Source organism: Tyto alba, unplaced genomic scaffold, assembly GCF_018691265.1.
Source record: "Tyto alba isolate M040663 unplaced genomic scaffold, T.alba_DEE_v4.0 Super-Scaffold_26, whole genome shotgun sequence".
Lineage (NCBI taxonomy): Eukaryota > Metazoa > Chordata > Aves > Strigiformes > Tytonidae > Tyto > Tyto alba.
Window position 1 is genome coordinate 10,023,650 of NW_024881300.1, and position 142,556 is coordinate 10,166,205.

General features: G+C 43.3%; 6 protein-coding genes and 1 long non-coding RNA gene across 17 annotated transcripts; 4 read left to right on the forward strand and 3 right to left on the reverse strand.

Annotated features, from left to right (window-relative positions):
* Positions 1-806: 806 nt before the first annotated feature.
* Positions 807-8,221, forward strand: PLEKHF1 (pleckstrin homology and FYVE domain containing 1). The gene is made up of 2 exons (XM_042797376.1): positions 807-849; positions 5,878-8,221. The coding sequence occupies exon 2, from the start codon at positions 5,890-5,892 to the stop codon at positions 6,709-6,711; it is 822 nt and encodes a 273-aa protein (XP_042653310.1). The 5' UTR covers positions 807-849; positions 5,878-5,889; the 3' UTR covers positions 6,712-8,221.
* A 9,989-nt stretch (positions 8,222-18,210) lies between these two features.
* Positions 18,211-35,526, reverse strand: LOC122152375 (protein C19orf12 homolog). Of its 3 annotated transcripts, none has more exons than XM_042797381.1 (4): positions 35,460-35,526; positions 20,565-21,189; positions 20,141-20,191; positions 18,211-19,004 (listed from the first exon to the last, which is right to left on the reverse strand). In XM_042797381.1, exons 2-4 carry the CDS (start codon positions 20,584-20,586, stop codon positions 18,739-18,741), a joined length of 339 nt encoding a protein of 112 aa, XP_042653315.1. In that variant the 5' UTR covers positions 20,587-21,189; positions 35,460-35,526; the 3' UTR covers positions 18,211-18,738. The 3 variants fall into 3 exon arrangements, with proteins under 3 accessions (XP_042653315.1, XP_042653314.1, XP_032843034.2); XM_042797380.1 differs by having other exon boundaries at positions 20,083-20,259; positions 35,460-35,475; XM_032987143.2 differs by lacking the exons at positions 20,141-20,191; positions 20,565-21,189; positions 35,460-35,526 and adding an exon at positions 19,092-19,243.
* LOC122153879 lies at positions 18,257-29,884 on the forward strand. Its single transcript, XR_006165723.1, has 2 exons — positions 18,257-18,320; positions 29,771-29,884. It is a non-coding gene; the product is annotated as an uncharacterized LOC122153879 (long non-coding RNA).
* On the forward strand, positions 22,964-25,609 carry LOC122153878 (protein C19orf12 homolog). 3 transcript variants are annotated; one of them, XM_042797382.1, is made up of 3 exons: positions 22,964-23,392; positions 23,684-23,860; positions 24,940-25,609. In XM_042797382.1, exons 2-3 carry the CDS (start codon positions 23,701-23,703, stop codon positions 25,197-25,199), a joined length of 420 nt encoding a protein of 139 aa, XP_042653316.1. In that variant the 5' UTR covers positions 22,964-23,392; positions 23,684-23,700; the 3' UTR covers positions 25,200-25,609. The 3 variants fall into 3 exon arrangements, with proteins under 3 accessions (XP_042653316.1, XP_042653318.1, XP_042653317.1); XM_042797383.1 differs by lacking the exon at positions 22,964-23,392 and adding an exon at positions 24,701-24,852 and having other exon boundaries at positions 23,768-23,860; XM_042797384.1 differs by lacking the exon at positions 22,964-23,392 and having other exon boundaries at positions 23,753-23,802.
* Positions 29,385-57,424, reverse strand: LOC104366381 (protein C19orf12 homolog). 5 transcript variants are annotated; one of them, XM_032987149.2, is made up of 3 exons: positions 57,354-57,424; positions 31,515-31,684; positions 29,385-30,435 (listed from the first exon to the last, which is right to left on the reverse strand). In XM_032987149.2, exons 2-3 carry the CDS (start codon positions 31,672-31,674, stop codon positions 30,170-30,172), a joined length of 426 nt encoding a protein of 141 aa, XP_032843040.1. In that variant the 5' UTR covers positions 31,675-31,684; positions 57,354-57,424; the 3' UTR covers positions 29,385-30,169. The 5 variants fall into 5 exon arrangements, with proteins under 5 accessions (XP_032843040.1, XP_032843042.1, XP_032843038.1 ...); XM_032987151.2 differs by lacking the exon at positions 57,354-57,424 and adding an exon at positions 35,460-35,565; XM_032987147.2 differs by lacking the exon at positions 57,354-57,424 and adding an exon at positions 35,149-35,453.
* Positions 57,425-57,671: 247 nt separating this feature from the next.
* On the reverse strand, positions 57,672-83,492 carry LOC104363556 (uncharacterized protein F13E9.13, mitochondrial). 2 transcript variants are annotated; one of them, XM_042797374.1, is made up of 7 exons: positions 83,196-83,492; positions 81,917-81,999; positions 74,535-74,715; positions 66,778-66,928; positions 64,523-64,650; positions 58,312-58,407; positions 57,672-58,032 (listed from the first exon to the last, which is right to left on the reverse strand). In XM_042797374.1, exons 1-7 carry the CDS (start codon positions 83,317-83,319, stop codon positions 57,917-57,919), a joined length of 879 nt encoding a protein of 292 aa, XP_042653308.1. In that variant the 5' UTR covers positions 83,320-83,492; the 3' UTR covers positions 57,672-57,916. The 2 variants fall into 2 exon arrangements, with proteins under 2 accessions (XP_042653308.1, XP_042653309.1); XM_042797375.1 differs by having other exon boundaries at positions 57,672-58,407.
* Positions 83,493-83,706: 214 nt separating this feature from the next.
* Positions 83,707-95,732, forward strand: CCNE1 (cyclin E1). Of its 2 annotated transcripts, XM_032987235.2 has the most exons (11): positions 83,707-84,098; positions 84,206-84,296; positions 84,534-84,602; positions 91,090-91,232; positions 91,313-91,448; positions 92,250-92,396; positions 93,224-93,319; positions 93,691-93,825; positions 93,911-94,022; positions 94,108-94,265; positions 95,093-95,732. In XM_032987235.2, the coding sequence occupies exons 1-11, from the start codon at positions 84,085-84,087 to the stop codon at positions 95,213-95,215; spliced, it is 1,224 nt and encodes a 407-aa protein (XP_032843126.2). In that variant the 5' UTR covers positions 83,707-84,084; the 3' UTR covers positions 95,216-95,732. The 2 variants fall into 2 exon arrangements, with proteins under 2 accessions (XP_032843126.2, XP_042653305.1); XM_042797371.1 differs by lacking the exons at positions 83,707-84,098; positions 84,206-84,296; positions 84,534-84,602 and adding an exon at positions 90,358-90,993.
* The last annotated feature ends 46,824 nt before the right edge of the window (positions 95,733-142,556 follow it).

Here is a 142,556-nt window from a genome sequence, read left to right on the forward strand (position 1 = left end):
TCAGGCAGCCATATAGTGCAATTAACTCAGGCCACGTCCTCATTCATCTGCTCATTTGACACAATGTATGAAGAAATCAGGCCTTGTGGAAACTCTCGTGACTGCCCCAAGCACTTTAGCTCTAAGTGCATCACAAGCTTCCCAACCCACATTATTATTACCAAAGAAAACGAAAACCTGGAAAGAAAAACACATTTCTAATACCTTGACAGGCCCATCAGTTCCCATTAAAAATAGAAAAGCTATTACAGAAAGCGAGCAAGCACCTGAATTATAGATCAGCACAGGCCTGGGTACCTGGGGGTTGTTTCACAGCGCTGGGCAAGGACCAGAGCTCAGCTCACCCACACCTCCGGCCCGGGGCACCCACAGCGGGCGCCGAATGACGCCCACGGCCTCCGCCCACCCGCCCCACCGCCCTCACGGCAGCGACGGGCGAACCGCGGGCACAGCAAGGGACGCCCCGAGGGACACCAGCCGCAGCGCTGACTGGCTGTGGGCTGAGAGGCGGCGGTGGCCGCCGCACAGGCCCGGGCCTGCCCGCTCACACAGGCGGAGCGGCGGCGGAGCGGCCGCGGGCGCCGCCAGGAACGGCGAACGACTGGCCGGCGCGAGGCGTAGCGACCGCTCGCTCGCTCGCTCGCGCCCGCCCTTCCGCGCCCCGCGGAACGCAGGCCGCCCTCGGCCACCCCCTGGCGGCACGCCGAGCCCGCGCAGCGCTCATTGGTCGCCAGGCGCGCGGGCGGGCGGGGCCGCGACGGGCGGGGCCGGCGGCGGAGCGGGGCCGGGCGGCGGAGCGGGGCCGGGCGGCGGCGGCGGCGGCGGCGGCGGCCGGGACCTGCTGCGGAGGTACGGGGCCCGGCGGGGCTGCGGGGGGGGCGCGGCGCGGCTCAGCTCGGCTCGGCTGGGCAGCGGGCAGGTTATGCGGAGGAGGAGATTTGGAAGAGTCGAGGGTTTCCGCCGGCGGGCCGGGGCGGCGGGGACCGGGGCGGGGGGGGCAGCGGTCTGGCGGCTGCGCCCCGCTGCTCCGCCCGCTGTAGGAGAGAGGGGTGGGGGTGGCCGTGCTCGGCGCGGGGAGGGCTCGGCACTGCGGGGCCCGCCGTGTGCCCTGCGCCCAGCCGCGGGTCTTCTATCACGCGTGTGCCGTGCCCGGCTCACGGGGGAGCCGGTCAGCACCGAATCGCCACCCCCTGCTCTGCAGCGCCTTGGGGTCTGTGCGTGGCATAAGCGCCGGTTAGAGTGACAGTTTGATCTTTTTTTTAGAAGGGACTCTTAAGTTACCAAGTTTGACCGTGTACCAAAGCCACAGAAATCGGTCCCGCTGCAGAGCTGTGAGAGGAATCCCCCACCTTTGGCCGTACATCTCTTCTGAAAGGCACGCGGGCTGTCAGGAGTTGGGAGAGACCCTTGATGATCACCCACCCTCACCAGCAAGCCTGTGCGTGTCATCTGTCATGAGCCCTTGTGCAGCCTGAGCGTGTAATGCGTGGGCTGACCAAATGCCGTTACGTTAGTCCTGTCGCCTCCAGCTCCAATGCCTGAGAGCTCCGTATGGAGGTTTCTTCCTTACGGCCACTTGCTGAGTTGATGCTGAGGAGCAGCAGAGTGGGGAGCAGAAGGTACACATGGAGTACCGCTGCCTGAGGATGTGTGCATGGCCAGAGAGCAGGGGAGAGGAACGGGGCGAGGCTCTTGCTTGAGTTTCAGGTTTTCCTTCCTTCTGTACAAAGCTGCTTGGATGCTTCTGAGCCTGGGTGGCACGTGCAAGAGCCACAGCTGAGCTCAGGCTACCAACTGCTGATTTTGGTAGCACCAGTCTGTCTGAGCTCCTCAAAAGCCACTGTTTAGCTGTCCCATTGCTCTGGCCCTACATGCCACGAGCCCTGGACATGCTGAGCAATAGTAGCGGGACGCTCAGTAGCTCGGTTAGTCAGTATTCCACCAGGACTGGTGCCATTTCTCAATCAAAGGCCTCATGTGACAGTCCCAAAATGTACATGTGCTGAATCAGGTTTCTCATGAGCACTGCTAGGAGGGGGTTGCCAGAGCCTGCCCCCCCTTGATCCCAGTGACCCAGCAGCTACAGCATGCCGGGAAAGAGGGAGAGGCAAGCTCAAATCCCCTCCAGCAGGAAAAGGAGAGGAACTATGTTTTTCTTGCTCTGATGCCTGTTCTGGCAAAAGGTGGCTGCATCCTGGTAACCATGCTTGGTGAGGAAGACGTAATGCCAGCCCTGCTTCCAGGAGGGACTTCACAGCTGAGCAAAGCAGAAAGAGGGAGTAAGGGAGAGCTGCAGAGAGATGAGGCTGAGGGCATTTTCTGCTGGCAGACCTCAGCAGTCAGATCTCAGTGCACTGATACTCATGGACCATCCCTTGCATTGCATGTGGTATGCATTAGGTATGCGGTGGATACCAAGACTGTCAGTTCTGTTTGACAGCAAGAACAAGAATCAGGTAGAACAGCTCATCACATTGCTACGCTTAAGCCTTAGATACATACAGACTTGAAAAACATACCCCAGACTCTCTGACCCAGAAGCTTAAGCTTAATGCCTGGAATGCATCAACATGGCTGTTTATAATCACAAATGAACAAACGCTCATTGTTAAAAGAAGTGGCTTGCTTACTTCTGGAGTGGAGTGCCAAATAGTATTTTTTTTCCTTTGAATACTGGTCGTATTCACAGAGTTATATATTCACTGCATAATATTTGATCACATACAAAACTAACAGATTCTGATGAAAAAAAAAAAAAACCCAAACCCAAAACTTTGTCATGCCAAAAACTCCCATGAAAAGTAACATGCCAGTAAAGTACATCTTCCCACCCTCATTTCAACTGTGTAAGCTTCTGCCGCACATGGTGCACATGCATATGTATCATTTGGTAATAAGCACTGGGACCCTGCTGACCTGACAGGAGAAACAGGAAACAAATATTTACCAAAATTAATAAAATAGATTAGAATTTATATCCTCATTTTCATATCTCATCACTGTTGTTCCAAAGGGAGAGGCTTTTACATCCCAGCAAAAGAGACCACAATAACACTCAGCAGCCATCTATCTTTACCAAATTCACATAGTACTTCCATTCCAAAGCCAAACTGAGTATTATTTGCAGTGAGTCACAATATTAACATGAAATCAGTGTGTATGTGGCTACTCAAGCTGAGCGCTACCAATCATGGCAGGATTGATCTTTCGTGTGGTGGGATGAGGCGAGTCACTCTCTGCAGATGGCTCTTTCTCCCCAGTCTAACTGAAAAGAGAATGCATAGAGGGATAGAGTTAGTTGTCCAAATCTAAGTGTAGGTGATGTAAATCCCTCCCCTCCTATTTTTCACTGCTTAGTGTGTATATGTGCTGGTCTCCAGTCATTTACGCCCGAGGGGAGGGATGGAAGAAAAGCGCTCAGCTTTTGCTTCCCTGGGAAAACTTTTGGGAAATACCCTGGGCTAGAGCAGCAGCTGACACTTTTAGTCTTATCAGGGAAGATTTTCCCAGAACAGAGTTAGATTTTCTTTGGTTACCTCATGGCATTTTAAGTAGGTAACAAACAGAGGATGGAAGATCCTGCAGGTGGAAGTGTGATGTGTAATGAGGGCTCACTTTCATTTTTTTCCCGTTGCAGGATTGTATCCAGCCCCTGTCCAGCCCTTTCTCCCTTTGCTTCAGGCAGCAAGTCCAGGAGCTTTCTGGCATATGCAGGGGCCCAAATCCATGCAACAGCTAAAGCCTTCTCAGCAGCAGAGCTTGCACTCCTCTTTGAAAATGAGCTTATGTTTCCTGGCTCTTTGCAAGCACGGTCTTTATATCTAACAGAATGTTTTAATTTCCACTGGGATCTAGTACATGGAGATCCCTAGAAATAGAGTTGTGTCAAGTACTATATTTGCGTGAGAGGTTGGACCATGCTTCTAAAATACATAAAATAAAATTAAAAGAAGCAGGCTAAGAGCTGAGGCTCCATAACCCAGAAACATGAGGAAGTGAGACTGGTGGGAGCAGGATTAACTGCTTTGGTTTATCCCAATTGGTGTTGCTGGTGCCAAAAATTTTTGACAGTATTTTGTTGTATTCACAGTCTTTCCACACCAAACTTTCCCAGTCAGATCATTGCAGTTAATTGTAAGTTGTCCTCCACGCTGGAGAACACACACATGAGTGGATATACTTAACTGTCCAACTCCATCAAATCCATTCTGGTGCTTCAAAGCCCTGAAGATACACATCCTCCCAGAAGGAAGTTGGAGGCCTTGGGATCCTCCCTCTAGTCCAAGGGAAACCCCAAAGGAGCCCGCTCTTCAGGAGCACTGGCCACTCACCACGTCTCTCTGAAAGCTATTTCTGCAGGGTAGGTTGTTTCATTTAGGTCTCCTGAGGCTAAACCTGCATCTTAGCTTTGTACCTTTGTACCTTGGCCTGCTCTAGAGAAGAAAATTCTGGGAACTCAGAGGAATTGGCTGGTCTGTCTGCCAGATAGCTCAGGCAAGAGGTAAATGGCACTCAGCAGCCTTAAGCAGCGGCTTTGTGGTTTCCCTTGTAGCATACATAGGTGATTTGGGGTGAAGGGCAAGGGAAGAATGTAAATCATCACTGTCCTGAACACACAGGACCAGGCGTGTTGTCCTCCTCCTCTTTCCTTTCCCCTTCAGCCTCCATGGCTACAGGGACTCTGAACAAGCAGGGTGGGGAAGGTGGTGGAGAGGGGCTCTGCAGCAGCAACTTGATGAACCGCTAACAGCAACCAGGGCGATGCAGATCCCTGTGATCTCAGAGCCGCCTCGTGATAGCTGAGCTACCTTGCTGGAGGAGGAAATGACTCACATTCCCATGTCCGGCCAGCCTCGGGGCAGCACCCTTCAGCACAGAAAGGGCTAGGTGCAATGAAAAACTGAATTTACCATATAGAGTGCTTTGCTTACTACAACTACCAATAGCAAACATTTGCTTTCACTTCAGAGTTACCCTTATCTGGGTTTTTCTATTAAAAAAAGCCCCAGCAAACTATCAAAACCCCAGATTGTATGAGAAGGAGGGTGCAGAGGTGTGGGAAGGGATGAGCGTGCTGCCTTCAACTTCCCCTTCAGCAGAGATCAGACTATTTTCAGAATGATGTGTCTTGTAAATGGAAGGACTGGTAATCCCAGCATAACTGGAGTAATGGAGGAAAGGCTTGGTTTGTGTGGGTTGATTCACATAGTGGGTGATTTTCTTCTTTTTTTGTTTGCCCTTTTTGTCACACAGGGAAGACCAGTGGAAACAAGTGATACTGCACTGTTTTGTTCCTGCCTTAGCTCTGACCCAAAATGTCATTGTGGGATGTGTGTGTCTGTAACTGGTCCTTGAGAAAGCAAGTGTGCAGTCAGAAATGGGAGGCTTGCTCCCAATATCACAGATCTCCTCCCTGAGCCTGCATCTAGCTCAGCATCAGTTAGCTCCCAGCACCACGAGGTGTAGAAGGGAGGGGATCCTGGTACCCTTCAGCTGTCACAGTACGGTAACTCCTGAGCAAGTACGTATACTTGCATAAGAGCAGGTTCAGACCACCCTGCTTCCTTTACTATGGGCACGCAGTTATACTGGTAAAAAGCACAGCTGTAATGGAAGAGCTGGCTTTGCCTTCAAGGGCTTCTATTGCTGCAATCTGAAGTATCCCAGTATAGACTGGGCTGTTGCAAAGTGGGGTCAGAAAATTTGAAAATTTCATCTAAAAAGGTGACAAACTAAAGTGAGGGCTGATAAAGAGATTACTCATAACCTCAGGTTGCATTAGGAGCATCTCACCTGTGCATATTTTCACTACGCAGCCTCACCCCAGTGCAGATGCTTGCAGCTTCACCACTTCTCTCTTTATTTTCCTCTCTTCAGAGTGAGCTGGAGATGGTGGACCATCTTGCAAACACTGAGATCAACAGCCAGCGTATTGCTGCTGTGGAAAACTGCTTTGGGGCTTCCGGACAACCCTTAGCCGTGCCAGGAAGGGTCCTTCTAGGAGAAGGGATTTTAACCAAAGAATGCCGCAAGAAACCAAAGCCTCGCATATTCTTCCTTTTCAACGACATTCTCGTCTACGGCAGCATAGTCATCAATAAAAGGAAGTACAATTCCCAGCACATCATTCCTCTTGAAGATGTCACTTTGGAGACGCTTCCAGACACCTTGCAGATGAAGAACCGCTGGATGATTAAAACTTCCAAGAAGTCCTTTGTGGTTTCCGCGGCCTCCCTCACGGAGAGGAAGGAGTGGATCAGCCATCTGGAGGAGTGCATCAGGCACCTGCTGACGAAGATGGGCCGGCAGCCCTCCACGGAGCACGCAGCCCCTTGGATCCCAGACAAGGCGACGGACATCTGCATGCGCTGCACGCAGACCAAGTTCTCCACGCTCACCCGAAGGCACCACTGCCGCAAATGCGGCTTTGTCGTCTGCGCAGACTGCTCCAGGCAGAGATTCCTGATGCCCCGGCTGTCCCCCAAACCCCTGAGGGTCTGCAACCTGTGCTACAGGGAGCTGCTGGCAGAAAAGAAGAAGGAGGCAGAGGCAGATCACAGGCAGCCAGAGCCGATCCGCTCTGCCATCCCAGGCTATGAACCCTCCAGCGGTGATGACAGCGACAAGTCTGATGATGACAAAGCTGACCAGTGGCCCGCAGACACAGAATTTTATACCTCAGAAGTATCCTGGTCATCTTTCCATAGCTGACCACCTCCTTGGGAGTCAATGGCATTTAGACATTGGGAAGCCAGCTTCTGGCCTCCAATGCATGTCCTTCTCAACGTTTTCTCTGGAGACTGTGCCCAGCAAGGTTGATCTTGGCCCCAGTGTGGGGAGCAGAGATGGGTTTACCCCTCTGAGAATGTGGCTCATACAACATAAACACAGAGAGCAGCATCTCAGTGAAGAAACCTGAGATGGACTGGGGCAGAGACCTGCGGATTGGATCAGCCTTGGTCAAATGAGCTCACCCTTCGGTGCCTTAATCTTCCTGTCTGCAAAACCAGAGCAATACTAACTTCTCTCAAATGCTTTGAGATCAGCTCTTGGGAGAAAACGGAGCAAGAAATCATAGAGTTAAACACGCTTGCCGGCTAGTGGTATGTTCCTCTGTCATGGCAAGGGGCACTCCGGATGCCATTTTCCATGAGCATTGCATCTTCATCAGAGTCTGCACTGCAAGTATGCCAGCCTGAGGGGATGGCCGCTAATCTCTGTATGGTAAGGTTGGCATGGGCTTACATCTCTACACCTGGGTCTCTCAACTTTGGAAACACTAAGGGAATGGTGATCCAAATGCAGAGAGCTCGTCCAAGGCTTGGTGTAAGAAGCCTTAGCAAAGCACTGGAGCATCCAGCTCTTGAATAGAAAGACACCATTTTGGTGGTACTGGTCCAGGAGGGAGGAAGGAGATGGGAAAGGGACAGGTAAAATTATACAGAGGAGTGAAGTAAGGAGGGAGAGACTTACCACAGTTGACTCAACTAAGCGCAGAGCCCCAGATCTCAAAAATAGGCAGTTCCACTGGTTTACCATCAACTTGCTGAACTCAAGCCTATTAGGTGAAAGGATAGCCCAGGGAAGACTTGTTAAAAGTCTTGAAAAATCCAGGAAAATGCCCCAAATTAAGATCCTATGAAGTACAGCATTTCAACTTCCACTTTCCTCCTGAGCAGGAGCCCAAGGCAGTGAATGCTCACTTGTGGGCTCACCTCATGCCTATCAGTCTCAGAAGTCCAAAGTTAAACTCCTTTATGTACTTCCAGGATCGGAGTCCAAGACTTCACAGTTAACTTGAGATCAACCTTAAAGTTCAAATTAAGTTAGAAATAAACTATGTTTATTCAAGTATTCTATTGTAATATAGTGTGGGAGTAAATATACTGAAAATCAGACAACAGCAATTGTTTTGCAGTAGACATTTCTATAAATTCCGTTATTACTTTTAGTATATTTTTGTATTCTGTATTTTATGCTCTGGAAAAGGAACATGGCTGGGAGTACACTGCCAATGTTATAAACTTCTTTCCTTAGCATGACCTGTTCCAAACAGTGTATTGCCTGCCAGACGGCCAGACTTAGGGTTTTTTAAATTTCAGTTAAAAGTAATCATTCCTATTGTCTTTTGTAAACTGCCACTGTTCCAGTGAATTTGTATCATTTGACTGTGTGTGAATAAAGATACGGCCAACAGGAAGAAGCCAGGAAAATATGATAATAAAGCATGTTGTTATTTAACAAGAAACTTAAACAACAGCTGGGATTCAGGCCCGGCTGGCCAGCATGAGTTCTGACTCCTCAGCTCTGGGGTGAATGCTCAGGGTTTCTATTTAGTGCTTGAGGGTAAACACAAGTGAAGAAAAAAAAAAAAAGGCCAAATCTGGTGCTTCCTTTCTGTTTATACCATGTTATCATCTGACTGAATTTTCCCAAGTCTTCTGCAATCCCCTGCAGTCATCAATATTAATTGAAATGGTATTTCTCTGGTGGGGGCACAGTTTAGAGTAGGTCAACAAACCTTATGACCTAAGCAGATGTTTTGGAGTTTTAAAGCAATAAGTACACTAAGTTCTGGTTTTTGCATCCCTCTTCAAGCTTAGTTCATAACTCTGCACGGCAGTGATTGTTTTTATAATGCCTCCCACCCACCAGAACGGTGTACATGCTATGCAAACAGAAAATGACCTTAAAAATAAACGGCCATTAGAACAGTTCACAAGCCAAAAATAGCCTAGCTGCTGAATCTGCATCCATAGCTGGCGTGCCAGTTCCCTGCTCCTGAGGTGAAACTCCCAGTTTCTTTGAAGTAACTGGTTCCAGAAATGTATTCCAGTTTTGACCCTTCTCCTTAGTTCTCATAAAGATCAGCTTTTATTTATCTTATGTGTCCAAAAGTCTTACTGTTATCAGCCCTGAAAGAGCTATGAACTGTTCTTACCCACTAATGAAGGACAGGCACACTTCTAACAAATGCTGCCTGGTTGAGCAAGAGCTTTTCTTAATCACAGCAGGAAAAAAAAAACAAACACAAACAGACTCCACCAAAAACAACCCAGCCCCTTTTTTCTGTGTATGCTGTAGTTGATGGCCTTTCTGTAAATGCACATACCTTCCAGCAACTGGCACATCCCATTTCTCACAGGAGGTGGGTATGGAGAAGAGCCAATGATGGAAAAGATGTGACTCCTGTAAATAATTAAGAATAACGGTGACTCGCATCACATACACAGTGCTATTTTGAAATGTGGTATTTTGGAGCCAAGGAGGTGCACATGAGCATTTGCACTTCCAGAGGCTCCTTACATGCATGCTGCTTGTGTGTGTTACAGTGCCTTCTCCCAGAGCTTTCCCTATTGCTAGCCTGTCACCCGGTGTTGGTCCCAGCTCTGGACCCGTGCTGGCAGCGCCAGGGCATCGCGCCGCAGCTCCTGCCGGGCAGGGACACCCTGACAGGCTGGGGCTGCCACAGGGTCGAGAAGACACCCCAAGCAAGCTAACGACTCTTAAACTGTTAATGCATGTGGTAAAAGGACCCTGCCCAGGAAAATATGGGGAAATTTAAACAAAGCCTCTCACCCCCTTCCTGTAGTTTCATTAGACAATCTGGGGAGCTCAGCACTGCAATTAGAGCCTGGGGCTCCTGGCTTCTGGCCTGCTGAACACATGGGTTTTACATCATGGGTTATGCTGTTACAGTCCAGCCTGGAGTTTTCCAGCCCCGTTTCTATCCCTAGTGCATTAATGGGGCATTTCCTGATGCTTTTTTTTTTTTTCTTTTTTGTGTTAAATAAATCCCTTGCCAGCGATTCACTGAATTTTGCAAACCCATGTGACTAAAAGAGCAGTAGCTTGAATGCTCACTTTGGAAAAATATCTGGAGGCTGGGGATTTTATGGGGTCACAGTCTCCTGAAAGGCTCCCAAAGATGTGTGGGGACCAGTTGCCATAAGGGGTTCCTTGCTCAGCCCCTGCCTAAAGGTGTCACAGCACAAAGGGCACAGCACCCTGCAGCCGTCCCTGCTGCACACCAGCCTTGGCACTACCCGACCCCAAGGTTCGAGCAGAAACTGGAGCCCAGGCACTTCCAGCAAAATGCAAGAATTTTTTGGCCCTCAGCAAAATGGTTCCTTTTCAGCTGAGTACACAAGAGACAGAGGACAGTCCCTCTATCTATCAGGAGCAAGAACAACACTAGTGCACTGAACACAAAAATCAAAACTTGAATGTTAGCATCAGACCTGCTAAAACTGCTGGGGATTCTCCAGCAGAGAGACAGGAAAACAGAGTTAAGATCCATGCAGTGAGGCAATCTTCTGCTCTCCAAAGTCAGTAAAAAGGTGAGGAAGAGGATAGCACTGCTGTAGCAGCCAGTCACAAAAGCCAAAGGAAGGGCAATGAGGATATTTGCTCTGTGAGTAAACTGAAAAGAAAGGATCAAAGAGGTCCAGTGGAGCACATGTGCTCTGCCATCCTAAGGCGCAGCCAAGGCACAGCACCAACGCCAGAGCACGGTGCTGACTCAGCACTTCCCCAGCATTCGGAGGCAGCAGGGTGAAGCAAGCCAGCTTCTCAGTCAGAGTCTTGCTCCCGGTTACTCAACCGCTCCGTTTTTATCCAAGCAAGAACTCTGGCTCTGCCTCAGCCCGCGGCCTCTTCCGACTCACTACTGCTGCAAGGCAGTTCCTCATGTTCCTCAGCCTGGGATTTTGGGTTAGCAGGAGGAACTGAGGAGCACAAGTGGTCCCATCTACTGCTGAGCTTTAACACCATGTGTCTCCAACAAAAAGTACAGGCTTCTGTTTATGACCCTTTCTGCTCCAGGCCATGGATCTTTAAGAAAGGTGTTGGCAGGAAGAATATGTTACACTACCGTCACTTCCATGGTGGACACAAGATGGCAAAACAGCCTCAAGAAACCCTTGCCCAAGACCTGAGCGCTGGAGATGGTCTGCAGAGCACCTGGGGAGGAACGCAGCGCTCCGGGGAAGCACAGGCTGTACCCCATGGTGTAAAGCCCTGAGGGGGCAACATGCAGCCAGGCCTGCTTTATGCTGCATCTCACAGGCAGGAGAAACCCCAGGGTCATGCATGTGTGTGGGAAGGAGCCTCGCTCCTGCCTGCACACATGTTCATAAAACCTCCAACAGACATGGCTGTCGGAGCTGCGGTCCCGAGGCGGGAGCTGGAGGAGATGGGTCAGGCAGGGAAGTGGTATGGAGTGCTGGCAAACACCGAGCGACTCCCTTTCAAGTTCACATTTGACTTCCTGTCTAGTAAGGCCCAGAAATGCGAATAAACCGCAAGCGGGTTTCCTGTAAACCTGTCATTGATAGGTTACTCACTGAGTGATCCTGCATCCCGGCAGTGATCCTGCTGCCGCAGGAAGCAAGGGAACACTGTGCACCATTTAGCTTTGGTTAGCCTCTCCTTTTTTGTCCTAAATACCATGGGGTTTTTGTCCTAAACACCGCAGGGTTTGGTGAAAATCTTAGAAAAAAAAGGTATTTGAGAAGGCAAAAACATTAGCTTAAGTCCAGACAGGCCTCTTTTCCTCTAACAGACAGCAATAAGCAAAAAAGCCACAGGTGGATTTTATCGGAAGAGTTGCAGAGAAGGTTAAACCAGACGCTTAGGGGGTTCATATACAAAGGCTCTTCCAGAGACACCAGAGGGAAAAGCAAGTGTGACACCGAGGCCTTTCAGCAGATTTGTTCCCCCTCCCGTCACAGCCCGCAGGAGGAACCAGGTGCTCTGACACACATCACCCCCCTCGCAGCCGTTAGCCTGCGACCAGCCCCGGGCAGAGCACGGCCCAGGGCGAGCGTGTGTGCTGGGGGAGCCCCTCGGCAGCCCCCTGAGTGCACATCTCCCCGTGTGCGGCACGCCGGCTCCGCGCGGTGCCGGAGCTGCAGAACGAGCCCCGGGCCCGGCAGCACGCGCCGGAGAGCCGTGCTTACGGGAGCGGCCCCTGCAGCCGCCCGCCAGCGGTTTGAACGGCTCAGAGACCGTGGTGCGAGCTGGCAAACCAAACCCCCAGCCAGAGCCACCAGCACCCATGGCACAACTACCTGCTTTCCATCAAAGTCCCTGCCTGGGTGAGTGTTCGCTCAGCAGCAAGCTGCAGGCAAGCCGCCCCGAGCCTCTAGCTCCGGCCAAAATCTGGCCTTGAGCACCCTTGTTTTCTGACCAGCCGCTAAGAGCCAAGCAGCCCAGCAGATATTTACTGTGCTTGGTTTCTTAGTCCAAAGGTCTTCCACACACTCCCGCAAGCCTCTGCCCGCGCTTTGCAGCCCAGCCCTGCTCCCCAGCGGTCCCCAGCACAGGCACCGGGTCCGGCCCAGCGTCTCTGCCTGGGGCCACACAAGCGGGGAGCTGCCCCAGCACCTTCTCCCTGCGCAGCTCCGGCGGCAGGAGGGAGCCTCACGCCGCTTGCAGGGCTGTCTCCTCTGCCAGGAGACGCTGTTCTTCACGGGCTTGGCAGGATCCAGCTGCTCTCCCTGACACACTCCTAACACAGCTGACTTGACTAGATCAGCGGAGGAGCAACGCTGTGCATTAACCCTGCATGGGCCTCTGCAGCGGAGCTTTCTGCTGTGGTTCAGGCAGGGGGGACGCCTTACCCCCCCAGTCTCTGCAGAGCCGTCCCCTGGCCAGAGGAGGACTTGTCCTGCAGGATATCGGGCTGCAGCCGCATTTGTTCATTCTGCTAGTCCCCCATCCAAGGCGGGCACAAGCCCTGCAGGCCAGCAGCAAGCTGAGCAAGGCCCTGCGTCTGGGCTGGCTCCCATCGGGCACTCGCGACATCACATGCTGCAGCCATCTCTTTGCAAGGAAACAGCCATAACAATGAGAGTTTCAACAAAATCCATTGGTGAAGAGCTACAATGCTAATCTGGGGAGGATGACAAATGGAGACTGTCACCCTTTGCTATTTTGAAGTCTTCAGCAGTACTGCTGACATCCCTATAATACAGCAGTTATAGCTGTGTTACCTTCATAAAATAGGGTCTGTAATGCAGCTGGGGTAAGCCCCCAAGCAAGGGCAGCACCTCACAGCATGGCCCTGGAGCCCAAAGACATCCCTTTCTGGAGCAACAGAGCTGCAAGCAGCTTGGCGATCACTAAGCAAGCATCCATTCCTCACACCAGCTGACATCCTCTCTTTGCTCAGGGACATTTAACAGCCAAAGCCCAGCACATGGCTGTGTCACATAAAAGATTCTAAAGGATGTGTTATTTGTTTTAGACCTTACAGATTAGAGACAGACTGGTAAAAATAAGGTTATTCCTCCACACAGCTTCCCCTGTTTCAGCACCCTCACATCTGGGCAATCCATGAAGCACGGGGAGGGGGAGCCCCCAGGATTGCAACTCCTCTTCCCCTTGGGAGATGGGGAAGGGTCCTGTGTTGGAAGCAGGGAGAGAAGCTGGTCATTACCCGAGCAAGAGCAATGCAGCTCCCCAGACACAAGCTTTCACAGGCAGCTCCAGAACCAGATGTAGTGTTAACAGCTGTTTGGAGCAGAGCAGGCTGATCACCTCCAGTACAGCTCTGCTTCCCACACCACAGCATTCAAACTTTCTCCTCCCTGCTCATCCTCCCCCACCAAAATTTGTCTCCCATGTTTGAGAGGTTGGGTTTTCCTGGGGCTGGCTTGCCTAGCTACCCCGGTGGGATGCACGCTGCGATGTGGGGCACGCCGGAGCTGCCTGACACGCCGGGCAGCGGGCACGGCATCCCTCCCAGCTGAGCCAGCCCTGCACAACAGCTACCTCTGCGAGCTGGGGGTTTGCTGGCTGCAGGTTCAGGAAGAATAGCAAGATAAGGGAGGAGAATGAGTCTTTTTTATATAAAAACTTTAAATTAGTTCTGTGAGAACACTTAAACACATGAGGAACTTTTGATCAGCATATGACCCATGTAATCTCTCTCTGTAAAACAACTTTCCCTTCTGCAAAACAAAGCAATAGCATGACAATATCTTAATACAATGTCCACTGTATGTGCGTGTGAATAAAGGAGATTTCCTTCTTTAAAAATAATGTCTAGTGATTTCAATTCTGGTGGCATGGAGACATTTTCTGCTTGGTGCAAGCAATAAAGACATTTGGTTTAATTTTTAAGCTGATATTGCAATTTTGAGAACATGAAATAATGGATTGCAACTGATGGACTGAGAGAGGTTAGCATTTCCTACCTCTGCTTAATCACTTGTTTGTACACAGGAAAGCATTCAGGGAGAAAGGCTCCACTCCTGAGCAGGATAAGAGGCACAAAGGCAAATGGGCAGGTCTTCCCCTACCACAGGAAAATGCTTTTGTACAATATGAAACATGCCATGCTGTCTTCAGAACGCGATTGCTTTGGCACCGCATACATCGTATTTTATTTGCAGTAGCATGTACGTTGGCACAACACTGCAGAAATTGTGTACTGCATGTGTTTGGGATAACATATGGAAGCAGTCTTAATGAACCAGAGCCAGAGTCCACCTACCCCCAAATCATGAGGGACAGTGTGTAGGAGGCACCCACAGCGTGATACTTCTGCTTTTGTCTCTTGTCAGGCCGTGAGAAACTTCCCGAGGCAGTGGCTGATTCTCGGCTGGTGCATTTAACAGTCCTTGCTGCCATCAGCCTGCCTAATCCCTTCCTGAACACATTTTTGTTTTGGCACCTAGAGCATCCTGTGCCAGTTAGCTCCACGATTCTGTTACGCTATGTGAGCAAGCACTTCCCTTCACCTCTGCCAGTTCAGTGGGTGCACCCTGCCTTCTATGCCACAGTATTGTTCCTCCTATTCACCTCTGTGCTGTTCACAGCCATGACCAAAGCTCTCCCCATTAGTGTCTTTTCCAGGTTGAGCACTTTTAAACTAACCCAACTCTCTTTACACAGATGCCCTCCCATACCATGTTATCCTTCCCTGTATCCTTCCCTGCTCTACAATGCCCATTTTGGCTCCAAAAGCACTAACTGAAGTGGATTGAGCAGGCTGCCCAGACTACTCAAGATGAGGCTGCTACCTGGGTTTATCCAGTGACCTAACAACATACACTGCTGCCTTCTAGGTTTCCTTCCCAATCTGTCCTAACCTTCTTGTTGCCTTCTGGCATGCTGCTGAGCACTGAGCTTTTATTACCAGAAATCTGTCCACAGTGACCTCAAGCTCTTTCCTGAGAGAAAACAGGTCACTTGTAGCCCATCAGTGCGACTGTATAATCAGGGTTATCTTTCTTCTGGTGGCATTTACCAATACTAACCAATACTTGCTGTTCTACTGACCACTGCCTCATGTCAATGCTAGCAGCTGATGGCAGGCGTTGCAGTGCTGCAGGCTGGTGGCTTTGCTGCCCAGAAAGGCTTTGAAACCTTGCTGTTAAAGAAAGCACCCGCTCTATTCCTTGGCATGTCAGCACAGCACAGCATGACCTTGTTTTCCTTTGCGATCAGTACACACCAGTACAATACTGTAATTACAACACAGCACCAGCAACACAGAAACTGGAGCTCTTCAGATAAACAGAGCAGTGCCTGGGTTTAACTCAGTGGCACTGGGACTTCATCCTCTGGGCAGGGTTAAGAGGCAGTGGAGGCCCTATGCACGGGTGGAAACTGAGCTGCTGCAAAACACTGGAGTGACTTTGTTAAACACTTGGCATCGTGCTGCTTTGCATGAATATTTGAGGTTCCCAAAGACAAGGCTAACCAAAAGACATGGGGTTGCTTTGAAGATGGCTCAGTTGTTGGGGCGTGAGCAGCCAGTAGTTGGTTAATTGGTTTCCTGATTGCTATCTTCAGACACCATCCAATTTTTGTCTACTGCATAACAATACAGTGCAGTTCAATTATGCACAGTAGAAACACATACCTTTGTCACAAGGATTGGTGGCAGCTTAATTAGTTAGTACCAGCAGAGCACTTTGAAGATGTAAAGCACTACCAGAATGCTTCTTATTATCCTCATTGCTACTTATCACTAGTGGCACAATGTGAAGACTAATCTTCGTCCTATACTCAGGGGGGATGTGCTGCCACCAATGTCAGCAGCCTCAGACCCATGAGGCACAGCTGGGGATGTGAAAGCCCAGAATGAGGATTAGACTCAGTGGCAGCACAGGCTGCTGCAGAGTTAAACTTCAGAGACAGTAAAAAAGCCTCAAGTATGCAGGGAGCTGCCAGGCAATGGGAGGCTGGTTCACTGTGGTTATGGAACAAATATTTTTATACAGAGATTCCTGGAGAGAATGGCTGGGAAAAAGCAAGCAAGCCCCTTTTACAGAAACCAACAAAATCAGATCCAAGAGCCTCCCTCACCAGCACCCCATTTAGCTTTTTCTTACTGACTTTGTTTCTGCATAAGCAATCAATAAACTGCAGTTTGGTCAAAAGTCTGCTGCATGGACTTTAGCTCACTGACAGGCACAGAGGAGGCAGCTGTTACACCAGCAACTGATACTCCAGCAATTATTCTGCTTTAACCCAATATTTGTGGAACCGTTTTGCCCTGTAACTGCTTCCTTGTGTAACTTGAAGCATTTGCTCTTGCATTCCATCTCTTCCAAGCCCAAATATTACATTCAGCTGTTGCGTCTTTTGTATCCTTCACTGCTCTGAAAAGGAGAAAGTCTTTCATTCAGGATTTTGAAAATCTGTTTATGTAGGGCTTAAAATTAACCTGGAAGGGCAAGGCAGAAAGTTAGATAGCCCCTTCATTTTGCCCTTAAAGAGTAGGGATACTTGGAACCAGAAAGGTTTGAGTAAATGCAGATGGCAGTCAAAAGTCAGAGATACCCTGACCTCCATTATTACTAGGCAAAATTGCCTGCTGGAGAGAGGTCAGGAATCTAGAGGAACAATCCATTGGCACAGTTAGCTGGGCAAGAATGAAAAATCATGTTGAAAATCCACACAAATATCAGAACAACAAGCTTACCTACAATTCTGCAACAAGGATAGTCTTTACACCCTGGCCCACACACTTCAGCAAGAGACAAAGACCTCTTCCAACTGAGAGAGAATGCCAGTGCCTGGGAAGGTATAACTGTGTCTAAACACACACCTGCCAGATCTCCCTGACCTCTTTCACCTGGAACCCTCCTATCTCATAGGTGTTCAGGGGCTGATTGGGACTCAGCTCACTGATTCATAAATTATTATGCCATAACATCACAACACAAGGAGCTTCAGAGAGGCAAGGTTAAAAATAAGCCCATTATGTTCTAATTTTATGAAAATTAATATATATTACCATATTTTACTTAATCACTTTTCTAATCTTTAAATCAACCGAACGTTAAGCGCTGCTAAAATTTAAACTTGGATCTCCCTAACACCATTAACACATATTAATTTGCTATTAAATCATAATGGTGTGAGATACTTTCATGTCCAACAGAGGGGAGGAGTGCCCACTTACCATCCACTTCTGCCTTTCACATCACCAAAAATCTGTTTTCAAACTATGAGAAGAACAATCCCTGCCCAGCCCTCTGGGCAGGAAAGTGCACAGAACGCATTAATGGTACCTACAGAAGTAAATGAATCAGTTGTATACGATAGCAACTTCTGAGTTTAAAACTCAACTCCTAGAAACCGCGCCACACACACAGAGATAAATCTTGATTTTGGGGGGAAAATGACATTATCGGGGCAGCGTCACTTGCTTTTGCATCCAAAAGAAGGCACACCTGCACATTTTTCTACTCACGAACTTGCCTGACAAGCGCCTTGAGGCAATCAGTGGGCAACTGGCTGGCACTTCAGCAACACTGCATTTGGAGCTTTGCAGTGTCAACTGCAGCTGGCAAGTCACCCCCCGCCACTGCTGCCAACTGCTGGCTGTCCAGGACAAGGCTGGCTGCTTCTCCCAATTCCAGTGCCCAGTTCTTCAAGAGTTCATTTACTTTAAAGCAAAACACAGACCACTATGATGCTTCTTATGAACACTAACGAAAACAAAGGACCAGATGTTCAGATTCACCCAGGAAACCAATGCTGAAATGACAACCCTAGTCCTAGGGAAAGTGCAAACACAGCAGAGTCAGCTCCCCAGTTTTTAGTGTTTTTAAAAGAGTATTCCTGTCATGCATTCCCATTCTAGGACACCCGGAACTACTAATTGTGTACTGTTGGTTTACCTGTTGCTTTGAATCTTGTTTAGGCATTGGCTTCACTTCTTACAGAAAGGAATGCATAACTCAAGAATTACAAGTGAAATGGGACAAAGATTAAGGTAAGGATGGACATCTTTGAGTTCACAGTACAGTAACGTACTTTCCTGGAACTGTCCTTTCCAGGACTGAAACAGAGAGTAGGTAAAAGTCTTCGAAGTGCTCCGACTACTTTGGCACCTAGATATCATTCACAGAAGAAATTCACAGCACTACCACAAAGAGGATGAAATCTCCTCACTAAAACACAAAGATTTGAAAATTTTAACCAGTGATACATTAGCGTAAGAGAAGCATAATTACCCTCAGGGATTCTGAGTTCTGTCCTAGTGCAGAGTAATTCAATATTACATTACAAGTCAGCGTCACGATAATTCAGTAACCTAATTCTATCTTTACCAAAAAGCAATTTAAAAAAACTAAACTGAAACCAAAATCCAAAATAATACTTAGCTCTGACTACATTCGTACTTAATACTGGTAACTATTAATTGCTGTGTTGAAGAATAACAATTGTCAAAGTGGAATTCATTACACTGTATAACTCCTGTTCTGGAAAGACTTATTGTTGGTACTGTATTTTTATCCCTAGTTCTTTGGACAGGTACTCTGTCAGCAGTATTGTCAACTTCTCCTGGAGGCCAGCATTTCCCATTACAAGAGCTGTGAGCTCATCAATATCAGTCCATTGTAAGCACTCAAGAATAACTATGGATTCAGAATAGAATTTCTGCTTCTCAGCAGGAGACAACTCCCATAAAATCTGAGGGAGTGGCTTGAAGCGTGGAGCGGTCATCCGGGCACCAATCAATCCACCAAATACCCCTCCTAGAAAAGAGAGAGAGATGTTACTCTTTAGCAGTTACTGTTGGAACCTGAAATTCTCTCCACAGCCTTCATCAACAATGTTCCCACCTTTATTAGATATCAGTGCAGAGTTGCATTTGTGACTACTTTAACCGGGTTCATAGACGATGTTCAAAGCACCAAGAAGGATTTTTAGAGCTTTTTACATCCACAGCAATCACAAAGGAGCTCTTTACGCAATCAAAGCTGATAGCTTCAAGCTAGAAATCAGAAACAAAGCAACACTCCTTGATGCAAGAGATACAGAGGAGAGACAACTCTTTTCTGATAGACTCTGGCCTTCCTGTAATTTTCCATACATGGAAAGAAAGCAAAGTGACAGGGCGTAACGAATTCCAGAGACAAAGATCACCACAAAGTGGGTAGCGGGTACTTTTAAAATACAGAAATAAACATCATTGTTGACAAGATCATTGGGAAGACGATCCTGTCCCTCGCTAAGGCTGACTAAGCATACTTGGCCACCCTCGCTTTACACCCCACTTTTCTTTCTTCTGTGCCAGCAGGTGCCAACACCCCCCGACTGCTCCCGCCACCTCCTGTGCTCCTTCGCCCCTGCCTCACCCCCCTCCTCCTCACTCCCCCGCCGCAGCGCCGGAGCAGAGCCTGCTCCAGCGAGCTCAGAGCCTCTCCGTTTGCTCTCGGTTTCGTCCCACGCCTCGGACACTGGTGTACCTCAGCGGATGGAACCAGCGCTCTGCCCACCAAAAGCAAGCGACTGCTTAACAGCTTGCTCCAAGGGTTCCAAAGGTGCCACCAGCTCAAGCTCAGACCTCTGGGTGGCTTCCCGTTCACAGCCCAGGAGTCTGAGTCAGCGAGGTCACCATCACCCTAGAAGGAAACGCTGACACACGCCTTCCTGATGCACAGCTCCTTGCTAGAAACCCGACAGACAACATGGCATCTTGTTAAAGCCCAGTTACGTGGGATCTCAGCGCTGCACGCCCCTTTCCTTCAACCCATACCTACCACAGCCCTCCTAGTCTCTTCACTCAGGCAGTTAACCACACTTCTTGCTCCAACAGAAAAAGACACTTACCTACTATAATTCCAGGTGGACCTGCCATCAGCCCACCAAGTAATGCTGTTGGAATTACCAGCAGTGCTCCTGCACGAGAGCCTTTGACAGCAGCTTTCATCCGCTTCACCTGAGGGAGATCACAGAGCAGTTGCACCACATCATCGACACTGATGGGCATCTTGGCAATTTAAGATCCTGGAAAAAGATGTTTTAAGTTGTCTTGTGATTGTTGCAACAGGGACTAAGCAGCATTCAGAAGACTGCGACTAAAAGCAGAGGCACAGTCGAGGCAGGAAAAAAAAAATCACTTTCACTTTCATTTCTGGGAAATCCACCCCCTGTTGCACACAGCCAAATATCACTGTATCTGCAAATCAAAGCACAGAGTAGACCAGAAACACCTTGGTTTCTGACAAATTCAGAAGACTGAACAAGGACAAGTATCAGCAATGAGAGACTTAAGAAAGTTTCTATCTAAACCTACTGTACATTGCCTTTACCTTGAGTAACTGTCACGTGCATTCAGCGTCCGGCACAGCTCCGGGAAGAAGGCAAAGCAGAGCCTTCCTCTGCGGCAGCTAGGAGATGATAATTCCCCACCCACCAAGAAGCCTTAAGTACTGCAGGATTCAGTTCCTCCCCTCAGTGAGACAGAAACTTGTCCGTAATTGTCCTCCACTTGCTTAGCATGATCTCAGAGTATCCCAACCTCCTGAGTGTTGCTATGAGTTCACTGCTTCTCTTTGGGCTAAATCCAGCAAACTTCTCTTGCAAAGCTCTTCAGCGTGAAGGCTCTGTGGCATGGATGGGACAATTCCAGTTGGAGAGCTGACAACAGAACATGGCTCTCACTGAGACTGGCAGAAATGTCCATCCCCCAGTCAAACTGACTGACTTGCACAATTTCCTAAACCAATCTAAGTGTAATTCATCTGAAAGGCTGTTTTGTGAGCACTGAAACCGGAAGCTGAAGCATCACATTGCTGCAGGGCGTAGAAGCTGGCTGTCCACAGAAAGCTGCCCACGTTACTTATCCACCACGCTGCCAATAAATACCAGGGCATTTCCTTATGAGAACGTGGCCTCTCGAGCAGTGCAAAGGTGATCCGCTACTCCAGGGTTTCTCTGAAAAAATAAAAAACTCTTTTACAACTAGAGAGGCCTCTTTTCCTCTAACAGACAGCAATAAGCAAAAAAGCCACAGGTGGATTTTATCGGAAGAGTTGCAGAGAAGGTTAAACCAGACGCTTAGGGGGTTCATATACAAAGGCTCTTCCAGAGACACCAGAGGGAAAAGCAAGTGTGACACCGAGGCCTTTCAGCAGATTTGTTCCCCCTCCCGTCACAGCCCGCAGGAGGAACCAGGTGCTCTGACACACATCACCCCCCTCGCAGCCGTTAGCCTGCGACCAGCCCCGGGCAGAGCACGGCCCAGGGCGAGCGTGTGTGCTGGGGGAGCCCCTCGGCAGCCCCCTGAGTGCACATCTCCCCGTGTGCGGCACGCCGGCTCCGCGCGGTGCCGGAGCTGCAGAACGAGCCCCGGGCCCGGCAGCACGCGCCGGAGAGCCGTGCTTACGGGAGCGGCCCCTGCAGCCGCCCGCCAGCGGTTTGAACGGCTCAGAGACCGTGGTGCGAGCTGGCAAACCAAACCCCCAGCCAGAGCCACCAGCACCCATGGCACAACTACCTGCTTTCCATCAAAGTCCCTGCCTGGGTGAGTGTTCGCTCAGCAGCAAGCTGCAGGCAAGCCGCCCCGAGCCTCTAGCTCCGGCCAAAATCTGGCCTTGAGCACCCTTGTTTTCTGACCAGCCGCTAAGAGCCAAGCAGCCCAGCAGATATTTACTGTGCTTGGTTTCTTAGTCCAAAGGTCTTCCACACACTCCCGCAAGCCTCTGCCCGCGCTTTGCAGCCCAGCCCTGCTCCCCAGCGGTCCCCAGCACAGGCACCGGGTCCGGCCCAGCGTCTCTGCCTGGGGCCACACAAGCGGGGAGCTGCCCCAGCACCTTCTCCCTGCGCAGCTCCGGCGGCAGGAGGGAGCCTCACGCCGCTTGCAGGGCTGTCTCCTCTGCCAGGAGACGCTGTTCTTCACGGGCTTGGCAGGATCCAGCTGCTCTCCCTGACACACTCCTAACACAGCTGACTTGACTAGATCAGCGGAGGAGCAACGCTGTGCATTAACCCTGCATGGGCCTCTGCAGCGGAGCTTTCTGCTGTGGTTCAGGCAGGGGGGACGCCTTACCCCCCCAGTCTCTGCAGAGCCGTCCCCTGGCCAGAGGAGGACTTGTCCTGCAGGATATCGGGCTGCAGCCGCATTTGTTCATTCTGCTAGTCCCCCATCCAAGGCGGGCACAAGCCCTGCAGGCCAGCAGCAAGCTGAGCAAGGCCCTGCGTCTGGGCTGGCTCCCATCGGGCACTCGCGACATCACATGCTGCAGCCTGGGGAGGTATAGCTGTGGCTAAACACACACCTGCCCCAGCTCCCTGACCTCTATCACTCGGTGCCCTCCTATCTCATCAGTGTTCAGAGGCTGATTCTGGCTCAACTCGCTGATTCTCCAATTCAAAAAACAAACTTCAGCAGAGTATGTATATGACTTCTAGTCTAGTCTGTAGCTGGGCTGGTATTTGTAATCTAACAAATCTAAATTCATTATAGCCATGAATTCATCAGAGTGAAAAAAGAAACTAATACTACTTTTCATGGAAAAAGAAAACTGTGTTACCCATATAGTGAGGCAGCCTTGATAGACTGAATTTAGGGAACAATCTAATTGCCATAAAATGACACATCTCAATCACTAATCTAAGTTTGAATACAGGATTGCTTTTTTTCTTTCTTTTTTTTTTTTTTTTATTTTTAAAATAAAGATATTCCCTCCCGTTGCTAACACAGCATTTAGAATCATGCTTGGATAATAGTTTGAAATCAGGAAGCTTAAAAGAAAAACACATAGAAAAAAGGACAATTTTTGACTAAGAATACACCGTCTGCCAGTGAAAACCTAGCTTAATTCTGTGTCCTGGTTTTGGCTGGGACAGAGTTAACTTTCTTCTTAGTCTGACTCCTGCAATCTGTTCCCTTCCTTAGGCTCTTTTTGCTTGCGATAGAGACCCTCCCACCTCCAGCAATCAGCTTGGAAGTCCTTAAAAGACTAACAAAAAAGGGAGAATAACTGATACGTGAAAACAAACAACTGATTTGTGGCAAGAATTAGGACAAGGAGAAAATACCTAACAGAATAGCTCATTATCATCTGCTGGTTGCAGTAGAGGGAGGCTCTGCTTTGTCATTTTCCTGGAGCTCTGCACGAGCCAAAGGCAATGTACCGTAGGTTTAGATAGAAACTTTCTTAAGTCTCTCATTGCTGATACTTGTCCTTGTTCAGTCTTCTGAATTTGTCAGAAACCCAGATTTTTCTGGTCTAATCTGTGCTTTCATTTGCAGATTCAGTGATATTTGGCTGTGTGCAACAGGGCGTGGATTTCCCAGAAATGAAAGTGAAAATTATTTTTTTTTTTCCTGCCTCGACTGTGCCTCTGTGCTTTTAGTCTCAGTCTTCTGAATGCTGCTTAGTCCCTGTTGCAACAATCACAAGACAACTTAAAACGTCTTTTCCAGGATCTTAAATTGCCAAGATGCCTGTCAATGTTGATGATGTGGTTCAACTGCTCTGCCATATCTCTCAGCTGAAGCGGATGAAAGCTGCTGTCAAAGGCTCTCGTGCAGGAGCACTGCTGGTAATTCCAACAGCATTACTTGGGGGGCTGATGGCAGGTCCACCTGGAATTGCTGTAGGTGAGTGTGGTTTTTCTATTGGAGCAAGAAATGTGGTTAACTGCCTGAGTGAAGAGACTAGGAGGGCTGTGGTAGGTATGGGTTGAAGGAAAGGGGCGTGCAGCGCTGAGATCCCACGTAACTGGGCTTTAACAAGATGCCATGTTGTCTGTCGGGTTTCTAGCAAGGAGCTGTGCATCAGGAAGGCGTGTGTCAGCGTTTCCTTCTAGGGTGATGGTGACCTCGCTGACTCAGACTCCTGGGCAGTGAACGGGAAGCCACCCAGAGGTCTGAGCTTGAGCTGGTGGCACCTTTGGAACCCTTGGAGCAAGCTGTTAAGCAGTCGCTTGCTTTTGGTGGGCAGAGCGCTGGTTCCATCCGCTGAGGTACACCGGTGTCCGAGGCGTGGGACGAAACCGAGAGCAAACGGAGAGGCTCTGAGCTCGCTGGAGCAGGCTCTGCTCCGGCGCTGCGGCGGGGGAGTGAGGAGGAGGGGGGTGAGGCAGGGGCGAAGGAGCACAGGAGGTGGCGGGAGCAGTCGGGGGGTGTTGGCACCTGCTGGCACAGAAGAAAGAAAAGTGGGGTGTAAAGCGAGGGTGGCCAAGTATGCTTAGTCAGCCTTAGCGAGGGACAGGATCGTCTTCCCAATGATCTTGTCAACAATGATGTTTATTTCTGTATTTTAAAAGTACCCGCTACCCACTTTGTGGTGATCTTTGTCTCTGGAATTCGTTACGCCCTGTCACTTTGCTTTCTTTCCATGTATGGAAAATTACAGGAAGGCCAGAGTCTATCAGAAAAGAGTTGTCTCTCCTCTGTATCTCTTGCATCAAGGAGTGTTGCTTTGTTTCTGATTTCTAGCTTGAAGCTATCAGCTTTGATTGCGTAAAGAGCTCCTTTGTGATTGCTGTGGATGTAAAAAGCTCTAAAAATCCTTCTTGGTGCTTTGAACATCGTCTATGAACCCGGTTAAAGTAGTCACAAATGCAACTCTGCACTGATATCTAATAAAGGTGGGAACATTGTTGATGAAGGCTGTGGAGAGAATTTCAGGTTCCAACAGTAACTGCTAAAGAGTAACATCTCTCTCTCTTTTCTAGGAGGAGCATGTGGTGGATTGATTGGTGCCTGGATGACCGCTGGAAAGTTCAAGCCAGTCCCTCAGATTTTATGGGAGTTGTCTCCTGCTGAGAAGAAGAAACTCTATGATAAAGCCATAGTTATTCTGAGGAACATACACTGGACTGATATTGCCCAGCTGACAGATCTTGTAATGAGTAATTATGATTTCCAGCAGAAGCTGTTAACTCTACTGACAAATTATCTCACCAAAGACCTAGGGATGAAGATACAGTACTGACAATAAAGCTTTCCAGAACAGGCTTTTTACAGTGGAATGAGTTTCACTCTGACAATTGTGATTCTTTGACATAGCAATTAATAAATATCAATACTAATTATGAATGAAGGCAGAACTACATATTATTTTGGGTTTGCAGTTTTGCTTCTCTTACACTAATGTATCACTGGTTAAAATTTTCAAATCTTTGTGTTTTAGTGAGGAGATTTCATCCTCTTTGTGGTAGTGCTGTGAATTTCTTCTGTGAATGATATCTAGGTGCCAAAGTAGTCGGAGTCGGAGCACTTTGAAGACTTTTACCTACTCTCTGTTTCAGTCCTGGAAAGGACAGTTCCAGGAAAGTACGTTACTGTACTGTGAACTCAAAGATGTCCATCCTTACCTTAATCTTTGTCCCATTTCACTTGTAATTCTTGAGTTATGCATTCCTTTCTGTAAGAAGTGAAGCCAATGCCTAAACAAGATTCAAAGCAACAGGTAAACCAACAGTACACAATTAGTAGTTCCGGGTGTCCTAGAATGGGAATGCATGACAGGAATACTCTTTTAAAAACACTAAAAACTGGGGAGCTGACTCTGCTGTGTTTGCACTGTCCCTAGGACTAGGGTTGTCATTTCAGCATTGGTTTCCTGGGTGAATCTGAACATCTGGTCCTTTGTTTTCATTAGTGTTCATAAGAAGCATCATAGCGGTCTGTGTTTTGCTTTAAAGTAAATGAACTCTTGAAGAACTGGGCACTGGAATTGGGGGAAGCAGCCAGCCTTGTCCTGGACAGCCAGCAGTTGGCAGCAGTGGCGGGGGGTGACTTGCCAGCGGCAGTTGACACTGCAAAGCTCCAAATGCAGTGTTGCTGAAGTGCCAGCCAGTTGCCCACTGATTGCCTCAAGGCGCTTGTCAGGCAAGTTCGTGAGTAGAAAAATGTGCAGGTGTGCCTTCTTTTGGATGCAAAAGCAAGTGACGCTGCCCCGATAATGTCATTTTCCCCCCAAAATCAAGATTTATCTCTGTGTGTGTGGCACGGTTTCTAGGAGTTGAGTTCTAAACTCAGAAGTTGCTATCGTATACAACTGATTCATTTACTTCTGTAGGTACCGTTAATGCGTTCTGTGCACTTGCCTGCCCAGAGGGCTGGGCAGGGATTGTTCTTCTCATAGTTTGAAAACAGATTTTTGGTGATGTGAAAGGCAGAAGTGGATGTTAAGTGGGCACTCCTCCCCTCTGTTGGACATGAAAGTATCTCACACCATTATGATTTAATAGCAAATTAATATGTGTTAATGGTGTTAGGTAGATCAAAAGTTACATTTTAGCAGCGCTTAATGGTTGATCGATTCAAAGAATAACAAAGTGATTTGGTAAAGTATGTTATTAAAATAGTGACTTGATTACAGATCTGAGAATGACAAGATTCGCACTATCTTACTATAGGGTATTCTGAGTCAAAGTATCTATGTGTATGTATGTCTGTAAAACACAAGGCACATACACACATACAGAGAAAGAGCACAGAAATGGATGTCCTCTGTAATGATACAGGCGTCCACAATCGTAAAGGCAAGTGTGCATAGTTAAACACGCAGATAGGTAAAGGGGTGGATGGAGGAGACTAGCCTATAGTTAAAATTTCTCTCTTCTAGAGTTTGGAGCAAATACTCACAATGCATTGGTTTTTGTCAATGGGTGATAATTGAGATTCAAGAAGTCATTTGACTTCACCCTGGCCTTCCATTGGCTTTGTGGGCAAATGATTTTAATAATTTGAGAAGTCTGAGCCTGAGAGATGTCCCAGCTTGGGGGAGATGCTGCGATCCAGGAGAGCTCAAAGGGTCTTGCTTAGAAGTGCTATTTATAGGGTCCAAGATAATTGGCTTTTGACAGGTACCTTGCCATTTCAGCCCAACTTGCAAGGTGGAATGGTACTTCCTACCAGTTGTGCAAGCCCAGAAATTGCTAGATCTTGGAGTTCTGGTATCGCCCGCTTTGTGCTGCAACCCTAGTCAAATTACATAGCAAGTGAGGTTAATTTAAATATAACTAAGCAATGAAGGACAAAGTGATAATGAACTAACCAATGGTCATTACAGTAAATGTGTACTCATGCCATTTCAAGTGTATAAATACCTTGAAGTTCTTTAGTGTGTTGTGCTAGCTTGGTGGAATTATCACCTAGCACCCATCTCTGGGCAAATGTGGAATAAAACGATGTTTTGGCTCTGTGTGTAAGATTGGCTTTCACACATGGGTAGAGAACCCTGTTTGAGGGACAGAAGCCTAGGGCAGATATCTGCCCCCGAGAACAATGCATCCAAGACCAAAATATTTCCATCTTGTTCACTTCCTGCTGCCTATCTTAGCCTACTCATTCCCACAGAAGCCCACAGAGGACATGGCTACCCATGGCTTCTGCCGCAGCCACCATTGACACAAACGGCAGCAGGGCATGCCCAGGAGGATAGAATTTGATCGTTCTGCAGCATTCAAGAGTATGAACTGTCATAAACTACTAACATACAAACAACAAAACCACTGTGGGGTGCTGTGCTCATTCTCCCTTGGTAGTTACGTATCAGGATCTCCGCAATCTGAAGCAGTTCTCTCCTAATTCTCGTTCATCAAAACTCACTCGAGGTGAACGCTTGAGCTGGATTCTGTTCTTCCTCCCTTACCAGCAGTGCAATGTGTTTCAGAACAAGCTGCAAAACTATTCCTACCACTTTCAATACAGGCACCTGCCACCTTCCAACACGTTCCATGAGCACCAAGCCTGTTAAATAATGATACAGAAAACACAATTCAACTCATTTCTTCCTGGTTCTACTTCAGTCATCTAAAACCCTAGAGAAGAGAAATCTCTTATAATGACTAAGAGTGTTCTCTGGGGCATGGAGCCTAAAGCTTCTTGGGAGCTCAGGGTCAGCATGGTTTAATCTAAGCTAGGCTGGCCCATGCAGAACTCCCAACCACTTGGACCAAACTTCCACCGGTACCCATATGACACAAGGCCCTTTCTTATGACAGTGAATGCTGAAAGATCGTAATTAAAACCAGTTCAGCATTTCTAAGTGTATAATAAAGAGCATTTGAATGGAATTTCTATAAGAAATAGAGGACTAGGGCTCATTAACCTAGGACATACTTCAAGCTCTATTCATGGCTACAACACTGTTATGACTGGTAAAAAAATCAAATCACTACCTCTGTTAGGGCTCCGGTTTATGAATACACATAAAATGGGAGTCATGATATTACTGTCTGAAACCACTCTGAAACGTACAGTGATCTGTTTAAATACTGGATACTATTATAAATTAAGTGAAACCAACAACTTTCCTATGGCCCACTTTACTATGAGATGTCAAGTTCTTTTATGTCTGCGTTCAAACAGCTGACTAAAAGATGACAGTCTCCACGCTACTGGATCATTCCGTTATCTGCTGCTATTAGCAATGTGTTACTTTGGAAAGAGTTAATTTAGATTGTGAAATAACCACGAAATTACAAAAAAAAAAAAAAGTGTCTTCATAAAAACAGTATTTTAAAACGGATAAAGAGGGTATCTGAAATCTTAAAAAGCCACTTGCAGTGCGTGTAACCTCTCAAAGAATCTGAAAAAAGACTGATTTCAGGCTCGGCATTATCAAACTATGACACGGTAGGAGTGCCCACTTAACATCCACTTCTGCCTTTCACATCACCAAAAATCTGTTTTCAAACTATGAGAAGAACAATCCCTGCCCAGCCCTCTGGGCAGGCAAGTGCACAGAACGCATTAACGGTACCTACAGAAGTAAATGAATCAGTTGTATACGATAGCAACTTCTGAGTTTAGAACTCAACTCCTAGAAACCGTGCCACACACACAGAGATAAATCTTGATTTTGGGGGGAAAATGACATTATCGGGGCAGCGTCACTTGCTTTTGCATCCAAAAGAAGGCACACCTGCACATTTTTCTACTCACGAACTTGCCTGACAAGCGCCTTGAGGCAATCAGTGGGCAACTGGCTGGCACTTCAGCAACACTGCATTTGGAGCTTTGCAGTGTCAACTGCCGCTGGCAAGTCACCCCCCGCCACTGCTGCCAACTGCTGGCTGTCCAGGACAAGGCTGGCTGCTTCCCCCAATTCCAGTGCCCAGTTCTTCAAGAGTTCATTTACTTTAAAGCAAAACACAGACCGCTATGATGCTTCTTATGAACACTTTAATGAAAACAAAGGACCAGATGTTCAGATTCACCCAGGAAACCAATGCTGAAATGACAACCCTAGTCCTAGGGACAGTGCAAACACAGCAGAGTCAGCTCCCCAGTTTTTAGTGTTTTTAAAAGAGTATTCCTGTCATGCATTCCCATTCTAGGACACCCGGAACTACTAATTGTGTACTGTTGGTTTACCTGTTGCTTTGAATCTTGTTTAGGCATTGGCTTCACTTCTTACAGAAAGGAATGCATAACTCAAGAATTACAAGTGAAATGGGACAAAGATTAAGGTAAGGATGGACATCTTTGAGTTCACAGTACAGTAACGTACTTTCCTGGAACTGTCCTTTCCAGGACTGAAACAGAGAGTAGGTAAAAGTCTTCAAAGTGCTCCGACTCCGACTACTTTGGCACCTAGATATCATTCACAGAAGAAATTCACAGCACTACCACAAAGAGGATGAAATCTCCTCACTAAAACACAAAGATTTGAAAATTTTAACCAGTGATACATTAGCGTAAGAGAAGCATAATTCCCTTCAGTGATTTCGAGTTCAGTTCTAGTGCAGTCATTGCCAAGGCAGTGTCAGGACAAGGCAGTAATGCAATACTATCCTTAACAAAAAAACCCAAGCAATCACTGTCAACGGAACAATACTTAGATCTGCCTACATTCATAATTAGTAGTGATAACTAATAATTTCTGTGTTGAAGAATCCCAATTCTCAGAATAATATTCATTACACTGTAAAAATTCTGCTCTGTAAAGGTTCATTCTCCATACTGTATCTCTGCTCTTAGCTCTGTGGAGAGGTAATTTATCAGCACTGATAACAACTTCTCCTGGAGGCCAGCATTTCCCATTACAAGAGCTGTCAGCTGCGCAATATCAGTCCAGTCTAAGTGGTTGAGAATAACAATGGCTTTATCATAGAGTTTTTGCTTCTCAGCAGGAGGCAATTCCAATAAAATCTGAGGGACTGGCTTGAACTTTCCAGCAGTCATCCAGGCACCAATCAATCCACCACATGCTCCTCCTAGAAAAGAGAGAGAGATGTTACTCTTTAGCAGTTACTGTTGGAACCTGAAATTCTCTCCACAGCCTTCATCAACAATGTTCCCACCTTTATTAGATATCAGTGCAGAGTTGCATTTGTGTCTACTTTAACCGGGTTCATAGATGATGTTCAAAGCACCAAGAAGGATTTTTAGAGCTTTTTACATCCACAGCAATCACAAAGGAGCTCTTTACGCAATCAAAGCTGATAGCTTCAAGCTAGAAATCAGAAACAAAGCAACACTCCTTGATGCAAGAGATACAGAGGAGAGACAACTCTTTTCTGATAGACTCTGGCCTTCCTGTAATTTTCCATACATGGAAAGAAAGCAAAGTGACAGGGCGTAACGAATTCCAGAGACAAAGATCACCACAAAGTGGGTAGCGGGTACTTTTAAAATACAGAAATAAACATCATTGTTGACAAGATCATTGGGAAGACGATCCTGTCCCTCGCTAAGGCTGACTAAGCATACTTGGCCACCCTCGCTTTACACCCCACTTTTCTTTCTTCTGTGCCAGCAGGTGCCAACACCCCCCGACTGCTCCCGCCACCTCCTGTGCTCCTTCGCCCCTGCCTCACCCCCCTCCTCCTCACTCCCCCGCCGCAGCGCCGGAGCAGAGCCTGCTCCAGCGAGCTCAGAGCCTCTCCGTTTGCTCTCGGTTTCGTCCCACGCCTCGGACACTGGTGTACCTCAGCGGATGGAACCAGCGCTCTGCCCACCAAAAGCAAGCGACTGCTTAACAGCTTGCTCCAAGGGTTCCAAAGGTGCCACCAGCTCAAGCTCAGACCTCTGGGTGGCTTCCCGTTCACTGCCCAGGAGTCTGAGTCAGCGAGGTCACCATCACCCTAGAAGGAAACGCTGACACACGCCTTCCTGATGCACAGCTCCTTGCTAGAAACCCGACAGACAACATGGCATCTTGTTAAAGCCCAGTTACGTGGGATCTCAGCGCTGCACGCCCCTTTCCTTCAACCCATACCTACCACAGCCCTCCTAGTCTCTTCACTCAGGCAGTTAACCACACTTCTTGCTCCAACAGAAAAACCACACTCACCTACAGCAATTCCAGGTGGACCTCCCATCAGCCCCCCAAGAAATGCTGTTGCACCTGCCAGCAGTGCTCCTTGAGCAGAATTTTTTACAGCAGCTTTCATCCCCTTCTCCTCCGAGAGGTGGGACAACAGTTCCAACACCTCATCAACATTGACGGGCATCTTGGAGATCCTGGAAAAGACGTTTTAAGTTGTCTTGTGATTGTTGCAACAGGGACTAAGCAGCATTCAGAAGACTGTGCGACTAAAAGCACAGAGGCACAGTCGAGTCAGGAAAAAAAAAAATAATTTTCACTTTCATTTCTGGGAAATCCACACCCTGTTGCACACAGCCAAATATCACTGAATCTGCAAATGAAAGCACAGAGTAGACCAGAAAAATCTGGGTTTCTGACAAATTCAGAAGACTGAACAAGGACAAGTATCAGCAATGAGAGACTTAAGAAAGTTTCTATCTAAACCTACTGTACATTGCCTTTGGCTCGTGCAGAGCTCCAGGAAAATGACAAAGCAGAGCCTCCCTCTACTGCAACCAGCAGATGATAATGAGCTATTCTGTTAGGTATTTTCTCCTTGTCCTAATTCTTGCCACAAATCAGTTGTTTGTTTTTACAGATCAGATCTGCCCGTTTTGTTTCATGCTTAATCACTTCCATGCTGACTGCTGGGGCAGGAGGCTGTCTATAGTTAAGCAAAGAGAGCCTGAGGAAGGGAACAGCTTGCAGAATGGTTTAGATGAGAGACCTGGGCCTGAGAATAAATGGGGAGTGCTTGCGACAGGGCATCAGAAATGCAGGGATGTATGTGTACGGAGGTCAGGACAGAGAGCAGTCACGCAAGATGACTCTTGTGTATAAGGAGGCAGAGAGATGGGACCTCAGCCCCTTTACACACAGTGACAAGTCCCCAGCATGCAGCAGATACTTGCCTTCAAGCATGATCCCTGGAAGACCAAACCTGTTCCACCTCATTCACTTGATGCTGCTGCCGCCTATCTAAGCCCACTCATTTGCACACAAGCCCACAGGGAGCATGGCTACCCAACAGCTGCTGCTGCAGCCAATGCTGACAAAAACGGCAGCAGGGCATGTCTGGGTGCAGGTTCCAGCCCCCAACCCTGCAGGCACAGGAAGCCAAGCTATTGCACTGAACACAACACCGAGAAAAGGTGCATAACATGACCTAATTAAAAAACCCCAACTATTACAGGATGCCTTTTCTGCATATTAAGTATTTTTTTCCCCAGGATGCTTGTCTTGTCACAGTGGGTAAATCAGGAGGCGTAACAGAAGCAAACACATGCCTCTGAGTTGCAGGTACCAGCAAGTGTAGCAAGCAAGGAAAGAGGCTGCATGAAGAAACAGTACAGCTTCTCTAATTTAAAAAAATAGTCTAACTGAAAAAAAAAAGATTTTGCCCCTTATTTTGCACCTAACGTTTGCCTGCAGTTAAGCCAGTCACTTGAATCAAACTTTTTAGAAATGGTTACTATGGTCTACCTTTTCCAGGCACCCATCCTGCAATCTGAGATATTTGCAAAAATGCTGACTCCTCAAAATAACAAAATAAATTCAAATGCAGCTCTGTTTGTGTACAGTGTTACACAATGCCAAACACTGAAAAATCTACCTCTGGCTTTCAGTTTGGCAAAGCAAGCGGATACTTTTGACTTTAACAACTACTTTAATGATAGGAGAACAGAGATACTAAAAATATCCCCATCTCATGTTGCAAAATTAGGTTCCATACTAATGAAACAATCTGATTCAGATCAAGGAGGTCAGAAGAAAACCCATACAGTGAAATTAAGAAACTCCTTCCCCATAGCAGAGCTGAAGGAGTGTTCAGTAAATAAGGCCCAAGGCCTTAGCACTGAACACTAAGAAAAAGCTTGCTCATTCCATACAACTGCTAGAAAGCATACACATGATCTGTGTAGATCTTCAGGCTGAAACTTAAAGACAACAGCAAATATTTATGCAAGCACAGGACAATTTCTTCTGTCTGAGCTCTATCTGTATGGCAATGTTTTGTAATAAATATGGGGTCAGCACTAGAGCAAAACCAAACGCAAAGAACTAAGCAACTGAGACAGACTAAGGAACACAACTTCACAGTGTGCACAAAGATCTGACCTGATGATTAAAGAGCCCAGAAGTTCATTAACTATTTCAGTAATAGCTGGTGAATGGCCAGGGAATCAAGATACTCCTATCCGCAGAGGAGGCCTGTCTCATCACTGGTCCACACGCATAGTGTTGGCTTGAGTAGCATTTGTGCTTCTAAATCATCATTTTCTGAAAATCCTACTTTTAGAGCCCAGCTTAGTATTTAAAGTCTGCAAAGCAGATGGTCTGTCCGACTGAAGTCATGACTGGCATCAGCAGCCAGTAAAACTTTGTTTAAACATACCAGTTTTAACCCTGCTCTGCATTTATAATTTTCAGTTATTTTGCTAAGGAAGGGTTCATTCCTACTTACTGGTGTCAAGATTAAAACATGCTGGTTGCCATTCTGATCTCGGTATTTGGTACTCTTCTCTCCCAACATCTACAACTATTTATTGTAATACTATAATTATGTTGCTGACTATACATTTATTCAGACATTCAATTTTTTGAGTTTCAACTATATTAGGAGATGGTAGGAAACTCATGTAGAGAATCTGAATTCTGAAGCTGAGATGCATAAAAGAGCATTCTAATACTGTTTTGTAAGAACTGCAACCTGAGAAGCATTGCTTACTTTCGCCTTTTTTGTATTTATCAAAGCATGTGTATTTATCAAAGCGTTTAACTCATATATTTCACAAAAGAGGCAACAAATTTACCCATTCTATGAACAAGCTACTTCTAGCAACTGAGGAGCTGATTTTACAAGGTTCTTGGATGCCTAAAAATGCAGGTAAATATTCGGTGGGAATTACCTCCTTCCACTGTGATTAAAGGAAATTTGGCACTTTACCTGCCTAGGCACTCAGGATATCCTGCTTACCTGGACTGCTAAATTACAAAGTATCTGTGAAAGACTGACCTTAACTCCTTCAGCCCTTGAATTTTTTAGACCTACTCAATGTCTTTCTGATTTAGAAATCTAGAGTAGAATTTGTTTTTTTCATTTCCTAGCCACCTCCTCCATTTTGAGGACAGTATTCGAAAAAAGATACAGGTCACTTGCATCAGCTAGCTGTTATTGAAGCCAAAACAATCTGAATTTCAGTTAAGAAAGAAAAAAAAGAGCTAACACTTGAAAACACAAATAGCAGAGGTTGCTCCCCTGTAGAGTACTTGGCACAGCACACTGTAGGGGTATCTTCCAAATCCAAACTAAGCCTGAAAGATGCTTTCCCTGACTCACTACAAAAACATAAACTTCAGCTCATTAAAATTCATCAACATGTTATGTTTTAAAATTTATTGAAGTCTTTATAGCTAAAATAGGCTGAACATAAAGTGTAATTATAAAATCCTTCAAACAGCCGAAATTTAATTACACTTCAGATATTTTTTATTTATTTTCCTACGAACGCCGATTTCAGGTTTACCATTGCTGAAACAATTATATTGCCCCAATATAACTTGGAGAAAAAAGGAACCATTAGTTAACGGAGAGCTCAGTTTTAAAGCCTCTTCTCACCGTACCCAACCGATGCCCTCAAACGTCGAGGCGGCCCCGGCGGCTGGGGCGGCCTGCGCTGGGGGCGGCCAGGCCCGGGTCCCTCCGCTGCGTTCCGCTCGGCGCCGGGAGGCAGCCGCGGCCCCGCTGCCCACAGCGCCGGCCCCGCCGCCGCTGCCGGGCCCCGCTGGGATCCGCCCGGGGAGGCGGAGGGGACGGCGGGGCCCACCCGGCCGCGGCTTTCGGCCTCCCCCGGTCAGAGTCGGGGCCGAGCCCCGCCGCGGCCCTGCTTGCCCTCCTCCTCCTTCTCCTCCCGCCTCCCGGCCGCTTACCTCAGCCGGCAGCGGGCGCGGCGCCCGGCTCGCCCAGGGCTGGGCAGGAAAGCAAGAAACGCCCGCGGCGCCGAGGGCGGAGCGGAGCCCCGCGGGACCAACACCGCGCAGCCCGGCCTGGCGCGGCCGCTGCCGCTGCTGCGTGGGGAGCGCCGAGCCGAGCCGCGCCGAGCCGAGCCGAGTCGAGCCGAGCCGAGGCGCGCCGCGCCGCCCGCCCGCAGCTGCGCGCCGGCCCCGGGGGCGGGACGGCGGCGGCAGGCCTGGGGGAGCGGGCCCGGCTCCCGCCGCCGCCGGCCGCTCCAGCGGCTCCCGCGCTTGCACCACGGGGAGAACGCGTGTCCCGGAGCGGCGCGGGGTGCCGGTGTGCCGCCGCCTCCCGCCGGGCCCGCGGCGGTGCTGCAGTTACCTTAATAAAGTAGATCGAATCCTATAATATTATTTTGATTTTAGATTAGAATATGACTTTGATTTTAAAATGGAGTTATAGCAGCTATGAGAATATAAAGCACACTAAGGCCCTTAGGAATAGGGAGCTAGTACAGTGTGTGCCTTGAACACTATGAGAATCGTCATGGGCTCCGAATTAAAAAAATGGGTACTGGTTATGGATCTTGAGTTGAAACAATAGGTACCAGAAGAGACTGGTTTTGGTTTGGCAGATCAGCCAAAGAAGAAATGAGCATGCGCAGGGATGGAGTTCAATCAGTGGACGTAATGAGGAAGAGTATCGACGACCACCAGAGGACTCCCGTCCAACATAACCACGTGTGCGTTAGATACATTTGCATATGGTAATGACTTCCAGGAAAAACATGAATATGCTAATCACCACCCTACCCTCATTCTATTCAAACCAATCAGTAAAGATGACCAATGATTTCTGTAGAATAGGAATATAGGTAAGGTGAGGAAACTGAAAGCCAATCATTATTAAGGTCAAATTAAAATTTATTAATTCTGTTGATCTTATGTAACCATGACTGCTGAAAAAGTGTATAAATATGTTGTGCTTTGTACCTGTCGGTGAACACGGCTTTGGTGGAGCTATCCCCCGTGTTCCCCAGTGCTGGAATAAAGCAGTGCCTGCTTATCTGCTTTGGGTAGTTAAGTTCTATTCACGGTTGCGACCGCTAACAGCGGCACGGGGCGTAAACCCGCCGGCGCGCCCCGGGAGCCTCTGCCGCTGCTGGGCACCGGCACGGCCTGTGCGAAGGGGGTTGCAAACCTGCACAACATCTTCGGGTACACTGTTCTGGAAGGGCAACCCCCTATCCCTCCTGGGCTACCCCAGGAGGTGGAAGAAAGGGACTGCCTGCCACAGAATGCAGTTAGGTCATCCCTGGCCATAATCCGGGAGTATAATCTGAGAATGTTTCTGGGTACTTTTAATCCAAGTTTATTTCAGTCAGCTTGGTGAAGTGCAGCCTGCTAGCCTGATACAGCACCATATGTAATCAAACACGCTATGCACTGAAGCAGTGTTAAACAGCTGTGTCACATATGGCTCTGGAAATATCACACTGTTTCTTAATGCCAGTACAATCTTTGAAAAGTTACTGCCTAATGTTAAAAATGCTGTCGTTTCTCAAGAATGGATTATTAACAGAAGTTTTTGTTGTCAACTAAACCTTTACTGTGATTTCATTTCTGATTTAAGGTAAAACACCTCCCCTTGGTTCCTTGTTGAGAAGATGAAAAAGCAGGAGGAGAAAAAAGAAGGAGGAATATAACTCATTTTTTTTGTCCACTTCCTGTGGCTGCACTGGGGACTTCTTAACCTCTCCATGCTTTATATGATCGTGTAAAATAACTCTCTGTGTAACAACTCAAAATGTTACAGGTCTGCTGGTGCTCTTGATTTTTATGATTTGGACGTAAAAAGCAAATGTAATTCCTAAAATGAGCAAAGAACAAAATTGCCATGTACATTTTAAAAAGTAACCCCAAACTCCAGCTGTAAGTTGCTTTCCAAGGAGGGAAATTAAAAGCAATGAAGTCTTCCAACCATGGAAGGAGGGAATTTTTATCACTCTATACCAAACTGAATCATTACTTCACTACTCCTGTTGAAAATAAACACAGGTTATTAGGGCTACATCAGCAGGTGTTCATTAGGTCTATTTTTTTCCCATGGTAGAAGTTACTAAAATTAAAATGTAAGATAATAGTGCAAACTGTATCCTTTTAGGATGTACATGCTGCTGTAAATCATACTGCACTCTCAGAAAAATTCTGAATGTTGAAGTCAATGGGAATCCGGTTATTGCGATTAACCCAATTAAGATTTGATTCCGTACGTAGTTACCAGCCAGCATCTGACAGCACGCCTGTTATTCTCCTTGGTGAACATTAACTGATACATAACTCAGCATACCACACATTCCACCAAACATTCTGTGAGTTTGGGCTAAGTAACAGCACAAGAAGTCCTGGTTTTGGTCTCTCTGAAGCAGCGAGACCCGAAACTGGTTTTCTCCCGAGCACGTTCGGTGCCCGGCGGGCTCCATCTGCTGGCTACCCACACTGGCCATGGCCCGGGCTCCGCGCCATGCTCACCCCAACGCCAGGAGGGACAGCTCTGCTGGCTGTGTTCTCTTGCGCAGGGTGGTGTATTCTGGCTGGATCTGTCACGGTAATTCCAGTGTGTATTTGTGCACATTTCAACATCCACTCCTAACAAATAAGTAGTACCCGAGATAAAGGTTCACATGCTTTTTAAATTCTAGGAGTGGAGTGAGAGCAGTTCAAGGCAGTCCTGCTGTAAATTGGATCCTGCCAATAATCTCACTATATTCACAGCAGTATGCTGGGCTCTTACAATTACTGGCTGTCATTGCTATTCCTATAACGTAGTTCTCTTTGTCTCCTTTATCAGCATTGATTCACTAATTTTCTCTATCAGGATGTTTTACATCTTTTTCCTCTTCAGGTTACTAGGAAGTCTATGCTTTTAAAAATTGAGAGAAAAAAAATTCCCTTTCACCCCCTAAAAGCCCCAAGTCCTCTGTCAAAAGCAAGCATCAGAAATCAACCACAGCAATGGTCCATTAGCACCCTGGTTTGATGAGCCGCTTGGCAGATTTCTGCCAAGTCCTTCACTAACATTCAGCAGAACCCAAAATAACCACAAGCCAGTCCAGCATGTCATCAGCGTGCTGGGGTCACTTCATATTTTCACAGATTTTGACATACTAGGAGATAGGTCAAAGGGGCACCAGAAACTATTTCAGTAGGAGATGGACTGTTGCTATCAACAGAAGGATTCATTCTGGCTTTCAGCTTGCTCCTTACAGGGACTTGAGAAAATGCCCATCAGGAACAAGCTCGGTCTGGAGGAACTGTCCAGAAATACCTGATGCAATCATCTGGAATACCTATTACCTTCACAGGAAACCATGACAGATTTTTTTAAGATGAGGCACTTAATCTTGTTGGACAGAAAAAAGCTGTTTCTCTGAATTTTCTTCTGTACCAGAGATTCCCAGGAAAACACGAGGATTAGGCAACTGTATGTGACAGACTTAGTTTCATTGCTTCATCTAATTGTACTTTTCTTTTCTTAAAATCTTTACATTCAAAACGTAAGGTATGTGCAATTAATAGAGATCCCCTTGCCTATGTTTGCAAAGCACCTAAAAATACTCTTGAGATTTCCCTTTCGTGTCAGCGTATTTACTTGGTTATGGGAGAGGATGATTTAATTTACAATGTTACATCAAAGCAAGAAGAGGAAAAAGAAAGAAATGTCATGTGTTCCCCAAAATGCATGATGGGAGTGGTCCACAGTGAAGAAAGGAGATGGAAGATGTAACAAAGCAGGTTTCTAATCATATCCAAGTTTACGAAGGTAAGAGATTTCTCTCAGTTCCCCCAGAAGTCTGGAAACCCTATGCTGCAATGAAGAAAAGCTGCTTTTCTTATCCCTGTCTAACATCTAGGGCTCTAGACAACATACATCTCTCCCTAGATACGATAAAACCCTGGTATGCATGCTCTTATAGGGTCATGGGAATAACAGCATCTGTTCTGAAAGAGTCTGCCACTTCTGCTTCATATTATATTATAATTTGAACCTTCCCTTCTTGACAACAATATAGTTTTATAACTTCTGAGTTCCTGATAATATACTCTGGATTACCAAGAAAATGGTGAGCTTCACAAGATCAAACAAGGCACAACGTATATCGAAGGAGAAAATTAATATAAAAGTAATGTTATGGCATTTAAATCCTCAAGCAGTCACTTAGTAAGGGAAATTTTGTAACTGCAGGATGACTGTTTAAAAGAAATAGCGCTTTCTTCTGTACAATGAGAAAAGGAAACATTTCCAAAACCTAACTCCAATTTCATCCAGTAACACTCTTCACCTCTGTGCATTCAGGTGTAAGTAATATAGTAAAAATGACCAAATCACTATAGGAAGACACAATAGCAGGTTACAGAGATCCACTACAAGCAAAGCATATGCTTGATAGCAAATCTTTTCCCCATTTCCTACATTAGATATTCATCAGGGTCTGACTTCTAATTGAATGCAAATAAAGGATATAACAGGTTTTTGCATATGAAGTGAAGATATAGAACATCTGTCTCTTCACAGCCTTTCAACGTACCTTATGTGACATTAAGCAAAGAGGTTTGCCTCATCAGCTTGTAGGAAACAGTTTGAATTTGAAGAACAGTATGACTGAACTAAATCATTTCACTGCTGCTGCAAAAGATGTTGCTTTGGTCTCCCTGCACACTCTTAGGTGATAAAATGGCAAGTTGGGCAAAATCAGTTTCAATGCCAAAAAGATGGACTACTAGTGCGGAAGGTCACAAAACACTATTAATTGTCTTATATCATCTCAGTCTTGAAAGATGATCCAAAAATATAGGCTAGTGCTTTGGAATAAAGCACACATTGCTAGCTAGCACTATCTAAGCATGCTGTTAAAGATATTTAAGGCATATCCTTAACTGCAAATGGTATACCTATCTTCTGCTCTTTTAGATGCTTATTATAGTAGTCATTTATGTTGTTTTCTTACTTCCTCAGCAGCCTAATTCAGTAATTGTGTTTACTGGTACAGAGTAGCCCTTTTGTGACCTTTTCAGAAAAAGCTACAGCAAATCTGAATGTAAAAGTCAGTGTCCTGAAATTAGTTTACATGTTTATATGTTATAATATGTATGAACACTGATGTGGAAATAAAATCTTGGTTAAAAAAAATAGCTACATGAAATACCTGGATGGTTTCCAGAGAGGAAAAAAAAAAGTGGCTAAAAAAGGTATCGCCTATAACCACTTCCTCCACTCATCACTCTTTTGCAGAATGTATTTAAGAAAAGTGCATCTGAGCTTTCTTCAAACCTCTAATTAAAGGGCATACATAAAATAGCCAAAGTTCAAAATCAGATCTAAAATGTGTATTGTGAATTCAGTTAAGGAACAAATCATTCTAGTATCAAGAATGGAAGGATAACATTTGAAGGTGTCTGGAATAACATCAGTGATAGATTTCCATGCTTGATACTATTCAGTGGTGTGAGAAATCTGTACCCTAACCTGTGCTTGTGGAGTCATAGAATAGTAAATGGTCAGCTACATATAATTCTGACCCCAAACACACAGTACTTTGGAGATACGATGAGAAAGCACAAAAAGCTGACTTAAGTCCCATGAGTCAAGGCTTCTTGGCTGACTTCACTTCCAACCTTATACTGGCTTCACAGGTGCTGAGTGAGAGCCCAGATTTTACAATGCTGTTAGACTAAGTTTCCTGTTCTTCTGGGAACACAGAATGATTTTCTCCAGCGTTCTTGGATATGAGTTCTGATAATGTGGCAGGCAATAGGGGAGCTCACAGTCAGCTAGATGGTAGGGTAGAAGGTAAGAGGCCAGCTTGTACAGATTATATTGCCTGATTTTCTTTTCTCATGTGATGGGTTGGAGGCAAGAAGATGGAAAGGTGAATTTGAATCACTCTCTACAACGATGGACCAGATTCAGAGCTTCCAGAAGTCACTGCAAATACTCAAATGTGTTACAATGGGGTTTTCGGACTTACACAGTTTTGCATATTGTATTTTAATACTGCTTCTTGGGCCACCTCCCTGCTTCACTTGGAATCACAAGGGTGTCACTATTTGGGATCAGACATAATGCCTATGTGGCTATAACAGGGTTGTCTAAAAAGCTATTGCTAAACTAAATGACGAGCAGGGCAGTGTTTATACCATATTTATAGTTGTCCTATAACGTGATCTAGACTTTAGAAACAAAAAGAACTGGAGAGTCTTTCCAAACTACAAAGAAGCCCTTTGCTGGCTTTCTGCAGACCTCAATTTGGGAACCACTGCCTTAAAAAAATACCATAAATGACTGTTCCAGGAGTAAAATGATGTGCATTCAAAACTGGTGACGGGCATAATTTATAAAGAACAGCTAATACCAGATGGCTTTACCTACAACAGTGTGCATACACACAACCATGAGAGACAAGTGCCACTAGAGCAGAGGGCACTAACCAAATAGATGACTGAATGCTAGAAAAGGAAAGAAGTGGGCAGCCCCTTCTCTATGATAAGTTCCAGGGGATCTCTCATTCTGCCCTAAGTAGACAAGCATTAAGTTCTCAAAAGTCTGTTGAAAAGACTCACAGCAGGATGTGCCAATCTCTATGCCACAGAAAAATAAAAGGCTAAGATTTTACTGCAATTAGAATAAACAACTGTCCTTAATTTCTGTCAAACAGTAGATGTCTCCCTTTACCAGTATTTGAAACGTGTGTAAAATGTTGTTAGGGTACATATCCACAGCCAGCATTATAGTCTTTTTTTCAGCCTACATTCCCATCATGCCTTGTAGAAAAATCCATGGGGGATGAAAGATAACACTGAGTCCAAACCCTGAGAACAGAGCCCCATGAAAGCAACAAATTATAAACTCTACTGAAGAGATTTTCTTCAGAAAGATCACAGGTCTCATGCTTTAGTCATGGCCCGTTCCTTTGCCAGCAGGTTCAGAGAGTGATCTGTGAGAGCTAAGTGATTTCTTTCAAGTAAGCTGCTCACGATGACTACAGAAACCGCAAGGATTACAGTGCACAAACAATGGGAGAAAAGCTGCTTCAGATAATACACCCAGACAATGGGGTTGCCATTATGGTAGCAATGCAAAATATGGACAGGGATTTAAATGAAACGGGTGATATCTGTATACTTTGGAGGGCTCACGTGTGCCAAATTTGGCAGCATGAGTGTTCATATTGCTTGTTGCTCCACCCCTCAAACAATGCAGCTAAACCCCATACGTGCAGGAGTTGGTAGAGCACAAGCAGTTTTGCTAATCACGCTGCATGCAAAAGCAAAAAGACAAAGGAAACTAGTAATGCTTAGACTAGCATTGGGGAAATAATTAAGCATGAATGAAATATTGTATGTGGATTTGAAATGAATGTTCTTGGAAACAATTGTGCTGTTTCAGTTGTGCTGCTTTTCCCCCTAAGTTTCACAAAGTAATTTGCATGTCATTTAAATAAATACCATAAATTATTGCAAACTTTTTGTTTTTATTTACATAAAACAAAATGCTCATTTCCATTATTGTTTGGATTACCTGACAAGAGTGAAATGCAGACATTTGAGAGGAAACTTGTCTTTCCCCAAAATACTAGAGATTTCTCACGTGTGAGTAAGTCAGAAAGGAGGACACCATCTTTAGCTTTGCCTTATGTAGACAATTAATGCTCTGTAGATGTAACAGAGATATAGGACTGGATCTTTCAGTTGAGCCAAGCTGGAGCTGCAAGCTGGTTGAGGGTACTGGCATATGCTGTTTTGCATTTGTCAGGGCTTCATGGCCCTTCATGAAAATAAGAACAGCCTCAGCACTTCTTCTCTGCTCGCATGCAATGTTCACTGGCCAAACCTGGGATAGCTTAGTTGTTGAGGGCTTAAGCACACATATTAAACAATGACACCAACGAATCTACAGACATACTGAACTTGCACAAGCTGCTTGAGTGCTCAACAGCATCTGCAGCAGATACTTGCTACAGCTTTCACACGCTGGGGGGTTAGGACGCTGTTAACTCTCATCTCTCTGATGAATTCTGTTTCTCTGAGAATTCATGAGAATTAACTTCAACCACCATAACTTACAAGGCCTACAGTCTTTCTTCTCTGATGCTCATATTGTTTTCACTTCCATTCAGTGTTGTTCACACACCACCAATTTGATTTAATCTCTGATAAATATTCATCTCCCTTCTGGACTATATAATTAAACTTCCTTCTCAGTCTTCTCAAACCTGCTTTATCTTCTCACCCTACCAGGGGGGTCAAGGGCATCCAATTCAGAACCCTTGCCATTCTGTGCATTCGGAGAATTAAAAAGAAATCAAATTATTTAAATACACATTCTAATCCAGTAAAAGGTGAGTACAAGGTAGCCTAAAAAGTTAGGTAGGTGCACATCCCTCTGCAGGATCATATGGGCCTGTTTGCCACTGAAAACTAAATATAGGTACCATCACTTGAAAAACCAAGTGACCTAACCATCTGCATAAGGAAGAATTTAATAACTTGCATACATTCTAATGTTCTGGCCAATAGACATTAAAATGACAGAACAATGATAATTTGGGCTTCTGACTTGTAAAGACTGCCTGCAGGTTTCCTCCACAATTCTTTATTTACATCTGGTTGCTCTCTCCATGCTCTCTCCAGTCTAAAAGGAAACCCAGCAAATATTCTCCTCTCTTCTCACACAGCCCTGGACTGCTCTTCCCCATGGTCTGTTGTAAAATACGTCCAACAATATAGACTGCAAACCGGATGAACTCGTTATACAGATGTTCTTTTCACAGAAGAATATCCTGTAGTCTCAATTTCTAAGGCTGTTGTTTGTTTTATAAACCAAGGGATTCAACACGCTTTCCATCTTGGATACAAAGCCAATTACTTTCCTGAACTTTGCTTAGTGTAAAATTGACTGGGTCTAACTGCATGATTTCCAGCTATCGCTAGGGTGTGCTATAGATCATGAAATTTCAGTAAAGCACAGTTAACAGGGAACAATCTAGTAGCTATACTAAATATTTTAAATGAATGACAAACATAAAAGCAACTCAAGACTGACTCAAATTCCTTTTAAAATAACATACACACTCAGGAGAGGTAATATAACACCTTAACATGTTAGAACATTTTTGTTACACAGGCTTGGTAAACACAGTGTGGTACACAACAGAGAACTAAGTAGAGTCAGGCAGATAATGACATGCCTAAACTGCACATGGATAACTAAAATCCAGGCATGCAGTCTGGTGGGAATTGAAAAAATGAGACTAGAACCAATATCCATAACAAGCCAGGTAACAAGCAATAATGGAATCTTTGTGGAAAACTTTATTTGAAAAAAAATTATGAGGCTATTTAAGTCTCTGGAACTCACAAGGGTAAGGCCTGGGGATGCAGAGTCAGGGGCTGAACAGTAATTATTTATACCAATTAAGGCATATAAACAGTGGTGCTGAAATTCCCAGTGAGGATAACAGTAGAGCTGAACCAAATTCATCACAGGAAACTCCTCCTGCCAGGTAACAGATCCTTCTACAAGGGGAGGCCCAGCACGAAGTGACACTGGGAAGGAGACCAGATCTTCTGGAGGAAGGAAAGTGTCAGCTCCCAGCTCTTGGCTTCCACCCACTTCCAGCCCCTGCAGAAGGTGAGAACCCTTTCTACAACCTACACCCAACCAACTGCTCAGGTCTTGGGTGGAAGCATCTTCCTGCTCTTGCACCTATAATCTTCAGCCTAGGAAAGAAACATATATTCTGGCACACCAACCCATCAGCTCCCAGTATAGTCCAGGAGTAGTGGTGGGATAACAAACCCAGCACAATAGGGATGCTGAATCAGAAGAGTTTTTAAGCACACACTCAACTTTAAGCATATATTTACACTAACCACCACGGACTCAAATGCAAATTTAAAAACAAGTACCTATTTAAGCACTAACAAAATCTTAGATGGTTTACTGGCTGAGGCCTCAACTGTCAAGACATATCCAGTATGCCACAGTTAGTGGTAGCAGCAAACAGAACTATCAAGTGATGCTTCAGCAGGCCGTATGAACTGAGTTTGGTAGTCTTACACCGTGAACCGCGTATTCATTATTATAACAATTTGTATTCCTATTTGTAGCATCTAGGGAACCCCAATCAGGCCTCTATTGTGTTACAGACTGTACAAGCACAGAAAAATAGGATGGCTCTTATAATGAGTACATCACAAGCCCCACTACCATAATTAACATTGATTAGCATCGATGCAAACAGCATGGGAAGACAAAGATTGAGCCAGTTTGGGAGCTGAGGTACTTTCTCACCCTTTAAGGTGGCTCCTCTGGTTCCCAACTGCAGAACAGAGGGGAGGCTGTTTCAGTGGGGAAGGCTGAAGTGTCCAGCGCTCCTACTTAGCAGCTCCCATGAGCACATTCTAGGACATGGAATTCAAAGAGGCATCTTTGTGATTTACTAATCCAGTCTTTATCAAAGGCAACTACATCACACAGTCCCGCCCTTAAAATTGTCAAGAACCATTATAAACTAGTTAAGAGGGCTTCTTCTTCCTATTCAGGACATACATCCCTCTGAAAACATACCAGGTTGGCTGGAACAGCTGGATTAGACTGTGTATGTACACATCAACCTAAATACTAAAGAAAGTCTACTATTTGCTGTCACAGATTGGTGTTAGTGTGAAATACAATGGCTAGAATTGACCTAAACCAAGATTCAGTCAGACTTTCAGAGTATGTAAATCAACTGGAGTCAAAACACCAGTACCAAACCTGCTCCCTAATGTCTGAATGGGATATTTCCCCTGCCTCCCCAAGCCCTGCCTCCCAGCATTTGTTACTCTTCCCCAATACAACTGTGAAGCTGTATGATTGCAACCACCACAATCAATTCTCATCAGAAAGGACAGCTGGCAAACTCTGATCTACTTAATGTATTAGAAAAGACCCCAAAAAAGCCAGAGCCACTATAAATGAAATCTCAAAAGAGTGACCTTAATGGACATGGGATGTGGAGCTGCATCTAATAAACTTTCTCCCTCTAATATACAGCCCTTGTTAGATCTATAATTATCATATGCATCTTCTCATCTCAGGCCCATGCCATTTTCCCAGGTTTGCCTTGGATACTAAAGCTGTTTTTCCTTTCCAACTGTAGGATAGAGTGTCAACGGTTCTGTAATGCCAGCAAAAAAAGATAACATATTGAAATGGATAGTGTGAAATTATAGGGTTGAATATTTTGATTGTGTAATGAAACTACCTTTATTAACCAAATGAGATTCAAGATCTTAAATTTTCTTATGACCCATCCTCTCCCCAAACTGTTTCTGCATGTTTTTATTGCATAACCTAACAAAATACAGCCACCTGGAATTTCACTTTCACATCCAGTACCATGGAAAGTATCTCCATGGAAAATACATTCACACTAGAAATTTAGATCAGTTCTCCATGACATCACTCATGTCACAACCTAAGTATCCTCAGCCGCTGTGCATATCTGAAGGAATCTCTCATGCATTAAGCTGAACATACATGTAAATATTTGCAGGATTATACTGTAGCCACAATTTCAAATGCAACCCAGATATGTTTACATGTTCAACTGTGTAGCTAGGTTATGGTGGTTTGCTACTTTTTGCCATTCTGGTAAAATTTCTTATTTTATTTTTTTTTTTAAAAGATACTTCCTACAATTTCACTCACTGGGAAGTGAAAGATAATTCTATAAAGCCTAAAAATAAACTTAGATCTGCTAAAAAATTCATCATTTCACTCCCAGGCTTCTACCAGCTGGGCTTGTCTGCTTTAGGTTTGACACCCCTGAGAGCTACAAGCACAATTTATAAAGATGAGCAAGTTTACACGAGAATGATTAAGAAATCCATTTTTTTAATCTTTACTTTGCCAAAATACTGTCTGGGGCACTTATTACTGGAAGACATTTATTTTTGGCAATTTCTCACTCACTTTTAATACCATACTTATTTTATTTGCAAATTTGGAGGGGTAATGTTCAAATACATACACTTCTCTATTTGTACTTCTTTCAGGTTTGCTCATTACATTCGTTAAACTATTTAATTCTCAAGGATCTACTGGAGATACAGTGAAGACCCCCTGAACACCAGTTAAGAATAAACCTGTAATGAGAATAAATTACACACACATATCAATTGCTACAAGTCCTGTAAGGAGTGAGACCTTTCCACATAAACATCTGCTGCAGAATTAAATCCGATCCATTAATAAAATTCCTCCCCACCCAAATCAAACAATGGAAGTATAACAGTTACCCTATCAGTTAAAAGAATAAACCTTTTAAATAAATAAATTTCCGCTACACCAATTTATGTCACTGTGGTACTTAAGGCGAAACCTTTTAAAGGAATAGATTTACTGTGCATACAGATCTCCACTGGGTATGTGTAATTATGCAAAGGAAAGGCATTACTTTTAAAGTGGATGAATGGCTGATATTTTCTGATTTACTGCTAGAAACAGAAAAATGGTAATGGCATGAAATAAGCATTTGCAAAACCGTTTTGGCAGACAGAAAATGTTTGATTTACCTAGGGCATCCATCAGGTTCTATACTTTAGATCAAAGTAGATAAATGGAAAGGCAAATGCATATTTGGAAAAAAAAAATCTAGAGCTTTTCTGTCAGCCCTGCAAGTAAGTTAAATGTTTGGAGGTGGAAAAAGCCCAAGGCTCTTTGGATGGAAGTCATGATTCATCACTGCTCTGGCAACTACAGCTTTCTGTATTTACCTGAAAAGGTGAGAATGACATGGAAGTAGTTGTAACTTTCTCATTTTGGGCCTGATACTGAGAGGTGATTTGAAGGTGACTAGCAAAGATCAACATTTCCATCTGATGCTGGAGATGAATAATGCATACCCTGGGTCATATTTTCCTCTCAGCTTCAAGTTGTTCACTCTCTCTTTCTCTCCTCTTCTGGCTTGAATTTACTTTGGTGAAGAAAATATATTCCAGTCAAGACACACACCCCCCAAAAATGAAAACTCACTGCCTTCTCAGATCCTTTCAAAATCTGTGCAATAAGGAAGCACACTGAAGGTAGGACAAGGCTTTACTGGACAACTGTTGTGACAAGTCAGGAGACAAGAACCAAAAATCAGTTTCTTCCAATGGCAGAATTCTTCCTAGAGGTTCCTAGTAAAAAGGATGACTTCTGAGTGTGCCATGATCCTGTTCTGAAATCCTCCTATACTGAAATGCATCACCAGGAGCTGTGTAGCATATGCATTGTGTTAAACCCTTAGAGCATCACTAGACCTGTGGTACATGTGTTGCACAGATGGTCTGAACATGCATGGTAAATCCAAAATGTTTGGGACATATCCAATTTGTTGTGCTTGTGAAAATTCATAGGAGTGCACATGCACAAGAGCCCCAGCCACATCAGATTTACTGCAAGTGTGCACACCATGTGCAGTGGGCATTTCCAGTAAGTGTCAGATTTGCTATACATGCACGGTAGAAAGGATTTGCTCATGTGCCAAGAAAAGGCTGGGATTACTAGACATCTGGAAATCTTGACAAACATACACAATCCTTAAATATAACCTCTTGACAAAATGTCTGGCTGGGGAAGGACATGTCTGGAGAAATTCAACATATGTGTCTCTGCCCACTCCATCAGGAAGTAATGTAGAGTAGGGTATGGCCTTTCCAGCTCTCTCCACATCATTATGAACATGAGCAGCAAATCCATTAGCTGCTTCTGCATCCATTTATTCTATGGAAGGGTCACCCAGCTCTTAAGAGGCCAAATAACAATTAAAACTGATGTCTTTTGCCCAGATAGGTAAGAAGACCAGCAGAACTCATAATTACACAACAACAGAGCTGGCTCGTTGTGGAATACTTATTTCATACATTCATCATAACAGAATTAGCAGATATCTGTTCCTGCTGACTTACATGGCCTGTATTTCTAACTCAGTAGCTTACCCTTGACCACTGAAATACTGGAACAGCTTATCCAGAGAGGTTGTGGAAACTCCATTCTTGCAGATATTCAAAACCTTTCTGGACAAGATCCCGAGCAACCTTTCTAGGTGACCGTGCTTTGAGCCAGGGGGGTTAGACCAGATGATGGTCTTTCCCACCTCCACTGTTCTGTAGTTCTGTGGTCAAGATCTTTGCCTTCAGTTTTGTAGATACACTTGCCTTCCAAGAAGTAATTAATTGATCATACCTCTACTACAAGCCACGGTTATCACTGTATACAGAGAGTTCAAAGATGTTGTGTTTGTGAAGCAGGACAAATTGTCTGCAGTGATCAACAAAAAATGACCAAAAAATACAGAGTTCTACCAACAAAAGAGACCAAGAAGGACAATGCTAGCCCTCTACTGCATTCCAATATCTGTGACTGGTAAACAGCACTTATACATAAGGCTTTACACACACAGCTCCACAAATATGATGAAAGCCAATGCATTTTCAGACCAGGCTCAGCACCTGGACCTTCTGTGACTATATGTCCTCCAATCTCCCTTCTCCCCAAGCTTATCTTCAGTTACACCTCTCAGAGACAGGAACCCTGCTACAAACTTCTGCATAGATAAACTCTTAAAATCAAGACTCAAGACTGTAAGACCATCAAATGCAGGATGCATGTACACCTATAGTAGTCAATGTATCTATGTGAGCTGAAGATTTCTGCAGATCCAGGTATATCTGAAAATTATACGCTTTGTCTGTAGAAGAAGTCATTGCAAGCTTCCATGAAAGGAATAAAATAAGTGTTAAAATATTGAGCTAGAAGTAAGGCCAGACTGTATTTCTCCTCTTGTAATAAATCAGCACTATATGTATATATTAAATCCAATCTCTTGGTGTGTCCAGTTTCAGTGATAAAAACTTAGTGAGCAGGGCAAAAGTTATTGGGTAGAGATCGATATGCTTGCTTGTTGTCCTTGATTGGCAATAATGTGACATTTTCTCCTTGACTGTAAGAGGCACTTTTGTGATTTGGGAGCATAAAGAAATTCTGTACTTGACAGATTTATACAGTAGGAATACGCTAATGTCCTTTGACCCGCCTAAGAATAAATACGACCTACCAAATTGTCATTTTTATGGGTATTTACAACTGAGGCACTTTGTAAACCCAAGAACTAATATTTCCCAAAGGAAATCTGTGCTCTCGAATCTTGATAAATTACTGAAAAATACAAGCCACTACCAGCCCTACAAATTTTCTCTTCTATTTCTCCTATTTTTAGTTGCATAGGAGTTGTCAAAGCAGATTGGACCACTGATCTATTTCACTATGTATGTTGCTGCAGCCATGGCTAGTGCTTCAGAGGAATCTTGTAATATTTTTGGCCATTTGATCAAGGCTGTGGAAAAAAAAAATTTTTTTCTGAAACTTGAAGGTTTTCAGTGCCCGACTGAAATATTAGTCATATAATTCTTTAACCTCTCAAATTACTATTAGAAAAGTATTAAAACTATAATTTCCACAGCCCAAATGCCACCAGCTGCATTTGGTCTCATGAATGCTTCAGTTAATACTTTAAACAGACAGTGCAAGCAGTAAAATAAGCCATCTCTGTTCACCCAAACTCCAGTGGTCACCATCTCATGGGTGTAATGCAGATACTCTGTAATTTAATAATTCGTTACTGACAAACTACATCCTTAGTTTCTTAATTCTGCAGGCCAGGTGACCCAGGAAGCCTTCACTTGATTGCTGTATCTCAGCTCCCCTCCATCTCACCTACCCACCCACCTGCCACATAAATTTCTCCCATCAACTTCATACCATCTCTGTCCACAAAGGCTTTCAGAAAAGACAAACTAACTACCCACAGAGGAGAGATGGAAATTAATGAGAAGAGGACCTCTGCCCTTCACAATCTTCCTCTGGAAGATGATAGTGCATGACTACCTCTGTAGCTTGGTGCTAAGGAAACAGAAGTTTTTGACAGTAAATTAATTATTAATATTATCATCCATAACAGAATGGTTGAAAGCTATTTCCTTTTATCTTTATTCTCCAGCTAAAAGTTGACAGAAAGTCAGCACTATTCAGGACAATAACAAAGGCACAAGACTTGCAGTATTTTTCCAGCAGAAGCTTATTGTTTCTCCTTTTGGTTATATCACTGTACAACAGTACAGATCCTCTTCTCAAAGACTTTCAACACATCAGATTTTGACTAAAGCATCGTGACGTGGCACTCATCTCTACTTTTACTCCATTTCTAAGGGCAGCTGCTTTTCTATTTTTCTTTGCGCATCTGTGGACAACAAAATCTTTTCTCTATCACAAGAATGTCTTCATTAAGTCAGTTTCTGCCTTCAGCTTATTCTTAGTCTTCTGCATACTATAATCTATGTATATGCACAAGAAAGGCTTGAGAGGCAAACTGAAAAAGCAGGAAGCTGGAATAAACAATAAGGCAGGAACTGTGGGAAACTTGAGCATCTTTTCTTGCCCTTACTGTGCTGCCTTCCTTTTCATCCTTGTTTACTGTTGAATTTGGGATTCCTCCTACATTTGTATGAAACACAATTTCAATGTCCTGTTTTGTGACCTCATTCTGATAGCAGTATGACACAGCACAGTTAGTACAGTCACTGCGGCACAAACTGAGTTTAACTACTATCCTGAACACTTGATTTCATATCAGATTTAGCAAATTTAGATATTTAAAATATTCTGTACACTTAACTTACACTGAATGTTGTTCACTAAGTAATAAAAAGATCCTAAATATCCACTGATTCATCAGCTCCTACACCTACACTGGATATGCCATCTCTCTTTACACAGATCATAGGACAGAAGTAGAAGTTGCATTTTAATATACAAAACACCCAATAACCCAGTGATCCACACAATCAAACAGCATCTCTATCCCATTCATTTCAAAGAGAGTGACATTCTCTGGAAAAAGAAATTATGAAACACTAACATTTGCTGTCTGACACTGAATTTACTTTGTGAAGAAATGAAAATTTGACAGTGACAAGAAAGGGGGAAGTTAAACATAGACAAGAGAGTAGTAGTTTCACCCCAAATGAGCAAAATCCCTTTTTGACATCTTGAAAGAAACCTACCTGCTAATAAGATCAACAGATTTTTAATCAAGATAATTACCCTCACACATCTCTTCCTTAAGTGTTTAACCAGAAACATCTTAGGCTCTTCTTACCTTTACTACTTCTAAAGCTTCAAACTATAGGCAAAGAGACAGACTATGCTGTGAATTGTAACCCTGTTGCCTCATGTGAAAGGCTTTCCTATTTGCATTGCAGACTTTTTTCTCCCTAAAACTATTTGTGCATTTAAAGATTGGGGTGAAAAAGCATCTATTACTCTCAACATTTCACTAGAAACCATCTGGCCTTACTTTTAGTTCAGCTGCTGCCTCTGTTTCCTCTATTTGCTGCAGACCCACAGAGGCTGACAGGAAGGAACAATGGTTTTCTGTTTGTGAGCAAAGTACAGGGGAGAAAGGGAGTCATCTGTGAAAGCTGGAATACTTCAGTGCCCCAAAGGCATCGGTCCGAGATAGTGCATAGGCAAGTAGTAAATTTGCCAGCTGAAGAATAATCCAAGGAAAGTATTTAAGAGGTCTGTCTGGTCCTGGCTGAGTGAGTGTCAAAGTCTTTTTGACAGGCAAAATCAGGAATATGAATGCAGTCAGGAAACTATGCAACATTTTGAACCTAATATTGACCAAGAATGGAATTTTCAATAGAAAATTCTTAACCAGTCACCATATGAGAACAATGTGATCAAAGTTATTAGTCCTAACACAGGCCTTTAACAAACATCCTAAGAGAAATAGGCTTTTTATCCCTAAAATAACTGTTTAGAGGATCAAATAATCATTGTCACTGAGTCGAACAATGGTTAAGAGTAAGGGGAAAAAATGGAGAGAAGTTCCTTAATGCCTCAACATGAGCAATTTCTTGCAAACCCCAGTACAAGCACTGCTTCTTATAAAAGGAAGGAGCTAATTGGGTAGGTTTCCCCAACACATCTAAGGCAGGAATCCATCTCTGTTTCTGAAAGATTTTAAGTTCTGATGATGTTTTTGCAGCTGGGACCACAGAGTGGAGAGGATAGTCAATTCTACTATGCACCATGGCACGTTAGCCCACAGAAAGAATATCTCAGCCCAATTCTCCACCCTTTCACCCTTTCTAAACAATACATTATTTAGGTTGCATGGATAAGCACTGCAAATATGCAATAAAAAAAAACCCACAGTCAGTTCTGTTCTGAAGCTAAATTTCAAAGTTCCTCAGCACAGCAAACACTGACTGGATGTTAGGGCAAAGGTACAGGAAATAAATGAAGATTTTGTAATGCAAAATTTTAACAGTTTGTTTTTGAAGATACATACAACTAAATCTGCTCATAAATCAAGGAGCTGTGAATTCCAAGCCTGGATTTTGCAACAGATATCACCTGTTATTGCTATAATTATCCTGCAAAACTTCAGCTTTCATTTAGGAAAAAATGTCTCCCTAAGCACACATACTAGCAGAGATGATCTTGGAAACATAATCTAGGTGTGAACTCACAAAGTTTTAACTGAAGAGGCTGCAGACAACTTGAAACTACAGCAAACATTCCCCTCTCCATGCAATTCTCTGAAGAGAACCATGCAACATAGCACTTTGTCATGGACTTTGAGATTTTGCTAAAGCCAAACATTTCAGTTTCCTTCCCCCTTCCTGCTCTGCCAGGACCTGCCTGCAAGTCCTGTCTATTCCTCAATTTTCCCCCCAGTGAGGAGTTTGTTGGCATAGGTGCAGAAAACAAGAACTGGACTCCAACTTGTAGTCAGGAAGTCTACAGAATCAAAGTAATAGGATGAAAGGACAGCCTCACAGCTGGATCAGCACAGGAAAGAAAATCTCCGCAAATCATCAGTAAATCTTACAAGCTTACATATTTTCAGCACTGAAATATGTAAAAAAACATTTTGTCTTACTAGATTCAGATAAAAATATTTAAGTTTTATTAATGGAATGAAGGTTTATTAAGATTTATATATTGGTTTAGACCACAAAGTCTACTGTTACCAGTGAGTTTTATTTACCTATAATTTCACTAGAGAACCTCATATTACTAGGTATCTTTCCCATACTAAAGGTGATACTGAATCTTCATGTAAAGTCATTTTGCTACACAAATGGACACTTACATTCTCTCTGCTGGTTCATAAGTTAACAGTAAGAACCACAGGTGAAGTTCAGGTAGGGACATCAGGGAACTGAGCTGTGAGCAACTACTGTTATATTTTCATAATCTATTTTTAAGTTTTTTCTGCTTAGCATAGAATGGACATGAGTAAGTACAGTCACTATGCAAGAGCAAAACCTGAGAGAAAGAAGAGATCCAACAAGAAAGGGAGGCCACTATCTGACATTTTAAAAGGGCAAACCGAAAGCAATCAACACCCAACAAAAAGCTCAATGTAGGATGAGGTGATAGCTTAGGATATACTTAGGATACTGTAATGAGGCTAACAAGTGCTGTATGTTTTAATGTAAATTAACACAAGATAATCTCTTCACATATTTAAGTGATGCACTTCAAATTAATTAATACATATTTAATAGAAGTCTTCTTGAACAGCTGTTATTTACTTCTGGAGTTTCTACACATTAGCACTGCCTGCTTTGTTCTGCTCTGAAGTTGTTCATGCTCCAAAGTATTTTAACAACTTGGGCTGTATAAAAATTGAACACTCTTCCCAAAAGAGACAGCCTATCCGATAACTTAATATTTTTACATTAAATATTCAAACACTTTCTGAACAAAAGGTCAAATTCTACTTACAGCATCTGTGTGAAACAGGCAAGCAGATGCTTAATGCTGCTATACAAATACTTTCGGCACAAAGAATGATAAAGAGTTGGTGATCAGTCAGATTTCCATGCTTTAAAAATCAGCTTTCCTCTACTTCTGTTCCCTAAATTCTGCACTTACCATTTGTATGTAACAATATAGACCCAAATTATGGCCTGTTCATTCTGTAAGTGTTACACAGTGGTGTGTTAAATGAAATCCTGACAGTGAAAGTGCTGTCTACAGTATTCATTGCACGTTGCAAGTATTGCACCAACTCATTAGGGTTTTTGTCTTAAAGACTACTGGATATGATATTAGTTCATTTAGACCTTGCATATAGCACTGAAGTAGTTCTCACTTAACACCCCTTTCATTCAGCTGAAAACCTATCGAAGTTCCAATCACTTCTGAGTATTTAGGATGTGATTGAGTAGAAACCGATTTAAGAAACATGCTTGTAACACATTATAGTTGCACACTCAGTGATGAATGTGACATTTGGCAACTGTACTGTTTCTTTAAACAGAGTTATCATCACTGAACAGTCCTTATCAGTGTATCAGTTGTAGTTTTCAGCTGACTACTTGAAGATGTTTACTCTTCGTACAGCACTAGAACACTGGCTAGCGCTTACTGCTTACATGTCAGCCTTTCTAGCTTACAGGTTTACTGAAGATAACTTTCAAAGCTGGTAACTGCATTAGAAAATATCTGTTGGGACAACTATTATTAACTCTTCTGTGCAATGATATATGGAAATCTGTACAACTTGTGAAAGGCCTGAAAGCAGTCCTAAATACACAAAAGTGAAAAATACGTTCTGATTTAAGCACTCTGATATTACTGATATATAAATTAATTATTTTTGATTTAATGTGGTGTTTTTCACAATAAAGAGGGCATAAAATGGAACTCATTACTCAGGCTAAGAACTTAAGACTAAACCAGATCAATGCTTTACCTGGTAAATATGCTTTGAGTGCCTGAATGTGTGGAAGAAATTCAGAAAGCATCTTCACAATCCTCAAATAATTCTGCACTGCCAGCATCTTGGAGTTAGAGCTGCAGATGCAAAGAATGAGGAAGATGACCTAAATTTCCCCCTGACCACACCCCGAGTGTGGCTGGTACAAGACTGGGTTAGCTTTCAGCTAGAATCGGTCTCCTGATTCCTAAGAGGCTACATGAATGGTCCTGCTGGCACAAGAGAAATGGCGGGGACAAGTGGTTGGGACGGAACTGCTGGTTTTGATGGAGCTCCAAATGCATGGCAGATTAAAACACCTGTGTAAATGTGGACTTTGAAAAAGTAGTGCCAGCCACAATAAACAGGTACCTGAAAGGATTTTTATGCATTGAAACTTTGTCAGTGTATTTAGAAGGAAAAGGAAGAAAAGCAGAAGAATGCCAAGATTGTCACGGGGTCTGAAGAATCTCTTTTCCAGGTCAGCACACCAAAGACATTTCACTGCTTTGATAGGAATCATGTGGGAGACAGATTAGTCCAGAAAAAAGAAACGTGAGAAGACTTGATCTCATGCTGTGATGTTCTGGAATCTCCATTATGTTAATGAAACTAGATTTCTTGAAAATCTTTTTGCCTTTGGAAGGAGGATGTATCTTTTGTTCAGAAAAGAATGGGCACTCTGCCAGCTGACACAAAAAATGTGTTTATATACTTGCTTTGATATCTACAATATAACTTTCATTAGCATCAGCAGAAACCTGATGCATAGATGTCAATGAAAGAGAGAGATCCCAGAGGACAAACTTGGCTCCCAGTCCCAAGGAGTGAAAACATATGCCCACATTTTATACAGCCACGATATAACAGATATTATTTGGGTTATTTTAAACTTCCTTAGAGCTAAAAGATCAAATTCAAGGGGAATCTCTTACAACATACACAGTGAGACTGTCATATTTTTCTTCCACATTTTACAGGAAAAATGAAAATCTGTGTTTACCTGTCAGCTTTGGTAGAAAGGTTTCCATCATAATTACACTTTGTTTATTGGAAGGAACCTGGCAGTTTTTAACAGCACAAATACTAGTTTGGAGAAGTACAAAGCTGTAGGAGCTTGCTGAAAAATAACAATAAACCTTTATTAAAATTTCCAATTTTTGCAAAAATATTTTGACTAAGTTCCAACTCTACTTAAAATGTAATTAAATATTTACATTTGTTCTCTAATAAGTATTGTATGTAAATCAATTTCCCAAATATCTTAAATTTTTGTATGGTATACAATTACTACATTTTTGTAATAAATGCACAATTCTAATGAAAAAATAATGACCTTGAACTTTAATAGAGCCCTTCATTTGAGATGAAAGTGCTGTACATTCATTCATTTATTATGTCTTACGACCCCTGTGTGATGTACGTACTATTATCATCATTTTACAGATGGGAAAACTGAAAGGCTAATTAACTTGTTCAATTTACAATACTCTTAGCTGTAAACTTCAGGCATCCTATTGTACTCATAGGCAAAACAAAACTCAGCTCACCTGTGATGAATATTTACTACAAATTCTTAAATTCCATAAGCATTTTACTTATAGGAGAGAAGATATTACACAAGTCTTTGGAGAGTTGGTTTTGTATTGATGATAGCTTTGAGTGCCACAGAACTGTGCTGCCTAGGAACAAACATCAGAGCACCAGTTTATTGTAAAGTGTCATCATGTTTCCCAGCTAGCTACGGAGATGATGTGCGTTTTCATTTAATGTTATTAGCCATTCAAGCACACATTTGTGCTTTAATTCTGTACTATATATGATACTTCACTTACACACACAAAAAAATACTGTTTGCTGACAAACTCATTCTCTCAGTTTACTTATGTGTTCCATAAATTTCTTTACTCGGTCAGGATCAACACCATTTGCCCAATAACCTTCTTTCTTGAAATACGAACCAATTATTAGAGCATTTGCATCCAAGTAATTCTTCACATTCTCGAGGGTCACTCCAGACCCAATCATCACAGGGATCTTCACAGCATGTTTAACCTCTGAAGAGAAGAAAACCAAAATTAGGGTTAAGTCCCATCCTTGAAAATCTATCAAGACTCTAATTTGCACAGTTTTTCAACAATAAAAAAAGGTGAACACCAAGAAACCCATGATCACAGTACTTCTTACTTCTAGTATAGAATGAAACAACTTCTCTAGAAAAAAAAACACCTTTAGCTCTGAACAGCTGTTAAGAAAAATCTCACCTTTATTGAATTTTTGCATTTTGTTTTATGAAATGCCACAGAAGAATATTCCTGACCGCATATCAGAGGATGGTTTCAGTGCTACAGAAGATATGAAAGTTGGGTCTTGGTACCATACCTGTACCCCTCTTTATTCTCAAGGAACATGATTTAAGCAAGATTAAGTTGAACTGACTAGCAGAGAATGTTCTGCATTTTACTACATTCCCTCAAATCCACTTTTATTCCACACCCCTGTTAAGGAAATATGGTAGATGCAGGAAGCTTTTGCACAGCAGGACCAGACCGTTTTACTTACCATGACTGTTACCATCATGCTTAGAGGCTCTGTTGTGTTTGAGGTACTACACATACATGGAAAGGAGCTATCGTTTACTACTGTGTTGCAGTAGCACCCTGTATAGATTCCAGGCAAACCAGGTCCATTGCCTTGAAAAGGATTTACTGATGGTCACCATGTGGGCTGCCACCTAACTATGTTCTCGATTTCCCTCACCTTAAGATGTATATAATCACCTCCCCCAATCTTTCCATGAAGTAATCAAAACAGAGACACAAGAATAAGATGCCATTCTTAGTTCCTTTAATTGGAAGCTCAGATTCTTTTTTGCAAGTCTGGTGAGATGGTTACAGTGGCAGAACTATTCAGTAGAGCTGTGCTCATGACAATTCTTCAGTCATCAATTTAAATCACAATAGTGGTAGTTGGACTCTTGTGTATTTCTATCAGGTCTCCTTGCTGAATTTATGTTTTGTTGACAACCACTAGAAGATCTTCAGCAAAGAAACAAGAGGGGCCTTATTCACAGGGAATGGAAAAGGAACATGATCTCTGCTTCATGATGGATTTCAGGGACTTGGAAGTAGGAAAGCAAGTGGTGGTCATATAGGCTATATTGATAGATCCAGCTAGTTTACCAGAAAGCAAAAGATAGTACTGATAAAGACCACTTATCTTTCTAGGAATGGCAATGGAACAAAAAAGCCAATTATTTTTTCTATATACAGTATGTGTTACTTAATTATCTGACCCTTTACCTGGTTCCAAAAGGAAAAATGGACAAAACACCAAGACAGGGCTCAAAATATTACAGATCGGCTTCATCCCTCATGCACAGGAGTGGATTTCAGTCCATGGTTCAGGTGATCACATTCACTGTGAAATGCATGCATTCTGACAGACCTGCCTGTGGAGAAGCTCATCTATGGCTCAGTTACCATAGTTCACATTTTTTAGAATAAAAACAAAAGAGGATGGTTGTTTTGACCATTAAAAGGTTCCCCATGGATAAATAAAAGGTTACCAGAGTATTTTCTGCAGAACTTGGGTCAATACTAGCTCTGGAAAAAAATAAAATTAAAAATCCCTGTTCAAGAATTACTAAGCATCCTTCTCATCCTTTCATTTCAAACTGACCATCCTAAGAGTCACTCATAAGACTGGATGCTTTATCCCTTACTTAGAGAAATGTTGTAAGGCATTATTTCTGACCTTTAAAAACACATAAATTGCTTTAATTGGTGATAAGCTGATGTAAGATGGTTAGAGCTTGAACTAACTAGGGAAAGCATATATGCAACATATAAAAGTCTGCTTCAAAACACTGTTTGTTAAAATGAAGTTTCATCAGAAGACTAACTTATTAATTATGCTTCAGGGAAGACTAATTATGTATCACCTTCCTACTTCACCAAAGAAAGGGGATCAATTAAAATGCTCTTGAATCTCTTTTTAGGTCACATGCCCTACCATTTTTCTTACAAACATTTTAACACAAAAATAAAACCATTCCACACAGTCCTTATGGAAAATTTTAAACAAATCAGATGGATCATGCATCTATGATTAAAACCATAGTTATTTCTCTGCATAGTTTATATTCTTATAGCCATCCTGCTTACAGCAACAAAATAATTAATTTTTAGTTATTTATAGCATTACTGAAATCCTATTCTAGAAAAATCAGAATCTTATTTATATAGTATCTATACACTCTTAGAAATATCATATCTGCTTTACATAGATACCAATGCATAATTAAGGTGCTACGACTGACCGCAGATCTGCGCAACAGTACTTTATTGTATTCCCAGAGGAACTGCGTTCCAAGTCAATATTTGTTTTTACAACAAGTGTGTAAAGCACATTAGCAGGGAGTTGTTTTGTAATTATTTCGCATCAGCAGGAAAAGTGAAGAGCCAAATAATTAAATAGAGCATGATCACACGGGTGTAAGACAATAGTTTAGCCCTATTATGCAAAGATTAAAAACCAGTGAAACCTGAGACTGCTGTGAAACTACAAGAAACCCCAAAGCTTTCCAAAGTAGCAAGGTAACCAACTCCTGCCACAATCCATAAATGACACATACAGTCCACACACATCTCCTGTGCTGGAGATACATTCAGCTTGACAATGTGAAGAACGACAGTGGGAGTGCTTGGTCTGCAATGAGACTGGGTTACCTAATTAAGTATGCTATAGATGCTACTTTTAAGTAATTTCCAAGCACATCAAGGCCTCAAGTTGATTGGTAGAAGGTGGCTTGTCTATTAGCTGTCTCAATATAAATTCTAACTTGTAAAAGAAACTAAAGCAACAGCAGTGATATATGCTTTTGCATGGCAATGTTCAGTCACTGTCAAGATGTCTTTAAACACAGATCTTTGCTTTAAATCTCTCAGCTTTCTTGGCTTTCTTCTTCCAATTTTATCTTTTTTGACACAAAGAGAAAAGGAGACAATTTTGTGATGTTACAGTAACAAGATCCTAAAGTTTACACAACTTGCACATTTCTCTATTTCAATAAACTGTAACTAGAGGGCACTGTGCTCTTTCTTCTGACAGTACATCTGCAGACATGTCTTCAATAAAATCAAAAGAAATAGTGCTTGGTTGCAAAGCACAATGAAAGCATTTGAACTATGGTATGCACAAGTTACATGAAATAAAGGCCAAATGCTCCTAGCTTGAAAACAATGGCAAAGAGCAGTGCAAAAATAAGCACTACTGTGCCAATAACTTGCTCAACTACTCTTCAACAGCTTTTTCATATGCAGTAATCACTGTACCGTACACAACACTATGTTTATGGTAATGTTCCACTGTAACACATTTTAGTTTTTTAATTCAAAGGACCTTTTCTCTGTCATTAAATCTAGGATTTACAAAAAGTACTGATAAGAGACTCACATCTCCCATTTATTTCTGAGGGTACTGTGAAGGCAGCAGCCTCTATTTTGACCTAAACATACCATCTAAAAGTGAGAGGGTGAATCAGTCTTGATGCCCCTTTTATGAACAATAACTAAGGAGGTGACAGTCACAGCCAGCTGTCGGGTTTCATTACACATTTTCCACTTGTTACTCAGCTGAGGCCATTTGCTTTGTTCACACAGATAACTAAGTAGCCATTATATAAGGCTTTGGTCACTTAAAATACAGCCTGGATGTGAAGCGGGTATTTCAGCAGTTATACCCAAAGAGAAAACTTGATAGATTCACTCTCCAACCAAAGAATGTTTCACAGTGTGGCAAACTGGAAGAAAATTCTATAACCTCTTAAATGAAAATATGGTTTATTAAATAATTGTAATTCAAAATGCTCAGCTATAATTCCTGCTCCATAACAACCTGAAGTCTGATTTTTAGACCTTGTACTCCATCAACCACTGGTGACCTGGTATGCCCAGGGAGCCCTGGAGCAAAGCCTGCCAGCCTCTGCGAGGAGCAATGCTGATGGTTGCCTACAAGAAGGCAGTGACACAAATTACAAACAAAACCCTACCAAACAGAGTTCTATGGCTTGACAGGGAAACACTCATTTCCCACACCCCATCACAAATTAGTCAATTCAACACAAAGACACAAAAGCAAAAACACTTCTATATTACTGTACAATAAAGCTGAAAAAAAGACATGACAAAAATCTCATCTGTCTTTCAAGAGATGCTTTGCAGTGTGATGAAAGGTGCCCAATTGTGTGTATCATCATAATACAGCACTTCCAGGGCTGCATAAATTCGTGAAATGCAAAATTTCACTCACATCAACACAACTTTGTAGACTGTAGATCTGATTCCTTTTAAGAATCTGCTGACACAGATATGCCTAATTTGTCATTTCCTTATATCCTGGAATATTGATTTTTAAGTTCTTCTCTTAACTGTCTTAAGCCAATATTCTTCTTATTCTTCTATCTTATTAGGATGTTATTATGCTAACATCCAAAATGCTGTGACCTAAGTAAAATATACCCATGATCTGCAGACTCTTGCTTCCATAGCGCAAATAGAAACACAAAATTAATGTATGTACTTCATTTCAGCTGCTAAGTCTGGTTCATTTTGTTCTTTGGACAGAGAAAGAGAACAAGACAGAGACTGACATGTTTGTTCACATGAAAGAAAAGCAGAAGCCATAGTGCTGTCTGCTTGGAGTCCTGTGAGAAAAAAAAACCTGTGGGCTTAGAGGTCAGGTTTTGCCCTCTGATGCAGGAAATCAATGGAGGTTGCACGTGCATATCTGAAAGAAGAATTTAATCTAGGATTTTGCCCTAAGATTTATCAAATCTTTTTTTTTTTTTTCATTACTCAATCTGCATTAGAAGTGATGGGGACATTAGTTGCAGGCAGGGATGGAGCTTTAGATTAATGAAATTTTGCAGTTACTAAAATATGCCTAGTTTTTAGGGTCACCTGTTTCATGTATAATTTCTAGTTTACTATACTAAAAGACTCAAATAATTCAAGATCTCAGTGTTCATACCAAGTCATCATTTTCTTTTTAACACTGGTGATAGAAGCAGTCATTTCTAACATTTTTTGGCAAAAAGTTTAATATGTGTGTAATAAGAACCCATTTTGACAAGTTCAGGATTCCTTTTAAATGCTGTTAGGCACATATGATATAGATAAAACCCTGAAAACACTGAATTACTTGATGTTATTTCAAAAGATGTTTGGGGTCCAGGTGACTATAGCAAGTAAAGTATGTTCTTCACCCTGATCAGCTAACGTGAGTTGAATACAATACACTCTGCACTGGAGCTTCAAAACATGCTAAGTTAAAGCATGTCAGCAAAAGTAAAACCTTAAAAACCCCAACACATTCTATTTTATGTAGTGAGACACTCAAATTCAAGCCATTAATCTAAATTAAAATTAGTGATGAAAATGAAATGCCCCCATGATAGAACCTTAATTCTAGCATGGAAGCAATCCAATTTAAAGAAGACAACCCAGACTTATGCCGATATAAAAGTAGGAAGAATCACGTAACACTCTTGCAAAGGACAGAACTCATAGGTCAAATGACATTCCCTTGATAAAAAGTCCACACCATTTAAAAATTATTTTGCTGTAATATCTTTCTATGTACCCATTAACCTGTATTCATTCTCAAAATCTTGTAAGCAGTACTTTCTCTGGTATTACTGTTTGGAATGTTGCCTATCAAAATGCCCCTTTTCTTGCAGCACTTCCATTTTTATTGTGAAAGGCAAAAATGCTTAACTCTTCAATGGAAAGATTTATAGTTAGTTTTCTAATAAGGCTATAAAGTAGATTTTTCTTATATTAAAACTTTTTAGAAATGGAGGTATTTTTTTTTTACATAATTTTACATACTTTTTTTAATTTAAGCCTCGGCATCATTCAGCACTGTAAAATCTTGAAATAATTTTCATTTTTGTCTTGCCAAATTGTTGTTTAGAAACATATGACAATCAATCTGAATAGCACCGCAATGACTTTGCTTCTGCTGTATCAAATAAAACCCTATAGTGAGGTTTCTTTTCCTTCCTTTTTTTTTTTCCCCCAAGGAACAGTGGATATATAGATTTCTTTCCACATTAATCCAGAAACTGATTCACTGCCTGTTGTCCGACCTTCGTATGACAGCTCTCACCTTTCAGCTCCTGAGGATCTGCAGGCAATCCAGTAGCTGTGCCAGTCAGTACAACCCCATCAGCCAGGAAGAGCTCAGCAGCCAAAGCGGTCTCGGCCACGCTGACATCTGCCGTCAGAGCGTGAGCACTGTAAACAGCAGGAATGTACCCTGTGGTTACTGTCGGCACACACATTTGTTATCCATCTTGTTGAATGCTTAGACTGCATATCTTCATCCTCCCCACTGTCAGAACAACCAAAGGCAGGCTTGGTGAGAGAGGGTAAGTGTCCTGTTTTAAATTGGGAAGTAACATTACAATACGAGCAAGCGGAAAAAACTCAACCTTTTCCATCAGGGAACCATAATTGATCCGTCTATTGCTCTGGGTCTCCTGTCTCTGAAGAGTGATTGCTAAGTATGAACTACCAAGTGTCAATTGAGACAGCTGCTTACATGTTGAGCACCTGTATTTCAGAAATGTTGAGCACACGCAGCTCTCTGACTTCAAGTGGGAGTTGTGGATGTGCAGTCATTCATAAATCAGATTTTCTTGCCTAGAACAGAATTAACACCCTCCACTTCATTTCACAAAGTCCAACTAACAGAAAGTATAGTTATTACCTATGATATAATCACAGGAATCACCTTACACAGCAGTTAAAAACATCAATTACCTGCAACCTAGCTTTTCAACAGCAGTCTTTAACATATGGGTGATGCACTTTGTGTGAAACCTACAGCAATAGCAGCTTTTCATTTAAATGGCTCTAAACTTCAAAAGAATTCCAGCCATTGCTGGTTCAACACCTGACATCGTTGTTTCTAGATTTCCATTTAAGTAGAAAACAATGGCTATGGCCAACATGTTGCACTGATGAGTGGTGATGGAGCCAACCTCCTTCCTGGATCAGCCTGGATGGACAACGGGCCTGGAGGGGGCTGTGTTCTGGCCATATTCAGAGTGCAGTGCGTGCCACTCACAGCAATGGATGCAAAAGGAAGTATGCTAACTCCCTTTCTGCAGTTGGACACAGGCAGGCCTAAGTACCTAATAGATGCAATGAGGTTGAAATGGGGCTTAAGAGTAGTAGGCACCCTAAACAGCAAGCAGACTGCAAAAATAGTTTCTCCCCATTTAAAGAACAGGAAGCTAGCAGCTCTCAGCAGCAGGCACATTTTGCTACATTAAAAAACTCAACCAACAAGTCCTTTAACATTTCCTTCTTATATTATAAATCTGCCTGAAACAAAAACCTCTTTTCCTTTCTTAAAAAGCAAACCCTTTGAACAACAGGAAGTATAATCCAAATATCAATTCATCATTGTCAAGAAAAAAAAAAAATCACGACTCAATTTTTTACAAAAAAGTCTAATGCAATGTATTTTTATTTCTATACATACATACTATATACATATATAAAGAAATCATTAGAAAGAAAACACTCTGAAAGAATCTTAAAAGCTTCATTTGACCATGCTGGATTGTTTCCTTTCTATTTTGAAATTTATTACCTGTTTATTAGGTATTTAAGATCTTCCGACTTGGTTATTCTCATTATTACCCACATACTACACACAAACATTTTAATTAGGTTATTTAGCATGTATAATACATAACACTTGAGCAGTTCTTCTGGGGAAAAAAAACTCCAAAGAGTGACATCTAAATAGCTGAAAGTACCATGTGACAGTTATGATAAAGTATCAGCCGAAAAGAAACTGGATTCATCTGTCATAAGTTCCTTCTGTTTGATAATCATAGAACAAAATCTGTACATAGACAGCACTGATTTAAGTAGAAGAAACTAGTATTATTGGCAGGAAAGACAAAAAAGAGAATAGCTTTTTAAAATGCCAAAATATTATGATTTGGATGCTTTTATATGGCAACTGCTTGCATAACTAAAAATAACCTTGGATGCCTAGCCTCCAGAAACAAAATTTCTTTACACATATAGGCATGCACACAAGTATACAAAATCTCGCCTAAAATTAGATAAAAAAATTTTACAGTCTGCATTTATACATATTGGAGGTTAAACAACTGCAAACTTCACAGATGCAGCAACCTGCAGCTTACAGGTGCAAATTTATTTTTAAACATATCCCCTAATAGCACTGCAAGACCTTGCTTGAACAATAAAGTTCTCACTATATCATCAAGCTTCCTGACACTAAATAGGCATTAAAAAAAAAAAAAAAAATCAGAAAGTGGAGAAAAATATAAGATCATTACTACATTCATATTTACATAAAATATTGCTTGTATTTACCTATGTTTCTTTTTAATGTCAGCGAAAATCTGAATGTTCTCTGCTCCAACTTGTTTTCTGTATCGTAGCAGATTACCTGCACAGGCATTTATAATCCCTTCATCAGCAACATGAGAAAACACAAATCCTTCAGCCCGTATGAAATCAAGACCTGAAAAAAAAAAAAAAATAGCAATATCTTAGTTAAAGCTGAAGTCTGAAAAACAGAAATACTAAAAACAAACAAAACCCCACCTTACTGTCCCTCTTATTTGATCCCAACACAAGTTGTTCCACATGCTCTAGGACTAACCAACCTTGCTTTTCCACATATTTAAGTTTTACATTCTTTATTTTCACCCATATTCTCTCCAACTTCTTTCCATCTTACTAACTTCAACTCCTGTCTCTCCTACAGAACCCACCAGTTTTCCCCCTATCCCCATGCTTCCCTTCTCTTTCTCAGTCCCCAACAGTTTGTTTCTGTGTGGCTCAGAACAGGCGGCTGCACACCCTGCCCTGCCTCCTGCCATGATGTGCCAGTGAGCATGTGCCAGAGGAGCAGGTAGGTGAAAACACAGCTCCTTTGTCCTAGCAATATGTCTTCTCTCCAAAAAGGATCATTACTTTGGGTCTCTTACCTTTTTCCAGACACTCTTTCATTGTATTACTTATTTTCCAACATCTATTCTCCTGTTAAATATGCCTGAAGTTGGCCACCAGATCAAAAAGCAACAAGGACACAGACACACAGAGGAATAGCATTAAGACTTCTTTCTTTAGGAAATTAGGCAAGAAAACACAGCCTGCAACAGATAACGTACAACCTGTCTAATTCTCCATCTGAATGTAGAAAAACACAGCACCACATCGACAAATTATTTCTAGAGCTGTGCCGAAGGTACAAAAAGATAAGGTTTGAGAAGAGTGAAACATTTTCCACTCTACTCTGAACTTACTCTGACCATCAACTGAACCATGTCTTAGCAACATGGTTTCTACCACATTAATTCATTATTTTCACTGGGAAAGTTTTGTGGGATGGATACTTAAGAGGAAGACTATGAATAGCAATGACTTAACACAGGTCATTCATCTACTCTCAGGGACCCCCTACACAGTCTTGAAATATCTCTGTGTTGAAACACTGAAGCCTTGGGCCATGATGTAATAACTCCACAGCCATGAGGCACAAGATTGAATTCTGAATCCCTTATTGTATTCCCCTCTTCTCTCCCATCCTTCATAGCCTTGAGGTTTATTTCACCTGTCACTTAACATACGTGTAAAAAACTCTGCACTCATCTTGTGCAGCTTCTGCTGTTTTTCCAGTTTGCTTTAGAGGTCTCTTCCAAGCCCTTCTCAAGCTCCACTGCTGCTCCAACTTTGGAGTCAGCTGCCTGTTTAATTAGAGCAGACATCATACCAATGAAGCCAATGTATGTGAAAGCAGCCATCAAAAATGCAATCCCACCCAGCAGAGAACTGCTTAGGCAACAGAGGCCTCACCTTAGCACATTTCAAATATAAACATAAATGATGTTTAAAATGTATTTACCAAATGACAAAGTGTCTGTTTATTTTAAAATTTCAGTTTCATTCCAAAAGCCCTGAAGTTGCAGAAACAGAAGCTTATGCCTGATTGAGAAGAGCCTGTATTGCTTAGCAACACAGACTCCAGCTAAGAAGAAACATTACAGATGGATGCCAAATCAAATGCAAGCTGTCCTGTGCCTTGAGATTAGTGGTTGAAAAGCATGGACTATTCTCAGGATCCAAAGACAATAGCGTGCCACGAGTATAGTTACAGGTGCTAGTAGACATTGAGTAATAAACACAGAACAAAGCTAGATTGAGATTTCTGCATCCAGTAACAAAAACTACAGTTTCTATTTAAATTACCCGAGTTTACAGGACAATTCAGAGTTAAATAAGAAAAATTACTTCTCTAATCATAAGACTATCAATGAGTCTAGAGATATGTTACATTTTCACAGCAATTACAATGTCTAACTCAGGACCAGGGCTATTCATTGTCACTGACTGCATGTTGTTTGCTGATGCTTGGTTTGTGTTTCCTTAACTTAGTAATTTAAGACATTCTGCTAAACGTTAGGATTGTACTTAGTTTAACAAGGCTGCACTCTATATCAGGGTTTTTGGGGGCTATGAAAATACAAATTTTAACCAAGTGTAATAGGTGCAGGCACCAAATCATTACCCTTCTGTTTTATGAGGCCATAATCAGATTCCGCTAATGAATTCATTTTTATGCTCGTAAAATTGTAAGAATGATACTATTGCTTACTTTCACATTTGGCAAGTTGAAAAGTAATAACCGTTGAATAGTTAATAGGAAGTCCCATTTCTGACTTATGGGAACAAAAAAATTTTGTAATCTCACTGCAAAACAAGAACAGGAAACTTCCCGTGAAACCTAATAAACAGAACTTCAATAGTATATTAAGAACATGGAATCAAGCAACCAGCAGCTGCAGGGCCTGCTCAAGGAACTAGACCTTGTCTCTTTTTCAAAAGTTAGTGTTACTCCACTTACTTTAATCTTACTTAAACAGTTTTACCTAAACAGATGTGGAAGTCTATCAATTGTAGAGGAAAGTTTTATTTTTTACCTTCTTTACCATGATAATTTATGATTAAAAGAAAAAAAATGACAGACTGAAACACTTCTTTTGCTGGGTGAGAAAACACTGCAAGACTGAGTTGATGGAGGAAATAATAATTTTACTTTATTCATCTTAAATGCTGCAAATGTGCATATCACTGCATTTTAACACCTCAGAACAGTGAATTGGATACAACCATTGCAAAGCCTTTTCTCAGGGATGTTCCTTCCTTCAGTTATAAAGTCAGAAGAAGCTGGGAGCTAGGATTTACTGCTTTCACAGAAATGAGGTCTGCCCTCTGCAAGGCAGCAGCTCCTGGTTGATGCTGAATTTTGGACTTCAAGCAAACATCTTTGCTGTTACACAAAGGCAAGATGCTGCAGGTAACTTTACTGGTGGTACCTTGTTTTATATGCGCAGTAAATCCTGGCTCCCAGCTCTTCTTGCCTTCCTAATTCAAAAAGAATTTGAATGACTCATTTTGTCCTGAAAATGAAAACTCAGAGGAGTATTGACTTCACCTTCTATTGATGCTAGAGGCATACAATCTCCGTGCTGTGAAGACCTTACACTACTCGGGACACTGTCTTGCAGCAGCTCCTTCCATTCTCAGCATGAATTGCAGGCCTGGGAAAAGCACCTCCAGCAGAGCCCTCAGTGCTCACTGCCTTGCTCCACAGGATTTGCAGATGCTCCCAAGGCAATACCCCTGCTGCAGTTCTCGGTTTAGCTGCCTCCCCACCACCACAGCATTAATATGTTGGCAGTTAGAAAGAATAACAAAAAAGCAGTATACAATTATTCCCAATTCTATACCACCTTAAACAGTACCATCGGCTATAGAGCAAGTGAATTCCTGTGGAAGATATCTCTGCTCATGGGTGAGGTGAAGAAACGGTCTCAGACAGCAAAGCTGTATTTATAAAAGACATGGAGATATCTTAGTACCTGGGATATCTTCTGATATGAAGCCCCACTTAATTAGCTACCAACTGTGTCATTATCATTGACGAAGACTAATTCAGAATGGGATTTTGATAATGTGATCCTTAAAGGGAAAATGGGCAGTTTCACGGTCAGGTGGAGAGGCAGTTGGACTAGATGATTATTTTAAGTCCCTTCCAACTAAACTATTCCTCCATTCTAAATTTATGAGGTGAGAGAAGATAAACCTAAAAACTGAGCCCTGATTCATGATAAGTGTAACACAGGCTCATCCAGGTGTAGGGAAGCTGCACTTAACAGTAGACCCTACAGTCCTTGCTCCCAGGCACCGAGACTGAAGCTCTGGCCAGAACACAAGAGCATAAATTGCCTCTGGCCCATACGCCTGGGCTTTCCACCCTGTGGTGTCAAGATACATCAGGGAGGAGTACCTGGAATATCAGAAGTGTTCCTGTACAACATACAGAGATACAGCTATGGGGACTATTTTATGACTCGAAGATCAGCAGATGGCCAGGTCAATATTCCGCAATGGCAATCTCTCCTGAAATCCTTTTTCTCATCATTAACTTTCTCTTTATTAGATTAATGATGGGCCAGTTATTTATTTCTTCTCAGTCACTGATACATGTTGGTAACGGAGAGCATGAAGAATGTGCAAAATAATAAAGGGAGTATCACCAGCATATACTCCCTGTATTATAAAGGCTCTGCATCTCCTCTGCAAATACCTACACTGATAGATTAGAGCCAAGCAGAACATCTCATTAATGTGAGAAAAAAACGCAAATAGCAGTTGAGGGCTTTTAGGCAATTCCTTTAGACACAACAGTCCCCTCTAATATCTATAGTGCTTCAAATAATTAGCAAACTTTCTATAAAAGAAAAGCCATGTAATTTGGAAGTAGATCAACAACAAACAACTTAAGTACATGAAATTAACACATGGTTAACTTCAGGAAGCAAAACACACTGATAAATAAGGAAGGAAAAACCAAACACTATGCCTAAATCTGACCCAGACTTAGCGAATGTATTGTGGACTTTCCTGAACACTGAAAAATGATAACCAGTAATATTTGCTAAACAAAAATAAATAAGGAAGCATTTGTATTTCTATCTCCTCTACAAATGCTCATAGAACCTGTTTATATACATCATTCTGTTTCAACTTCAAGAAGATGAAGTTAATTAAATCAGAAACTACAAACAGGAAATTATACACCTCTAAAAAACACATGGTACACCTGTTAATAATGAACCAACTGAACAGTAACCCTAGCAAACAAATTTTGACTCACTTCTCTACAAAGAGCATTTTAGGAAAGAAGGAAGAGAACAAAGTCTTTGGAAGATGTCATTAAAATGAACTATTAAGGTAGGTTGTTTTTCTGAGAATAAGTATTTGAGATTAAGATGGCTTCCAGTCAAAACTATAAATACAAAACTACTATTCTTTATTGTCTCTATGTTGTGAGGTCTACAGTTCCTTAGGGACATCACTGTACTTTAAATTAAAATGCCTACATTAGAAGAGTATAAAAATTGAACAGCAGAAAACTTCAATATTAAGGAAGGGTGTGACATGAATCTCATCCACTATTTGTATATATAACGACACTAATTTTTGAGTGGACTAACATTTCCATACCTGCCCTTAGGAACAGAGGGAAATCTGGCAGATTTCAACATGGTCATTTTTTGAAGTCAAAAAAATCAAAGCAAAAGAAAACAAAGAAAGCAAAAGATCAGACACAGTGACGCAGGTTTGTGGGGCAGGTGGAGGGGGAACACGAGCCCTGCAGCGAGGCCCATGGCAGGAGGAAGACATGGCCTGCAGGATGGATGCCCTCGGGCAACCACCTCCTTCAACCTGCTGTGGTGGACCTGTCCCTACACTGAACCAAGAACATTCAGCACTGGCTAACATTCTGCAATAACCTTTTGGAGCTGGGAGGATGTTTGCAACAACTGTTTTGGCTCAATAGTTGTTTTTTGATAACATTAGGAACTGTTTGTTTCTGCCAGAAGAGTGAAGACAGAGCAGTTCCCTTTTTCCTCAAGATCCCCCACTATTTTCCTACCACTGTCCCATACCTTTGCTGAAATACCCAGTGCAACCACACTTTTGCTGTCATTCCTTCCCTTAGGTACCTAATTGAATAAATAAATGTTTCCTAAAGAACCAAAATAAATTAAATAAAAATTCTCAACCTTTTCAGATGCCTCATCCCTTGATTTATTACTGTTATTTTCAGATTTATCCAATACCTTGTCAAAATGCTAGGAAAATTCAGTAATTTAATCTGTTACTATTTGGCTACCCACAACATATTTATTAGCATAACCACATGTTGTTGATGTTGAGCTCCTTCTAGTCACACTGTAAACCTGCTGACTTGTTTCCCCCTTTATAAAATAAAATCATTACCTTCACCTAGAGACCATTTATGATTTCCCTGGGCAGTTCTCTTCAGAATGGTTATTTCTACTAAAGATAGGAGTTTCCACAGGGAAAAGGAAATTACTACATAGTAGCAGGAGATGCTATATATGCTTTTTAGCTAAAACACCTTCAGCAAGTATTTTTTTGTAGTGAAAGCGAGAAAGGGATTGCTTTATTAATAGCCACTTATTAAAATTGTATTGATATTAAAGTCACTACTAAGCTGCTACAGAAAAACTACTCAAAGATTTGCTACCTACAAAGCAGGACACACTTTGCTATGGTTTTGCTTAAAGTGATTTTCTTTTCGTTTTGCTTTTCCTGTTCAGTGAACTTGAGACAATAATTTTTAGAGAAGTGCAATGAAATGCATTAAACACAAGCCCTTCCTAGCTGGTGTTCTCCAGTTACAGAGCAAATAGTGCAGAACAGTAGTAGAACTGAGCAAAACCCAAACCCTCGAGGAATTCTCTCCCTCATTAATAATTGCTGAGAAGTAAGAGAAATACATCGTTCCCACACGATACCTCTTATTTAGTGATTAATTTTGCTCCTCGAAGGATGCATAACTCACAGTTTGACTGTTAAGTTCTAAAAATATGTAAATATTTCTGCAAATGCCTATGTACTTCAAGTATCCTACATGAATATAATCCCTAAAAACTAAAACTGGATTATGTTGGCATTTTTATTTCAGGTTTTCATATAGGTTCTACTGCAGCAATAAAAATCAGGTGTCAGTTTGTCAAGTAGCTAGATACCTTGAAAATGGCAGCTTCTGATTTTAAGGCACTCAAAAACAATCTGCTCAAAACATATCTACTGACAAGAATTCTCCCAAGAAAAAGGGAATTTAAGACTTTTAGAATATATTCAACATAATTAAAACTGCCACTGCAGGTAAGTTAGCCTACATTACTCTACCTGAAGTATGTTTTCAATTAACATCTTTGCATTCTTATGAAATTCTGCCCGTTTATAAAATTTGTGCATTCAACAATGTGCAACCTTACTGTAATCACATATGCAATTTAGGCAAAAACCAGCATTAACCTTCAATTTATGAAGTATTTAGGAAGTGTAAGTCTTACATATTAAACCAGCTTCCATCTTTAAATCATGAAATGTTACACACGAAAAACTAAAATTGCTTCAGCAAGCAGTAGGAGCAGGAAGGTTAGCAAGTGAAGGATTCATGCAATAAAGATAGATTAATTTATATTTAATTCCCCCAAATGCAATTTAATTTTAAGTAGTATGTCTAGCTGTACACTCAATTTTTTGTTATTATATAAAAAGCTTCATTCCATCCATTCATTAAAAAAAGGCAATGAAAACTTAGTTTTAATGGATAACAGTAGTAGCAACAACATATAATTAGATGCTGAAACAGGATGCTTAACCACAGTGGGTTAAATTGATCCTCAAATATAATTTAACTGAAGTAAATAGAGTTACACCAAAGGTGGCTTTTTGACATGAGTAGGTTTAAACTAATCATTATATTTAGACAGGTTTCACCTAGAAAGCTGCGGCAGTGGCCTTGGGATTTTTAGCTGCCTCCAACTGAAGCAGTGAGCCAGTATCATCTATTATAATCAAGAAGGCATCTTTCTCAAAATCTAATTTCTGCTTTTTCAGGGTACAGTGAGCTTTTCATGTCTCATTTTTCATGGTATCTATGTTAGTACAATGCACAATTTGCAAAGAGTAAATGCCATAGCAAACAACAGTAATAACTGATGAGTCATTTCTGTTACCTGCAGCAAGAGCAACTGCTATTGCCTGTTGATTTGCAGCGCACAGGATCTGGACACCCAGCGTGAGATGGGGGCAGGTCTGTCTCACTGCCGCACTAACGACTGTCATTGCTGCAGTTACTTCAGGCCCAGGACACACCGTGTAAGGAAGATCATGCATGTTTTCTACTATTAAGCCATCCTGTGGAGATTATAAAGAAATATGATTAAACTGCAAAAAAATGAATTTAAAAAACATGGCTAGTTTACCATTATGCTGTTTTGTATTAAGACACATGAGTTTAAAGGTTTTCCTTCAAAGGAAGGATTATCTACTGTAAATTGTGTTGATGCATAAAACCACTTATAAAAGAGCTTTCATCAACAGCATGGTATTTGCAGGGAAATCATGAAGATAAATAAATGTGATTTTAATTATACATTCATCAATTTGGTTTCCTCTGATCCATCCTAAAATGTGAACTATATGCGAATGAGTTAAATCTTATACCCCATTAAAAATAGTGCAAAGTCAAACTTCAATTATCCAAGTGGAATATAGGATATTGAGTATGTTTGGATAACAGAGGATTTAAAGATAATAAAAGCAATTTTCAATTCAATTAATGTCAGAAAATAAGTGTTATTTTGGATAAATAAAGGAATTTTTTGTTTGACTATTATTGTGCCTGTTTGCAGTGTGCCTAATACCATAGTATTAGCTACTGATATTTCTCCCATTCCAAATTCAGAATATTGCTATTTATTATCTACTATACTTCTCACTCCACATGGACATAATCTTAGCAAACAATGGAGTGATGATAAAATACTCTGCTGATGTAATTTATACGACTTATTGAAAACCTTTGTACATTATCTGGTACCTTGCACTTTTCCAGTCATTGTATAGTATATATCAGAAAGTTTTCAACAACTGCAATTCATATATAATTTTGTCAAGGACTAATAATAAGAGTAAAAGTACTGCCTTGAAACATATTTCAAGCCTGATGTTTTGCATTTGCAGTGAGAACGTTAAAAGCTAGAAATTTCTCACCTGCTTCAATCTAAAAATACAAAAAGTTTAATAGAAAAATTAATTGTATATATAGAAAATAAATGCCATTCTCTCTTGAGCTTTATCACACATCTTAATCCTTTAAAATGAGAGCTTTACATTTCAAAGATATTGTGACGGAACCAGAATAGAAATAAGAACAATTGGGGAAAAAAAAATACAACTAGAGATTAAACAAAGAAGTTTGGTTAATAATAATGTAGACAATCAGGAAGGGGGAAAAAAGATTTCTTTTTTAAAAAACTTCCACATGTAAAGCTTCCTTAATCTTTGTTGTAGTGTAGAAGCCCTTTTGGCAGTAAAAGATAAGACAGTATATGAAATGCAGTCAGCATTTAATGGCTGAATTAAAGGCTAAGATACAGACATCATAAATGAACACCTAACATGGAGGATGAGGAAAACTGAGGATGGAAATAATGCAGTAGAACAATATGATCAGTCCAAGCACATGACCCACATACATTCAGTGCACCAGGGTACATCTGCCTTTACCAAATGACTTACAGCTGAGTATTTAAATACACAAAATACATGCTACTTTAAAAACAAAGGGACACAACCTATTAATGGAAAAAATGATCTACTATTATGAGCACCCAACATTAGTCCTACTCACTATTTGGTGCCATTCACCAGCATATTTCATTACAGAATTCCAGTCCAAGAAAACCTCAACTAAGTAAAGGAAAATCAAATATGACTACTAACAAAAACATCTGTCCTTGATTTTATTTCTACATCTAATTCAATGTATAATTTAACATCCACACTTCTCTAGCTGTGATGGGAGATAGTCATATTACAAAGATGACAACGAGTCCTCAGAAAACCCACAGAATTTTCAGAAATTAAAAAAAAAAAAAAACAAAACCACCAGCTTTTAAGTCAGTTTCTCAGAATGAGGTCAGGACTGTTCCAATAAACCTGAACTGAACAAATGGTCCTGTATCTCTGGCACAACTACTGAAGCCTTTGTGGTACCAACAGAAAGAGAGATCCCTTAGCCCTTTGCCCTCTCGAAACATATTAGGTCAGTCCAAGCAAGAATGCAAAGTTGGTCAGTAGTAGTATGTGGCAAAAGGATTAATGTATAACTTTAGTATTTTAACAAAACAAAACTCAAAAAATGCAATGAACCCTCAAAACCAAGTAATTCCTTGAGGCTACAAAACCTGGAAGCCCTTGGTCCTTGGCTCAAGAATGCTCTCATCGGCAGACTTCACAAAAACCTGGATATCTGGGAAGCTCCAAGCTTCCCAGCAAGGGCAAAGAGCAAGGATCTGCAAACCAGAAGCCCCAGGCTTTCAGGCAGTCAAGAATCAACCTCAATAGGATGCACAGGAAGAAAGCAAAGAGGAAAATTTTTCACAATAAGAACAATCAGTCATTGGAATAATCTCCCCCTGGGAAGTGGTGAATTCCCAAATATTGAACACTTATAAGATTCCACTGGACAGGGTGCTGGACCATTACATCTAGACTGTGCTTTTGCCAAGAAAGCTTGGACCAGGTGATCCTGGAGGTCCCTTTCAACCTGGTATTCTATAAAAGACACCTGGGAATGGGGCTTCAGAAGCTCAGCTCCTGAAGAGCCATGCTAGCAGCCAAAAAAGCAGAATGGGCTAGCAGAGTTCCACAGGAATTCCACAATGAAAGCAAGCTTTCTGTGAGTTGCTACTACTTTGACAGCTCAGGATTTGCATAAAGCAAATTATTCCATTAGATACATTAATGATTTAATTCATTTAAAAATGAATTAAAAAATCTAGCCATACTACTGTGCATAAAAAGCATCTGATTGAATCCTAGTTCAAAAAGCAGGCATATGAGAGGACTAACATTTATCTTTTTCCTTAAACTGACTATATTCACTTTTCAGCAGTTGTCTCTTCCTTTGGCCTTGAGGTCCACAGTTACAGTGAATATTTTTGGTATTACTTTAATATTGTGTTATTCTTTTGGAACCATCCGATAGACTATGTTCTTTTGCATATTATATTTTGTTTAATTAAAAAAGAACAACATATGTTCTGCAGTACAGAAAGCTGAATTACAGATGCATTAACTCAAAGCTTTCTTTCATATTTTATACAAAAATATAACACCACAGATTTCTGTGTTTACTGAATTGATATGTATATAAACCAGACTTCAGTACTATCAGACAGCTAATTAAAATGGTGGAAAGAAAACAGTTATGCTAAATTAAAGTTCTTGGAACTTAAGCTTATAGTTTAGAAGTCTATGGGAACAGCTACTGTATTATACCCTGCAAAGCAGAATTTCTTTGGATAGTACGAGAGAAAACTCTAGCAAATACCTTTTGTGTTCCTTTTCCATTGAATATTAAGATGATTTAAGTGTTGTTTATGTATAATAGCCTTATTAAAAGTAATTCTCAAACAATATAGTTCCTTTTTATTTTGAATGACTTCTGAAGTGCTACGTATGTGCGAAGTGCCTCTTGTATCACAGTTAGCTACTGGAAAATAGGTCATTTAAATAGCTCTCTGATTATATAGAAAAATAATTTTCTTAGCTTTATTCCACTTATAGAAATGACCTCTTAAAACACTTCAGCCACATGCACACATATCACAGCAGAAAAGACTCAAAAATAGTCACAACACTATAAACCACAACAGGTAGAACAATCATACAAGCTTTAACTCAGCATCTACCTAATGTAGTTTACCTAGAGCAACTTTAACCCTAGTGTTTCCCCTAACAGAAAGGTGTTACCTACAAATGCATACATACTAATACAAACGTTTGCAGACTTAAAACAACTAGTCTTCCCTACAGGAGAAAAGGGGGGTTTTGTACCATATCCATTATTATATAGTCTCAAGTATGCACTAACACAATTACAGCCTTTCCCACCACCACCATCAAGTGCACCTTACAAAGGAAATCAGGTGCCTTTCTATAGCATTGATTGGCTGTGTCTAGGCACAGCTTCCTAGCAATTCCTTTAGAAACTCTACCTCCTGAGCAAGAGTTTACTGCCTTAATATAGGTAAGTAGATATCTTATGTTCTCCCGCATATACCATGTGAGGTGTGTCTGCTATTTTATTCTACTGTAATATACCTATGAGTTGAAAGGTTAACCTCTGTAATCCAATAATTATTGATAACTACCCACTTGTTTCTATGTAGAAATACTAGTTTATTCTGTCTTAACTGTTATTAAACTCTAAGCAATTTGAATTCCAACTATCGTTGTAGTTATGAGTAGTAGACTTAAAACTTTTCATTTATTAAAAACATCAATATAATCCAGCTCCTAACCACTCCCCTTCCAGGTAGAGAGACAGAAGGAGGATCAGAATAGCAATGAATGCATCTCCAGAGACAGCACTGTTAAAAGAAGCAAACCTAAGATTTTGTGTGTCAAGAAGCAACATAGTATATGCAACTCAATGTAGCTTATAATTTGCGGATTTATTTTTTTTTAAAGAAAGAGTTTTACTTATGCATCTCTAACTGTCTTTAATGTCAGAGACTCAAGTAGCTACAGCTACATAAGAGTAACTAGTAGTAAAGTGATCTATATCAATGAAATTACAGGGAATTTGCACCCTATTCTGTGGCTACAAAGTAAGCATCACCCAGGCTGAACAGAATGAATAAAAGTTAACCTGAATAGGTATTTTGCCTTTTTCTTAAACAAAAGCAGATACAAATTGAAGGGATTATAATGCCTCATGGCTTGCTGCTTATAAAACCTTGTCTAGGGAATGTCACTGTTTAGCAACACACAAGTACAAAGCATATACATTTTGAGCACAGATGGCTTCCTATCTGAGCACTCGTTTTCATTACTGTGCTCTAATATCATAAAACTTTTATATTTATTATGTTAAGCTGCTAATGTGCCAAACAAGTATAGCATTCTGAATACACTAGGATTTACTTCCATGTGCAATGCATTTCAGGTGAGTAAGACCATACACTTTATATTTAAATGTTAACACCACTTCAAGCAACTTGAGACAAGATGTAAACACCTAGTAGCAGCAAGATGGTTACATATCTTCTTAAAGGCTACTGTAGGCAGCATTTGAAAATAACTGTCAGTAGAAACATCCATGGAAAAAACCTTTCAGTTTCTAGTTCTTCTTCCACAAGAAAAACAAGAGAGCTTAATGGTTCACTCTGAGTACTGAGGTGGAAACCCAAATATATTCCCACTACAGAAGCAGGAGAGTTAGTGTGGAAGAGTGGTGACCTCTGTGCAAAAGACAGAAAGCTCCTGAAGTATCTAGTATGGAAACTTGCATTTCTCTTAAAGTACCAGGAAAAACTAAACAAGTGAATTGCAGAAAGTGTTAGGCAACCATACTGATATTTATGGAAGCTCTCCTGGTTATCTCTGACCTTTGTGGCAGATATATTAATAAAGGATTTGTTTGTCATGTTGATATAGCACTATTGTGTATAGACATCTAGAATGAAGATCAGTGTGGAATGTATACTGATAGACTCATGACTTCTACATGAAACAGACTAAGCATAACTTGAAGCCCTGAATTTGTCCAAATGTGTAGAGAAATGACTGCATTAACCTTGTCTGTCTACCTGAGAGGTAGGTTTAAAAACATATTCAAGTTCAGAGACTGCAATGTAATAGGAGAAAAGGTAAACCAGTTAGACCTGGAATAGCAGAATTTATTACAACTGTTGAAAAGAGAAGGCATAAAAAAACAAATTAAAATGTTGTCCTAGTACTGATTTTAAAGCTTGTCTTACAACTGTTGCAGCTTTGTGCATGTCAGCAGTGAAAGTAACCATTTCTGTACTCTCCCTCACCTTTAGGTACACTTGGCATTTTCTCCCTGCTGGTAAAAGTTTCAGTGTGTAATTAGCATGTAGGGGAAACAGATAAACAAGCACTGAAATGTGGGGCAATGGCTTTACCAGTTACAGATCACTTGTGTAAACACTTCCTCTAACACAGGAAGACACATACTAGTACTTGCCACACTTCTGATGTAGATCAAATCAGGTTATACCTCATGTTGATACTGTAACCGTAAAGACAAAATATAAAGTCACAGTATAGAATACCGAGCTATTGCACACCTGTTCCTTCAAGAAGCGTGAAAAGGAAGAACACTTACTCATTCTGTAGAACTTACAATTAGAGAATATTCTAACTGGGTGGACATCTTGCACATGCTCATCTGGTTCATAGGCACTGAAGCCCGCCTATGTAAACATAATTCTTCCACATTGCTGTTTATCCTTTCAGCAATTCTGTTCTCAGGATTCTTTCCTAATTTAGACTTGCTAGCACTCTGCCCATAACCTACTTTGTGTGACCTGTCTTGAATTTTGACCTCGGTCTTCTATACTTTAGACGAAACTCTTACTTGCAATTTTATTCAGTCTGTAAAGTATCACTTGAATTTATGCCACTAAAAGGTTTCAACTGGCTTGTTATTAAAGTTTTGCAGCTCACAGCAGTGACTGCTTGTTCATTTAAGACATTTTCAAACCTTGGACGTTAGGACACCACCTTACTGTGCCAGAAAATATACATAATACTGTAGGCAGGTCAAAGGAAAAGCATATCAACACCTGACAACAAGGTGCAATGAAATGTTTAAAACATATCTGACCTTTCAAAAGGACATACACCCTGTTAAAATCTACTGACCTATGAAGATTACTACACCACTTTATGTCCAACGGCAATACAGTCAGTAGTAGCTGCCTCTTCTTGCCTCCGGCTGAGACTGGCCTTTTTTGGGCCTTCTCCTCTAGATGCGCAAAGCAGGCATGCTTGCTGCCAGGGGGCTAGGATAGAAGGGTTAAAGAGGATAGAAAAGGGCCTAAGGTTTTCATTTTTTTTTTGGTCCCTGAATAATCTGCGCTGTTTTGGTCCAAAGACAAATGTGGGGCGATCATGCACCCTATAAGTGACTGACGTATGCTAGCAGTGCCTCAGCTGTACACATGGCATTCCTCCATGACGTCAAGAAACTAGAGCGTTGTACTGAGCTAAAAATACAGTGGCTTGTCAGGCTGGATGATGAAGCATTCTACAGCCAGGTATCTAGAATGCCAGCAACCATCTGTTGCAATCAGTTTTCCTTTTTTGTTTTTCCCTTAAATTGATTTGATTCTTATTTTAGGTTTTGTAATCTAGAAGGCCTATGTACTATTTGAAATAAAAGATGTGAATTTAGGCATCTTCCTAAATCGTGTGTTTTAAGATCTTTTGAGGAATTATAGACTCAATTTAAAATATCAGCTATGCAGAAGCAGCTTTGTGTAAATGCTGCCATAGGAAGAAGGAAACCAAAACTTACAACTCCAGCACCCTTGTAAGTTTCTGCCTCTTGACAAGCTTGATCAATGATCTGGGTCAATGGAAGAGAACTTCTTGGTGTCCCTGCAAGAATAATGCTGCTTACCCCAGGGCATGTGCAAACCAAAACCACATACAGTAACAGCTTTCAGGTAGGATAACTATAGGGACTAGCATACTGGAATACAGAGAAACAGGGCAAACTTGCTAAAAGACTCCTGTATCTCCCTGTGACATGCCCTAGTGGCATCTCTTACCTTAGCTGAACTTGACAAATCTGCTGTAACCATTCAACTCCTGAATCTAATTCACAGACTTGAGGAATATCTGCTATAATCTCTTACTGCACCAGGTCTGATCTCAGCTTGTTATTTCTGTCCTTATTATAGCTTATCTTGCATTAGTGATGCTCCACACAATACAACCTATGGCAAAAGTGACCTCCAGGTCTGCAGAATACCGTTGCTAAACACCAGCCAATTTAAAATTAGTTAAAGCTACCTTAAACTCTAACCTGCAAGGTTGATTGTGTCTGATCTGCAGTATGAGTGCTTCATGGCAGAAACGAACATGCATGGATTTTGCTGGAGTTCAAAGACTTTCCCCAAAGATCAACTCCAAAGTCTTTTCTGATACTTGAGCTCCTACAGCCAGGCACTGAGTCTGAAAGGGGGACTGTGAAGAGCCCTTTGCCAACTTTGTTAGATGGTCTGATTTCACAGCATGGGGAAAGCCGGCCACAGTGCCAGCAGGCAGCTTCTGGGAAAATGTGGAGCACAGCGAGCTGCGGGCACCAGCCTGCCGAGGGGAAGGTCAGCTGCTGTAATCAGCTCTGCTTGCTCTGAGCCCCTGCAAAGGTGGATGGGGAGGTCGGGGTGGAACAAACCCTGCCTGTTGCCTGAGCTTCTTGTTGCCTCTCATTACACGAGAGAGCTCTATCCAACACCTATTCTGTCCCGGCGCTCGTTTGAGTAATTTCCTAACCATTGCCTCTTACAGCGCGGCAGTAGAGAGTTCATCAAGACCAAACCCTTGTTGTCTCAGCCTAGCTCCCTGCGTGGAAGTGTTTCCTGCCTCTTTTATCTCCAGAAAGGGGAGATGCCCAAAGCTGAGGCATCTCATGAGGGCCCCGCAGCGGCGGCTAACGTGGCAGGCTTGCCGGGGAGCGGGCTCTGCTCCGGGGGCCGCAGCAGGGCTAACGGGGGACGCCGACGAGAGCGCGACGCGGGCTGCCGACGGGGGGTGGGGGGGTGGCGGGCAGCGCCGGGGCCGCCGCTTACCTGGCAGCGCTCCTACGTGCACCACCGCGACGACCGCCGCCTTCAGCCGCCCGCAGAGCCCGGGAAACCGCATATCCTGCGGGGGGGGGGGAACCGGGGAGGAGATCAGGGCCGGGCCGGCCATGGCGGCAGCCCGCCTCCCGCCGCGGACAGGCCGAGGCCGAGGCCGGGCCCGGGCCCATTCCCGCTCGCGGGTGGGTCGGGCCGGGTCCCTCAGCTCACCCCCCCCGCCAGCCCCGCCGAATCCACCTGCAGTGGCCGCGCGCGCGCTGCCTCTGCCGCTTCCGCGGCGGCGGCCCCGCCCCCGGCCCCGCCCCGGCCCCGCCCCGCCGCCCCCGGCGCGGGATCCCGCGCCCCGCGGCGCCCCGCGCCGCTCCCCCCAGGCTCCGCCGCGCGGCCGGCGGCGCCCCGCCGCGCCGCGCCCTCCCCCCCGCCGCAGACCCCGCCCCGGCCGCGCGCCAGACCCCGGCGCCGCGCGCGGGGCCCACGTGTGCGGGCGGGGAGGCGGCCCCGCGCCCCGCGTTTAAATGTCCCGCTCGGCGCGGGCCGCGCCGCGCGCAGGGACGGGAGCGGCCGCGCCGTGAGGCAGGAGGCGCCCGGCGGAGCCCGCCCGCGCTCCCGCCCCGCCGGTGCCGGCCGGGCACCCACCCACACGTCCACCCACCTACCCCGCCGCCGCTCTCGGCCGGGCGGGCTCGGGGCGGCGGTGAGCGAGCGAGGGCGCGGGCGGCGGGCGCCCCTGCCGCCTCCCGGGGTGCCCGGCCTCGGGGCTGCGGCCGCCCTTTCCGCGCTTCCGCGGCCCTTTGTGGGGGCTGGGGCCCGGGCCTGCTCGCCCGCTCCCCGCACGGCGCTGCGCTCGGCCCGGCCCGGCCCGGCCCAGGCGGGCACCATGCGCCGGGAGAGGTGAGTCCGCCGTGCGCCGGGCCCTGTAGGCCGAGGGCTCCGCCAGCCTCCCCCCCGGAGGAGGCTCCCCGCGGCCGCAGCTCCCTCAGCTTCTCTTCTCTTGGCAGCGACTGCGCGGAGGAGAAGGCTCCCGCCAAGGGGGACGGGGGTGCGGAGTGCACCATGCGAGCCCGCAAGCGGAAAGCCGATGTGGCCACGGTGAGTGCGGGCCTGCCTGGGTGTCCGCAGGCCCCGGCCTGCCCCGACGCCGGGCTCGGCCTCCGGGCCGTCACCTCCTTTTGTTGGGTGGCTGGGGGCCATGCGGGGGTCTGGGTGCTGGGCGGGCGGTGGTCTGCTGCTGGGCTGGGCTCCTGAGGGACCAGGTGCCTGTCCTGGTTGTCGGCAGTTGCTTGTCCTGAAGTTTGTACCCCTGAAATTACATATTCCCTTTTGTAGTTCTTACAGGACCCTGATGAAGAAATTGCCAAAATGGAGATGACTAGAAAAAAGCAGCATGAAAACCAGGTAACTGATTTGGCTTAAGATCATACGCCCATAATCTTACTTAACCCTATTGTTATTTTGCAGTACCTCATTCTTATTACGAATATGGTGCAACAGATATATGGCTACCAGATGCCGCATAGCAATGGGCAAGGGAGACTATCAACCCTGGCTGGTGAAGAGTGCAAAACACTTCTGGAGTCTTTGCAAGAGATGAGGCCCGTGTTGGGCTAAAACATTATGTTAAGATTTCAGTATATCCAACTGTCCTGGGATTGCAAGGGTGCACCTTACAAAAGCCATAATATGCCTTTAGACCTACCTGGAGGGACTCTGCATTGACCTCTAGAGAGCTGCAGGAGTACAGTCACGTGCTTACCTGCTGTACCTTGCAGGCCAAAGCACATAACGCTTAAGCATATGAACAGAATCATCTTTCAAGATGATTCTCTTTGCAGTCGTGTCTCTACTTGTGTATGACCTGGGAGAGAGGAAAGATCCCCCTTTGCTTCCCCCATCAGCTCCATTCATATTGACAAGTATCATTATCAGACCGACAGAGAGTATGAGGTTCCTGATTAGAACTTTGAAGTTTATACTGGATGCTAATGCAGTAGTAAAATAGGCTTCACTTCTCTGCAAAGCAAAGAGATAATTTCTGTAAAGTCACTTAGCTGTTGAAGTCAGACCTGCAGTGGAGGTTAGTAGTGATCATTGCTAGCTTTCTCAGTAAGACCTGAGTTCCAAAGTCAAAACTAACTGTAGTAGTGTCTGTCCTCTTTCTCCCTTAGTGCCCATCCTGTAATCTTTGAACCTGAGATGCTATTGGTATCTATATTGGATGCTATGTTGGTATATGGTATTGAAAGCACGCTTCTGTACGTCGAGACGCCCACTTGAACTAAAACAGAGTAGACCATTTTCTGAAATAGGTTTGTTCCTCTCTTTTTTTTTTCAGCATGCACACACATGCTTGCTCAGTCACTGTCACGAGGACTTCAGCCTGCTAATGCACATTCAGTGTGATACTTAAGCAACAAAAGTCATGATCAGGGAGTACAGACTGTACTCATTTGGTACACAAGGCTATGCATAATGTGGCACATCTAACCAGAAGTGGCAGCTGGAAGTTCTAAGAGTAAAGTGCTACCATAACAGATGGGCATCATTGTTTGGAATGGCCTCTGCTTGTTGCAACTGCGTATACTAGTTATCAGTCAACATATTAAGCAGGGCTCAAATGGTGAGCATTTAATGAGGGGATCTCTCCTTCCCTTCTGTCTTTCTTTTGTGCAGTATATTAAACTAATTTCTCACTTCTGACAAGGAAGAGCTGCCTGTCCTTTACCACAGCTCTCTCCTTCACCAAAACATTCATTCTGTTTGAGCTGAGCAAGGACTTCTTGTGCATGTTTATTACATAATAGTAAGAGATTTTTAAAAAACCCTCAATAGGGACATGATTTTACCTTCCTTCAGAAAGACAATGGAAAGAAACTTGGAACGTATTTTGCATGCCTTGACCTCCAACTTTGAAAGTAGATAAAGACTTCCAATTTTTTGTTCTTGTTTGTGTTCCTGGCCTGGTAGTCATTCAGTGTTATTTCAGGAATGATTGGTAAATTAAAATGTAAATAATTTAGGCACTAAGCATTACTTGGGAATTATTCAAGTTAAGTTTAGGATACTGGTGGGCTCTGGCAGTTTGATTCTGTAAACCGTAAATAAAATGGATACCTGTGTATCCATCCTTACATAGAGAAGGTTTTTTGTTGTGACAAAGTAGCCAGATTGTTACAGAGCTGTTTAAAAAAGCTAACATTTGGCTGCACAGCAGCAGCTCTTCGGTCTATGGTGTGACACAAGCTATTCTCCGATATAAATTGCCATGGGCCACTAATGAGAATATGTTTACGGTTCCAGCAGCAGTATAGCAGGCTTGTGTGATAGCTAGTGAGATAGTTATTCTGTTGAGGCACAACAATTCTAAAATGCAAGTAGCTATAAATCCACTGCAGCCTATACCACATGACTTCTACATTAAATAAATTGTTTACTGACACTAGTTTATGCACAGGGCAAAATATCGTAGTCACATCCCACTTTACGGCATCTTCATAGTCGATTCATTAGTTTGCGTCTGTTGAACATAAGGCCTGAGTTCTTAATTAGGATGCCATTGCCCTTTATGTGATGAAAGGGTGGCAATATCATCAGGTTTGTGACAGCAAAATATTGCATAAATTCTGTGTTTGATTTTAGAGAACTGTCCCTGCTGTAATTCTGCTAGCAATTCTCATATTAATTCTGGCTGCTTTCTGTGGACGGATACACTTCCGAGGCTTCGTGTAAAACAAAATTCATCTAACTAGATTAGAGTCAGCCATGCAATTGTGATACAAATTACATGGCCACCTCCATCTAGAGTGAATAATTGAATCTAGAAGTTGGTTTCTTTAGATGAAACTAACGTTTTTGAGTTAAAAGAAGATGGAACAGACTTGGGAAATGGTTTTGATCAATTCCTCGCTAGACATTTTTCTAGAATCTGGTCTTACTGTTGTCAGAATGTTCCACCAAGCTGGTTTGAAAATATCCTCCAAAAAGTTTGTTTAACTAGTCTAGGTTACCTTTGGAAAATCCAATTTAAAAACAGAACAAAACAAAAAAACAACTTGCAAGTCTTGAGACAAACAGATAAAGAATGTAAACTATATCCAGTTTGAGAGCTTGACTTGGCCCAAATCTGAGGCAGGGCAATATTCAGACTCTTTAGAAAACTAAAAGTAGTAGAAGCTTCTGTGCTATTTGGAAAGAATCAGAACAACTTAATAATGGGAGTTGCTATTCTCTGTCCTATTTATTAATTCTGGAATCCCTTTCTGATGGCAAAGAAAAACCCTGTACTTCAAACCAATGCATCCTGTGAGTGAAAAATAGCTAGAATTATAGGTCTTACTGTTTCTGATGAGCATACTAAGGCTGCAGTATAGCAGTTGGTATCAATGCCTGTCTTATGATGTGCTGCTTTTTAGGGTGAGATAAACAGGCTTGTTCCTCTGCCTTTGATTTCCATGATGAAAATCCTCTGACCTTGCTGTCTGAATGTAGTTCTGGGTCATCCTCTTCCTCTGCTTTGCTGCTGCCTTCCTTGTCCTGGTCTGTGGAAACTTGTTCTGGTGGCTCCCAGCTCACACTGAGATGCATGCTCAGCTTCTAGTCCTAGGTGTGGCTGCTTCACTGAAGGCTCTGCCTGTAAACAATAACCCCAGTGGTCACTACCTGCTCTACTTCGTGTCTGGCCTGTATGCCTGAAGGATGTCCAAAAAAATTATGTTTAAGTGAACATTGGATGTATCAGAGAATGATGGCATGCTACAGAAAACTGAGATGTGGGGAGCATTTAAGCTTTAAAAAAAATCAAACCACCTCTGAACTCCTGGGTTTTCTTTTTTTGGAGCTGACTTTTTTTGGGGCTTGACTGCTCTGATGGACTTCTCTGGTCACCTGCCTTCTGCCCTTCTTGGTGCTCCTTCCCCTAACAAGCCTTCTCATGTCCTCAGTTCCATTTCTCCAATCTGTATTTAGTTGTCAGGTCTGAGATATGGATGTATATCTTTGATCAAATGTTCTATTCCTGTATCTGGAATGTTACTGTGGGTGTCACCAAGCTTTCTTGCTAGGCTCCATATAGATTTGAAGAGGCAGTTTTCCCCACTGATTTTTGGCTTGCATTCTACTCTGCTCCTATTTGCCTCAGAAGCAAGCCCAGGACAGTAGGATTTCCTCCATTAGGCTGCACAGATTCTCTGTAACATCTGTTGCTTTTTGGCAGTTCCCTGCTTTCGGTTTTGCTCTGTGCAAGCCCAAAGGAAGCTCTTCATGGTTTCCTCACACCCTCCCCAACTTGAACTGTTTCTTTTTTCAGTGGGTGGCTCCCATTTCCTTGCAGTTAGTGTGATGTAGTGCAGTTTCTTGCTATTGTTTCTTAGTTTTTGTTGAATGTCTTGCTAAATCTACTTTAAAGATTTAGGAGTCTTATTAATATGTTTATTCCCTCAATCAAAATCCATGCCAGAGCTATAGTGTTCCCTCACTTACACTAATTCAGACTCCTGTCTCCCTTCCTGATAGTTTCATGCTTTTGAGGGCCCTGCACGTGTGTTTCCTTCTTGTTTCTAGCTAAGCTATATCTTTTTCTGTTGCTTGCATCTTTTCCCCTGTTGTCTTGCTAAGTGATATTACCTAGTCAAAAACCTTGTTTTCACTTCTAAAAACACAGAAGCTCCTGACCCTTGATTTAGATTACCTTGTAGAAGATTAGGGGTGGCAAAATCTCTTAAATCAGTTGTCGTTGTTGCTTCAGTGTAGTATGTCAGGTATCTACTTTGGTTGAGAACTCTGTGGAGCAGATCCCTTGTCCTGCAGAAGCAGCTGGTGTGGTAGGCACCTTTAAAGAGATATTATATAATGTACTGCTTTTCTCTTGGTTTGCTGATTAACTGACAAGGCAGCACTTCTCCAAAGGCTGTTGGCAACTGGGCTTGCCATGCAGCTTGGAGGACGAAGTGTGACTAAAGTCTAGTTTTGAGGGAGGACAAAAATTAACTTAAAACAATGCTGATGCGACACTTTTATTCAAACTTTGTTTGTAAGGAATCTGTCATTTTTAAGATAAAGATACTATTCCCTCTTCTTGCTTCCCCCCCCCCCCCCCCCCCCCAAATTAAACTGTGACATGGCTGGTTATGTAGCTATGCTAGATTTGCATCTAGATCTCCAAGAAAGACTACCTATTTGTGTGTCAGTAACTCAAAGTACAAAGCAGTCTTATCTGTGAGTGAGCTGTGAAATGTTGGTTGGTTTTTTTTTTTTTTTTTTGTTTCATCAAGTCAGTGGTTTCTGTTTCTAAACCTGGTGCTAGAGGGTAGCCATTTTGCTGGAAAGTGATGTCATTTGTAGCAAGGACAGGATAAAAATCTGGTGTGGAAGCTTCTTTGCGAGAAACAAAATTTAATGTAGATCACTTTACTTGTTAGCACCTAATGATTCTTCTGATTTTTTTTTTTTTTTTCTTTCTTGAAGCACATTAGGAATCTTGTTAGGGATTTCTGTTTTGGTGCTGCAGAACAAATCAGTTTGCAGCAAGATGGATGACTCCACTGTTAGGCAGAAATGCCAAATTTTAATTTGCTTAGGCATGATGGATGATGTGGGGCTGGCTTTGTATTCTACCACAAAATAAAACAAGTAGTATTTTCCTGTGGAACTGTCTGAAGTGTACACCAAGATCTTGTTTAACAGAGTTAGCCAGGAGAAAAATAAACCTAGAGTTCTGGTCCAAATAAAAGGATTTGACAGGTGAAGTGTCAGATGTCTGATGTTTGCAGAACTTGGATATGAAATGGTCAACTTGATACTTTAGCAGCAATTGCTCAACATGTACTTGCTTTATTCTGAAAAAAGTTGGATCATAAGTGCTTTGGGTTTCCCTCTTAGCACTGCAAGGTGAATGATTAAGAAATTCTATTAAATACTGTTTTGCTGTGTTCATTGTCAAGGTTGCTTTGCATGGAACCACAACTTCAGGTGTTGCATCTACATATTCCTTACTAGAAATCCTGACCTTATATTTGTATAATTCTAATCACAAATTGAGTTTTTAAAGTTCTTTACTCTTTACCTTGAGTCAAGCACCTTGCTTTCATGCAAAATATCTGGTAAAAACAAAATGCAACTTGACAATAGGAGACTCTGACTTGGATATTCTTCCATGAAACAGTTGTGGTCCTTCAAAAGAAGAGGGTGAATGTTCTCTGGCTTTAGTTGCAAACTTTCTCTACTGTGAAAATACGCAGCATCCCTCTACTCACCACTGGTGAGGCCACACCTGGAGTACTGTGTCCAGTTCTGTGCTCCACAGTACAAGAGAGACTTGAACATACTGGAAAGAGTCCAGCAAAGGTCCACTAAGATGATTAAGGGACCAGAGCATCTCTCCATTCAGGAAAGGCTGAGGAAGCTGTGACTGTTAGCCTGGAGAAAATAAGGCTTGGGGAGATTATATCAATGTATAAAAATACTTTAAGGAAGGTTGTAAAGAAGATGGAGCCAGGCTCTTTTCAGTGGTGCCCTGTGATAGGACAAGAGGAGAGGAAAACAAACTGAATCATAGGAGGTTTCCTCTGAACATCGGGAAACACTTTTTTTTTTTAGTGTGAGGATGACCAAGCACTTGCACATGTTGCCCAGAGAAGTTGTGGAACCTCCATCCTTGGAGATACTCAAAAAGCCATCTGGACATTGTCCTGGGCCACTGCCTTTAGGTGGCCCTGCTTGAGCAGGGGGGGATTGAACAAAATGACTTACAGAGATCCCTTCCCATCTCAGTGGTTCTGTGCAGTTTAAAGAGGTAATCATAGTTTCTTGCCAATGTCTTATCTTCTGTTTACAGCTAAAATGATTATTTTAAAAGGCACAGTGTAAAATCTCATATTTCATTTAATAGCTGTCCTGGAATAATGTTCACAAAAATGTCCATATGCTGATTCCTACTCCGGATAAAGATGATGATCCAGTTGGTGTTGATTACTCTCACTTTATACATCTAAGTGTTGTTCCAACTAGAGCTTCACCTTTACCAGTTCTAGGGTGAGTGTGCCATTTTGCTGCTGTTTGTCTGTCTTCCTTTTGTTTTATGATTTGAGACTAAACATATTGATCTGTCTTAGCTGGGCTAACAGAGAGGATGTATGGAAAAATCTGATAAACAAAGAAGAGACATATGTGAGGGATAAGCTTTATATGCAAAGGCACCCTCTCCTGCAACCTAAAATGAGAACGATTCTTCTAGACTGGCTAATGGAGGTAAGTTTTTTTTTGTGCTTGTATTTCAAGTGTGCTTTTGCTGATGTGTACTAATAACCATGATGAATACATTTCATGATTTTTGCATAACCCAATTAGCACTAGACACTCAGCTTTCTTACAGTTTGTCAGTGGCACCAAACTTTAAAAAATAATATATAATGGATTGAGTTGATGATGTACAAATTGACAATATATGCTGATAGTCATTTAGATTGATAATAGATAGTAAACAATTTGTCCCTAAAGCTCCACAATGTAAGCTTTTTAAGGTCACACTGCAGATAAAAGCTATATGAATGATTATGTAAGTTACTGTAAAAAGGGAGGTGTGGTGGCTTAGAGACCAAATACATCTCAACCTTTCTATCTGTTAATGGCATGTGGAATGTACTACAACTCTGAGTCTTTTTTGCTGTTTGGATGACTTGGTGGCATAGTCTCTGTTCTTTATTCTAAAGTATTTCTGAGAATTTTCTCTTTTGAGGTGTTGGAATGATGCATCTTTGCTAAAATGAGGAACTGATGTTCTGACATTGTTACAACATGTGCTTGCATTTCCTAAAAGGGTTTTCACTCTGATCTCTTTGTTTTGGGAGTTACTGTAGTGGCAGTCATCTTGTGTCAAAGGAAACTGCTTAACTCATGCTCTTAGTTAACATGTTACTTCACAATAGCAGTGAAGCAGAAAGACAATATGAATTCTAGGTCTAGCTCTTGCTTTTTTTTTTAATACATCTGTAGCATCTGTTTTTGACTCTATAACACTGTTCCTGACCTTTGTAATCTCTGTCTCTCCAGGTTTGTGAAGTCTACAAGCTTCATAGAGAAACTTTTTATTTAGCACAAGATTTCTTTGATCGGTTTATGGCAACACAACAGAATGTTGTAAAAACACTATTGCAGCTTATTGGTATCTCTTCTTTATTCATAGCAGCAAAGCTTGAGGTAAGTGTCTCCAGCTTTACTTAAACATAAAAATCTGAATGGACAAACAGCATACTTGCTGTATACTAGATGCATTTTGGCAGACTTTATGGAGTTTGCTGTGACTTTTCAGCTGGGAGACAAAAAAGATCCTTTTTTTTCTTTTCAAAATACCTTTTTTTTTAATGAATGAAATTAAGACTAGCCAACATCACAGTATATCCCTTTAATATTAAAAGGATAGTCTTTTCAGCGTTGGAATAAATACAGAGTTTTTCATTGTGGTTGATAAATGAGTTTTTGACTGGCTGCTGTATACACAGACCACTTGTTGCAATTCTGTTGTCAGTGAAGTACCTACTGTATGATAATCTGAGCTATTCTTTATTTACTGGAACAAACTGAACTATTAAAATCCATAGTGCTTTTTAGTTTCTTACTGTTTGTCTTTTAAGAGGGCTATTCTTCAATCTGTTTTTAAGCAAGGGATAAAAGGCCTTTCCTTGAGGATGTATGAAAAAAAAATCTTGATATCAATTATGATACTGTCTCAGTGGTGCTGTAGTCAAATATAATACATGTTGTACTGGTCCATCAAAAGTGAAGGTGAAGGTTATGAGCAGGAAGGGTGAACAAGAAATCTGTGTATATGAAAGGCAGAGTAGAACAACATGAGTTAGGATGGGGGCTTGGTTCTTTTTTCTTTTTCCCTCTGTTTTGAAATGCTGAAGTAATGGTGGGTTGTTCTTTTCCTTTTTTTTTTTTTTTTTTTTTTTTTTTTTTTTTTAAGCACATGAGACTAGTTACAACCTATTCCACAAATTAATACTTGAACTCGTATCTTTCAGGAAATTTATCCACCAAAGTTGCACCAGTTTGCCTATGTTACAGATGGAGCTTGTACAGAAGATGAAATCCTCAGTATGGAATTGATCATCATGAAGGTAATATTTCAAAGTGGAATTAGTTCTACTTTAGTTTTTAAAAATGTATAGCATAATCAAACTAAAAGCAGAGAGCCTCGGTTAATCTTATGTGCTGCTAAGAGACACAATTTCTCTTTCTAATTAGAAAACAGTGTTCTCTAGGTAACAAGTGATTTAAAGCATCCCACCAGTATGTGCATATTAACAAAATGAATCGTTCCCCCACTCTATCAGCAGGAGGAGGTACAGGAAAGGATTAGATTTGTGTGTTTCAAAGATGCCTTGATAAACTGGAATTACAGCTTCTGATCTGGAGTAAATGAAGTTGCATGGTTTAAGTTAGGAATCCTTTATTAATACTGATGTCTTGTGCATGTCTACTCTTTCAGGCTCTTAACTGGAACTTAAATCCACTGACAGTTGTATCATGGCTAAACATTTACATGCAAGTTGCATATTTAAATGAGCTTTATGAGGTATTGCTGCCACAATATCCACAGCAAATATTTGTACAAATAGCAGAGGTAAGACTGATTTCTTCCTTCAAATGCTATTTCACCTTGGGAAAAAAAAAAGTGTTAGACTTATTAAACATCCGTTGTCTTGTAGCTCTTGGATCTCTGTGTGCTGGATATTGGCTGCTTGGAATATACCTATGGAGTACTTGCAGCTTCTGCTTTGTATCACTTCTCCTCATCTGAGTTGATGCAGAAAGTTTCAGGTATTGGCATTTATAACCTAAGTCTAATGTGTTTAAAAACGTTAAGTCTTCATTCATGCAGATGAGCATATGTCTTGTCTTCCAGGTTATGAATGGTGTGAGATAGAGGAATGTGTAAAATGGATGGTTCCATTTGCAATGGCTATAAGGGAAGTAGGAAGCTCCAAACTCAAACACTTCAGAGGTATAGCTCCTGAAGACTTGCACAATATACAGACGCACATAAACAGCTTGGATTTGCTGGTGTGTATATGCATATAAAGACAAAAGCTGTCTGTAATATCTCCTGTATCTTCTTGTTTCTTTGGTTTGAACATACAGTAAACTTAAGTGAAGCATTATCAGACTGAGATTGAGTGTATGCAGACGATAAAAGGCATAAGGTTGTACTCCAGTTCCAGAATTTTCGGGACAGAGACCTGACTTGTTCAGTATTTAGTTTAAAAAGGTGATTGTGACTTAAGCCTCTCATCTCAAACAGTAAATAATTACCCTAGAAATCAGGAGCTTATTTCTACCCTTTGGGATGCTTCAAATATTGTATGTTAGACCTTTATAGGAAATATGGGTAATACAACCTTGTCTGATAAAAAAAAAAACAGAAAATAGACTGATCACCTGAAACTGATCCTGTGGGACTATTATGAGATAATGGTGGTTGACAAGAAGTTGAGCAAGACTGGTTTTTAGCATGAGAAACTTGCAGAGGATCAAAATCTAGTCCAACAAATTGTAGTTAATCTAAGATACTGGTGGTTTTGTCTATTTAGGTCATTCAGTTGTAGTAGAAGTTAAAGCTCTTCCTGTTCAGTTGCTTTTGAATTTTACTTTCTTGAAGATACAAGTACAGTAATGGTGATCATCAGATTCCAAAAGTTAATACTGACCTCTTGGGGTTTGTATTGCATGTTTTATCAGTTCCTGTTAGGGGGGGTTACAGATATGCATTTCCAGATTAGCAATCTATCAAGTTACAAAACACTGAATTGCATTGATATGTTGCATAGATATACCAAAGTAAAGATTTTTTTTTTTTTTTTTTCCTTCTCCTCCTTTTCCTGTGCTTTCAGGACAAAGCTCAAGCAAAACAAGCCATATTGGCTGAGCAAAATAGGACTTCACCTTTCCCCACTGGTGTCCTTACACCACCACAAAGTAGTAAGAAACAGTCTTCTGGACTGAAGCCAATATGACTTTAGAAACTGTTGACAGACAATTTTGCCGAAGTGCCTGTTCTGCTGGTTCTAACTCCTGCTCCATTACAGAAATGCTGCCAGTGAACTTCATAAGCTTTTATGGAATCTGTAAAGGAAACCTTACTTTTTTTTGTGACAGAAGAACTTTTCTATTTGAAATATTTTTATTGAATGTTAAAATATTTTAAAGAAATGGATCAAGTACACCAGCCACTTAAAAGAACACTGAAGAGTGCTCCAAATGCTGCTATGGAGGGTGATGCTTGATGTGACCAACTGTTCAGAAAAAGGGCTTGAAGTTTAGATTAGTTACTGTGCCTGTTTGTCCTCTGGATAATCTGTAGTCATACTGTCCCCTGTTGACAAATGGGCAAAATGTGCTGTGGAAGACAACGTTTCAAAGCCTCTTTTTCAAATGGTTGGCTTACAACGTGATGCCTTTTTAAGAACCCTTTATTGTAAATGCTGCTATGTCTCTGTGTATCCATTTTTAATAAAAATGCTGTCTAAGACAGCTGGTTTTATGTATATTCCTATTTTTCTTTTGATTATGGTCAGCTAAGGTTTTTCAGACTGTGACCTCTAGTAGTGTGGGAGTTGGGGATGAATTATGTAGTAACTATGGCTTTATTTATTTACCACTACTGGCTTATCAATTAAAACTTGCTTTTTGGATACTGAGATAAAATTGTCATGTTGGGATACTTGGATTTCCCTTAGCCAGATGCAGGTGGCTAGGGAGGGGATAACAAACATGACAAGTATATGGGGAATCTTTCCACAACAGACTTTCTAATGATCAGTGTATTGGGAAATTTTGGAACGGAATTGTCTGGATTGTTATGCTTAATAGCAAGAAGTGATCAGTAGAAAAAGTCTACCCTTTCTTAAAACATAATAATTTAAACTTTGGGATTTTGGCATAGTCTTTGTCAACTAATCATCTGTGCAAAATTGAGTTCTAGAATGGTGTGTGCCTTTTTACAGGAAGAGTTGACCTTGACCTTTGCAAGGTCTGAGAATCTGAGAAGTCATAGTAAGAAGTTTTCTGGACAGTCATGGTTCTGGAGAAAAGGGAAATAGATAAATAAACATAAAAAATGGTTGCTTGTTTTTCTCATGATGTTCACTTTGAAGGACTGTTCAACAACACTGAAAACTTTTATGAGACTACCAGAATTCATCATGTCCTTCTGTAGATAACTTAAATGCTACAAAACTTATTTCAGGAAGCTCCTACTCTGCTGTTGGTTAATTTTTCTAAACATTAGTTCCCAGCAAGGCTGCTTTTTTCTTTCTTTTTTTTTTTAAGTTATTCTCCCTTTTGCTCTTCCCTGACCCAGTATTCTGGTAAATGTTGAAGTTCTAATGTAATAAAAATGCTGATGGTAACTAATGGTAAGCAAATTATTTGGTGTTGCTGACTTTTTTTTTTCCCCTTGCAATGAATGGCTGTAAGTTCTGTGCTAATAAAACAAGTGTAAATGTTAGCTGGAAAGTTTGTAGTTGCTAGTTCGGAGAGGTTTTAATTTCTCAGAGAACTATATAACCTAGACAAAGGAATGTTTTATTTGACTATTATTGAAAAAGTTTGTAACATTGGAGAAATTGTTGAGACACATTTTGATACTTTGTCCTTAAATTTAGAACACAAAACTGAGGGGGGTGGGGTTGTGTGAGTGTGTGAACAATAGCCCTCCTGAAGGGTAGTCTCTAGATTTAATTCCAAAATCACCAGTCAACCTTCAGTACTAGTCCTTTTGCTGTCACTTTTCAGTGCTTAGTGTGTTTCATCTGTTTTTCTAAAAAAAAAAAAAAAAATTAAAACTATTTAAACTGGCTCCTTATAAATAGGGAATGCATTTTCTTTATTTCTTTTAACTATTCAGGAAAATATTCTGTAATAACATTACAGATACTATGAACTCGAACTTTCAGTTTAAGCTAAATATAACTTTCTGGTTGATACCTATTCATGAGTGAATGCAGGTGTTCCATGTGTTCTCAGCTGTGTGGGAAACCTGTATCTGACAGACACATATTTATCTATGAATGAAACTGTTCAGATAACAGGTCTTTTTCTAAATTAGATATCTGCTTTAGATGGTAATCCTTCTAATTTTATAATTAATAATATAATTATAATCCCCCAAAGGTCAACCTGCTCTATTTTGATGGGAAGCAGCCTGTTTGCAGCGTGGAGGTCGTGGCTTTGCAGCTTCCCAGGTAGGAATGCAATGATGCACCAGAGGTGCAGTACTTTCCAGTACCTATTTTCTTACTTTCTCATCTTTATTTTATGCTTTATCTCATGCTTTTAAAAAAAATCTTTGTTTCTGGTTGTCTTGCAACACATGTGGATACTTAAGACTGAGTATGCTGTCTTTCTAGCATAGCTTGAGAAAATTATTCACTGGTTGCTACAGGCTGAAAACTATTTTAGGGAGGAATGGTGCAGCTAATTTTAAGACAGACAGTTGTCCTATTGAGAAGGAAAATAAAACCCGACCAACCAACCAACCAAAAAAAAAAAAAAAAACAATAAAACAAACCAAAACAAAGCCAAGAGGGACTTCTTTCCATATTTCTTTGCCTGAGAATCATATTCTCCTAAATTATGTCTGGTCCTGAACCAATCTGGGGGCAGATTTGTGGCAGGTGGGGAGAAGCAACAGGGAAGTTCTCCCTAGCTAGAGAAGAGAAAGTGGTTTAGTGTGTTTACAAGTGGGCTGAAGTTTGTGGAACAAAGATGAGCCAATATCCAATAATACATTCCTGCAAGCTGTCTCTGCTTGTAAGCATGTTACCCTGGGAGGTGGGCAGGCGGCTGCGGGGTAGGACGCCCCAGGGCAGTGCGCGAGGCGGCTGTTCCTGGTGCAGGAGTGCGGGGGGCTCGATGGCACGAGGGAACCCCGAGAAAGCAGTTTAGCTGTGCATTGCTGCACACTCCTCAACTGGGAAGTGTCTCTCCCTTTAATAGCTACAGACCAGCATAAAGCATGCTGCAAAGTAAATTGAATTCCGCAGTAACCCAGGTGGCATATGATTATCTTCCTCCTCCTGAAAGGTTTGTCATAACTATGTATCAAAAGCTCACCTTGGTCTGAAAGCTGGGGGCATTGGAGAAACTTTGAACAAGAGAAATTAATCCAGTGCTAATTTTGTATTACTGCTATTATAAAATTTAAAGCTGCTGGTAGCTGTGATTGTGTTGAAGGAAATAGCCCCAGATGAGTGAGCTGAGGCTGCAGTTGTGAGCTGGGTTTGGGGAGGAAGAGTGCTGGTGAGCTGAAAGGAAGATTTGGAGGTCTGCATTGTGAGTCTGCAAGATGCTAAGCTGTTGGAAATGCTGTAGTTATTTAACACTAGTTCATAGAAGTACTTCTGCATAGCCTGTCTCCCATAAAGCAGTAGGATGGTCTGCCTGTAGCTATCTATCAGTTTCTAGGTCTCAGATCAGCATTTTCTCTTGGTTCTCAGGAATTACAACATGAGGTTTTATTACAGCCCTGCTTGCACAAGGTGGAGGCAAGGAGCCAGCACAAGTTCAGTGGAGTGCTTGCACAAATATTTAGCTGCAGGCCCTCTCATGTCATGGCTCAAATTTCTCTCAATTCCTTGGGTGCTGTTTCCTTCATGTTCAGCACAGCTGGCTTGTCTCTCAGCAGTAGGAGCCTGAATTCAGGTGGCTGGGTAAAATGCTCCTCCTTCAAATTGGCTGTGAAGTTGGACCTTAGTGCAAGTGTACAAGGCTCACTGCACCATTGCCTCTCGGAAGGAGAGGCATCAGGGTACCTAAACCTTAGCTTGAGAATTGCCAAAGGCTACAGCTGGCTTTCCTCCACACTTTAATGGGAGTGACATCCAGTCAGAGCACTGCAAGGTTAGGTAAAAGTCTGTTAAGAAATAGTCAGGGGGCCAATGTGTAGTGCAGCAGGGGAACTGGCAAGTGCACAGGTTGACATTGGATGGACCCACTTTACCTTGTTTGTTGGCATAAATCTTCTCCTATTTTGGGAATGTGCTTCCTCTAGGTATTTAACAACATACATTGAAAGCATTAGATTACTCATACCATCACCTTCCAAGCCTTCCTCCCCCACAACCATTTCCCCTCAAAAACGGGAGGACACTAGCACGTACTGTGAAATAATACAGGTTAACTCACACTTTGTTTAGTACTGAATTTGTTGGGGATTAAGCACAGCTCCTCCTTGCTAGCAAGGTTGAGGTCAGCTTGACCTGAGCTCTTGTAATCTCTCTGGAGAGATCTGCTCAGACTTGGCATGTAAATAGGGGGTGCAGCTCCTGTTGTGTGACACCTGTGGCAGGAAGCAGCCTGGCTCTTCCTCTTCTGGTCCTCCTGCCCTCGCCCTGGCCAGCATCGCCTGTGCCACGGGGCGCAGACCTGCTGAGGCGGGTTGGACAGGCCAGGTTTTTTGTGTGTATGATATCAGGTGGTGATGGCTTTACATGAATGCAAGAAGAACTTCTAAGTGATAAAAGCAAAATTAAAGGATAAAGTATTTGTTTTTTAAAAAATTGTATACTACAAAATTGCTTGAAACTGAAATGATACTGAATGTAATCATGAGTTAAAGAATTTTCCTGACAAAAAAGCAACAGGTGTAAACATTTTCTGGAAAATCATGCACCTAAAGGCCATGCCACAGACGTGATTTTCCTGGTAGTAAAAGCGTATCTTGGTATGTCCATATTTTCATCCATTGGAAGCAAATTATTTTATTTTCAGTAGGGTCAGGGGTGCAAAGTAATTTGTGTACAGGTGTGAGCTTTCAGAAAGAAACCACCATGCATGTTGATGGTGTAAGGATGCAAAATCTGCTAAAGCTGAGAGTGAGACTGCCACTGGTTAGCATGAGCAGGCAGCACACACCACTCTGGATCGGGGATTGTTGCTTTTTTTAAATATTGATAGAACAGTCATCATGTAGAACTAAAAATAAGTGTCTTGGCAGGAAATTAGGCATTCACTGCAAAGTGTAAAAATGTAATAAAGCTGTGTAGAAAAGGGTTTGGGGTTTCCCCCCCTATAAGGCAAAAGAAGAAGTAGGGACAGCTGTGATTTGCCAGGTTACTGTGTTCAGACTCCAGTTACATTAATTTACCTATTGCGTTCCCTGCGTGTAACTAGGATAAATGGTTTGAACATTATTGGATTGAATCCCAGAGTAACAATATCAGACAGTAAAGAAGAATATGGTGCTTTATTTTATAATTCTGTGTAAGGTGTTTGGATTTATTTTTTTTCGTTGGGGGTACTCTACCATGATGCCAGCCTCTGCAGCTCAATGCGTCAGCTCAGGTTTTTTTATATGTTAAGAATTATTAACCATAACAAGAGTTAAAAGATAACTTATTTTTTTCCACCCCAATATTAATCTTCCAAGTACTTACCACATGTCAATGTAATATTTGGACTGTACAGCTCACAGTGAGGTTGGTTATTACACTTCAGTTTAAGGTCAGTCTGAGAATAAACAAGTTGCTTTCTCACCTCAGCCAGATCCACAAAACATTGCTTTCTGATGTTGATAAAGTCAATGTTTCTGGGCTCACAGGAGACATCCCCTCTTACCTATGCCAGAATGATGATGATGGGTTTTGGGCACAGTACAGGGCAAGTGAAAAGCTTTTTATACCTTGGTTTGAGAAGTCTGGTTGTCAGCCACAGGCTTGTGAGAGTGGAGAAAAATATTTCAATTTTGGCCAAAATCTTGCAGAATGAAGAATGTGCTGAAGAAAGGTTTGCTGATCTTGTGTGGTTTTATTAGTATTCCGGCCTTCAGTCAGGAGATTAATAATGGCCACAGACAGTGTCTCTTCATATTAAAGAGTCTTCACATGAGTAGTTTGGGTGAGTGCAAAAGGACTGCAAGGCACGCAAGCTGTCTTGTCTCACCCCAACTGTCAATGAGTCAACACTTAAATATAAAGGAGACAGTTGGTAACAATCATTAACATAACAAAGTGCCCTATAGATCACTCCAAATTCATCTGACTGTTTTTAAGCAAACGTTTTCCCCTGAGAAGTGGTAACAGAACAAATTGTTGAATGTTTTCCTGCCTGGGCTGGAAGTGGGAGAGGTGCTCCTGTGGGATTGCTGGTCCTGAAACCTCCTAATAGGGGATGGTATTTGCTTGGACAACGTGCTGACTTCTTATTTTTTAGCCTGATTTCCTATTAAAACTGGACTCACAGGGCTTTTTCTGGTTCCACTCTTGCCCTGTCTGTTGGTTTGCTCCATCAGACAGCTTCAGGAAGATCTGATTTCTGTTAATATAGGTAAGAGGAAAAAGGAGTCAAGCAGGCCGCTGATCCTCCATGTGATGGAGAAGCACAGGCTCAGCCACCATGCTCTGTGCTTGGCCAGACCCCTGGACGAGTGACAGTGGGGGCTTCGTGCTGGCGGGATGAAAGCTGGGAAGCAAGAGGGAAGAGGGGAAGCAGGAATTGGGGGTGTAGCACTGGCAGCTGTGGTGTACATCTGACACTAAAGGGGCATGAGAAGAGGCTAAGAGTAGCTCTAGGTAGGGAGGAAACACCATGCACAAAAGCAGGTCTGTTAGTCTGGTGCTCACGGAGAAATTTGCTTGACTACTTTATGTACCATCATGCTGGGATGATGAATTGGTTGAATGTACCAAGAAGCCATTGTGTGTCTGCCCATAACAACCTGGTTTTGTCATTGCTGTAACTTGCACGTGCTCTTGAACCATAATAAGACTGCAGGTTTCTCCTGCGGTTTCCGAGGGCTGCCTGTCGGTGGCAACAGGGCTGGGGTGTGCTGGCAGCTGCAGCGGGTTTGGATCGTTCTGCTGCCAAGGGGACTTTGCTCCCCAGCAGCCTGCCCAAACAGAAACCACATTTCCTGGGACTGACCTAACGGAAAGGTTCGACCCTGGAAAAGGTAAATCATGAGAGTCTGGGACATGTTGCTGACTGGCAGCTGAGTGGCACCAAGGGTAAAAATACCGGAACAACCCAGGCGGGGGTTAGTTTTGAGGGGCATCACTTCACTGCTTATGATCACATACCTGTCTTTGAGTGCTTACAGATAGGTCTTCGCCTCAAGGGCTGCTGCGGGCAGGTGGGACATTGTGTTTGGGATGGCTGTGTATATTTTAGGACCTGTTGCTCATGAGCATGAGAGAGAACCCCCCGGCTCTTCTCCCAGCTGTTGGTGTCAGAGGGGAACTAGAGGGACCTCCGCCTCTGCCCGCCGTGGCCGGGGTAGCCGTCATCCTCCTGGGGTGCGGGGGGAGCATGAATGCATCCCTTTGTGCAGCGCTGCGCTGGGGGCTGTGCGCTCCTTCAGGGATGTGGAGAGTGGGTTGGAAGACGTCTGGGTGGGACGTGGCTGGGAGAGAGGGGGCCGTGGAGATGGTGGGAGCAGCTCAGCGGCCCCACGCTCATCGACTTAATTGGGGCCGCGCTGCCGGGCTGAAGGAACGCAAGATGGCCGGGATTCTCACGGCGTGGGGAGGCTCGTCGGCAGCGACCAGGGCCTGGCCAAATCATTAATGTCAATTAAGTACAGAATGTGTAGACTACTGACATGTTATTGTTAGGGCTCTAAAGGAAATATAATTAATAAAACTCCCCCACCCACACCAAGAGGCAGCCCTTTGTGTTCCCTGTGCTTTCCCCTGCCGGCAACGTCTATCTCCTCCTGCAGCCCCACGTTCCTTTCAGCAGCCTCGGACAACATTAACATTTGAATTAACATAAAATCACTTTCTGAAATCTGTTAACATTTATAATGTTGCTGTACTTTGCCTGATCATTGCATTTTTTCTGTCGGTTTGAGCTCGGTGAGTTTTTTCAAGTGATACCAAACATAGACCTATTATGCTGCAAAAATCGCATATTTGTTTAATGATTTCCCATTGGTATCTTTGTTGCTATGAACCAAAGCATTAAATAGAAGCTAGCACGTTAACGCTGTGTTGTTCTACATAATAAATTTGAATATCCCCCGATGAATATTTTTAACAGGGATTTTCTGAATAAAATGCATACGTGCCAGGGTATTAGTAATTACTTAAGATCGGTTTCTGACATTTAACATTGACATCTAAAATATTTCCTTTAATTTTTGGTTGCCTCTGCAAACAGAAATGATGGCATTTGTCCTAGGGAAGGCTGTGTGGACAAATAACAGTTTTACTCGTAATGAAATGAAAAGCAATAAAGAAAATATGCTAAATGTCAACAATAAAGCATATCTTCTCTTCATGTATTATGAGGAGAATATACCCCAAAATATGTGTATGCACACAAAAATCCTTTAAGTGACTTAATATGTTTGAATATTAATGGTTAGAACGTTAATCCATTGCAACAGTTCCATTTTTTGAAAATTGGCTATTTAAATACATTATTACCTCAATATATTCTCTATGGTCACTGTAGTAGCCATAGTAAGAAAAATAATCATAATAAATCTGAATTTATAAAATATCTCCAAAATTGCAGAGTTTTGCTGAGAGAAACAAAAGATGAAGTATACTTTATTTAACTTGATATATTTTTGTCCTTGCAGAAGTTGCTTGTCTGAAAAACCAGCAGATGGAGTCTGTTGGAGGACATGAGGGCCTAGCAGGAGCCTAAGAAACCAGCTCGATTTCACAAGCGAGCAATGACTGAAAACCTTTACCATGTGAGATGCAGTCTGGAAGCCTCCACTAAAGAAGCTGGTCAACGCTGAAGCATCTGCATTTGTGGAAAGCTGATTTGTCAGGAGCCCGGGTGAGTTGGTATGGGATCCTGTGCCCCGGTAGAAGGGATTTGGCCAGGAGTGGTCAAAGACGGCTTGGACCATTATTGCCTCTTTCTGCTGGATGGTGGAAAAACCATTGGGCTTTTGTTTGAGTACAGCTAACCAGTATTTTCCAGTGTTTGTGGCTTTTTGCATTTAGCCTCACAGCAGTGCAAGAGCAAGGAGGTCTGCCGGGGTGCAGAGGGTTGTGCTCGGATGTGGCAGCTGCCTCGGGCCCTGCAGAAGCTGTTGCCTTGCTGGGAGAGCATTGCTGGCCTGCTGGAGCTGGGTCATGGTTCAAGGGTGTGGGATGGCCCCAGGAGCCACTCTGTGACACAGCCCCTCTGCAGGGCAGAGCCACGGAGGTGGCCAGAAGGGAAAATGAACATCAAGCTCTTACCCTCCTGCAGAAGGTGCTGTTAATGCTGTAGCATACATCTAAAGGCAGGATGTGATGTTTTGTGTGGAGAGCACCTCCAGGGATGCTTGGGTACAGGAGAGGCTGGGGAAGAGCCCGTGTGGGAGGCTTGTGTGTGTGGTCAGGTGGGGTGGGAAAACTCCTTACCCCTTCTCTTGTTAGTTTTTACAACTTTTTTTGTTAAAATAATTGAGGAAAATAATGAAGCACCTCCGCACTTTTGCATCCCTGAGTGTCTCACTATGTATGAACATCTGTCTTTGTCCTTGAATTTCCTGGGGTTTTTAACAGGATTATCATTTGCAAGGGTCAGTGATTGCTGGGATGTTCTTTGCACGGAGTTGGCCAAAGCAGAGGGAGATGAGAAGTTACTGTGGTTTCTGAATGCTCCCCTGACACTTTGCTATAGCAGAAGGAGGGTTGTGGTCAGGGGCTTTGCAAAAAGTAGCAGCCAGTAGGGCCTGTAGGAGAATCACGGGCATCGCTTCTGTCCCAGAACTGTGGCTGTTGGGGGGTTATGTGGTAATAACAGCAATTTTAAACAGAAGAGAGAAGACTTCTACACTTCTAACTTTTTCTGTTCCCAAGACATCTATTCTTTATCACCATTTTCAGCTCATGCCCCCTCAAGGCACCTCTCATCCATGCCTGGGGATACTTGTGCAGGATGTTACCTGCTTTTGAATTTCTTTGGCTGCATTGTCACTCAGCTAATGGCGTTTAACAAAAGTAGGCATTAGCAAGGCAAAATTTGAGAATGCTGATAAAATACTGACCCATGTAAATCAATAAAAAGTTTTGCCATTATCCTCTCTCACTCAAACTCTTACGACCAGAATAACCTGTACAAACTGACTTAGATAAACAATGTATCCAGGCAGGTCAGCCACACATGTTGTGCAAGGACAAGGAAAGAAACCAAATGACTCTCGAGTCCTTCACGAGCCCTGAGAACGGGGACATCGCAGCAGTATGCGAAGGAGCATGCCCAGTCAGCAAGCGCAGCGTGGACACCCACTTTCACGGGGTGCAGAGTCCTGACCCCTGGACGCAGGGACCGATCCTGTGGTTCCCTTGCCTAGCTCAGAGTCAGGCATCTCTGTAGGTTTAGGAATATAGCAATGGGATTCGCTTCACTGCTAAAGCCTCAAAAAGCTGAGCACCCTAACCATGAATTGCAGCCTTTCCTTTCATATCTGCAGCTGAGTTTGACATGTGTAGCTGCAGCTGGCCCTACCTCTACAGTTTTATTTGATAAATCTGATTGATGAGGGTTTTTTAATTCCTGTCAATCTCTTTATATTAAAAAAAAAAAAAAAAAAAAAAAAAGAGAGAGAGAAGTTGAAAAGAGCTGTAATTGCAAGTGAGCGCTATAGAAACCTGCAGCCAACAGGCATACTTCAAAGGAAACGGGGCCAGTCTGGACCCTTTAGTTGCTGACTAGTGAAGGTTTCAAAAGTGCCTGCATGGTGACTGGCGTTTAATTTTGATCCATACCAAAAGAGCTTAACTGGAAGATATTGGGGGTTTTAATGCATACAGCTTCCTCAATTCGGTGAGCGGAGACTGTTGTTGGAGCAAATATCAGAGGTGGTCCTAGCGTGGGGTGGGTGTCCCGGCAGCAGGGAGCTTACTGCCAGACTCCCCCGGTGCAGGCAGGCACAGCCCTGCCTCCTCTCCTGCCTGCAGAGTGGTGGTTTGTGTCTGGTTGGTAACACGGAAAAGTTTCTTCCTCGAGGAGCAGGAGACCTGCTTGGTGCATTGAAAGCCCCGGTGCTCACAGGGCAGCCTGGTGCTGGGAGCCCCCCTCTCTCCGGCCCTCGTGCATGCTCTGTGTGCCCTGACTGTCCTGGGCAGCAGGCAGGGACACGGCTCTCCTCTGCGCTTGCGCCTGAGCAACTTCTCCGTGCCCTTGTGTCCGCTCACACTGGGATGCAGCCACTGCCTGGGCTTCTGGGCACACACAGCCAGTTGCCTACATGCCCTCCTGGGGCTGCCTGGCTGCATCAGCCCCTGTCCCGTCCCTCCGTGCCCCAGGGAACGGGGCGCAGAGAGCAGCAGCCTTTCTCTGCTTTCCCACCACCTTCCCTGGCAAGCTCCCCTGCATAGACAGTGAATTGAGCAACTAATTTTCATTAGTGTCAATGCACCTTACACCTAACTCTAAACTACCAATTAAAGTTATCGATTCTGATCAGCAAAGGTACTAAATTCCAGTCAGAACTGAAAAAGCAGGCACTAAACTAGAGACAATCTTTAATGCAGCTGTAGACTAAAGCAACTGAATTATCATCTTTGTATCTTTACAAACACTAATCCTTGGGATGTGGGTCTGGACCAACTCCTGTGTGTTTGGAGTCATCTCATTTTATCTAACTGGGACAGATTTGAGCTGTGAATCTCCAACTGTTACCCTTGAGTTGCTATCTTCTCAGAACTAGGTTGATTTTTTTGGTTCAGGATGATTACTTATTGTGCAAAGATAATTTTGTGCTTCTTGGTTTGGACATGGGAATTTATCCCTTTATTTCCTGATCCTGCAACACAGACAGTAGCAAAGGCTTATTGTTTTTCTCTGACTTCTGCTGTAGATTCTCATGTGGCTTTTCTCAGCCTGCTCACTGAATTTGGTCCTTAGCTTGTGGTATCCCCACAAGACATTATCAGTCCATATATCTGCATTCAGGAGAAGGTACTTAACATTCTCCTGTTCTAATTTCATCTCACTGAAGTTTGCATCCAAATAGTCATTGATTGTTAGGATAACTTGTCCTGGAATGTACAAAAAAGGTGCTTCATCCTCTGTTAATCAATCTGAGTTGATTCAAGAGGCATGAACGTCAGCATTCCTCTGCAACAGGAGTGACCTGTGTCTGCTCGATGCATAGCAGTAGTTTAAAAAGCTAATAGTATGTTTGAACTAAGAGTGAGAGAGAATATGAAAGAATATTGTAATAGTGCATAGCAGAAATTTCTATAATTAGGAATGGAATTCTCTGGCATTGGAGCAGAAATAGCAATTTTCTACCCAGTGAAGCTCCAAATTATTTTAGAGGGAATTAGATGTATTCTCCTGGACTGTGATCACTCTGAAATATTTTTTTTGGTGCTAAACTGTGTCTGAATATGGGAAAGAGCGAGCTGTGTTGTCCTGTCACTGGCTGCTAGCTTGGAAGTGGAAATATCAGAAACAAAAGTGTCATAGCTTTTGGATTTGTTACACAGTTATGTTCTCTTTTCAAGTGATTAGACCGTGGGAAATACCTTCTGCAACCACTCTGTATTCTCCTGTATGCATTTTTTCTGTGTGTTTGAGCCAATATGGCTATTGCCTTTATATACAGTTGCATCCTGAGAAGCTACTTTTATGGGTTAGTGGTTGAAAGGCATAGGAGGTTGCTGCTGCAGGACAGACAGCTCTGCATGAACAGGGTGAGCACTCCTGATGAGAGACACCCATGTCCATGTGCTCAGGAGCTGCAAGGCCTGGGGATTCCCTTTTTTTTTTTTTTTTTTCCTTCCTTCTTTTATTTCTCCCTATTTGTTCAAAATCCACTTGTGCTGTAATCATCTATTGTAGCATAACCCCCAGTATGTTTCTGGCTTTCCCGAACCTGATATTCTGCATGCTGGGAGGCTGCCCAAGTGAACTCTGGAGATAATGGCAATGAAATATTTGGGATATGTGTATGTGCTAGCACTGGCACTAGGCTGCCCTCTAGTTTTATTTCCACTGCAGTTCACTCAAAGCTGTTCCTATCAGCCCAGGTTTGTCCGAGCAGTGCTTCTCTGCGTCTTCCAGGCTGGGAGCCTTGTGGGGTCTCATATCAAGTATCAGTCCCAGGGTAAACTACATTTATGTGATTCATTTTACTGAACGGGAAAAACAAAAATCAAGAAAATGAGAAAATATCCTGGCAGGCTGTCTCTAGCCCAGTCTCATCAGTATGGGGTGCTGGTGTAGCTCCCCTGGGCATGGCCAAGCATCCTTTGGAAAGGTGGTGGGAGGACTGGCTCCTCTGCCTGGGCTCAGCTATGGCATGTTCAGTGCAAATCATAAGAAAGTGATCGGTGTTTGCCTCCATTAGCTCCGATATAAATATTGCTGCTCTGCCCCTGCTATTGACAGTGAGTGTTTTTCTGCTCGGCAGCCCAGTGCCAGGCGCTAACAGGCTGTTTCAGTACGGAGGCTGCCTGACCCGGCCTCTGACCTGGGGCTGTGGAGAAGAAGGTTGAGTTTGTGCTTAATGTACTGGGCAGGCACACAGGGGAGCCTCTGCAATTTCCAGTTCTGCTGCAAACTTCTACTGTGACCTGGGATAAATCATTTTGTCTCTCTGCAGCGACTCCCCTTTTGGGGAGAGAGGTGGGAGCAGCAAAAATAGCCTACTTCATCTTGTCTGCTTTAGGGCTGTATTTTTATTGAAGTGTGGCACTAGCCATCTTCTATTTTAAAGGGTTGCCTTTCCAAAACAGGCCTGGTTTTACTTGGCACATAAGACTTAAATCCACACCTGGCCAGGTCTTGCACCTAAGTTGGAGTATTAGGGCTTCACTGTGATGCAGCAGGTGATAAAGCACATTGCTGCAAAGGCCCGTTGGTGCTTCTGGTCCCTCTGCCTCTCCCCTTGCTGGCTGTGCCCTGCTTTTCCCAAGGAAATTCTCCAGCTGTCCCCTGATGTCTGTGTTAAAGAAAGAGACAGCCAAATGCTGCCCTACGTAGCAGTGTGGGGAGGTCAGGCGAGGGAACATATTTTACTTGCAGAGCTGACATAATTGTTTAAAGCAAACAGACAGCTCAACATTTTTGCTAACTTACAAAATCTGGCATCTTGGGAGAACGTGTTTGGACTCAGCAAGGCCATTTTCACAGGCAAAGCATTGTCATTAATCTGCATGTTTGGCATTGCTGCTGGAGAGCCTCCTTTTTGCTTTGAATGAGATGTATATTCATGGACTGAAAGTTGCCTGGTTTTGTTTTTGTGCCGGCCGTGTGGTTTTGATGGGGTGGGATCTGTGTGTGCAGGCACTTGGCTCTCCCAGCTGCACCGGCACAAAAGCTCTGGTCACTGCTGCTGGATTGTCAGGCAGAGTGTGAGCGGTGATTGTATCAAGGCCAATGCAATCATATCACCTGCCAGTCTGGGGAAAAATAGGGTCTAAATAAGATGAGTGAGTGAGTGATGTGGTCAGAATTAAAAGGATAAACAGCATCTTTCCTTTAACAAGCTCTGTTTAACATGTGAGAAGCCCACACATGCTTTATCTGTATTCTGACCAGCAAGGAGCCTTACCCAGACTTCATACAACAATTCATCACAGCCGATTTGTGCAAGGCATATTTGAGATGTAAGATGTGTGACTCAACCTCTTTTATTCCCTCATTAATTTTCTATTCTGCCTGAAATGGGTTCTTAGAGTGCTCATCACCAGGGTATGAGTGCTGGTGAAAATGGGGTGTCAGAATTTCTGCTCTTATTTTTGTCATTGCGGTTGGTTAAAGGGGCAGATGTACAGACACGTGGGCTGGGTGTCTGGAGTCACCAGCACCTACTTCCACCTGCGACTGCTCCTGTGCACATGCAGATCTGATAATAAGTGCTGATCATTGCTGTATCTTTTACAGTGTTTCTAAGAAAATTGGTGGCTGAACAATTGGAGTTTGAAGTTTTTAGGTCGTGTTGATACTTTTGAAGACTTCACCTGAAAGTGAAGATCTGGTTTATCTGGTCAACTTGCATGCACATCTGCTGAACTGTGTATCTCATGCAGATTTGCTTTTCTGCTCAAGTTCTTCTCTCCCTTTCAAGACTTCTATATGCACTTCTCACTGTGTCTTTTGTATTGTGAGCTTTATATATCTTTCTGCTGTGATATGTATTAACTACTCAGACTCCCAAGGGCCTCAGAAGATGAATGGCTTTATCTATAAGACCCCAGTAATAATCCATTTGTGTATGAAATGTGCTTCTCAGTACTAGTGCATCGCAGAGAGTTAGCATTATCTGATAGCTGCAGAGGAGGCTACAGGCAGCAACTGTGTTCTGAGCTGCACCTCGGGCTCTCCCGATAACTCTTGACAAGTCACTTAAATTCTTTGCAGTTCACTGTATCCAAAGGCAGACATGGCTCAGCTTGCTGGGTGTGTGGGGTGCTGTGTGGCTTCCTAAGCCAACACCTGTGAAGCACCCCAACCTCCGGGGAAGTGCAACCTGTAAGCGCTTACACTCCAAGCAGTGAATCCAGGCACCTTCCCAAGAGATGCGGTGGTGGGGGTGGTCTGAGTAAGACGGCGCAGTGACACCAAGCATGCTACGTGGAGGTGTTAAAGAGCCCCCCCTCACTCACCCTCCTGCAAATCCCCACCTCTGATGGTACTGGGATTTTCCAGTTGTTTCAGGTAATGCATGTAGTAGCACGGCAGCTTACTCCAGCGTGCAGTGGTATTCTCAAAGTATTGTCCACTGGCTTCTGATTTAATCTCAGATGATCTTAGTCCAGACAAAAAAAGCACAGTCTGTGCCAATCAGGAGGTATAGAGCACGCAGTAAGTACAGTTCAAAAGCTGCATTACCCTTATCTATTAGTAATGATCAATTAGCATGAAGGTCAGTGGGCAGCTTGGAAATGAGTCAGATAAGAAGGGCAGAAGGAGGATTTGAATGGAGAGGAAATTCTTGATTCATATTCGGCGTTTCAAGTCATAACTCTGTAACAGTGGGGGCGGAGGGTAGCGTTAAGTAGTCCTGCTGTCACACTGACTCAACCAGAGTGTAAATCACAGTGGAGAGAGTGCTTTGGCTATTTCCTGGTGCTAACACATTATATTGTACCACAGAAGGGATTGTAAGTTCCAAGAAGTCCTACTTGACCTCCAGCCCATCCTGAAAATCCCCGGCCAGTTTGATGCCCACAGCATGGCACAGCACTAGGGGACTAGTGATTGCTGCCAGTGATGCCAAAAGCTTAAAATTCTGGTCCTTGGCTTGCACCAGTGGGAGTGGGATCAGTGGTGAAGGGCAGTGCAGGACAGAGGCAGGGGGCCTCTACAGCCTCCTGAGCATCATCCAGGCAGGAGGTACTGTTCAACACAAAGTTAATGTTTTGGGGGGAAGGAGAAAAGAAGACATGTAACCAATTAATTAACTTGCAAATTTTGTACAGATGATCCAAGTGTGCCACATTAAACAGTAATTGGCTCTTCCCAGTGTGTATGTGCACTCTGAGATAAATAAGAAGGTAATAAAAAACACTGGTGAGAGTTACATGTGCATACTGGGAGCGGTGTGGGCCCCTCACCATGAGCATGTGCCGGAGGCTGGTTTCTGTTGTAGTTCAGGCAGAGATGACAGGGCACATAGTTGTGGTAGGCAGCATCATAATGCACTGCCTAAATGCTGTCTTTACCCTGTCAGCTACTTTACATAAAGTGTGCTCAAAATTATTATATCTTCACTTGAGCCTCCTTCTGTAAAAGCAGCCACCGACCTGTTGAACAGGCAGGTTACCACGGGTGAGGGAGAGGTGTTTTGGTGTAACTCCCCCTTTGAAGGAGGGGAGCTGCATGGCCATGCCTGGCGGGACAGCAGGGTGGCTCTGCTTCACTCTGTGTGTCACAGCACGGTGGCTGCAGGGACAGTGATCTTTGTGCTGGCCGTGGCTGGGGCCAGGCTGCTGGCAGCCCTCGTGGGGTGGCCACCGCCGCCTCAGGAGCAGACCTGGCCCCGGGCACGGGAGCCTCCTCCCCGGGCCAGGTCAAGGGAGCTTCCTCAGGAGATACATCAAAGCTGTTCCTGAATATAAGAACTGATGTCTGAAGCAGTTTTCCCAGATTAAAACAGGCAAGCGAGGTGCTTGCCACAAATTTCAGACAGTATGATACAACTTTTCTTGTTTTCTCAAGTTTATGTATCCCAGGTTTTCACTGTTGCTGTGGGGCAGGTTGCTGGATGGGTGAAAATAAATCTGTCACTTTTTGGTGTGTGAAGTTTATTTCTGCTCATTTCTCCCACGCATACATACATATGCACGCATGCTGAGGCTTAACAAAACACTTCAACTCCTTCCGCGCTGGGTGTGTGAAGGAATACACGTGCACTGTGCTTCCAGCTTCTGTTCCTGAAATACCATATGTTCTGGCCTGTGAGCTTAAAATATCCCGATGAAGTGATGTTTTAAAGCATGAGAGTGCTACACGCAGGGTTTCTTCTCTGTTCTCTAGAGGCTAATTAATCCCCTTAAAATAGAGACCTAGTAGTGAAATAGGTGCTCTTGGTAGTGAGCCACTGCACTGCCTGTTGAAGATGATGAAAGGTACGTACAAAAGAGAATAGGTAGGGGTAGGTTAAAACCAGTGTTCCTGCCTCTGACAGTTTACTTTGATGAATGCACTCATTCACTCAGCTTCACCATTTGGATCCTGCATAATCAGAGATAACAGGCGGATGGTTTGCATGAATAACTAAGTTTGTCATGTTTAATTTTCTTTAAAAAAAGACACAGCAGTTGCTTTACCCTCATCCTTCAGGCCCAATACATATTTATAAATTGTCAGGAAATGAAAAGCCTTTTAACAGCACGCAACAAGCATGCAAAGCTACCAGGAGAAATAACTGGGAGAGCAGTGAGCGCAGGGAGCAGAGTAGCCTGCCTGCACCTCGGTTGGGCTCACCTCGCTTTGCCTGGGAAGGTGGTGTGGGCAGAGGATGCTGAGTAGGTTGTCTGAATTATTAGGATGTGTGGCACTGATATTTGTGTTCTGCAGATGGTGTCTTTTGACAACTCGACACTGTGAAACAAGAAGCATTAAAACTGAAAATAAACCTGTGTTTGGCAGTTAGCTGCTCATTCAGCCACTGACTGTGCTGTGTAATATTTGACAGGGTGCTTGCTTTATAGTGCCTATCCCATCACTGATGTTTTCTTAAAACGTACAGAAGATGCAGCTGGAGTTTGCATGGAGCAAAATGGTGGAGGAACATCTTCTGCAGAGCACTGCTCCCAGCACCCGTGTCGTCTCCTCCAAAGCTGGTCTCAGCTGCCCCAGGAGCTGCGTGCAGTGGAGACAGGAGGGTGAAAGGACTGACTCACTCCTAAGATGGCTTTGATCCTGGCCCAGCCCTTCCCAGCCTGTGCCAGGCGTAGGTGCGGGCATCATGGCTGCTATTGCTAATGTTACAATTAAAAAAAATCCAGTCTCTTTACTGAGCAAATGATTTCTGCAGAGAATAGTATAATATATTAAAATGTCTGTGTAGAAAGCTCCCAAGGGAGATATTCAGAAGAAGAAAGATTGGATCACTGAAACAGAGAGAAACCAGGAGTCGCTAATGTGAGGCTGAAGGAAGAAGACCAAATCTAGTTAGAGGGTCTTCTAACCAGCATGGCTTTTTTCATAATCATCCTATCAAGATGATCTTTGCAATAAGCGACCTCTGACTTCAATACCAATATATATGTCACCAGACACAAATCCCTCAAGAGCTAACTCAATGATATTTCAAGTAAAAACTACTAGGCAGCAGCACAATCTGATTACTGGCGTGTAGGCAGCCTGGGAGGCATGGGAGATCTATGAACGCCAAAGCCGGGGAGAAGCGCGGGGCAGGAGCACACTGAGCCCCACGCAGCGTCCCGCTGGCTGGCCACCACCACCCCTCCAGAAGTCCCACCGATGGTACGTGGCATGTTACAGCAGGTCCCCAAAGAAAAGGACCCTTCAGCTGATTAGGGATTCCCCATCTCAGAGTTGCTTATCACCTCCTGAAAAGCACCAGGTCACTGGCAGGGTGGGTGCTGGGATCACCTGCCCTCCCCGGGGAGCTGAATTCCCTCGGGCACCGCCTGGGCAGGCTGTGAAACCACTGCTGAAAGGAACTGTGAATGAATGTGTACTCCAGCATGGTATTCGGATTTAATGGTAAAACTGATAAATCTTACCAAAAATATCACTGAGATGAAAAGCATGGAGTGTTTGCCACTAGTAGTCATCTAGGGAATAGAGAATAATGAAATAGCAAATTCAAAACCACAAAGGCCTGTAAAAAGTTGTTTCCCTGCTAAAAATATCTTACGGAAAAATCTTTAAAGCATCAGTTCCACTCTTTTTTTATAGACCTCACTTGATCCAAGTGCTTATGCACGTGCTTAGCTTTCAGTGTGTGAGCTGTTCTGTGGATGCCATGGGAAGAGCACGGGTTTGGAGCGCTGGCATGTGGTAACGTTCGGCTGGATCAGCCCGTAGCGAACGCCTGTGGGAATCTGGCAGAGGGTGGGTGTGCGGGGCCTGATTCTCATTTACGCCGAGGCAGCTGTACACGGCTCCCCGGGCGAGCGGGGGTCTTGCAGCGAGCCTAAGTGTGTGCGAATGCTAAACCGTGTAATTAATTTTAAATCCCCTGAAGTTAACCCAAAATAGTCCCATATCGGCATCGCGGGGCTGGGAGGTCGCAGGCATCTGAGGGCCGTGCCCTTGTCCTTCCCAGCGAAGGAGTCGGCAGTCGTCCGACGGCCGTGGTGGGGCTCGCCCCGGCCGCTGCCCTGTGCGTCACCCGCGGGGCCACATCCCACTCTCCGCTGAGCATCTCATCTGCTGCCTGGACTGGAGAGCTTGGTCTCAAACAGAGACATTAACATTTCCGTTAATAGGGATCTCTGTGTTGCTACATAGTCTGAATTGGCCTCTATTACTTATTAATGAAGATCCAAAAGTGCACGTACTTAAGACCTTGCTTAGCTAAGGGGAGTCTTCTAGGGCCAATTTGAGTCCTATTTAATGACTAATGGCTATTGAGACATAATGTCCACTAAGCAGATATCACATCCTATTTAGTATTTAATGTTTAAATATTTAATTAATTAAACACTGCCAAATATTTAATTAAACACCATCAGAGCCATCCTGACACTTCCACTATGCATAATGCAAAGGAAATCAGGTCCTTCCTTATCAGCCCTACAAGTAATACAGATTCAGCTTTACTCAGAAATAGCTGGGGTCTGTGTAGCTAAAATAGACACAGTCATACACAACAGAGGGCTGGTTTTTAAAAATATGATTCTTGGTTTTCTATTTTTTTTTTCTTTTTTTTTTTTTTTTCCAAAATGAGCTGAGCTAAATGTTTTGTTAGTAAATCAGGCTCTGAAGTGACACACAGGCAGTGGTGGTGCCGTATGCTGCACTGCAACAAGAATCCTATGCTTGTATATTGACTTTTAATTATTTAAAAGTAAATGACTGCTACTTAGTATGGCATACCTGCCAGCAGTTTACACTAGTTTTGCTTAAATATTTACTCTGCTATTCAATAAAAAATGAGTCTACTGAAGCAAAAAATGAGAACCTACCATATCACGTGGCCCCTCTCCTACCTGTGGCATGCCAACTTCACAAAGATTTATTCACAGAGATGCTAGATTTTGATGGTTTTCCTGGACTAAGCCAAAGTACAGGTTTAAATTATCCAGTTAGGCTTCCAGCTACAAACTGGGTCATAATTATCAGCTTTTTGACATTTGGCTTCATATTTACTTATGGAAACTTGGCACATAGAAATATAAAGATATTTAAATCCCAGTTTCAAAATCTGGACACCCAGCAGGTATAGAAACATTTAGGGCTGAATTGCTTATTTGAATATTTTATTACCAAGCTCCATCCTCTGATGCGTGCTGAAGCTGCTAGGTCATGTTTCATCACTCCCAGCCTGTGTGGGGATGTCTTATTTTAATGTTCCCACATGGGATCTCTCGCTAAAAAGGAATGTGGCTACCAGTCGGAGAAACCATTAAAATCACATCATTTTTATGCTTGGATTTAAGCCATTTATTAATGAAATGAGGATATGTATATTGGGCTTTCTTTAGAGGATCTTTCACGATCTTATTGGCTGCTCCAGCTAAATCATCCTTCCCTGTAAAGAGCTGATGCTCTAGTTGCTCAAATCAGGTTTTACTACTATAAACAGGCAAAAAAAAAAAAAAAAAGTGACTTAGTAAAAATCCTCAGTTGTTAGGATCTTTATCTCTCAAGTTCAATGATGCTTCACCGTGTCTGTTTGCATTTATTGAATGATCAGTTGCCTGAACAGCCAGGAGTTTGCCTATATCTATAGGCTACCAGGATGTTTTGCATTTTCAGGTTCTCCTGACCACCCAAGCAGTAACCTCAAACTATATTCATTCCTTTCACTTCTCTGCTCCTTATACTCTTTTAAACAAAGGTATATTGTCACCCACAGTGGGAGTAAAACGCCATCATGCCCATGCTTTGCCCAAAAGTAAGTGCTAAAACTGACCAGGATGGAAAGCTCATCCACCTCATTTAATGTAACGGACACTTGATGGTCTTGCTTGACGTAGATCATCTCTTTTAAATAACTTTTGCTTTATTAAGCAGGCAGCGGTCTATATATCAGAGATGCAAAGGTGGCAGGGAGCTGGCTGCTGTCAGCAGAAGGGTGAAGGACGGGACAGTGGGATGTTTGGGACTTTGGGCTTGGTCCTCGCCGCCAGCGCCAGAGGATCCCAGCGGCTGGGTGGGACGGGCGAGGGAGGAGGCACTGGCTACGGCGAGGAAGCCGGGATCTTCAGGGAGGAGCATCCCTGGCAAAGCCGGGGCTGGGCACCTGCTGTGCTCCCGCGTTAGCCGGGGTCTCGGCCCCAGCTGCAGCAGAGGCCTTTCTGTGCTCATTTATTATTCAGCACGTCTTGACTGCTTAATTGAGGAGATGTGTAGCAGTCTCCATTAGTGCGTGAACTCTTTGGGGGGAAAAATCAGTGCGGACAGTGATTCCACGTTTGCATTTTCAGTTTACAAAGAAAAAACTCCTTCACCCATCTGCCATCACGCCACAGGTCCCCGGATACACTTACCAGCCCCTGAATTTTGATGGTGCCCTGTCTGGGCTTGCCCTGCTGATTGCGCTTTGTAGCCGTAGCTAAAACCAGCCCCACTTGTCCCACCCTGCTGCAGGGGCCTCCTGCCCACTCGCGCTGTGACGCCCTGCAGCCCCCAACACCCCCACGCCTGTGGCACCCGTGGACACGGCTCCCAGCGGGGCGGCTAACGCAGGGCTCGGTAGTCCCCATACACTCCTCGTGGGAAATGCCTTAATTTCCCTCCTCGCAGGTGAAGAACCTCCTGCTGCCGGTGGCACCAGAGCTGGGCGAGGGCCCTGCTGTGCCCCAGCAGTGCCACGGGGCAGCGGCACCTTTGGGTTCAGCCTCGCAGGGTGCTCCTGCACTCCCCCCCCCCCCCCCCCCGCCTCCCTTGCAGGACCAGTTCCTAGGAAGACAAGACACTCGAGACGCAATTTTCTCCTGTTGTTACGTTTAAAAGACCTTAACTACGGGGAGTTTCTTATGGTACCAGCAGCACGGCGGCTAAAACCGTGCTGAAGGTGGCAGGGGAGGGGAGCGCTGCCGGGCGGCCGGGGCGGGCTCTTAACGCGGCAGCGCTTTCTGCGCCGCAGCACCGCACCCCTCGGCGGGACCCCGAGTTACCTCCTGGAAACGCTGCCCCACCGCCCCAGCCCTGCCAACCGGCGTTTCGGGGCCGGGCCTGTCCCGCCGCGGCTGACCCCCCGCCGGAGCCGCCGTCCCCCGCGGCGCGGCGGGGCCGGGCAGGCCCGGCGGAGCCCCCGCCCCGGCCGCCGCATTGCAAAGGGTCTGCTGCCACCTCGTGGGCCCCGCCGAGCCCGGCCGAGCCCGGCCGAGCCCCGCCGAACCCGGCCGAGCCCCGCCGAGCCCGGCCGAGCCCCGCCGAACCCGGCCGAGCCCCGCCGAACCCGGCCGAGCCCCGCCGAACCCGGCCGAGCCCCGCCGAACCCGGCCGAGCCCCGCCGCAGGGCGTCCGGCCCGCATCCCGCCCCCCACCGCGCCCTCAGACCCGCGCCCCTCCATCCCCACCACCCCAAAAGCCTCACCTACCAAGGCACCCAGTCCCACCGTGCCTCCCGCCACGGACACAGGGAAACTCTTGGTCTCTGAGGGGGATTTTGTTTTCCACGAGAAAACAGTCGAGGGTTTGGCCCCCACAGCGTGGGAGCAACTCTGAGAGGCTGAACCAATGTGTCCTGTGAAACAGCTGGTGCAGCTGTGGATCAGGGTTCTCCACCTTATGGAGACCAAACTAAAGTAGATCAGCATGCTTAGTATCAAAATACAAAGCTTAAAACCACTTCACTCGTTTGGGGTTCATCTCTTTTATCCCACAGTTATGTGGAATGCCACTGGAAACACCATGGGTTTGGCCATATAGCTTCATGGACAGCAATTTTGTGCCTACATAAGGACTTGAATTGATGTGAGTGTGAAAAAGGTCATTTTTCTCTCTGCAGTTTCAAAATGTATATACTACATTTCATTGTCTCACATAAGATTTTATCAGGCATGTTGTTTTCACTGCACATCCTGACTTAATGCAATGTGGCCTACAAAAATTAGTCATAACACAGTACATCAGCCAGGAAGAGACAAACATTTCCATAAACTGCATGTTCCATCAGCGTGTCGGCGCAACCTATGGGCAGATGGTTTTGTCCAAATTCAGTGGAATCACATGTTTTCCAGATGGCTCCATGTTCACAAATAATGTATTCCCATACAACTCTGACCCAGACACGGGTCAAACTCAATCTTGAAGTGAAGGTATATTAGTAACAAATGTGCCGCTCTTTCTCCCTGCCCCATTTCTGGGTGAGCACACTATGAACCGTTGGAGACAAATGCCATTATCCTAAAAATAGGGTCTGGAGTAATTGAAGAGCCGCTGGCTTTATTTTGAATTGTTGGTTACCAGCTCCTGTGGTTGAGCAGAGCCCTGACCGCACTGGGCAAGCCGGGGGGACCTCGTGCCGCAGGGCCTGTGATCACCCTGGGCTGCCACGAGCTCCATGGACAAGGCGAGCATTTGGTGGGACCCCGGCCAGTGTCCTGCTCCTGCGAAGCCTGGCTGGCCACAGGCTCCTCCTTGCTCTGGGACTGTGCTTTCCATGCACGGTGCTCATCTCCTGGCAGGTATCTCCAGGCACTCTCCCACTCTCCAGCTCTGTCCTCACTTTTTACAGAGGCAAAACACCGAGCCAGTGAGCTGCTCTGGTCATCACTTGGCACAGCATGGCCCATTTCCCAAGGAATCTGGGCAGGGGCCCTGGCAGGGTGGGTGGGATGTCTGGGCAATGCTGGGAGGGGACACTGGGGCCAGCAGCTGTGGCCCCCAGTGCCCAGACTGTGTCCTGCAGGTCAGCTCCTCTCCTTGCCGCGGAAATGATTGTCAGTTGATCCTTCACTACTTCAGTGATGCCGATCAGCTTTTGAACTGCTGTAAATGAGGCCAATCAGCATTACTTTCATTTCATTACTTCAAGAGCTTACTCATAAATTTCCTCTTATCCTGCTTCCCCTTTGGTCTGGAATTAGCCACAGCACTTGCTACGAGCTGCTGTACCCAGTTCTCCTCCACTGGAGCCGTTTGATCTTTCTTAGGTTTAGTAATCAACTGGCAAACACACCTTATCCTGTTTGACTTAAAGCAATACACCTTCTTGCCTGTTTTTCCCTGCTTTGCATATGTGGTGCTGCTGGGGAAGCAGGGGACTAGCTGCAACACTTAACTGACCTCAGTATAACACGGGAGAGAATGAATTGGAACGAGTCTGTAAAATAATTAACAACATCTTTCATTTAGCTGTGTGAATTTTATTACTTGGATGTTAAAAATGAGGAGGATGGATTTCATTGCAGACGAAAGGGGGGTTCCCCCCATCACTACCAAGCAGCCTATGGCTCAGTGCGCAGCGGGGATGGGTTTGACAGCAACACTCTGCCGGAGTGAAAACCAGCATGATTGCTGAAAAGGGATGACAGGAATGTAAAATATTTCCTCTTTCACACCATTTCATTGGTGTTGGGGTAAGCTGAAACAAGGTGAGGGATGGCTCCAACCATGCTCCTGCCCGAAGCGCCCCGACTTGGATGGTTGGTCAAGGGAGCTGTAGCAGCTCTTCCAGCCAACAGCAGTTAATTAAAAACAATGTGGGTGTAAAATAGTTGTAACAAATGCAAAGCCCTTCAAACATGTTTCCTCATCAGAAGAGAGCAGAAAAGGGGAACTTTCAGAGGTATTTTGCCTTGACTTTTCCAATGCATAAAGTAACCCAACCTACTTTCAGCAGAAAGTAAGCAGGAACTGTCTTTCTTTTCAATGATTAATTTTTCATAAAATGCAAGTTAAAAAATTATTTGCTTTCTTGATGTTTAAATCTCTTTTAAAGGACTGATGAATAAAGTGAGTATTGAAATTGCTGAGACACATAAAAGGCATCAGGACAGATTATTTGTGTGAGCGCCTGGTGCTGAGCCCGGGCCCTCCCAGTTGCCACGGGCAAGGCTGGTGCAGGAGGTCTCGGGAGGCACCCACTCCCTCCAGCCTCACATCCACCTGCCCTTTTGGGATGGGCCATTTCCTAGCTAAACACAAATGGCTTCACCTGTCATAAATTAAATATTTTTCTGGGAATCTTTAAATTCATGGCATCTGGAAGAAACCAAGGCTACCCATAAAAGAGTTCTGTGCTCTTCTGAGCCCTGTCGGAGTGAGAACTCTTGCCCTATACCTCCTTGTTTAGAAAACCTCTGCCTTGGAGTAGGCCCAAATCAAACAATTATTGTTTCATACTGTGTTGGCAGCTGGAGAGGTAAGGTGTGATCTCATCTTTCCTCTGTGTGGATCTGCAGGGTTCCTCTGGGGCAGGAAAGCAGCAATTTGGGATCCTGGTGCTTTCTGTGTGTGAGGCTGGCTCTGGTGGTATGTTATCATAGCTGAGAAGCTTCCCACTCTTCTGCTGTTGTAGTGTGGTGGTCTTTCCCAAAAAAACCCTTTTTTCAGAGTGACATGATGTGTGGTTCTGGAGTGAAGGCTGTGAGCTCTGCCCAGCCAAAGCTTGCTCTGACTGTGCTGCTAACTGTGTGCATGAGGGAAGTCACATTCTGGTGACTCCTGTTTATCATATGTAAAATGGGGGTAATAATAACCTATGTCACAGGGGTGTTGCAAGACTTAATTAATTAGTATTTGCAAAGAGCTTTCAGATAATTGGATTAGAGGTGCTGTATTAACACAAACTGTTACTGTTATTTATTTATTATGTACCTGTGGAGTTCATCTGTGCAGAATGTTTTTGCTGAGTCTAGCTTGCAGATGTAAACAGAGGAGGTTGTATGGAGTTAAAGGGAGCAAAAGAAGCAAATTCCTACTCCAGCTGTTGCTTGTGACCTCCCCAAGGCTACCACACACTCAGAGGCTGAGCAACAGTTACAGGAAAGTTTTGAGTGGTGCCTCCTGCTGAAACTGGGAGCATCTCTAGGTTCCTGGAAAATGCTCAGAATTCACGGGAAAAGATCCCACGGTTTGGAAGGCTGTTGTACAACATGGCCCAGGTTTAGCTTTCCTTCCCAAGTGCCCTTCATCCCTACCTTCAGGCTTGGGATGATGTGGAAGGAGACCGGTGTGGTATCCCAAGACCTGTTGGCCTGTCCCTGGGTGAGCCTTGGAGCCCAGCAGGGAATTGGAAGTGTGGCACGGCTATCTATGCAGCTTACTTATTGAGGTTGTGTACCCTGGTTCCATTTTTTTTGAGTTGGAATATATCTTTAGGACTCACCAAAACTAGAAAGACATGAGAATAATAGAAGTGGTCAGGCAGAGCAGCACTGGGGGGATCTGGTGCTATGGGAATGGGTCCTGCTGTGCTGGGTCATGGCATGACGTGCACCAAATCTGCACTTGTTTCTACAAAATGAAGTTATCGGTGAATGTGTAAAATAGGCTTCCTAAAGCTGCAAATGCTTTTCCATCTGAGTCCAGCTTCTCTAGGTAATTCACCCCTGAGGTGAATACTTGGGTCAGAGTTAAATACAGCTGCTTTGGGATTTTGTGGGTATGAAAACAGACTAATTTGGTGCATAAGTCATTTTTAGTGCACTAATTTCCCTTTTTATATGCAGAAATTGTCCATAAATGGCACAAAAGTCTTGAGGAAACTAAGCCTCAAGCATCTTGTTCAGATAGACCGAATGCTGGAGTCTTCCTTAAAAGCGTATTATATGAAAACTCTTGGTGCTTCATTTCTTACTAGAGACCCGCAAATCTTTATCAGTTTTGAGCTCTGCATAGGTTATTAGTTGTCTCAGGGTTGCATAGCTCTGTTTTTCTTCATTAATATTAGGCTTTTTGACTTTCATTTTTTTTTTTTTTTTTTTAAGAGCTCCAAGTCCACAGCTGAAGATCTGAAGTCTTTCTTCATTAAAAAGAACAACAACAAATACAGTGTACAAATGAGATATTTTTGGAAATGGAGCAGAAGCTGCTGTGTCTGGAGCCAGTGGCTCTGGGGTGGCTCTTTTGCAGTGTCCCCAGGTGCTGCTGCCAAATCTTCTCCTCGGCCCTGAGGCTGGGTGCCCCAGGCAGGCACTTGGCTCCGCAGAAAGGCGAGGTGCTGCCCCGTGGCGCACCTGTGCCCCAGCCACCAAGACTCCAGGCCCTGGACAGAAATGTACCAGTTTAGGTTCAAATCTACCAAATCGCCTTAAACTTGAGGCCTCAGTCTCAACTTCCACGCCTATGGCTCGGGGCTCCCATTATCTGTGAGAACTTCTTGCCTTGAAGAAAGACCCAGGAGGGAGCGGGGAAAGGCACTAAAGTCTGGAAAACTCATGAAAATTCTTCAGTGCAGCCAAGAAAAAACTTCAGGATAAATTTTACTCCTAGTTGCTGGTGAGTTACCAGCACAGGCGAGCCCTTGGCGGAGGCCTGGGTTAGGATTTCGCAGGGTGAGAGAAGCAGCCTCCTTGGAGAGGCTCTGGTCGACCCTTTGGGTTGCAGCTCCTTCCTCTCCCCTCCTGTGTCCTCGGGCATGCATCGCTCTGCTCTTTCCCTAGCCCATCGCTTAAGCTTTCAGCCATGTTTTACAACGGCCTGCAATATCGATCATGACATGAAGCAGTTGCTGCATAGATGGGATCCCGAGGGGAGCCCCAGCAAGATGCAGGTGTGGGGAGTTTTGGGGCTGGCTCACGTGCCACACGGGCAGAGTGGCAGCGAGTCCGCAGCAGGCTTGGCGTGCCCAATTTATGGCCATTTACATGTGAAATTGCTCTGATCTAATTTGCATATGCAGTCATAGTAATCGTGGGCCAATTAAACTTGTAGTTCACAAAATCTGGGCCTGAAACCTTTACAATTCTTACGAACATACTAATCTGAATGTATATGTCACTTCATCAAATTCATGAAACCATAAATTGTTCCTGTCTGGCATCACCAGCTGCACGCGGGAGTCGCTGGGGCTGGGCTGAAGGAGCCATCGGCCCCATGCAGTGACTGGGGAAGATATTTTTAATGAGCTCTTCCCTATTCAAGGATTGAATCAGAGCTGTTAGGATGTCAGTGTAAGATTCATTGCAATATCTATGGGAGATTTATCTTTACTCTTCCATTTTTTTAAAAATGTTGTTGTCCTGGAGGAGTTGTTACAATGTCAATAAATGTGTCGTCTACATTTGTTAGTGCAAATGCAGTTATAAAATGTCAGAGATTTGTCTCAATTTTTTTATTCTACCTTACCACTGAGGAACAGAAGTGGCTTCAAAATGAGGAGCGTGATGGGCTCGTGGCCAGGTAAGGAGTGAGCCTCTAGCTACCACCACCCTGGAGACCCCATTTCCCTCCTGAGTCTTGGGCAATGGGGTGTTTTGGGTCTCCAGCCCCAGGGTGGGGATGGCAAGGGAAGGTGGTTTCCCTGGGCAAGTGGAGCTGGGTGCTGTATTGGTACCATCCCACTGACTGCTCCCAGGAGCTGCCTCCTCCCCAGCTGGAAGCGTCTGTAAGCACCCAGAGAGTGTTTGACCCCTATGAGAGCAGATTTTAAAAATGTAGCCTGTCTACTCAGTTTTAATTGTCCTATTCTCAACCCAGCAAGGCACATGCTCAATACCTTACCCAGCCTTTTCAGAGGACACCCACCACGTCTCCACCTACCCCTTTACGCAGTTCAACTTCTCGGGTGCATCCTGCTAATTTAGCAGTGCATCTCAGAATAGTTGGTGTTGGAGCAAGGCTTTATCATAGCCAGATGCTGTTGATGACTTGAGGTTTGGCTTTTGTTCAGTGAGAAGAGCTCTAGCTATTGAAGCAGTGAGTCTAGGCTGGCTATCGTGGAGCCAGATGGTTTTGTTCCAAATGTTTAAAATCTATAAATCTTTAATCTATAAATTCTGTTGTCACTATGAAAATGATAGGTTAAATTTTGCAGTCCTCACAGATAGTTACCCTCTGAGTAGATATCATCAAAGATTAAAAAGTCATTATTTCTTGGCTTTTTATATATTTTTCCTTCTTTGTCATTTTTGTGTAAGTTCCTACAGGGAAAAAAATTATTCTAAGCTCTGAGTTGAAGAACATCAGAAATCAGCTTCTCTGAATTGGATTTGAAAGAATTTTTTCCAATGCATTGCTATTCTTTGGTCTAGCTGCAATGTTGAAGGCCTTGGTGTATTTGTGAGATTTTTGTTATTTATATTCTAGCCAACTGCAGATTTTATTCTCTCAGTGATATTTTACACGTTTTGTAGAAAAGTGGTTACTCCATTTTTACCCTTGTATTTCTGGTTTTAGGTCTGTAAGCAGCAGTATTTCCCCGCCCCCCCCCCCCCCTTAAATCTTGGTAGGGGCTCTGGTGTGGTAGCTTGTTGCCTGTGGCTGGCTGACTGAGGTTTCAGGGCATCATGCTATGCCTGTCTGTCACCTACATCATTGTGCAGAACAACATGGCTTAAAAACCTTGGAGAAGTCATGTTTCTGCTCAGACCTGCTGTGCGGAGAGGCAAGAGGCATGGCTGCTCATGGGGGCTGCTGTGATGGTCTACCTGCCCTGCTGAAGGACTGAGCTGCAAAGTGACAATGTCAGGTTGTGTGATGTGGATAACAGGGTGCTTTCCCTGCCAACACTGCACTGTCCTGTCTGCTTGGTTTTACCTGGTCCATACCAGTAAGTGTCTGATGCCTTGCACCAGCAGGATGGTCCCTTCTGCAGGGGCTGGTCTCGCTATGGAGAAGGTTATACCATACAGCAATCTATACCCTAGGCTGAGGGGATGTATCTCTGGCTAAAGAACACAACTGAAAGACAGGAAATGTGATGCTCTTTAAAGAAATCCCACTGTCTTGCAACAGATTTTTATACCTGATCAGTTATGGATTTGAGAGTTGAGAATCATGCCTTCTTGAAGAGAAATACTTGCTTGGAGGTTACTAGGGGAGCCTGGAGTTAAGTGGACTTGCAAATCTGACCTAGAGGCTTAGTCAAGGGAAGGAGGATTTGTTAGCCTGCACAAGTCTAAATCTCCCAGTGTCAAACTACACTTCTGTGTGTATCTGAACTATCTGCTGCTCAGTGACTGCTGCGGGTAGCACGGGGCTGATCAGCACCTTGGGGACTTAACGCTGGGCTCCAAAGCATGGGAGTGAAACACCATAGGCTATTCGAAGTCTGAGCCTGAGAATTTAGCTGCAGTCAGAAAACCAGTTTGGGCTCTCCTATTTGATCACTGAATAGCTGTTTTACTTCTAATTGTGTGAAGTTATGTTTTTTGGCTACCTAACAGTGAGTAGTACTTTGAATGCACACGTGCTGTACTGTACTACAGGGCTAGTGAACTTCTGACATGAAGCTGGGTGCCAAAACTGTAGCGTGGCCCAGGGCTGGGTGAGCAGCATCTCCAGTCACAGCCATCTGCAGTGAGGAGAGCAGCTCCGGGGTCCTTCACTGCTTTCTTGCAAACACAGGGACAAGCCAGTCATGCAGCCGAGTCTCAGGTGGCCTGGCAAAACCCCCCTTCAAAGCTGTGGTGGCCTTGTGGTAGCCGGGGCTGTGCCCATCCCTCCCACACGTGCTGCCGTGGCCCTGCTCCTGGGCCCACGCTGCCTGCTCAGCTTGTACCCTCCAGGGAGAGGGATACCCGCCCTCTTTAACCAACCTCTCAAGGCAACTGCTTGCAATGAGCTCCTGATGCTAGCATTTTGCTCCAGCATAACTTTAAAATTGCTAGGGACAAAGCTTTCAATGTATTTGCTTGAGTTTATGCAAATTTATTAAAATTAATGCAAATTGCAATCTATTGATTTTTTTTTTTTAAATGATATTGGCAGGCATGAGTGAGGCAGAAAGACATTGCACTGATTTTTCACTATCTTGCATCTTTTCAAGCACTTTACTCTTGTGCACAGTGAACAGAAGTGTCTGAAACTGTTTTATGCTCACTTCATAGACGCCAGAAAGCTGAACACACAGTAGAGATAAATTGAGCCTGAATCCATTAACCATTTTAAGAATAAAGAGGATTACTGTCACCAGATCCATGTATCGGTGAACAGAAAACACATGTGGAGGGGAGCAATTTGTGTTCAATGTGAGAGAACGAGAACAACAGTAACTTGTGTACGTTGGCAGGAGCAAGCTTGGGAAAAATCCCGGGAGGGGGAAGAGGCCGGGGGGAGGCTTCAGCAGAGGTGCACAGAAAGCCAACTGCTAGGGCAGCCGTCACGGTGGGTGGACACGGGGAGATCTGTGTGATGGGAACACCAGCAGCTCGTTGTAAGGCTGGGAGCGGTGGCGAGGCACCCTGCTGCAGAGAAGGGACACTGAGTCAGGGCACCAACCTGCGGCTGATTTCCCCAGAATCAGGGCTGGGCATCTGAACCAGATCAAAAGCAGCAGGGAAGCCCTGGGATGCAGGGGCTGTGCACCCCAACGCTTTGCTCCTCCTTGGCTTGTGCAGCAGGAGGAGATGTGGCTCTGGACCCCAGCTGCAGCTTGTACCAAATGACTTAGTAGTTTATTTTTGAATTCTTTTTTAGTTTATAATAACTGGCCTGAACCTTGGATTCTGCATCTCCTCTCCATGTTGTTTTTTTAAGTCTTTGTTATAGAGTAATAGTGTCTATCAATACCACATGGTTTTTATTTACATGAGTTTGTTAAAGGATACACAGAAAAGGTGACTCTTGATATTGTATACAGGATCAGCAGGTTGGGAGGCGCTGGCGAGGGAGTGACTGCTGCTGTGACTTAGCTGCACACTGAGGGGCATCAGCCCTGTGCTCAGCTGGTGGGTCAGTACACAGGGGCATGTTTAAAGCTTTCTGCAATTTAACTTCAGTTTCCTTCCGTTTGCTTGAAAAAGTCCCATGTTTTCTTTATAAGGTGGAAGGAGTTTCTCTTGCAGTTGGTTTGAGGCTGGGGGAGGTATGGCACAACTCAGCCTCTTGAGAGCCTTCTCGAAAGCTGCAGCGGGAAGCCAGGCAAGGTGGGGGGGTCACTGGGGGAGGCCACGCAGCAGAACTCCCACAGCTGCAGCAGCTTCGGGGCTAACGCTGCACCCAGAAGCTGAGCTTGGTATCTGAGGGAAGCGGTGATTTATGCAACTTTCCCACTGTTATGTGGCACCTCTCACTTTGCCCCCTCCTCCAGTCCAGCCTCTGCCAGGTGAGGCTGGGAACCGGTCCTAGATGATAGCTGCTTGGTGAGCTGTGCAAGAGTTGCAATTTTAATACATTCCTCGATGGATAAATATCCCCATTACAACTTGAATTTGTTGTTTGTTTTTTTTTTTTTTTTTCTTTTTGGAGGTCCTCATAGCAAGGTTTCAGGGGGAATGGGCACGGAAGTCAAACCTCTTTCATCAGGGTAATTGCCTTTCAACATCAGGGGTGCTCTGGGAATGGGAGGCTTGACCTGTTTCCAGGCTGCACAGGCTCCTGTCCAGGAGTTTTCATCACCACTAAACTTCTGTGGCAAACTGAACTCAAACATTGGAGAGGGGGGAAAAAAACATGGGAGGCGTGTTTGGTGTCCTCAGTATTACAGATAACTGCTGGACATGGTGAAAATAACGTGATGAAGAAGAATTGATGACCTCTATCAGGAACGTTAATGGAACATTTCTGTTAGAAGGGAATTACATGGTCATGTTTGTAGGGCTTTTCATAGGAAAATACTTCATATTAATGGGCTACAGTGCAAATCTTAGGATAGAAAATGCCTCCTCATCTCTGGTTCTATATAGGAACCAACGAGGTAGAGCAAATTTGTTGCTAACCTGCAGCTTATATAGTATTTCATTTACTGGAGAGTCTAGTCAAATCCTAAACCTGCTGTTATATACCCATTTATGGAGCAAACACTCGATGCTCTTCTACTGGTTTAATATACTATTTGCTTAATGGGCCATTGACATAATAATTTGATATAGATCCCAGTCATACCATGTTACCAAGCCATGATATATTAATATAGCCACATATTAATGGCGGAGGGCAAGCATGTTATATTATTATCCATGACCAATTAGTTTCTGTCTATCGTAGGGACACAGTTATCTAGGTGTTAGTCTTTATGGGCCTGATTTTCGGAAGTCTGAGTACTCCTAGCTTTCACTGAAGTGAATTGTGCTTGTTGATGGATCCATTATTCAGGGTTACTCGTAGCCTTCTGTCTAATACAATCTGTGAGCATGTCACACTAACTGTATATTTCCACTTGCAGTTGAAGATTTTTATGTTTAATTACTGTTAACTGTTTTCTTCCATTTTTATCCAATGGGTAATCAAATAAGGCTTTTCCTTCCCTTTTTAGCTTTCTACTTCATCAATCAGAAGATGGCCTATAAAGTCAGAAGGGACTGCTTATGTCAGGAAAGCATGACGCTTTACAGTTTTGTTAATATAGGTACATTTAGTTGCTCACAAACAGGATTATTGTGCTACAGTTCTATCTAGCATAGAACTGTACAGCAGCAAATATAATCTCTTCTGCCTTTCACCCCCCTCATGCTCAGGTTATTAATAACAATCTGAAAATATGAGGGACCAGCATGCAGATTCTGTTCTTTGTGGGGTGCCTGTAGAATTAAGTGATCATTATAAATAGGAGGCAAAATTGGCATTTTATCTGTCTTATATGCTGTAATTAAGTAGCTGATTTCTTCCTGATGTGGCAGCAATAGTGGCTATAGAGAGAAGGAGAAAGGGTGATAGTCTTCTCAATCAGTTCTGGGAGGCTAGCTTATATAGAAAAATAAAGATATAAAGTATGGAAAGTGTAGGTGACAAGGGATTAGAAGAGTCAGTTATAAGGACTAAAATAAATTTGATTTGCAGACAGATTGAAAAGGATAGGATGTTGAAATGTTTAGGTAGAAGAAAAAAGGGCAGTGTGGTCTGGATAATCACAGCACTGGAGTCAATGCGTATGAGCCAAGGGAAGACAGTGCTGGAGTGGAGGAGGAAAGAAGTCAGATGCATGAGGAGCTCAGCTGGCTGTTTAGGAGCAGGTATTTTTATTATTCTGGGCTGGTCTTAACATGAAAATTCAAATGCAAAAATAAAGGGAGTCACTTCTTGTGGAAAAGCAGGCAAATTTTCTTGCTAGTTGCTGAACAGTTACCAGAGAAACCACCGTCCTGCCCAACTCTCCTGCTCTGATGGTGGTGTTTACAGGGAGCACACAGGTGGCTCTGCGTAGCTGTCCCACGCTTAGCCCCAGTGATGAGAGGCACCTCCTGTGACTGTCTTCTGCAGTGTGCAGGCTGCCCGATGTTCTCTGCTAAAGACCTGGCTGTTTTCCCTAGGGTATAATGGGGACTTGTAAGAGCATCTTTGAAAGATGCTCTGCTAAGCATCTTAAATTGTGTACTTGGATAATGTCATGTGTAGATGCACGTTTCATGCTTGCTAATTCAGAGAGTGCTATTCATGCTGTGCACTGGATAATGTAAAATCCTGTAGAAAGTGTAATATGGGAGAATATAATTAAAACTATATGATGTGGCTTCACCAAGCAACCAAACTGAGGTCCCAAAGGAAACCTTACCTTTGTCAGCTTTTAACTTTCCATGCTTGATTTTTGTAGCACTAACATTTATTTAATGTTGGTGTTTGTAAATAACTTTCTAAGTTTTTTAGATGAAGGAAATCTCCCCTCCCTTCCTTCCCAAGTTGTTCTACATTGATAATGTCTGAGGAAAATGAGTCTGACAGCCTGAGCGGTGTGAGGCTGCTGCAGCTCCATGCTCCCAGGTCTAGCCACCAGCTGAAGATGTATTCCTGGTAGGCACTTGCATACACCACAAATACATACATATATATATATATATATATACACACACACACACACACACACACACAGAGCTGGCAACACAGATCAGACATGTATAGAGCGCTCACACAAATGCAGGTAGCACCAACAGCTTCATCCTGCTCCCCTCCCTGGCCAAGCAGGGTGGAGGTCTGCTAGTGAGAACGAGTGAGTGTGTGCACGTGTGTATGCACAGACAATCTATACACACAAGGTGCAACCCTGCGGCGGCTGTGCTCAGACACCCGGGCTGTGCACTGGCTCCCTTCCTCAGGAGCCCGTAGGCTGTGCTCCCACCTGCCATCCTGCCCCCCTGCTCCCCGGGGCTTGTGACGGGCCAATGGCCCCAGGGAGCTGCGGAGGGAGGCCTGGTACCCTTGCTGACGAGCAGAGGGGACACTGACGGCTGTCAGCTGCCTTTTACTCCCTGGGGCACGGACGGCACCTCCTCTGTTCCTCCCCAACCCTTCCGTGGGTCCAACCTGGCCGCTGCCCTCAAAGTCCTCCTGGACCTGCCGTGGGATGGGGCGAAGGCCGCCCGAGGCTTTCTCTGACAAGTCCCTGCAGAGGCTGGGGGAGGAATGAGGATGTGCACGGATTATCCCACTCAAACTTAGACAACTGGCAGCCACATGTGTAAGCAAACAAAGTTTTACTACTTCTCTCTAAAAGAGATCGTTTTAAAAGCTTTATTTTCTTGCCAGTTGGCTAAGAAGTGAGCAAGGAACAATAGATTCAAGCTGAAATAATTTGCATTTATGATGAAGACAAGGAATATCTACCTTGCATTTTCCTAAAAAAGAAAAATTAAACCCCATTTTTAATTAACTGATAAACTATTAATCAAATTTTTGCAATGTTAGGTGACACATTATTCATTTAGATAGAATGACTGTGAACTTAAACTAATCAAATCTGATTTGCCCACATATGCTTGATTGAAATACATTTTAACTAGCATATACAAAGAAAAAATCTTGGATTTCTTACCTAATCTTCAGAGTATACTGCTGAGTTAATAAGGGCAGTTTTTTTTAAATGAGACCACCATTTCTTAATCTGCATATCAAAATCAAGAGCAACTTAATTGCAAAACACATATTCCTGAAATCTAATCATTATACTGCTTTAGGGTATTTTATTGAAGCATGTTAAATTATGGACAGAATATTAATGATGAAGCTAATCAAACCCAATTAGTCACTTCTAACAATAGTCACATAAATATACAAGTCAGGTACTAAAGTACTGTAGGTATGGTTTTAAGTTTTTTTAATATAAAATTTATGTGGTATATATGAATTATATACTAATTATTTTGAATCTAAAAATCTAGGGCAAGTCATTTCAAAGAAAACACAATATGCCAGAAGACAATGGGACTTGTCCCTTATCATTAGAACTGACATTCCTGATTTTTTAATATATAAATTCTGCTCCAATGTGAGGTTGATGGGCACATGGTTAATAGGACAGAAGGGTGGATCTGCCCAGCTCCCAAACATGAGAAGACAGACGTGCACGTGCGGTTTTTCTCCTGCTTACGTTGTGATTACCATGACCGTACAAACTAGTCATCTGTGTGAGCAGTCTAGTCTCATACTGCACTGTACAAGATTTGCATATGCTGCTATAATAATTATAGTATACAATAATTACAGATGTATTGTGTCTGCATTAAAAAACGGCGTCTTCCCTTAAGCTCAGATACAGCATCTTGTAGGGATTTAAGTGTAATGCTTATCTTTATGCTGATTCCATTTGGAGTGTACTTTGACATTGATATTTTGGGTGGCTTTCAGTTTGTTTCAGCTTCCTACTTGACAATTACGGGAGGGCAGCTGTCATATTACTTTAGGTCTATCTACTCTATCAGAAATACCCACACAATTCAAGGGTCACAGATGACCTTCTACTGATGTGTCTTTTGAAGGATGATGTGTTTTCAAAATCCTTTTAAATTGCAATTCTTACAGTTTCCATAATTATTCAGGTCACATAAAAGAATGACTTAGCATATTTATAACCCCTTTTTGCACTTTCAAATTTAAGGACATGTATTTTCTAATTTGTAATCATCTAATTTTAAAAAGGAGTATCCATAAATAATAGGTATGGGTTTAGTGCCAGACAGGGAAGCCCTGACAGGATTTGTGATGCTGTCGGTGCCAGTGGTTGTGCTGTGTCAGGGAACATTTTCTTCCTATGAGCCATGATTACTGGTGGCTCAGTCATGTCACTTTTGCCTGGCCCCATGCAGGACTGTCACAGGCCGGGTGCGAGGGCTAGTGAGGGTGCTGGGTGCTGGGGAAAAGGGACTGGGAAGCCTCCCCTGCTAGATTTCAGGGAAATGGGTCTTGGGTGAGGAGTAGGGAGAGCTGCTGTCACTGGTTGCAAAGTAGGAAGCGGGGAGAACGGCTTTTGCGTGGAGGTGCTGGGTATAGCTCCAGGGGCTGGAGCCCCAAATGGGCACCAGTGAGGGCAGGGGATAGATCTGTATAACCATCACACAGCTCTGTGGTGGGGGGCTGGCTGGCAAACGCCTGCAGCAGTGGGCCCGTGGGGCTGCCCGCCCCGGCCACGGCTGGCTCCCGGGCTGCATGTGCTGCTGAGGGGGAAACTCATTTTTCCACACTGATTCCTTCTCTAATAACAAGATCATATGCAGGTGCTTGTGCTAGTCACCAACCAAGCCAGTTCAGAAAATTGCTCCATATCAGAAATCCAGGCAGTCGCTCGAGAAGATGCTGGTGGCGGGGAGCAGCCCCGGTCCATTCACGGCCATGTAAGCAACAATCAGCAGCAAGCCCTTGCAAACAGTCTGTAATGACATTGGGATCTGCAAAGGGTTTTCTCAAATCAGTGTAAGATTAGTTGAAATCCACTTCTATGAGAAGAAAATACTTCATTTGAAACAAAAGCTGCTGTTAGAAGTAGCACTAGAGCTTTAGGTTTAGACAAGGCTTAAATTTCTACCTGCTATGCAATTCCAAATTGGTTTGTCATAAATAGTGCTCATGTCCACAAAAAACAGGCTGAGAGACCAAGAGCTATCTGAACTGATACGTGTTTGTGTGCTTTTTAATATGAGTATATAGCTTTTTTCAAAAGGAATCAAAAACTCCTGGCAAATTTGGAAAGGGAGATGATGATACTGCATTGTAAGTAGTCAAATTAAGACTTCCTCCTTCATAAACTCTTTTGGAAATCTGCCTATGCTCTAAAGGCCACAGGCAGTTTTATTCTATCTTTCATTATGAAAAGAAGATTGAGAAGTGACTCAATTGTAATATATAAGCACCTTCATGGGAAGTAAATATAGGGTACTAGGGAGCCTTCTCACCTAGCAGGGAAATATGTCAGAAGAGCCAATGTCTGAAAACTGAAGTTGAAACTGGAAGTAAAGCGCCTGTTTCAAAGTACCCACTGGAACTCTCTGCTGGGATTTATAATTGATTCTTCCTGTCTTGGTGTCTTCAGACCACCGCGAGATGTCTCTGAAAGATATTTAGTTACGTAGAAGCTGTTATTCAAAGTATAAGCATTAAACTTAATGCAAAGGCATTTTGGTGGTCTATTAGATTTTGCTATGTGAGTTGGGATAGCTGATCTAATAGTCCTTTCTTGCCTTAACATCTCCAGACCTATGTATTATACTTCCTTGTCCATCACAATTGAACTTCAGAAAATATTTGGTGCTGTCTTGCGAGTGCAAGAGGCAACTACTGGTTCCTTGATTTTTCTAGCATTTCAGTTGCATAACAAAGCATCATCCCAACCAAAAGAACACTTGCAACTAAAGAATTCAGTATTTATTTATTTTCATTCCCAAATATGATCTGGTTGCTCCTATTATTGCTACATTAAGAGTTAATTTTCTCCAAAGCCTGTGTTTGTGCAATATTGCAAATACACTGCAGCTGTGTGTACTCAGTGGTGGCTGCCTTCAGCCTTGCCTTTGCAAAAGGGACAGTGACTGCCTGTGCAGTCCCTTGGACAAGGGCATGTCTGTCTTGTGCAGGTCTGCCTTGGTGGGAGGGAGCAAATCAGATCATAGTGTAGGGCAATTTGGGCAAAGATCTGCTTCAACCATAGCTTATTATAGTGTTTCATAAGAAGAAAATAGGACACTGCTAACTAGTTAAAGTTTATTAGCTGGGTGGTTATTACATCATGCCTATACTGAAAATAAAAAGATCCTCTGCTGTAGCTAAACTGCTTCAGCATGGCTTGAGTATATCTCTACTTCTGCTGTGTGACTCTGGACCGAGCAAGCTGCATATAGTGGTATTTGAATTCATCTGTGTTTCAGAAGAACATTAAAATTTAACAAGTACATTTAACTAAAAAAAAAAAAAATCTATATCTAAATAGCATTGGAGGTAGTGATAAAAAGGAGGCAATTCAGGCTAAGATACTGCATTAACTTCCCTGTGAATGGACCTTTCAGACAGTGTGGAGCCAGACTGAAGTCACTGAACTAATGCCAGTTTCTTTACTCGGAGCCCATTGAGCCTGTGCCTTGGTTTAGAGGGGCATCATAGCCTCCACTTTGACATGTTTTTTTTTTTTTTTGACAGATAAATTTAAAGAAACCCCACAAAAGAACACCAAAATCCCACAAAGAAAATAGCCCCCCCCCCCCCCCCCCCCCTTTTTAAGGGTTTTCCTTTGCTACTACTACAAATGTATTTTGCTACTAGAACCATCTTTCTGGAAAGCTTTTTTCCTCCCAACAGGTCCACTGAACCGGGGCAAAAGCATGACCAACCCATGCATTACTCTTATTTTATCAGTGACTTTACTAAGGTTAGTTTCTGTCTCTGTAGTAAGTGAATTTTATATATTGTAGGTGGGGTACGTGTTCTGAAATATTAGAAAAATATTAACTCCATGTAACTTTGCGTGATTCCTTAGAAGGGTCTACTGCAACAAGATTGACAAAGTCTGTCCACTGCTACCTTCTTTCTGCCTCATGCTGAAACACCTCCAAAGTACTAAAGAAACAAAGCCCAGATCCCTTGAATTCTTTTAATCACAGATTAAAGTGCTTACACAATATTGTAGAGTACTCTGCAAATACTGAGTCACCACAGTGAGTTGTCAGTTCTCCTATAAAAATTACTGAAAATCATTGTGTGATTTATTTCCCTGGCAGTTTATCTAAAAATAAAAATCGGACCCAGATTTCCTCAAAGCCGCCACTTCTCAGCTGTGTCAAAACTGAAAGTTAGCAGTGAAAGCTGCTGCCTGACAGTTTTAAATCCCTTTCCCTACGCGAGCCAGGGGTGTGCAGCATTAGCAGTTCCTGGGGTGTGCGGGAGCGGGCGAGAGCTCTGAGCACAGCCACCTGCGTGGACCGTCCCTACCGACCCATTCTGTACCGCTGTGTGCCCCTGTGACTTTTGTCTCAGAAAATCACTGCCGAACTGCAGGTGAGGTATCATGAAGCAACTCCTGCAAGAGTCTCCTACTTGGCTTCTGGGTGATAGCAAGGTTAATTAGGAGACTTGGCTTTAACAAAGGCCTGAAGAGAGGTCTGTTGCTGCTCGGTGTGCTGCTGTTTACAGCTGTGCGATGAATGACACATCCTCCTTCTGAGAGCAGGGAACTGGCAGATGTTTACACCCAAGCTTCCAAGCTATCCTGGTCATGGCAGACCTGGCTGGGCCATAAAGATTTGTGCGCACTCTCTTTTGGGGACATAGGGGTTAAAGCAGAGACTCAGAATAAAAGCCTGACTCTATTGAAATGAGTGGCAAAACTCCCATTCACTCTGGATTGTCAAAATGATCTGTAGAGCCCCCTAAGATTTGTGTTCTGTTAATAATTATTACTTCTACATAAAAGTAAACTTCTATATTTAAAACTTATAACTTGGCAACCACAAAATGCACATGTCTATAATGAAAAACCGTGTGAGCCTATTACTCCATCTTTCCTCCATTCTCATCCCTTCCTATGTTTTACCTGACATTTGTCTGTCTAAAGTTTAGACTGTGAAGTGGTCTGGGCAGAGACCCCTTTTTCTGCTGGCAGAGCAAAGCACCTCTGTGTCTCTGTGTTAAATAAGGCAAGTATTTTAAATCTGGGGAAACAAATGTTCATGCATTTGACAATTTCTGAACATGAATGCAAGTGATCAGGCATGCGTGTCTAGAGATGTGCTTTCTACATACACATATTGTTTCCTTTTAAAGACATCTGCGTCTACTGAATTAAGTCCAGAATTCGGCCCAGAAGTTTACCGTTATTATGCCTCAATTCAGCAAAGCGTGACTGTAGGGAGACTTAAAATTAAGTATACATGTAAGTGCTTTGTTGGATGGAGGCCTTCAAGATTTTGTGCATTTGTGCTCTTGTAATTTTAAAATGAAACATATTATTGAAAGTCTTCAGTTCCTTATTCTGTCGCTTTCTCACTTATTTTGATTTATTGTAAATAAATACGTCTCCTAAATTCTAGATGCTTTTGAAAAAAAAAAATCAAAATACATTGAAATCAAATGTAAAAATGCTCTTCACTGAAGTACAATAATATCCTCCGTACATCAGCATCACTTTTGTATGTAAACAGCAGCTCCCCCGTGATGGCCCTTTCATGTCAAAAACTTGGGTTTTTAGCCAAGAGCAAAAGTATCTGCTCCAAAGTTGGGAGTTCTTCATGCTTAATCTGCCCCACCTCCTTTGCCTCCTGAGAATGGTAAATGTTGCTGAATTTGCCCTTCACTGAGCTACCACCACTGATCAAAAATCTTACTGAGAGGGTGTTCAGAAGTGCTGTCCTTCCAGTCCTGCCACAATTGGTGACGGAGTTTTTCCTGCTGGTTGGACTTCCCTTTGGGCTAGCTATAATTTTCCATGCAAATTTTAAACCATGGAGATACCCGCTCAAGGATGTCTGCTAGCTGTTGCTGTAGCAGAGTGGACCAGATTTGCATGGTACTTTGAAACAGAAACAAAGTAAGATGGCCAGGCAGTAACTTTCTTGCAATGTAATGCAATAAATGCGTGTAAACAGAGGTAGATTAAGGCTCATTTTGTAAATTGATATCATGTCCAGTTCAGGTTGATTGAAATAGTTTGAATGTCTCCAAAACTATTAGTCAACTAGATCAATTATATTTGATATGCCAAAGGATGTGGAAATACCTATTTATCTCGTACACAGGAGTCCAATCAATCCTAATTTGTTGTGTTGTATAAAATCGGATCTATTTGTACATGTGTCCTGAAAACACACATGGCATCTTTGGAAGAATTCTCCATTTTGGGGCCCATGACTGGCCCAACTGGCTGGGATTATCTCACCGAGGTTCACTCCAATATTTGTAGTTTATATCATTTCACACAAAATATGCACTTAAAGTCTTTCTCTTTTTCTTCCTTTAAATAAAGATGACAAACATCTAGCTGAAATCTTCAGGGGTCAGAAAATATAAAGCTAGCTGACTTTGTTACATTTTCTTTGCTAAAGATGCTGTGCGAATTCAACAGTGGTAAAAAGTGCTGGATTTACACCACAGAGCCTAGAGACCTCTGTTTCAAGTGCCACCTGCAGTGGTGGTTTATGAGATGAGGTTTGCTCTCCTAGAAGTTATAATGAGACCACCCAGCCCCGATTACATATGCCATAGATTAGAATTCAGATGGTAATGATTTCTTACTATTACCAAGGCCAGATTTGATCTGGTGATGCTAAAAAGAGTTCAAATTGTGATACAAGTCTCCTCAGCCTAAAGCCTCTGGAGAAACTCTTTCTTAGACAAATCATCTTATTTTTTCTCCCTTGAGGAGAGCCCATGATCACATAAGTACTTCCACTAAAGCCATGAGGACCATCTCACTAATTGGGATTACATGTTTAAGAAAGGGCACACAGGAGTGAATTGTAATGTGTTTTTGGTTTTGTAACAGCAGAAGTGGAGAACAGTGGTTTCTGGCTTCCTTCAGTTTGTTATAGTCTTATCCCAGCTGTCTTCTTAAAAATGAATGTAATGCTCAATATAATTTGGAATTTTATTAAGAGGAATTAAAACTGGTAGGATATTAGGAAACCAAAGATGTCTTTGGCAACAAATTGCAGTGTTATAGAATAGAATAAATGTCACGAAACAAAACAAAAGGTGAAATGAAAGGGAAATGGGTTTAAGCTTGTGAGGAGAATGCCCTGTTTTCATATGAGTGCATTTGTTAAAGTATATATGTAAATAGTTCCCCAAAGTGTATAAGAAATTACAATTAAAAGGATAAAGTTATTAATTGAAAGTAGTGATAAACCCAACTTTTGTAGTTATAAGCTTTATTTCAGCCCCAGAAACTCAAGTGAAAAGTTTGGGAAGCAATTTAAGGCTGCCATGCTGCCTTCCTGCAGTCTACAGAAGAGAATCCACTTATTCAGGAGAAATGCCCCTTTATCGCTTTGAAACAAGACAGTGTGAGATGTCCAGTTTGCAGGCACACATCCTTTTGGGCCTTCAAATTGGAAACCCAAGGAAAAGCTTTCTGAGACTTTAACAGTGTCAGACTGGCTGTTCCTGCTACAGCGAAAATAACAGTGTATAACCAGCTCTTGTTCAATTATTAGCAGAAAAACATACCTAGTAACAGAGTATTTAACAAGGCTATTTTTGTTTAGGAATTATTCATGGGTCTGACCCATGTGGCTCATGCCTGGACACATGACATGTATTAAACATGCTGTTATTGGCCAAAGTCTGATAGCCTTATTTTAGCTTGCAAAAGAGAAATGCAAACGTTCATACTGATTTTATGTGCTACCATCTTTGGTTTGTGTGTGCAGACTGCGTGTGCATGTTTGACAGTTCCTATATTGAAAAGAGCTTGTGTGTTCAAACACTAGAAAAGAAGTTGTGCATTTGTAGTAGGGAAGACAGCTCTAAATCTGCTCCCTAGGTCTGTATAAGGACTGCTCTTGATCTGCCACCCTCATCATCACCTCAGCAAACGGGTAAAGGCGTAAACAGCTTGGGAGAAAAGACATCCTTAATGTCACAATCTTTGCTTTAACAGAAATGTGAATTTGGTACTGTCAGTTTAACAAGCTAAAAGAACAAATTTCATAGTATCCCTCACAGAAACCTTAGAACTTGATTCTCTCTTCACTAATGCGGGTATAAACCACCATTGAAGTCAACAGAGTTATACTAGCTTTAATTCTGGGACATATGAGAGGAGATTGGGGCCCTTAAGGTATTCAGCTCTCTAGGCTATCTTTACTAATACACTGCCATGATCAGAAAGCTCTCCTCCTTTACAGAGAAAAGATGAGGGGAAAAAGCAAAATGACACTAATCTTTTCTGAGTCAGGCTTTCCTCTTGGGTGTGACTACATGCAGAAAATCTGGGATTTCCAGGTGATACTAATCAAAGATGGCAGAAGCAACTACAAAGCATACAAATAAAGCATCCAAGTTTCACGTATTAAACCAACCAGGACAGTGTTCATGGTGTAAGAGCTAGGATACAGTTGTGTTGCTGTGAGGGGCCTGGAGCTTTACTGCATGATAGTAGCATAAAAATAAGTTGTTGTTACTCTTAGCAAATACATAATAAGATTAAAGCATAATGCTCACTAATAATTGGCTATCTTGCCTTCCGAAGATACCATGTATTTCATTATAGATGCCTTCTGAATCAGGAAATAGAATTTCTATAGATGGTCCCACTAGAAGGCTTATAGTCTGTCTCAGCCTTTCTTAAACAGCTGCTCCCAGATGTGTGGTAATATGTATGTGTATGTGCACGTATATGGGCAATTTCTGACTATTTTCTGTATCTTAACTGCGTCCAATACATAAATTCAGGCTCTTCTTCATCACTACCAATGTAGAAATGCAACATATTGTATTGATGGACTTTAAGGTCCAGTAGCTTCAACCTTAACGTAACAAAACCAGGACTCTTGTTCTCCCTGCAGATGACAAACAAACGAACATCAGTCTGCTTAATACATGATATTGCTGAAAAACTGAACCCGAGGGCACATCAGTTTGATTCTCAGATATCACAATGTTCAATATGGATAGTTGGGTGGATGGATGGCAAGAGAGAGGATAAATAGGTGATACTGAGCAAATAAATAATTAGATGTCACCTAGCACCCCTAAATCTATATTTTAAGTGTGGGTTAAGGTGTTTAAGTATGTAACCCAAAAAAATTGGTAGCATGCTGGTGTCATCCCTGAAGTCTCTTATCTTTTTCTCTAATTAGAAAAGGTGGAAGAGAGGAACATGCTAAAGTCAGTATCATCACAGGCGCTTTTGGACGGACAGGCAGGGGAGATGAGGAGTGGGGGTTGACCTCTGTCAGTGACCAGCCTGGAGTGCATGGAGCTCTGCCTGAGGATGGAGGAGGAGCCGTCCAAGAGCTTATGGGTCAGGATTAAAGGGAAGGCAGGGACAAGAGGCATTATAGTGGGGGTCTGCTACAGGCCACTTCACCTGGAAGACCCGGTGGATGAGGCCCTCTATAGACAGAAAGGAGCAGCCTCACGTTCAGAAACCCTGGCCCTCATGGGGGACTTCAACCACCCTGATAGCTGTCAGAGGGACAACACTGCAGTCCATAAGCAATCCAGGAGGTTCCTGGAATGCGTTGATGATAATTTTCTTCTCCAAGTGATAGAGGAGCCAAGGAGGAAAGGTGTTATGTTGGACCTTGTTCTCACCAACATGGAGGGGCTGGTGGGGAGTGTGAAGCTCAGGGGCAGCCTTGGCTGCAGTGACCGTGAAATGGTCTTAGGGCAGTGAGGAGGGCGCACAGCAAGCTCTCTACCCTAGACTTCAGGTGAGCACTTTGGCCTCTTCACGGATCTGCTTGGCAGAGTAGCATGGGATAGAGTCCTGGAGGGAAGAGGGGCCCAAGAATGCTGGTTAATATTCAAGGGTTACCTATTCCAAGCTCAGGAGCGATGCATCCTGACAAAGAGGAAGTCAGTCAAAGATGTCAGGAGGCTGCATGGATGAACAAGCAGCTCTTGGACAAGCTCAAACACAAAAAGGAAGCCTACAGAGGATGGCAGCAAGGACAGATAGGCCTGGAGGAATACAGAGAAACTGTTAGAGCAGCCAGGGAGCAGTTTAGGAAGGCCAAAGCCCTGATAGAATTAAACCTGACCATGGACATTAATGGCAACAAGAAAATCTTCTATAGGTACATTGATGATAAAAGGAAGACTAGGGAAAATGTAGGCTCTCTCCAGAAAGAAATGGGAGACTTAGTTACCTGGGATATGGAGAAGGCTGAAGTACTCAATGACTTTTTTGCCTCAATCTTTGCTGGCAAGTGCTTCAGCCCCATTTCCCAAGTCGCAGAAGGCAAAGGCGGGGACTGGGAGAATGAAGAACAACCCACTGCAGGAGAATATCAGGTTTGAGAACATCTAAGGAACCTGAAGGTGCACAAGTCCATGGGATCTGATGAGATGCATGCAACTGGTGGATGAAGTGATTAAGCCACTATCTATCACATCTGAGAAATGTGACAGTCCGGTGAAGTTCCTGCTGACTGGAAAAGGGGAATCATAACCCCCATTTTTAAAAAGGGGAAAAAGGAAGAACCAGGGAACTACAGACCGGTCAGTCTCACATCTGTGCCCGCCATGATCATGGAGCAGATCCCCCTGGAATCTGTGCTAGGGCACATGGAAAATAAGGAGGTGATTGATGACAGCCAGGTTTCAGTAAGGGCAAATCGTGTCTGACAAATTTGGTGGCCCTCTACGATGGAGTTACAGCTTTAGGTAAGGGTAGAGCAACAGACATCATCTACCTGGACTTGTGCAAAGCATTTGACACTGTCCCACACAACATCCTTGTCTCTAAATTGGAGAGACATGGATTTGATGGATGGACCACTCAGTAGATAAGGAATTGGCTGGATGGTCGCACTCAAAGTTGTGGTCAAAAGCTCAATATCCAAG

What these genes read in the sequence shown, in the direction of transcription:
- LOC104366381 (XM_032987149.2), bottom strand. Translation starts at nt 31,674, where the DNA reads ATGCCCGTCAATGTTGATGAGGTGTTGGAACTGTTGTCCCACCTCTCG. An exon ending in TCCACCTGGAATTGCTGTAG is followed by an intron (nt 30,436 to 31,514) that starts GTGAGTGTGGTT and finishes TCTCTTTTCTAG; the next exon opens with GAGGAGCATGTGGTGGATTG.
- LOC122152375 (XM_042797380.1), bottom strand. Translation starts at nt 20,242, where the DNA reads ATGCCCATCAGTGTCGATGATGTGGTGCAACTGCTCTGTGATCTCCCT. An exon ending in TCCACCTGGAATTATAGTAG is followed by an intron (nt 19,005 to 20,082) that starts GTAAGTGTCTTT and finishes TCTCTTTTCTAG; the next exon opens with GAGGGGTATTTGGTGGATTG.
- CCNE1 (XM_032987235.2), top strand. An exon ending in TCACCTTTACCAGTTCTAGG is followed by an intron (nt 91,233 to 91,312) that starts GTGAGTGTGCCA and finishes GATCTGTCTTAG; the next exon opens with CTGGGCTAACAGAGAGGATG. An exon ending in TCATAGCAGCAAAGCTTGAG is followed by an intron (nt 92,397 to 93,223) that starts GTAAGTGTCTCC and finishes CGTATCTTTCAG; the next exon opens with GAAATTTATCCACCAAAGTT.
- PLEKHF1 (XM_042797376.1), top strand. Translation starts at nt 5,890, where the DNA reads ATGGTGGACCATCTTGCAAACACTGAGATCAACAGCCAGCGTATTGCT.
- LOC122153878 (XM_042797382.1), top strand. Translation starts at nt 23,701, where the DNA reads ATGCCTGTCAATGTTGATGATGTGGTTCAACTGCTCTGCCATATCTCT. An exon ending in TCCACCTGGAATTGCTGTAG is followed by an intron (nt 23,861 to 24,939) that starts GTGAGTGTGGTT and finishes TCTCTTTTCTAG; the next exon opens with GAGGAGCATGTGGTGGATTG.
- LOC104363556 (XM_042797374.1), bottom strand. Translation starts at nt 83,319, where the DNA reads ATGGCCGGCCCGGCCCTGATCTCCTCCCCGGTTCCCCCCCCCCCGCAG. An exon ending in GCACGTAGGAGCGCTGCCAG is followed by an intron (nt 82,000 to 83,195) that starts GTAAGCGGCGGC and finishes TTATTCTTGCAG; the next exon opens with GGACACCAAGAAGTTCTCTT. An exon ending in AGATCCTCAGGAGCTGAAAG is followed by an intron (nt 58,408 to 64,522) that starts GTGAGAGCTGTC and finishes TCTTCTCTTCAG; the next exon opens with AGGTTAAACATGCTGTGAAG.